The sequence below is a fragment of the Setaria italica genome, chromosome VI (genome assembly GCF_000263155.2).
Source record: "Setaria italica strain Yugu1 chromosome VI, Setaria_italica_v2.0, whole genome shotgun sequence".
NCBI classification, from domain to species: Eukaryota; Viridiplantae; Streptophyta; class Magnoliopsida; order Poales; family Poaceae; genus Setaria; species Setaria italica.
The window spans coordinates 9,049,726-9,193,904 of NC_028455.1; the positions used below are offsets into that span (position 1 = coordinate 9,049,726).

The window sequence follows — 144,179 nt, forward strand, 5'->3', positions numbered from 1 at the left end:
AATGCAGGAAAAAAGGGGCTTGGTTCGACTCTCGCCGTCGCCCTCCCTAGTGGTGGAACGGTCCTTATTGCACTCGTGATTCTTGGTGTTTTCTTATACAGAAGAAATGCCAATCGGAAGAGAACGCCAGGTACGCGTACGCTTAAAACCTCAGTTGATTTTTCTTTCTGGCTGTGTCCATTTTACTGGGTTCAGCAGAGTTCAGTTACAGCAACCGAGCAGTCCCACAATATTCAATCACTAATAAGATAGTATTAGAAATGTCCTAATATAATTTTTAGGATTATTGGAGCAGGTTCCCAATATAATCGTCTTTTTAACACTATTTCGCTATGTACTTGCAGATAAAAGTTACAAATACGCTATTCATGTCCGAATAATTAGCGATGTTTCTATCACACACGATTCATCTAAGTTTCAAATGCAGAAATTCAAACATAAATATGGTCCAAATGCATCAAATAAATAATCCAAAGTAAATATGAATAAAGGAAACATATATCATCACACACTACCATGGAGCTGCCACAAATGCTTAATAAGGCTATCATGAAGTCATGCATTCATGTGCCGCGGGATCTTTAACCTTCCATAGTTCCATTGCACCACGAGAGATTTCCGAATTCGGTCTTCATCCTTCCAAGGCTTGACAAGCACCAGATATGTGCCCTTAGATCAAAGCTAAATACATTTTCAACCCAGCATCTCCCTAACCGGTTGGAAAGGGCCATCAGCACCAGTGCTATTTTGACCGGCAGAGCATGAAAACATTTATGTGTAGTGCATATTTATGCTAGCTGTACATGCAGGCATGGTCGGATGGCCCCACAAAATTTGCGCTTGGTATTGAGGGTTATTTTTTCCATGAGCTTTACCTATTACAAAAAAAGGAGCCAACATGATTCTACTTAATAATAATGACAGTCTTTTGCATACTATTTTTGTGACAGACAACAGTAGCAAAGAGGAGGACATCGGATATGTCGAGCCGGAGCAACTTAATCTAGCGGTGTTAAGAGATGCAACCGACAATTTCTCGGAAGAAAACAAGCTTGGAGAGGGAGGTTTTGGAGAAGTGTTCAAGGTACATTTTCACCTATATGTATAGACACACAAATGAGAAGTACTATAATATACTAGGTACAGTCATATTGACAGAACTAGTATCGTGAATTGCAGTGTAGTGTCACGAAAATGTAAGAATAGGTATTTTGTTTTGTGCAGGGTACATTACAAGATGGGGAAGAGATAGCTGTGAAGAGGCTTTCACAGAACTCCTCACAGGGATTCCAAGAGCTTAAGAACGAGCTTGTTCTGGCTGCCAAGCTTGAGCACAGGAACCTAGTGCGGCTCTTGGGTGTGTCCCTCCAAAAGGAGAAGCTTCTTGTCTACGAGTACATGCCCAACAGAAGCCTAGATACCTTTCTTCTCGGTACCCATCAAACTACTGTTCCTAAGCAAATAAGGGAACTCACATGGATTATCGTCTATATTTATGTCCTTTTTTTGTATGTTGTGCAGATCCAGTGAGACGGCACCAACTAGATTGGAGTAAGAGGTTTACAATCATCTGCGGCATCGCACGGGGACTTCTCTATCTCCACGAGGAGTCTCGCCTGAAGGTCATCCACAGAGATCTAAAGCCGAGCAACGTATTGCTTGATGCGGATATGAACCCCAAAATTTCAGACTTTGGCATTGCCAGGGCTTTTGGCGGTGACCAATCTAGAGATATAACAAGACGACCCGTTGGTACACTGTAAGCACCCAGGGCTGAGCGCTGCATCAATAATAGTCAATCCATACCGTAGATCAATTACCAGTGACTCTTGGTTGCACATTGTGGATGCATGCAGTGGGTACATGTCCCCAGAGTATGCCTACTGGGGGCATGTCTCGACCAAGTCAGACATGTTCAGCTTCGGTGTCATAGTCTTGGAGATGGTGACCGGGCGAAGGAACAACAGCGCATACGACTCTGCTGTAGACTCCGTGTCTGTGCTGAGCCATGTAAGTGCGCACTATTTCTTGGGCAATAATGTCGTAAGGATTTTCCCTTCACCGGTGGAAAAACAACTTTCCATCCTCAATAAAAATCTTGATTGTTTCCATCCTCAATAAAAATCTTAGTGGGTGTTTGGATACGGGATGCTAAACTTTAACAGTGTCACATCGGATGTTCGGATGCTAATTAGGAGGACAAAATATGAGCTAATTATAAAACTAATTGCAAAACCCTGTGCTAATTCGCGAGATGAATCTATTAAGCCTAATTAATCCATCATTAGCAAATGGTTACTGTAACACCACATTGTCAAATCATGGACTAATTAGGCTTAATAGATTCATCTCGCAAATTATACTCCATTTGTGCAATTAGTTTTGTAATTAGCCTATATTTAATACTCCTAATTAGCATCTAAACATCCGATGTGATAGGTGTTAAACTTTAATAGGGTGTTCCCAAACACCCCCTTAGTTGTTTTTGACCTAGGATTAAAGCCTCTTTAGTCCCGGGTCTAAATTTTATAGTCCGTGGAGACACCTTTAGTCCCTGTTGGTATTCTTTAGTCTCGATTGGTGTTACCAACCGGGACTAAGGGGCAATCGGGATTAAAGGTGGTGTTATCAACCGGGACTAAAGGATAACTAAGGGGCAATCGGGACTAAAGGCCGGGACTAAAAATCTATGAGGTTTTCCAACCGAGACTAATGCTCCGTTCTCTGCCAGTATAACATATGTTTCACGTAATGGACATCGTCGATTGTGTGTACAGGTATGGGACAAGTGGAGGCCTGGTTTGATGACGGATGTGGTGGACCCATTGCTGACCGAGTGGGGGTACCCGGAAAGCGAGGTCCTCAACTGCATAGAGATTGGGCTTCTATGCGTCCAGGAGAACCCGGTGGACCGACCAGACGCCTCCGCGGTGGTGCTTATGCTTAGCAGCCCTACCTCCATGTCTGATGACAGGCCAGCCCCATCAAGGCCGGCCTTCGTCTTCAGCTATGGCTTCACCACAGAATCAGATCGCCCAAGATCCGGTGCCTGGAGCTCCGACGGTGTGCTGCTAATAGGCAATAATAAACAGCCGTCGACGGCCACGGTTTCAGAGAACGAAGTGTCGATCTCAGAGCTTCAACCGAGGTAGATATGTGTAGCACAGAGTGCAGAGCACGAGCTGCTAGCTGGGCGCGGTTCAGCCTATGATTAATCTCGTGTCTCTTAAAGCATTATATAGCATATGGTAAAGAAAAATTCGGAAAACAAAATAAGGTTTACGCCTGAGAGATTGTTGCTGCCTATTAAGGTGATATGATCCAACTCATTTGATCGAAAAAGACTATATTGATCATGGTGGTCTCTGTTAATTACCTCGTTACTATTTATATTACTGTTTGAACTGTTCCCTATCTTAAACATGACCCATCCATGGATTCCATAGTCGTTACTTGCAGCACACACACCAATTTGATTTCTTCAGGAATCCTTTGATTCTAAGCAGAGTGCACAACAAGTTTCCATCTTGAATCAACATTCTGAACTAGAATACACTTTCATCTAGCTAAGAACATGTTTGTTTGAACTTCTAGGCAGCTTCTCATTATGAAAAGCCAATTTCTCGTTCAGAAAAACTAAATTTATATGAAAAACTGAAAAGTTCAATTTCTGGTTCAGAAAAACTAAATTTATATGGAAAATTGAACAGTTCAGTTTTCTAAGCTTTTTATAGCTTACTGAGTCCAAAAAGCTTAGAACACCTTCTAAAAATTGTTGTTGGCTTTTCACTACTACAAGCCAGCAGCACGCTTTCAGAAAATCTCAAAAAAAAATGCATCTCAAACAAATAGGCCCTAAACCGGGGATTATAGATAGGCAAAATTTGCTATAGGACATCAAAAGTGATGTCGATTTGCTGACAGACAGAATGCACTATGCTGGTAGACACTACTGTTTTATGACAATTTGCTAGAAGACACTCGCTCGATAAACTATTATTTTTAAACGGGTGAGGAGAGGGAAACACGATGAAATGTTACTTTTGCCCCTAGCTTCACTGGCTAGGCCACTAGACTCTTTCTTCTTCCTCCTTTCTTTCTTCCTTCCTTCCACCCCTTTTCCACTCGGGCGCATGGCTGCTCGGTGCACCCATCCTTCCGCTCCTCCCCTCCCGCCGCCCCCACCCCAATGGCCCATGCTGCTCCGCACCCCGTTGAAAGCCCACGCTAGGCCACTAACAAAGTTAGCACCTACTGCTAAAGAGTTAATCTTGATGTCATTATCATCTTATCGGAGTAAATCTAGACTTGCTGAAAGTCCATATTTGATCATCGGGCGTCTAGTATTTACCTGCTTTCAAGGATGCAAACAAGAAAAACAGGATATATGCAATAAAAAAATTAGGATTAGTCCGAAAAGTTAGATAGATCGCCCCAGGGTTTGAGTTGCCGATCCCTGGCAAAGGCGCCAGAAAAGCTTGTTGACGGCAATTAGCGCGCCAGTTTGTGAACCGCAAGCGCACGGATCATAGTAGTTTTTTCCTTAGAGTATTCATCCAAGGTTTATCAATCCGTGGATCGGCAGTGAACTAACTAGGGGTTTCCATCTAATATAACGGATTAGTCCTAACTTGAAGCATCGATTGCATATAAAGGTAAACCTAATAGATATGAATGATAGAGCATAGGTTGATCACATCCACAGATACATATGAGATAGAATAACCAAGGGTAACAAGAGCCTATCATCTTCTAGCATATCATGCATCTAATCCAAAGTAATCTTTAAACTACCACCTCCGGTCAACCTCCCTAAAACCCCCACCCTACACGGAAAGTAGACCTCGTCACGATCCCCCCTATCGGCGCAGTCGTTTAAGGGTATGAACACAGGTGGACATGTCTAGCTATCATGAAGGATCGATATACTAGATCTAATCACCAGGATTATACCAAGCATGCTAAATAGTCTAATCCGAAACTAGACTAGGAACAAGCATATCCATGATAGACAGAAAGCATAGAAGGAGGTATTGAGACGCTAATAGATCGAATGACATGAAAAAAATTGCTTACATAATAGATGTATTTAGATCATCACCTCCGAGCACATAGCATTGATGATCTACTACTAGTCCTGAACTCCACCACGGCACAACCACGCAGGGAGGCCATGGCGGCTGGGGTATGGCCTAAGCCATCCCCTAGACAACTTCGAAGACTTGCGGCGGCCGTCAGCTCCCTCTGGTTAGGTTTCATCGATTTCTGGTGGATGGATGCATGTGTTGTTGGAGAACAGGGATATTTATAGTCCAGAGGTGCCGTGGGGCGAAAGGCATCTCGAACCGACCTAGAAAAGGGCTAGGCCGATCGGCCTGGGCTTCTCTAGGCTGATCGGCCTACCCCCTACAGGCCTTCAATGCTCAAGCGCTACATAGAAAGTATTAGATTTTTTCGAGGCATGCAATTTTCTCTGTAAATTTGCACCAATCAAAGTTCGAATGGGGAAGATATGACCTGTGCAAGTTCACCTCCTTTTGCGGGCCTGCAGTTCAATGTTCGTGTTTGGACCTTCCAATATCCAAAGTCCAAGATCAAATCCAACTTGTAGAAAAACCCTTCATTTTGTGTATTATTTCCTACCATTTTGCAATGTAATCTAAAATACAACACATATGCGAATATGGGATTATTTCAAGTGCCAAGTGGTGGGTTAGTATAAGATTTAGTCCATAAACACCACTTAAATAGCACTAAAAAGGCTGCAATAATGATCACCAACAGACAGGGCGGCCATCGACCCAGAGGATGCTGGGTCCTGTGAGGAACAGCAAGGGCCTGCTATTTGAGTAGCAGGGTCATGGATCCTAGCAGCAGGGGATTAGATCAGGGGGCTGGAGCACCACCATGGCTGTAGCCCACCGTGGCACAAGAGCAGGATGTGATGGGGGAGGATGAGGAGAGGAGAAGGGGAGGAAAAATCGCTCGGCTGCCGCCTTCCTCGAGCCCGCGCGGGCTTCAGGCGGAACTCCCCGGCAGCAATGTGGGGCAGGGAAGGGAGAGGACGGGCTGTGGGGCGACGGTGGTGGTTCCGCCCGAGTCGCCCCTTGGGAGCGACCAACAGTGGCCAGTTTAAAAACTTGACCTGGTTTGCATCCTGTTGGATCATATGCCCATCATATAATTCCAGAAGGGTATAAAATCTTGCAGCTGTGAAGTTCAAGTTGATAGATTGGTCTAACACCGACTGTTCAACAAGTATCTTCTCGAATTTGATACCGCCATGCCTGTATAACCAGCACCCCGGCGGCGGAGAAAGTAGGCGCGACCACCTCGGCCCTGGCTCCAGCGGTTAAGGAGGCAGGCGCGGCGCGGACAGCTTGGCCCCAACCCTAGCACAAGTGGAGGTGGCCAGCACAACTCCCTTGGTCAGTGCGAACCCGGCGGAGTGAGCTAGCGGACCCAGCGCCGCGGGTGGTCGACTGACTCCACCCCAATGGAGCGGCGGCCACGACCCCGGCGGCACGGTCCCGGCGGGGCGGCTCCCTGAGCCGGCGCGACGGCGGCGGAGCGAGCTGTCGACCCCCAGCAGCACGGATGGCTGGCCGGCTCCACCCAGCGGCAAGGCCAACTAGCCCCGACCCCAGCTTCAGACCCAGCAACAAGGCGGCCCGACCACGGCAGCACAGGCGGCCACGACCTCGGCGGCAGCCTAGCAGCGCGGTCCCGACGGCATGGTCGGTCGGCTCCAACTCCAGCAGCAGGGACGGCCGGCGCGAGCCCCCAGCAGCAGGAGCCGTGCAGGCGAGGGACCGGCAGCATTGCTATGTTGTAGAGAAGTAGATGGGAAAACACCACACACCCTAATAAGGGGGGTGACCTTTATATATATGGCCAATATGGCTTGGAGTATAAGGAATAAATCAAGTGTACAAGGAAAGGATTAATACATCCTAAGATACACATATACTTCCTAATACCCACCTGCAATCAAAGCGGGAGGATCACGGACACACAGAATGGACCTAAACTCAGTAAACAAAGGAGTTGGCAGGCCCTTCATCGTGATGTCCGCGAACTGATGAGAGGATGGCACATGGAGGATCCAGACCTCACCCAAGGCCACCTTCTCACAGACGAAGTGAATATCAATCTCTATGTGCTTTGTGCACCGATGATGCACCGGGTTGGCTGTCATGTAGACAACACTCACGTTGTCGTAGTAGACAATAGTGGCCGAAGCAAGCGGGACATGAAGCTCCTGAAGAAATTGGCGCAGCAAGCAACACTCTACCATAGCATGAGCCACATCCTGGTACTCCACCTCAGCACTAGAACGAGACACCGTGGTCTGGCGCTTGGAGGATCAAGACACTAGATTGTCGTCGAGGTAGACGCAGAAGCCGGAGATGGAGCGTCTAGAGTCCAGGCAGCCAGCCCAGTTGGCGTCGGAGTAGGCAGTCAGAGATTGAACAGGACCAGTGCTAATGTGAAGTCTGGAGGAGAGCGTACCCTTCACATAGCGCATGATGCACTTGATCAGGGCCATGTGGGGCTCGCGCGGGTCATGCATGAAGAGGCACACCTGCTGAACCGCATACGCCAGGTCAGGTCGAGTCAGAGTAAGGTACTGAAGGGCCCCAGCAAGACTCCGATACTCAGAGCCGTCTTGGAGCTTGGCACCGTCGTGTGCTAAAAGCTTGGCATGAGTGTCAACAGGAGTCACTGTAGAGTGACACTCAGCCATGCCAGCACACTGAAGAAGATCCAGGGCGTACTGTCGCTAAGACAGAAATAGGCCCTGGGATGAACACGTGACAGAGATGCTGAGAAAGTGGTGTAGGTCACCAAGATCCATCATGGCAAACTCGGAGTGAAGACGCTCCATGATGTGCCAAAGAAGAGTCGAGGACGAGGCGGTGAGGACGATGTCGTCAATGTAGAGTAGTCCCTCCTTGCATACAAAGAGGGAGGTGTCGGAGGTGGAGGCGATGAAGCTGAGCTATCGAAGGAAGGAGTTGAACCGATGGTACCACGCCCTCGGGGCCTGCTTCAATCCATACAAGGACTTCTGCAGGAGACAAACATAATGGGGGGTGACAGGGTCGATGAAGCCGGGAGGCTGCTGGCAGTAGACGGTCTCCGCTAGATGTCCATGAAGAAAGGCATTCTTCACGTCCAGCTGGTGGATCGGCCAGGCGCGAGAGGTGGCGATACTGAGGATGGTCCGTATCATCACCGGTTTGACAACCGGACTGAAGATCCCATCATAGTTGATGCCGTGACGCTGGGAGAAGCCACGAACCACCCAGCGTGCCTTGTGTTGGGCGAGAGACCCATCAGCATGGAACTTATGCCGGAAGATCCACTTGCCCGACAAGACATTGGCACTAGGTGGCGCGTCTAGCTAACCGATCGGAGTGTGCGCCCAACCAAGCGGAGCTCTCCCTGGTGCGGTCGTGGCGGGTGCCGGTGCGGTGGGAGCATTCGCGCGACCGATCGGAGCGCTCGCCGGTGCGATCGGGGCTGCACCCGTGTGGGGCGCGTTCGCGGTCGGAGCAGGCGGGGACGCGAACGCGTGCACCGCGGTCGCGGTCGAAGCAGGTCAGAGTGCGGTGGAGAGCGGCGACCCGCCCGTAGATGGAACGAGGGACACGGTCAGCCCATGGAACAGGATGGCGGTGTCGTCGTTGGTGAGTTCCTACAAAACAACTGGTGAGGGCTGCGACTGCTTAACGTCGGATGACGGGGCGACCGAGGTAGAAGCAGGAACATCGGAGGGGCTCAACAAAAGGAAGTCAAGCTACAATGGGTGAGTAGGATGAGAGGAGAAGGGAAAGATAGACTCATCGAAGATAACATGGTGAGAGATGATGACCCGACCGGTGGACAAGTCAAGGCAGCGGTACCCCTTGTGAGAAACCAAGGAAGACACATGCGGCTGAGGGAGGAGCCAGTTTGTGGCATGCCGTGGCTGAAAGGTTGAGGTAGCAAAGACAACAAAAGACACGCAAGTGAGAGTACTCGGGAGGCTAGGAGTAAAGGAGGTGGTAGGGGATGTCATTCTGAACGGCAGAACATGGACGCCGGTTCAGAAGATAGGTGGTGGTGGCGAGCGCCTCGGCCCAGTAAGGAGCGGCCATGGAGGCGTGAATGAGCAATGTGCAAGTCATGTTATTAAGGGTGCGGAGGACACGCTCGGCTTTCCCATTTTGGGGAGAAGTGTAGGGACATGAGAGGCGCAAGTGGAACCCCGAGAAGTCAAAAAAGAAGTGAGAGGTTTATTGACAAACTCGGTCCTGTTGTTAGCTTGGACGCTTCGAACAAGAAGACTAAACTGCGTGTGAGCATAGGCGCAAAAATCAGTGATGTGTGAGGTGACTTCAGACTTGTGAACTAGAGAAAACGTCCAACAAAAATGTGAGAAGTCATCCAAAATTACTAGGTAGTAGCGATAGCCAGAGATGCTAGCTACGGGAGAAGTCCAAACATCACAGTGAACTAACTCAAAAGGAGCAGAACTGCGAGAGCTAGAATGTGAGAAAGGTAACCGCACATGTTTACCTAACTGACATGAATGGCGTAGAGTATGACTATCTTTATTACAAGCAATGGGTGAAGTTTGTCTAAGTGTGGTGATGGCGGTAGGATCGGGATGACCAAGACGGAGATGGCACAAACTGGAGGAGATGGCGAGGCCGGCGTGGGGTGATGTAAAGCTGGCTGCTGGAGGCATGGTGTAAAGATCGTCGGTGCTATTGTAGTGAAGAAGCACGCGTCTGGTCAGAAGATCCTTGATAGAAAAACCAAAGGCATCAAACTCTATGGTGCATTTATTGTCCTTAGTAAACTGACGAACAGAAAGCAGATTACAAATCATAGAAGGAACAACAAGGACATTATTAAGACGAAAGTGAGAGGTGGGGGTGGTAAGAGTGGAGTGGCAGGTGGGGGTGGTAAGAGTGGAGTTGCCACGACATGTGATAGCAAGGGTGTGACCATTACCGACAGTAATGAGGGAGGGAGTCAGGAAAGCAGAATACCATCCGAGAAGGACATGTGGCCGGAGGCACCTGAGTCAACCACCCAACTGCTATTCTGCAGTGCCATCTAGTTCAGGGCAGCGACCAGACCAGCTTGGTCCCAGGTTGACGCCTGAGTGGGCGCTTGAATAGGGGCATAGGCGGCATGAGCCTGCGGAGGGGGCCGAGTAGACTAGGGGCGCCGGCGTGCCAGCTCCCTCCGCCGCTAGCCTACTAGAAACCCGTGGCGCCGTAGGGGCGGGCCTCGGGACTAAAACAGAACCACGGGGTGGTGGGCCATGGGGGCCACCGCCATGAGAGTTGCCGCCACCAGGGGGTGCCTGGAAACCACCGTTGCCCTTCTTCAGACACTTCTTCTTGCTGCCACCGTTGCTGCCGCGGCCACTACTGCTGCTGCCCGAGCAACACTCGCCCGTACAGCCAGAAGAGGAGGAGGTCCCGGTGAGGAGAGCGGTGGAGTTAGAGATTTTCTCCTCATTGTTGAGGTGAAGTTCTTTCAGGTTGAGCATGTCCCGTGCCTGGGCAAAGGACGGGTAGCCGGTGGAGGAGTTAGTGATGTCGTCAGCGGTGTTGGAGAAGCGCGGCTTGAGGCCGCGGAGGAGGTTCAGGACAAGCTAGGAGTCCTGAACGGGATGGTCGATGTCGTGGAGGGCGTCGGCGAGGGTCTTCATGCAGCTACAGTACTCGACGATGGAGGAGGCGCCCTGCATCATGGAGTGGAAGTCGTTGCTGAGGAAGATCGCCTGGGATTACTTGTTGGCGCGAAAGAGGCTCTCGATAGTGAGCCCAAGATCCCAAGCGGTCTGATCGTCATTGGTCAAGGCGAGGTTGAGAACGGAGTCGTCGACGGAGCTAAAGAACCAGGAGTGGACGTAGCAATCCTCTTGATCCCAGTTGAGGTCCTGGGGTCGGGGCGCCACCGTGCCATCGATGTGCGACTTAAGGTTGAACTTGCCATGGACTTGAAGAAGGACGCCCATCAGGAGTAGGCGTGGACTTCATCGTCAGCGTTACGGGGACATGAGACTTGACGGAGATGGTGACGTAGGGGTGGACGGCGGGTGGCGGCGTTGGGTACATGATGAAGCCACCGCTGCTGTTGCCGAGCGCGTCACCGGCAAGAGGAGCTTGGGGCGCATCGCTAGAGGAGCCACTGGTGGTAGGTGGCGGCACAGATGCACAAGGGGCAGTCCAGGAGGCGGCACAGGATTAGCAGCCTGAGCGGTGGTGTTGCCGGACTCAGAGGAGTCAGCGAAGGACATGGTGCATGACCGGGGGGGAACCGGTTGGGGAGCCGGTCGAGGATGGAAGGCGGTTGGGGAGCCGGTCGGGGAGGTGCAGCGGAGGGCGGGAGGTGGCGGCGTAGCAAGGCAGTGCCGCCTAGGGTTGCGCTGAGTAGGGGGAAGGCGCATGTGTGGCGGATCCACTTCGGATTAGCTTGATTAGACAGGGTTAAGCCGCCTAATATGCGACACCCGTGCTTAAGTCAAGCTAACACAAAATGCCGTCGGATTTCATCCGATTTAACCACTTGAACAGGATCGAGTTTAGCAGACTCACGCGAAGGTGAGTGGTTCCAGAGAATACAACGAGTCCACTGAGTTATCCGTTTTAACCTTTTTAGCTCGACAATAAAATCCAACATTAGAGTTTTACAAGATTCAAAAGAACAACAGGGAAAACACTAGCGGAAGACTTCGTCGGGGTCGGACATCTCTGGTGAGGCCAACCGGGACATCACTGGTTCCTTTCCTCGCCGTCCGAGGAAGGATCCCACTCGACCGTCCAGCCTGGCGGAAGCTGGGGCGGTCAAGCACCAACCAGAGAGGGGTCGGGAGCAGCAACTCCACCTGAAAAACAGGAGCCACAACAGGGCTGAGCTACTAAGCTCAACAAGACTTAACCGATAGGAGTAAAACTACTACTCCTTCTAGACATGCAGGGCTTTTTGGCTGAGGGGTTTGTTGCCAAAAGCACTAAGTAACCCTATTTTCAAGTTTTAGCTTCGGTTCTAGGTTCATTTACCAGTCTAGGTTGTGCCACCTATTCTAAGCATTCATAGAACCAAACAAGAGGTATAGATACATCAACCAACATGTCATCATCAGATTCCTCATTTACTCAGGGTGACATAGCGATCAAGCAATCTCAAACTGTGAGAGGCAGACGAATCGATTCGAGTTCTTTAACCATGCATGGTGAACCTAGCCTCACGACATCCGCGCACCCGGAGGTCGCTTCCTGTGTCGGCCTTCCCCATCAATCCCCTAACCCGTGTCGGGCCCATTTCCTTTGGTGCAAGGTTCCACAGACCCGGCCTCTGCCGTCCTGTGACCACGCTTGCCACCACGTGCGACAACCAGCAGGGGAAACTCCGTTCCAAGAACAATGGGGCGACCACTCACGTCTAGGTTCAATCCGGTACTAGGCTTCCTCATCCCATACTAAGTATGAGGCTAGTACTTTCAAACACTTGATCACGAACACCACCACTGTCGGGCCTTAGCAAGTTTTCATAGACAGACGGGGCTAACATCAATCCACCAAAGAGTTACCCAAAACCCTACCCCGTCCATCGTCCTTATAGTTGTAACAGAAAGATAGACATCCAACTCCTACAACTCGCGAGTGACAGGAGATCACTCGACTTTTACCGTCTCCTAGTTAAGCAAGGCGACTACACGGTCCAACAGCTAGTGCTCAGATCATGGGGATAACAAGGGCTAAGACTGGGAATGCTACGGCGGTGGCGGTGCTTCTTGCAGATCACAAGAGAGCTTTTACGCAGCACGGAGGAGCAAGCTGCTGGGTGACTTGGAGAAACTGAGAGAGAATCTGAGAGAAGAACTCCTCAAGAACTTGGTGGGTGGCGTTAGGAGCTTGAGCAGGGAGCGAGAGAAAGGCTAAGGCAACAAAGGCGGAGGGAACTCCGGCGACGGGGGCATTCCTTTTATAGCTGCTGGAACGAAGAAAGGAAGCGGCGCGGGAGAGAGAGAAGGGGAGCGGCGCGAAGGCCGGGGAGAGGCAATGGAGTGCTCTGCTGGAGCGGCGATTGAGCGAAGAGGGCGGTGGTGCAGAACTCCGGGGGTGACGCGAGCGATCATTGCGTTCTGCCGTCAGGGCGGCGTAGGAGCGGGTAGACCGGTGGTTGGGATTTGGCAGAAAGCGGGCGTCGCCGTGCGGAAGATTTGATAGAAGCGACCGGTTTAACGACGCTAGAATCGAGGGTGCACAGGTGAGAAGACAGGCAGCCGCGGGCGCGCGGGCGAGCGCGGAGCAACAGATTGTCGAGCGGCTTCTGACAGGGCGGGGAAGGGAGCTGTCGCGGCCGGGGTCGGGGTTGGCGGTGGAGGAATCGTCGTGTAGCGGAGACCGGGCGGCGCGACTGTGGTTGAAGGGACGGAAAAGATGGGCGACATCGGGCTCTGGGGCCGGGATCTGGCGGCGTGATGATGGGCGTGGGAGGCGAGGCTCTGCAGAAAGGGGTGCAGAGGGGCTTCCGCTGCCATTGGGGAAAGGGGCGCGAGAACCCACTTGGTCGCTTGCCAGAGACAAAACTGAGCGGCGGGCGTCGGAGAAGACGAGCCACGTGGCAGGACGACTCTGACGCGGCCATGCAACTCGAGTGCGCCTGTCGCGGAGGATCTGGGGAAAAGATCTCGCGGGTCCACCGGTGGATAGAACGGACGTTGGAGGAGGATTAGAAGGATCCGACGGTGGGCTGAGCTCGCCGGGGTCGGGAGAGAAACGAAGCGGAGAGGGGTCGGGTCTCCGGGATCGGAACTAGGCGGATAGCTGAGCACTTAGGCGCGGTCAAGCAAGACAGAAGACTAAGGTCAAAGGGCTCCGATTAAGAATGACTCGGGAGATTTAGGGGTCGGTCGTCATAGCCGACCCCTCTTAAAAAGAATCTCGTCCCGAGATTCGGACATCAAAAAGCGAGGTGACGTTTTTACCTCCTTGACGAGATAGAAAACCTGGAAAGCGCTTGTTCAGATATTCGTCCATTTCCCATGTTGCTTCATCTTCGGTGTGGTTTCTCTAGAGGATCTTGTACATCCTTACCACTTGGCGTCAGGTGTGCCTTTCCTTTTGGTCAAGAACTTGATCTGGGTACTCGGCATAGGTCAGGTCGGACTCTACTTGAAGCTGTTCTTGCTCTAAGATTTCTGCTGGAACTCGGACACATCTCTTCAGTTGAGACACATGGAAAACATCATGTATGGCCGATAGCTATTCTGGGAGTTGGATCCGGTAAGCAACGGGTCCACATATCTCCACAATCTCATAAGGGCGAATATAGCGGGGAGCTAACTTGCCTTTTACTCCAAACCGTTGCACTCCTTTGGTCGGGGAGACTCAAAGGTACACATGATCACCAAGGTCGAACTGCAGGGGTCTTCTCCGCCGGTCGGAGTAACTCTTCTGTCGAGATTGGGCAGCCTTGAGATTAGCTTGAATTACCTTTACTTGCTCTTCGGCTTCTGCCACTAAGTCAGGGCCATAGACCTGTCTTTCTCCTGGTTGGGACCAGTTCAAGGGTGTCCTGCATCTCCGGCCATACAGGGCTTCGAACGGTGCCATCTTCAAACTGGCCTGGTAGCTGTTATTGTAGGAGAATTCTGCTAAGGGCAGACACTTGTCCCAATTCTTGTCATAGTGGATAACACAAGCTCTTAACATGTCTTCGAGGATCTGATTGACTCTCTCGGTTTGACCATCGGTTTGAGGATGATAGGTTGAGCTTCGGATGAGCTTGGTGCCCATGGATGCTTGTAGTTGCTCCCAAAAACGTGCCACAAACTGAACTCCTCGATCAGAGATGATGGTCTTGGGTACACCATGTAGGGAAACTATGCGGTCGAGGTACAACTCTGCATACTGCTTGACTGTGTAGGTGGTACGAACAGGAAGGAAGTGGGCGGTCTTGGTCAAACGGTCCACTATAACCCAGATGGAATCATATCGTTGCGTTGTAAGGGGTAGTCCAACTATGAAATCCATGCTGATGTCTTCCCATTTCCAAGAGGGAATAGGTAGCGGTTGCAGGGTACCTGCTACCTTTAAATGACTGGCTTTGACACATTGACAGGTGTCACATTCTGAAACATACCGAGCTATCTCTGGTTTCATTCCACTCCACCAAAAGGTTTGACGGAGATCATGATACATCTTATTGCTGTCAGGATGGATTGAGAACTTGGAGAGATGAGCTTCATCTAGGATTTGCTTTCTCAGCTCGGGGTCGGCGGGTACTACTAGTTGGGTTCCATAATGTACGCCTCCCGTTTCATCCTGTCGGAATTGCTTATATCCCTCATCCTTTACTGAGATCTACTGAGGATCCGTTGTATTTCCTTATCTCTTACTTGTGCTGACCGGATTTGGTCTTCCAAAATTGAGTCAAGGATGATGTGACCAAGGGTTCCATGAGGAATAAGCTCCAGACTGAGTTTTCCCATCTCGTGACACAGAGTCTTGGTAGAGGCTGTTGACAACAAGCAGTTGCAATGGTGTTTGCGACTGAGGGCATCGGCTACCACATTGGCTTTGCCGGGATGATAGTGCACTTCCAATTCATAATTCTTTATCAACTCCAGCCATCTTCTGTGGCGCATGTTGAGGTCGGCCTGAGTGAAGATGTACTTGAGGCTCTTGTGGTCGGTGTAGATGTTGCAGTGAGTTCCCATTAGGTAGTGCCTCCATATCTTCAAGGCATGTACCACTGCTGCCAACTCAAGGTCATGGGTTGGGTAGCTTAGCTCATGAGGTCGTAACGCCCGTGAGGCATAGGCAATGACTCGGTTGTCTTGCATAAGAATACATCCGAGTCCAGTGCCAGAGGCGTCACAGTATGCGTCATACGGCCTAGAGGGGTCGGGCTGAGCCAAAACTGGGGCTGTGGTCAGCAAGTGCTTCAGGGTCTTGAAGGCCTCTTCACACTTGTTGTCCCACACAAATTTGACCTCTTTCTTCAATAACTCGATCATCGGCTTAGCTATCTTAGAGAAATCCGGTATGAAACGCCGATAGTAACCTGCCAGTCCAAGGAAACTTCTGATCTGGTGTACTGAGGCAGGAGGCTTCCATTCCATGACTTCCTGCTCCTTACTGGGATCAACGGCGATACCATCCTTGGAGATAGCGTGTCCCAAAAACTTAACACTATCTAACCAGAACTCACACTTGGAGAACTTGGCATAAAGCTGGTGATCTCTTAGCCGTTGGAGAACTACACGAAGATGGTCGGCATGCTCTTCTTTGCTCTTCGAGTACACTAGGATATCATCAATGAACACCACTACAGACTTGTCCAGCTCTGGGCATGAACACCAAGTTCATGAGGTACATGAAATAGGCGGGTGCATTGGTGAGTCCAAAGGACATGACTAGGTACTCGTACAGTCCATATCTGGTAGAGAAAGCTGTCTTGGGTATGTCGCAGGGTCGAATCTTTATTTGGTGATAACCAGAACGAAGATCGATCTTGGAGAACACCTTTGTTTCGGTTAACTGATCAAACAAGACATCGATGCGTGGCAGTAGGTACTTGTTCTTGACTGTCACAGCGTTGAGGGGTCGGTAATCCACACACATACGTAGACTGCCATCCTTCTTCTTCACAAACAGGGCAGGGCAACCCCAAGATGAGGTGCTGGGTTGAATGAACCCTTTTTCCAACAGATCATGCAACTGGGTCTTCAACTCGGCTAACTCAGCGGGTTGCATCCGATAGGGTCTCTTAGATATTGGGGCTATGCCAGGAATCAACTCTATGGAAAACTCCACTTCTCTATCAGGTGGCATACCCGGCAAGTCTTCCGGAAACACATCAGGGTATTCACAGATAACAGGGAGGTCTTCTAGACGGGCTCTCGATAGGGAGTAGGCACAAGGGAGCGAAGACTCAGGATGGGTCAAGGATATGGTAGAACTGCCATGGGAGGGTGAGCTGATGCAGAGAGATCGGGCTACTGCATCTAGAACCACATGATGTCGGGCCATCCAATCCATACCAAGGATGACATCTATGCCTTCTAGGTCAAGGATGATAAGGTTTTCCTTGAAGAGGGTGGGGCCTAGCTGGAGAGGTACAAGAATAACGATCTGATCCGATGTTATCCTTCCTCCGGGAGTGGCGATCACATAAGGTTCCTTAGTGTGACCGACACTTAGCCCACATCTTTCCCTAGCCTTACTCCCGATAAAGCTATGAGAGGCTCCCGAATCAAACAACACAACAACAGCTTGATTTAAAATAAGGAAAGTACCCGTCATTACTGGCGCACCTTCAGGGAGCTCGGTCAAGCTGGTGTAGTTGAGTCGGCCTTGTCAGACTTGTACCTTGGGCCTTCTTCCTCTGGCTGCCATGGTGTTCTGACCTTGCCGTTGATTCTTGTTCCTGGGGCAGTCCTTTGCAAAATGTCCTTCATTGCCGCAGGTAAAACAACGGTTATTGGCTGCCGGGCGAGGCAGCGTTGGCAGGGTCGGCCGGGGCACCTGCGATTGGAAGCCTGGAAAACGAGGCGCTGTTACTGGTGGGGGTCGGGCAATCCACCTTCCTGACTGCTGGGGTCGGCCAGGGGCTTGTGGAGGAACCACCCGGAACTTTTGAGTCGGCTGACTCGGAAATGCCACAGAGGCTTTCCTCTTTTGGTCGGCCTTGAGAGCTTGCATGCAATCTTCTTGGGAAATGGCCAGATTGACCAACTCATTGTAGGTATCCACCTTGATGGGGTTCAACCTTTCCCTGAGCTCCAAGCTCAGTCCTCGACGAAATCTGTCCCGCTTCTTCTCGTCTGTGTCCGCATGATAGCCAGCATAACGGCACAGGTCATTGAAGGCTTGAGCGTAATGCAGCACATCCCGAGTTCCTTGGGTGAGGGCCAGAAACTCGTTGAGCTTGCGCTCCAAAAGACCTTCTGGAATGTGATGCGCCTTGAACGTTGTCTTGAACTCGTTCCAACTGACCACGTGGCCAGCCGGCAGCATGGCATGGTAGTGATCCCACCAAAGCCGTGCGGAGCCACGCAGCTGTTGGGCTGCAAACCGAGCCTTGTTGTTGTTGGAGGTATGCCCTAGAGGCAATCATAGAGATGATGATATTCCATTTGTATCCATGATTTGTATGTTGTGTTCATTGAATATCCATTGAAGGCTACTTGAATTGATTTGCAATTATGTGAATTGTATGTGAAACTCTTTACTTGTATGGTTATTCTAAAGTTGTCCCTAGTCGGAGTTCATGTGAGGACACACATGAATATTAGACTAGCACATGTATTAGTTGATGACTATGTTTCACAAGTCATGGACATGGAGATGTTGAACTAATAATGTGGACACATGTGGAGACATGTGCTGGGACTGACCCAACACGAGAAGTAGTTCTCTCTTTAAACAACATATACGCTTTGTCCTTAGACCTGAGATTGTCGCATGTATTCTAGATGTGGATCGACCTACTTAGGGGCTATCAAACGCTACGCCGTAACAGGGTAGTTATAAAGGTAGCTTTCGGGTTTGTCAAGAAGCATGCTATGAGACATGGTCAGTCAAGATGGGATTTGCCCCTCTCTGATTGAGAGTGATATCTCTGGGCCCCTCGAGTGATCGGATCCGAAAATGCATGGCCATGCTACGTACGGTTAAGAGTTAACCTACAAAGGGATTCCGAATCACAGGATCGAGAAAGAGCGGTCGGCTTGAAGCTAGACCAAATATCGTGAGGCAAAGGGAATAGCATGTATATTATGTTGTGATGGTTCATCTGATATGATCTTCGTGTGCATATAGGAGTTGGCACATCTTGCTAGAGGCCGCTACCGACTATTGGGCCGAGTAGGAGTACTCGGGCCATGTCTATACGTATCCGAACCCATAGGGTCACACACTTAAGGGGCTGGAAGCCCAATTCGGATCTGATCCGAGTTGGATTAGGTTTAGGAGTACTAATGGGCCTCGGATCCAGAGGCCCATCAGGAACCTCTATAAATAGAGGGGTGGGGGCGCCCTAGGGTTTACACCTTTTTGGCGAAACACACCTGCCGCGCCTCCCACACCCTCACCTGTTGCAACTCGTGGATCTAGCAGTCCGGCTTGCGACGCTTCCTCCCTGCACGTGTGGATACCTTGGAGGTGTTGCGCCTGCAGCACTTGGACGAGCCATCGACGAGCCAACGACGAGCCGCGGCACCGGAGGCGATCTTGCTGCACGTGGAGGAGCTGCTGGACGTGACGTTGATCGACTACGTACGACTACGTGATCGTCTTCACTGCATCGACGCATATCTACATCTTCCGCACCAGTAGTGCGTCGAGTGGTAATCCCGTGATCCTTATACGGCAGTTCTTCCTGGTTATACGCGGTAGAAATTTTGATTTGCGCTAGTGTAGCCTACCTCGTATCCCAACAGTGGTATCAGAGCCGTAGCTGCTTAGTTTTGGATTCGGGATGTGTGCATATGGAGATATGCGAGTTTTCTGTTTGATCTATGTCCTGGTTTCGTGCCCTTGCTGCAATGGTAGTGTAACGACATACTCCTACCGGTCGGTTTCCGCCATCGGAGTTAAGTGATACACGTAAATCCAGTTGCAGTGAGCGAAGATCAATATGATTGGTCGAATCGAGATCCAGGGTCACACGCCAGGCGCATTAGATGTGCAATAGTAGATGGGATCTACTGCCGGGGTCAGGATTTTGCCGTATGCGTATGCTTTGGTAAATCAGCCGTAACTTTTCGGTATGATCTCGGATCGGGGCGATTTTTATACGAAAATTGATCTACAGAAAAAGTTACACATGAATTTCAATGGCTTTGCCATTTTCGGCAATACTAGATTTCCCAAATTCGGCTTGGAAGATGGAGTTTCGGGCCTCCAAAGTTTGGAACGTTAGGACGCCTAACTCTGTTTTGCAGGATGTATGTATGTATCTTGTGATCAGTATGGCCCCCTTGTGTATGTGATGCCTGTGTGTAACTCATTCGTGACCTGCGTGTCACGCGTACGGCAACACGGCAGGAGCCATATGTGTTGTCACTTTATTGTATTTAATGGTCTGCGTACCAATCTGTGATGATCCAAGCAACTATGTAATCTTCATTACTAGATTCTTTACTAGCTATTAGGCGTAATAGCATGCTCTAGTTCTTGGAGGACTCATCATCAGGAGGATGGCGCACATGAAACATGGAGATGGATATCACCATGGTGAACAGGTTCTATGGAGATGGAGATCACCATATGAAAACGGGCCATACTGTGTCACAAGCTATGTGAATGCTATTCTGTTTATGTTTTACTTTCTGCATGCTGTGATGTTAGAAGTAGAACGATCCCTCGCAAATTTTAAGTTAGTATGCCCTCCCAACTAAAACTTGCACCGTCCCATGTCTTGTACAATTAGTGGTGGGTCTATGAAATTAGGGTGCCACTAGTTTTCCTTGACTAGACGGGTTTGTGTCGGACACTTACACGCATAAGGGTTGGTTTGCTTAACAAGGTTATCTTAACGGTTAAGGACCTTGGGATATAAAGATTGGGCGCCGAGACATAGAGATGTCACTCAACAACAGGAGTCATATGTGATATGATTAGCAAAAGTTGCTTACCGATCTACCTCGTTTGCTAGCGGTGATGCTAAAGCTCACTAGTAGACTTGTTAGTTGTGGATCCTGAATCACTAAGTTTCAATAGAGGGATATTGTTTTTAGTGGGAGTAGATTCTGTTAAAATAGTTTAATGTAATTTGCTCTATCATGGATACGTTTGTCTTAGTGTATTTTGCATTACTTTTGTTGTAGATTAAATGGCACCTAGCAACACCACCGCATTGTTTGCTTTGCGTTCGGTCCTTGAGAAGGACAAATTGAATGGAACAAACTACTCGGATTGGATCCGTAACCTGAGAATTGTTCTTAGGGCTGAGAAAAAGGAAGATGTTCTAGACACCCCACTACCACCAGTACCTGCTGATGATGCATCTGCTGCCGTTAAGGCTGCTTACAAGAAGGCATTTGATGCTAATCTTGAGGTAAGCTGCCTTATGCTTGCTTGCATGGAACCCGAGCTGCAGATGCAGTTCGAAACAAATCATGAGGCACACAATATGATCGTGGCGCTCAAGGACATGTTCCAGACACAGGCTAGGACCAAAAGGTTCAATGTGTCCAAAGCCTTTCTGGAGTGCAAGTTAGCAGAAGGCGCAGCAGTAGGACCACATGTAATCAAGATGGTTGGTTACACTCAGCGATTGGAGAAGCTGGGCTTCCCAATGGGCAAAGAGTTGGCCACTGACTTCATTCTTTCATCTCTTCCGCCTAGCTATGGGAACTTCATCTCGAACTACCATATGCATGGGATGGAGAAGGGTCTGAATGAACTGTGTGGTATGCTCAAGACAGCAGAGGTAGACATTAAGAAAAGCGCTACTACCAGCCATGTGATGGCTGTACAGAACAAGCCTACCTTCAAGAAGACGGGCAATTCTTGGAAGAAGAAGGGTAAGGCTGGAGTGTCCAAGCCAAACCCAGCGCCCAAGGCTAAAGCTGGACCTGCTCCAGATAAAGAGTGCTTTTACTGTCATGAACTTGGTCACTGGAAGAGAAACTGCAAGCAGTACCTAGCTTCGTTGAAGAATGGCGGAACTAAGAGTACTTCTACCTCAGGTACGCTTGTTGTTAATGTTATAGACAACATATTTCTCGCTGATACAATTATTAATTCTTGGGTATTTGATACCGGATCGGTTGCTCATATTTGCAATTCGATGCAGGGAATGATAAGAAGTAGAAGCGTGGAAAGAGGAGAAGTTGATTTCCGCGTGGGCAATAATGCAAGAGTTGCTGCGTTGACCGTCGGGACGATGCAACTCCACCTCCCGTCACGATTTATTATGGAGTTGAATAATTGTTATTTTGTTCCTAGTTTAAGTCGAAACATTTTGTCTCCTTCATGTTTGATGAAGGATGGTTATTCATTTGCGAGTGAAAACAATGGTTGTGTGATCTCTAAGAATAATATGTTTATGGCTTTTGCACCCATTGTGAATGGATTATTTGTTTTAAATCTTGATGGTTCACCTGTCTGTAATGTAAGTGCTAAAAGGCCTCGGCCTAATGATTTGAGTCCTACCTACTTGTGGCATTGTCATTTGGGTCATATAAGTGAAAAGCGCATGAAGAAGCTCCATTCTGATGGACTTCTAACTTCGTTTGATTTTGAATCATACGAGACATGTGAGGCTTGCTTGCTAGGCAAGATGACCAAGACGCCTTTCACAGGATTTCCTGAGAGAGCAGTAGACTTGTTGGAACTCGTACATAGTGATGTATGCAGACCAATGAGCACGACGGCTAGAGGAGGATTTCAATACTTCATAACTTTCACTGATGATTTTAGTAGATATGGCTATGTCTACTTGATGAGGCACAAGTCTGAAACCTTTGAAAAGTTCAAGGAATTTCAGAATAAAGTTGAAAATCAGCATGGCAAGAAAATTAAGGCCTTACGATCTGATCGTGGAGGCGAGTATTTAAGCCACGAGTTTAGCAATCATCTAAAGAGTTGTGGAATTGTTCCACAACTTACGCCGCCTGGAACACCTCAGAGAAACGGTGTGTCCGAGCGACGTAATCGAACTTTGTTAGACATGGTTCGATCAATGATGAGCCAGTCGGACCTACCGTTGTCATTTTGGGGATACGCTCTAGAAACAACAGCTTTCACACTTAATAGGGTACCATCTAAATCCGTAGTTAAGACACCATATGAGATATGGACTGGAAAGGTTTCTAGTTTGTCTTTTCTAAAGATTTGGGGATGTGAAGTGTTTGTCAAGCGACTTCAATCGGACAAGATCACACCCAAGTCGGATAAGTGCATTTTCGTGGGATATCCAAAGGAAACTTTGGGATATTATTTCTACAACCGATCAGAAGGCAAAGTGTTTGTCGCTCGGAACGGGGTTTTCCTAGAGAAAGAGTTTCTCAAAGGAGAAAAGAGTGGAAAGACAGTGCATCTTGTAGAAGTTCAAGATGAGCCAATCGGGTAAGAATCAATGAGTGATGCTAACGTAGCAGAACAAGTTGAGATACCCATGGCAAGAGAAGCACCGCCACAACCATGAAGGTCAGCAAGGCTCCGCGAAATGCGAGAAATATTATTGTTGGACAATGATGAGCCTGCGACATATGCAGAAGCAATGATGGACCCAGACTCCGAAAAATGGCAGAGTGCCATGCAATCCGAAATAGAGTCCATGGGAGACAATCAAGTTTGGAACTTGGTTGACCCGCTTGATGGTGTTAAAGCCATAGAGTGCAAGTGGATCTATAAGAAGAAAAAGGACATGGATGGAAATGTTCACATCTATAAAGCACGACTTGTCGCAAAAGGTTTTCGACAAGTTCAAGGAGTTGACTACGACGAGACCTTCTTGCCCGTAGTGATGCTTAAGTCCATTCGGATTATTCTAGCTATAGCTGCATATTTCGATTATGAGATATGGCAGATGGATGTCAAGACAGCTTTCCTGAATGGAAACCTAGCTGAGGACGTGTATATGATACAGCCCGAGGGTTTTGTCGATCCGAAAAATGCTGGAAAGGTATGCAAGCTTCAGAGATCCATTTATGGATTGAAGCAAGCATCTAGGAGTTGGAACATTCGTTTTGATGAAGTGGTCAAAGGGTTTGACTTCACCAAGAACGAAGAAGAGTCTTGTGTTTACAAGAAGGTTAGTGGGAGCTCTGTAGTATTTCTAATCTTATATGTGGATGACATATTACTGATTGGAAATAACATTCCTATGCTTGAGTCCGTAAAGACTTCACTGAAAAATAGTTTTTCGATGAAGGACTTAGGGGAAGCGGCATATATTCTGGGCATTAAGATCTATAGAGATAGATCGAGAAGGCTTATAGGTTTAAGCCAAGATACTTACATTGACAAAGTGTTGAAGCGGTTCAGCATGGAAGAGGCAAAGAAAGGGTTCTTGCCTATGTCACATGGCATACATCTCAGCAAGACTCAGTGTCCTTCGACTGCTGATGAGCGGGATCGCATGAGTAGAGTGCCATATGCCTCGGCTATTGGATCTATCATGTATGCAATGATAAGTACTCGCCCAGATGTTTCATATGCACTAAGTATGACAAGCAGACACCAATCTGATCGAGGTGAGAGTCACTGGACAGCGGTGAAAAACATTCTTAAGTACTTGAGAAGGACTAAAGATATATTCCTCGTCTATGGAGGTGAGGAGGAGCTCGTTGTAACAGGTTACACCGATGCTAGTTTCCAAACCGACAGAGATGATTCAAAGTCACAATCAGGATTTGTGTTCACGCTGAATGGTGGTGCTGTTAGTTGGAAGAGTTCCAAGTAGGAGATGGTGGCCGATTCTACGACAGAAGCCGAGTACATCGCGGCTTCCGAAGCCGCGAAGGAAGGTGTTTGGATAAGGAATTTACTCATTGAGCTTGGTGTGTTCCCGAATGCGTCCAGCCCATTGAATCTCTACTGTGATAACAATGGGGCAATTGCGCAAGCAAAGGAGCCAAGGAACCACCAGAAGAACAAACACGTAATGCGGCGATTTCATCTCATTCGAGACTTCGTTAACCGGGCTGAGATCAAGATATGCAAAATACACACGGATCTGAACATTTCTGATCCGTTGACAAAACCACTCCTGCAGGCTAAGCATGATGCGCATGTAAGAGCTATGGGCATTAGGTACCTTCTAGATTGACTCTAGTGCAAGTGGGAGACTATTGGAGGTATGCCCTAGAGGCAATCATAGAGATGATGATATTCCATTTGTATCCATGATTTGTATGTTGTGTTCATTGAATATCCATTGAAGGCTACTTGAATTGATTTGCAATTATGTGAATTGTATGTGAAACTCTTTACTTGTATGGTTATTCTAAAGTTGTCCCTAGTCGGAGTTCGTGTGAGGACACACATGAATATTAGACTAGCACATGTATTAGTTGATGACTATGTTTCACAAGTCATGGACATGGAGATGTTGAACTAATAATGTGGACACATGTGGAGACATGTGCTAGGACTGACCCAACACGAGAAGTAGTTCTCTCTTTAAACAACATATACGCTTTGTCCTTAGACCTGAGATTGTCGCATGTATTCTAGATGTGGATCGACCTACTTAGGGGCTATCAAACGCTACGCCGTAACAGGGTAGTTATAAAGGTAGCTTTCGGGTTTGTCAAGAAGCATGCTATGAGACATGGTCAGTCAAGATGGGATTTGCCCCTCTCTGATTGAGAGTGATATCTCTGGGCCCCTCGAGTGATCGGATCCGAAAATGCATGGCCATGCTACGTACGGTTAAGAGTTAACCTACAAAGGGATTCCGAATCACAGGATCGAGAAAGAGCGGTCGGCTTGAAGCTAGACCAAATATCGTGAGGCAAAGGGAATAGCATGTATATTATGTTGTGATGGTTCGTCTGATATTATCTTCGTGTGCATATAGGAGTTGGCATGTCTTGCTAGTGGCTGCTACCGACTATTGGGCCGAGTAGGAGTACTCGGGCCATGTCTATACGTATCCGAACCCATAGGGTCACACACTTAAGGGGCTGGAAGCCCAATTCGGATCTGATCCGAGTTGGATTAGGTTTAGGAGTACTAATGGGCCTCGGATCCAGAGGCCCATCAGGAACCTCTATAAATAGAGGGGTGGGGGCGCCCTAGGGTTTACACCTTTTTGGCGAAACACACCTGCCGCGCCTCCCACGCCCTCACCTGTTGCAACTCGCGGATCTAGTAGTCCGGCTTGCGACGCTTCCTCCCTGCACGTGTGGATACCTTGGAGGTGTTGCGCCTGCAGCACTTGGACGAGCCATCGACGAGCCGCCGACGAGCCACGACGAGCCAACGACGAGCCGCAGCACCGGAGGCGATCTTGCTGCACGTGGAGGAGCTGCTGGACGTGACGTTGATCGACTACGTACGACTACGTGATCGTCTTCACTGCATCGACGCATATCTACATCTTCCGCACCAGTAGTGCGTCAAGTGGTAATCCCGTGATCCTTATACGGCAATTCTTCCTGGTTATACGCGGTAGAAATTTTGATTTGCGCTAGTGTAGCCTACCTCGTATCCCAACAGTTGTCGGGGCATGGAGCGGTGAGAAGCTCAAACTTGGATTCGATCGTACGAACCCAGGCGTCAGCATCGAGAGGTTCTTGTGTCCTTTGGAATAAAGGGGGTTGTGTCCCCAGAAAGTCCTCATACCGAGCGATATGCGGCTGCTGCTGAGCTCTTCCACCCTGTGGCTATTGCTGTTGCCCTTGCACCAGATGCCTTAGCAGCTCAGTTTGAGGTGCTAGGATTGCCTCCAGTGGTGATGAGGGCGGGGGTGGGGGAAGATCCTGTCGCTGATCGCTACTGCCGGGCACAGAACCAGACCTGGTGCGATGCACCATCTGCAAGAGTTAACGCTCCATCAGTTTCATAACCTTAGGTGTACTTCAACAAATGGAACGTATGAATTAAATCCTTCAATGCGACTCTTGCCAATAGTGCAACACACATCCTCATAGGAAAAACACACTTTTCCCACTCTCAGAGCAGATAACACTTATCTTGACCTGGTACTCAACTTCAGGCAGAACAGGTCATATACAGACTCCTATGATCCAACTCAAGCCAAGGGGTCGGGCTAGGCGATCCTTTCGAGAGAACAAGGGGTCGGCAACGATCCCTACATTTAAAAAGGGTCGGACGGGGAGGAAACTGCCTCAAGGGTCGGCGCACTCTGTCTCGCAAACTGGGGTCGGCCAACTAAACAGGCTACCCGAAAACAGCATATGGCGCAACTCACATAACCTAGCATCCACATCATACAAGATGAAAAAGCCAGGCACCAGAATCAACTTTATATACCACGATGTTCCAACACAGGGAGTACTCGACTCTAGGCTAACCCATTACAACTTCCAAAATTTTAGGCTGCCGAGGAATACAACAAAAGAATGGTTCCCTGAGAACCCTCAATCTACCAATGGACACTATGAGTAGGAGAAGGGGCGCCATCTTCCTCAATATCCATGCTGGACGCTCCTTCGTCTTCCTCAGGGTCCTCTTGAGCTTCGAGCTGCATGTTGAGGGCATGCATATCATCGAGCTCAGCTTGATGCTCCTCCAGATGGGCATTGGCAACTGCCAATTCCATTTCCACCTCCATCTTTTCCTCCGAGAGCTCTATCATGCCGTCCACGAGGTCGGCGACTTCTCCTTCAAGCTCGGAGATCCGATCTTGCATGTCGTGGATCTGGATACCCCGTTGAATCAGCTGGTAGGTTTGGCCTACCATATCTCTTCTTGCTGCCTGGAGGTACCCGTGAGTATCTGCTGCCGTCCGGGCGAAGAGGGTCATGGCTCTCCCCTGAAGCTCTATCAACCGGTAGAGAGCTGCCATGCACCGGATATTGGTGGAGATGGTGACCATGGCGCATGTGGTGGCTAGCACTTCGATGTTCCCGACGCGGTCAAGCCATGCCGGGTCCAGCCGGTTCCTGACGGGGAAGAGGCCGATCGGGTCGAGCGTGATCTCCACGGGATGCAGCTGACAGAACTGGGTGAGTAACTGGAGGGCGGCAGACTCCCATGTATCCTCAGGAGCGAGGCCATAGGCTATTATGCCAAAAGAGGGCCAGTCGGGCCGTGCAGGAGGAGGAGGTACCAATGCCTGCACTTGGCACGTCTGGATGCCCTGCTCCAGATATAACCGCCCGGCATACAAGGGTGGGGACTGGTACCCAAACCACTTCAACGTATCCCACAAAATCGCAGGGGATCCCTTGAAATGTAGACACGTCGACTGGAAAGTACCGTCCGCTCCAAAAAGAACATGTCCAGGAACAGCCATCTGGAAGCAAGAACCAAAACCACGTGAGATAAACTCCAAGGGTCAGGGGTCGGATAGAGAAACATTCGGTTTTAACCGAGAGCAACTAAAAGAAACTAGAAATCCTTAGATCCAAAAGAACTCTTCCGAACAAGGTTGCTGTTGAGAGGGAAACATTACAGATTTTTAGGTATGACGCATGCACGGCCTACCTTACCCTTAACCAAAAACAACTGCCCGAACTCGGGTCTTACGCGGTTAGTGCCGATAACAAGGCAACAATTACGTCTCTCCCTATAATAACTAGTCGGTTCTACAACGTCTCCTAAACGAACGCGGTTAGCGTACCTGCAGAAAAACACCACACACGAACCTTTCGTGCCAGCACCCACGAAAGCGTTCCCAAACATTACCGCTCACTATAGGAACGGCACCCATGCGTTTAAGGCTGCATGGACTGTTGGGATACGAGGTAGGCTACACTAGCGCAAATCAAAATTTTCTACCGCGTATAACCAGGAAGAACTGCCGTATAAGGATCACGGGATTACCACTCGACGCACTACTGGTGCGGAAGATGTAGATATGCGTCGGTGCAGTGAAGACGATCACGTAGTCGTACGTAGTCGATCACGTGCAGCAGCTCCTCAGCAGCTCGTCCACGTGCACAGCAAGATCGCCTCCGGTACCGCGGCTCGTCGTCGGCTCGTCGTGGCTCGTCGGCGGCTCGTCCAAGTGCTGCAGGTGCAACACCTCCAAGGTATCCACACGTGCAGGGAGGAAGCATCGCAAGCCGGATTGCTAGATCCACGAGTTGCAACAGGCGAGGGCGTGGGAGGCGCGGCAAGAGTGTTCAGCCAAAAGGTGTGAACCCTAGGGTGCCCCCACCCCTCTATTTATAGAGGTTCCTGATGGGCCTCTGGATCCGAGGCCCATTAGCACTCCTAAACCTAATCCAACTCGGATCAGATCCGAATTGGGCTTCCAGCCCCTTAAGTGTGTGACCCTATGGGTTCGGATACGTATAGACATGGCCCGAGTACTCCTACTCGGCCCAATAGTCGGTAGCGGCCTCTAGCAAGATGTGCCAACTCCTATACGCATACGAAGATCATATCAGACGAACCATCACAACATAATATACATGCTATTCCCTTTGCCTCACGATATTTGGTCTAGCTTCAAGCTGACCGCTCTTTCTCGATCCTGTGATTCGGAATCCCTTTGTAGGTTAACTCTTAACCGTACGTAGCATGGCCATGCATTTTCGGATCCGATCACTCGAGGGGCCCAGAGATATCACTCTCAATCAGAGAGGGGCAAATCCCATCTTGATTGACCATGTCTCATAGCATGCTTCTTGACAAACCCGAAAGCTACCTTTATAACTACCCTGTTACGGCGTAGCGTTTGATAGCCCCTAAGTAGGTCGATCCACATCTAGAATACATGCGACAATCTCAGGTCTAAGGACAAAGCGTATATGTTGTTTAAAGAGAGAACTACTTCTCGTGTTGGGTCAGTCCTAACACATGTCTCCACATGTGTCCACATTATTAGTTCAACATCTCCATGTCCATGACTTGTGAAACATAGTCATCAACTAATACATGTGCTAGTCTAATATTCATGTGTGTCCTCACATGAACTCCGACTAGGGACAACTTTAGAATAACCATACAAGTAAAGAGTTTCACATACAATTCACATAATTGCAAATCAATTCAAGTAGCCTTTAATGGATATTCAATGAACACAATATACAAATCATGGATACAAATGGAATATCATCATCTCTATGATTGCCTCTAGGGCATACCTCCAACAGTCTCCCACTTGCACTAGAGTCAATCTAGAAGGTACCTAATACCCATAGCTCTTACATGCGCATCATGCTTAGCCTGCGGGAGTGGTTTTGTCAACGGATCAGAAATGTTCAGATCCGTGTGTATTTTGCATATCTTGATCTCACCCCGGTTAATGAAGTCTCGAATGAGATGAAATCGCCGCATTACGTGTTTGTTCTTCTGGTGGTTCCTTGGCTCCTTTGCTTGCGCAATTGCCCCATTGTTATCACAGTAGAGATTCAATAGGCTGGACGCATTCGGGAACACACCAAGCTCAATGAGGAAATTCCTAATCCAAACACCTTCCTTCGCGGCTTCCGAAGCCGCGATGTACTCGGCTTCCGTCGTAGAATCGGCCACCGTCTCCTGCTTGGAACTCTTCCAACTAACAGCACCACCATTCAGTGTGAACACAAATCCTGATTGTGACTTTGAATCATCTCTGTCGGTTTGGAAACTAGCATCGGTGTAACCTGTTACAACGAGCTCCTCCTGACCTCCATAGACGAGGAACATATCTTTAGTCCTTCTCAAGTACTTAAGAATGTTTTTCACCGCTGTCCAGTGACTCTCACCTGGATCAGATTGGTGTCTGCTTGTCATACTTAGTGCATATGAAACATCTGGGCGAGTACTTATCATTGCATACATGATAGATCCAATAGCCGAGGCATATGGTACTCTACTCATGCGATCCCGCTCATCAGCAGTCGAAGGACACTGAGTCTTGCTGAGATGTATGCCATGTGACATAGGCAAGAACCCTTTCTTTGCCTCTTCCATGCTGAACCGCTTCAACACTTTGTCAATATAAGTATCTTGGCTCAAACCTATAAGCCTTCTCGATCTATCTCTATAGATCTTAATGCCCAGAATATATGCCGCTTCCCCTAAGTCCTTCATCGAAAAACTATTTTTCAGTGAAGTCTTTACGGACTCAAGCATAGGAATGTTATTTCCAATCAGTAATATGTCATCCACATATAAGATTAGAAATACTACAGAGCTCCCACTAACCTTCTTGTAAACACAAGACTCTTCTTCGTTCTTGGTGAAGTCAAACCCTTTGACCACTTCATCAAAACGAATGTTCCAACTCCTAGATGCTTGCTTCAATCCATAAATGGATCTCTGAAGCTTGCATACCTTTCCAGCATTTTTCGGATCGACAAAACCCTCGGGCTGTATCATATACACGTCCTCAGCTAGGTTTCCATTCAGGAAAGCTGTCTTGACATCCATCTGCCATATCTCATAATCGAAATATGCAGCTATAGCTAGAATAATCCGAATGGACTTAAGCATCACTACGGGCGAGAAGGTCTCGTCGTAGTCAACTCCTTGAACTTGTCGAAAACCTTTTGCGACAAGTCGTGCTTTATAGATGTGAACATTTCCATCCATGTCCTTTTTCTTCTTATAGATCCACTTGCACTCTATGGCTTTAACACCATCAAGCGGGTCAACCAAGTTCCAAACTTGATTGTCTCCCATGGACTCTATTTCGGATTGCATGGCACTCTGCCATTTTTCGGAGTCTGGGTCCATCATTGCTTCTGCATATGTCGCAGGCTCATCATTGTCCAACAATAATATTTCTCGCATTTCGCGGAGCCTTGCCGACCTTCGTGGTTGTGGCGGTGCTTCTCTTGCCATGGGTATCTCAACTTGTTCTGCTACGTTAGCATCACTCATTGATTCTTGCCCGATTGGCTCATCTTGAACTTCTTCAAGATGCACTGTCTTTCCACTCTTTTCTCCTTTGAGAAACTCTTTCTCTAGGAAAACCCCGTTCCGAGCGACAAACACTTTGCCTTCTGATCGGTTGTAGAAATAATATCCCAAAGTTTCCTTTGGATATCCCACGAAAATGCACTTATCCGACTTGGGTGTGATCTTGACCGACTGAAGTCGCTTGACAAACACTTCACATCCCCAAATCTTTAGAAAAGACAGACTAGGAACCTTTCCAGTCCATATCTCATATGGTGTCTTAACTACGGATTTAGATGGTACCCTATTTAGTGTGACAGCTGTTGTTTCTAGAGCGTATCCCCAAAATGACAACGGTAGGTCCGACTGGCTCATCATTGATCGAACCATGTCTAACAAAGTTCGATTACGTCGCTCGGACACACCGTTTCTCTGAGGTGTTCCAGGCGGCGTAAGTTGTGGAACAATTCCGCAACTCTTTAGATGATTGCTAAACTCGTGGCTCAAATACTCGCCTCCACGATCAGATCGTAAGGCCTTAATTTTCTTGCCACGCTGATTTTCAACTTCATTCTGAAATTCCTTGAACTTTTCAAAGGTTTCAGACTTGTGCCTCATCAAGTAGACATAGCCGTATCTACTAAAATCATCAGTGAAAGTTATGAAGTATTGGAATCCTCCTCTAGCCGTCGTGCTCATTGGTCCGCATACATCACTATGTACGAGTTCCAACAAGTCTACTGCTCTCTCAGGAAATCCTGTGAAAGGCGTCTTGGTCATCTTGCCTAGCAAGCAAGCCTCACATGTCTCGTATGATTCAAAATCAAACGAAGTTAGAAGTCCATCAGAATGGAGCTTCTTCATGCGCTTTTCACTTATATGACCCAAACGACAATGCCACAAGTAGGTAGGACTCAAATCATTAGGCCGAGGCCTTTTAGCCCTTACATTACAGACAGGTGAACCATCAAGATTTAAAACAAATAATCCATTCACAATGGGTGCAAAAGCCATAAACATATTATTCTTAGAGATCACACAACCATTGTTTTCACTCGCAAATGAATAACCATCCTTCATCAAGCATGAAGGAGACAAAATGTTTCGACTTAAACTAGGAACAAAATAACAATTATTCAACTCCATAATAAATCCTGACGGGAGGTGGAGTTGCATCGTCCCGACGGTCAAAGCAGCAACTCTTGCATTATTGCCCACGCGGAAATCAACTTCTCCTCTTTCCACGCTTCTACTTCTTATCATTCCCTGCATCGAATTGCAAATATGAGCAACCGATCCGGTATCAAATACCCAAGAATTAATAACTGTATCAGCGAGAAATATGTTGTCTATAACATTAACAACAAGCGTACCTGAGGTAGAAGTACTCTTACTTCCGCCGTTCTTCAACGAAGCTAGGTACTGCTTGCAGTTTCTCTTCCAGTGACCAAGTTCATGACAGTAAAAGCACTCTTTGTCTGGAGCAGGTCCAGGTCCAGCTTTAACCTTGGGCGGTGGGTTTGGCTTGGACGTTCCAGCCTTGCCCTTCTTCTTCCAAGAATTGCCCTTCTTCTTAAAGCTGGGCTTGTTCTGTATCGCCATCACATGGCTGGTACTAGCGCTTTTCTTTATGTCAGCCTCTGCTGTTTTAAGCATGCCACACAGTTCATTCAAACCCTTCTCCGTCCCATGCATATGGTAGTTCGAGATGAAGTTCCCATAGCTAGCCGGAAGAGATGAAATAATGAAATCAGTGGCCAACTCTTGGCCCAGTGGGAAGCCTAGCTTCTCCAACCGTTGAGTGTAACCAACCATCTTGATTACGTGTGGTCCTACTGCTGCGCCTTCTGCTAGCTTGCTCTCAACAAAGGCCTTAGACACATTGAACCTTTCAGTCCTGGCCTGTGTTTGGAACATGTCTCTAAGCGCCACGATCATATCGTGCGCCTCATGGTTTGTTTCGAACTGCATCTGCAGCTCGGGTTCCATGCAAGCAAGCATAAGGCAGCTTACTTCAAGGTTAGCATCACATGCTTTCTTGTAAGCATTCTTAGCAGCAGCGGGTGCATCCTTAGCAGGTTCTTCTGGTAGTGGGTTATCTAGAACATCTTCCTTTTTCTCAGCCCTGAGAACAATTCTCAGGTTGCGGATCCAATCCGAGTAGTTTGTTCCATTCAACTTGTCCTTCTCAAGGACCGAACGCAAAGCAAACGATGTGGTGGTGTTGCTAGGTGCCATTTAATCTACAACAAAAGTAATGCAAAAATACACTAAGACAAACGTATCCATGATAGAGCAAATTACATTAAACTATTTTAACAGAATCTACTCCCACTAAAAACAATATCCCTCTATTGAAACTTAGTGATTCAGGATCCACAACTAACAAGTCTACTAGTGAGCTTTAGCATCACCGCTAGCAAACGAGGTAGATCGGTAAGCAACTTTTGCTAATCATATCACATATGACTCCTGTTGTTGGGTGACATCTCCATGTCTCGGCGCCCAACCTTTATGCCCCAAGGTCCTTAACCGTTAAGATGACCTTGTTAAGCAAACCAACCCTTATGCGTGTAAGTGTCCGACACAGACCCGTCTAGTCAAGGAAAACTAGTGGCACCCTAATTTCATAGACCCACCACTAATTGTACAAGACATGGGACGGTGCAAGTTTTAGTTGGGAGGGCATACTAACTTAAACTTTGTGAGGGATCGTTCTACTTCTAACATCACAGCATGCAGAAAGTAAAACATAAACAGAATAGCATTCACACAGTTGTGACACAGTATGGCCCGTTTTTCATATGGTGATCTCCATCTCCATTGAACCTGTTCACCATGGTGATCTCCATCTCCATGTTCTATGTGCGCCATCCTCCTGGTGATGAGTCCTCCAAGAACTAGACCATGCTATTACGCCTAATAGCTAGTAAAGAATCTAGTAATGAAGATTACATAGTTGCTTGGATCATCACAGATTGGTACGCAGACCATTAATTACAATAAAGTGACAACACATATGGCTCCTGCCGTGTTGCCGTACGCGCGACACGCAGGTCACGAATTAGTTACACACATGCATCACATACACAAGGGGCCATACTGATCACAAGATATATACATACATCCTGCAAAAGAGAGTTAGGCGTCCTAACGTTCCAAACTTCGGAGGCCCGAAACTCCATCTTCCAAGCCGAATTTGGGAAATCTAATCTCGCCGAAAACGGCAAAGCCGTTGAAATTCACGTGTAACTTTTTCTGTAGATCAATTTTCGTATAGAAATCGTCCCGATCCGAGATCGTACCGAAAAGTTACGGCTGATTTACCGAAGCATGCGCATACGGCAAAATCCCGACCCCGGTAGTAGATCCCATCTACCATTTGCACATCTAATGCGCCTAGCGTATGACCCTGGATCTCGATTTGACCAATCATATTGATCTTCCCTCACTGCAACTGGATTTACGTGTATCACTTAACTCCGATGGCGGAAACCGACCGGTAGGAGTATGTCGTTACAGGACATAGATCAGGACATAGATCAAACAGAGAACTCGCATATCTCCATATGCACACATCCCGAATCCAAAACTAAGCAGCTAAGGCTCTGATACCACTGTTGGGATACGAGGTAGGCTACACTAGCGCAAATCAAAATTTTCTACCGCGTATAACCAGGAAGAACTGCCGTATAAGGATCACGGGATTACCACTCGACGCACTACTGGTGCGGAAGATGTAGATATGCGTCGGTGCAGTGAAGACGATCACGTAGTCGTACGTAGTCGATCACATGCAGCAGCTCCTCAGCAGCTCGTCCACGTGCACAGCAAGATCGCCTCCGGTACCGCGGCTCGTCGTCTGCTCGTCGTGGCTCGTCGGCGGCTCGTCCAAGTGCTGCAGGCGCAACACCTCCAAGGTATCCACACGTGCAGGGAGGAAGCGTCGCAAGCCGGATTGCTAGATCCGCGAGTTGCAACAGGCGAGGGCGTGGGAGGCGCGGCAAGAGTGTTCAGCCAAAAGGTGTGAACCCTAGGGCGCCCCCACCCCTCTATTTATAGAGGTTCCTGATGGGCCTCTGGATCCGAGGCCCATTAGCACTCCTAAACCTAATCCAATTCGGATCAGATCCGAATTGGGCTTCCAGCCCCTTAAGTGTGTGACCCTATGGGTTCGGATACGTATAGACATGGCCCGAGTACTCCTACTCGGCCCAATAGTCGGTAGCGGCCTCTAGCAAGACGTGCCAACTCCTATACGCATACGAAGATCATATCAGACGAACCATCACAACATAATATACATGCTATTCCCTTTGCCTCACGATATTTGGTCTAGCTTCAAGCTGACCGCTCTTTCTCGATCCTGTGATTCGGAATCCCTTTGTAGGTTAACTCTTAACCGTACGTAGCATGGCCATGCATTTTCGGATCCGATCACTCGAGGGGCCCAGAGATATCACTCTCAATCAGAGAGGGGCAAATCCCATCTTGATTGACCATGTCTCATAGCATGCTTCTTGACAAACCCGAAAGCTACCTTTATAACTACCCTGTTACGGCGTAGCGTTTGATAGCCCCTAAGTAGGTCGATCCACATCTAGAATACATGCGACAATCTCAGGTCTAAGGACAAAGCGTATATGTTGTTTAAAGAGAGAACTACTTCTCGTGTTGGGTCAGTCCTAACACATGTCTCCACATGTGTCCACATTATTAGTTCAACATCTCCATGTCCATGACTTGTGAAACATAGTCATCAACTAATACATGTGCTAGTCTAATATTCATGTGTGTCCTCACATGAACTCCGACTAGGGACAACTTTAGAATAACCATACAAGTAAAGAGTTTCACATACAATTCACATAATTGCAAATCAATTCAAGTAGCCTTTAATGGATATTCAATGAACACAATATACAAATCATGGATACAAATGGAATATCATCATCTCTATGATTGCCTCTAGGGCATACCTCCAACATCGCTCCACACCGCTCTCTCAATCCGCCTAGCCTCTTGCTCCCCGTGCTACACAAGAGCTTGCTTGTGGTTCACGAGAAGCACTGACAAACGTGGCGAACCAACCGTGCTGATAGGTTCATTGGAATCGAACCGTACCAACTTTCGTATGGATCACATACGGAACCTGCGCACGTGTGATAGATGTGGGCGAAAACAACCGCGAAGATAGGGTCCTTTGAATGGAACTCCCTATCAACCCTCGCATGCTCGCGATGCGGAACTCGGCACACGTATGACAGACGTGGTGAAGTGCTGGAAGGGTTAGCAAAATAACCAAGTACTTATTAGTCACCTAAAACAACCCCCAAAATCCCCTAGGGCCTCTCGCACTAAAGCCATCCTTAGCGGTCGTACGAGATTTTTTTCAAAAAGTTTCTTGCAACTTTTATCTTTTCCAAAGAAGTGTTTAGGGCTTGTTGTGTTCTCTGAAATGCTAAGCACGGCTCTGATACCAGCTGTGGCGGATCCACTTCGGATTAGCTTGATTAGATAGGGTATGCGACACCCGTGCTTAAGTCAAGCTAACACGAAATGCCGTCGGATTTCATCCAATTTAACCACTTGAACAGGATCGAGTTTAGCAGACTCACGCGAAGGTGAGTGGTTCCAGAGAACACAACGAGTCCACTGAGTTATCCGTTTTAACCTTTTTAGCTCGACCATAAAATCCAACATCAGAGTTTTACAAGATTCAAAAGAACAACAGGGAAAACACTAGCGGAAGACTTCGTCGGGGTCGGACATCCCTGGTGAGGCCAACCGGGACATCACTGGTTCCTTTCCTCGCCGTCCGAGGAAGGATCCCACTCGACCATCCAGCCTGGCGGAAGCTGGGGCGGTCAAGCACCAACCAGAGAGGGGTCGGGAGCAGCAACTCCACCTGAAAAACAGGAGCCACAACAGGGCTAAGCTACTAAGCTCAACAAGACTTAACCGATAGGAGTAAAACTACTCCTCCTTCTAGACATGCAGGGCTTTTTAGCTGAGGGGTTTGTTGCCAAAAGCACTAAGTAACCCTATTTTCAAGTTTTAGCTTCGGTTCTAGGTTCATTTACCAGTCTAGGTTGTGCCACCTATTCTAAGCATTCATAGAACCAAACAAGAGGTATAGATACATCAACCAACATGTCATCATCAGATTCCTCATCTACTCAGGGTGACATAGCGATCAAGCAATCTCAAACTGTGAGAGGCAGACGAATCGATTCGAGTTCTTTAACCATGCATGGTGAACCTAGCCTCACGACATCCGCGCACCCGGAGGTCGCAGGGGAAACTCCGTTCCAAGAACAATGGGGCGACCACTCACGTCTAGGTTCAATCCGGTACTAGGCTTCCTCATCCCATACTAAGTATGAGGCTAGTACTTTCAAACACTTGATCACGAACACCACCACTGTCGGGCCTTAGCAAGTTTTCATAGACAGACGGGGCTAACATCCATCCACCAAAGAGTTACCCAAAACCCTACCCCGTCCATCGTCCTTATAGTTGTAACAGAAAGATAGACATCCAACTCCTACAACTCGCGAGTGACAGGAGATCACTCGACTTTTACCGTCTCCTAGTTAAGCAAGGCGACTACACGGTCCAACAGCTAGTGCTCAGATCATGGGGATAACTAAGTCATGCATCTAGGGTTTCACACAACTCCTATATGTAAATGCACAAGCATGTTACAGAAGGCATGCGCAAGTCTGGTAAAACACATAGGACTTTCATTCAACCGGGGCTTGCCTTGAAGCAAGGAGGACGGGAACTGCTCGACTTCGGGGGCGACTTCGGCTTCAGCGGGCAGGAACTCAGCTACAGCTTCCTCTTCTGGCGCCGGGTGAAACTCGTAGAAGCCGTCGGCGAGGTGCAGCTCTACACGAATGCAATGCTGGAGTTAGCATAGACAGTTATTTCAACAGCAACACTGGTTCGCCTGAGCCTAGAAACTCGCGACAAAGAGCAGGAGGTTATGGTGGTTCAAGAGAGCTGATGATGATCAAGAGGTTAGGGTAGGAAAGGAACTCATGATCTGATCCTTGAACTAGAGGATGTGGTATACTAGGGGTCCTTAGACGCAAGCGCTGAAGGGTTCCCAAGTTTTACACATACACCCTCGGGTTGAAGAAAAAGATCACAGCCAAGCCCTCGGGCGAGGCGGATAAGGGTCGGCGGAACAGACAGGGTCGGGCGGATAGGAGGGGTCGGGCGAGGCGGACTGGGGTCGGCAACTCACGTTCTTCCTGAAAGGAAAGCTTGGGGTTGGGAAGAAGCAGACTTGGGCGGAGGGACTAAAGCTTCGAACAAGGGCTAAGACTGGGAATGCTACGGTGACGGCGGTGCTTCTTGCAGATCACAAGAGAGCTTTTACGCAGCACAGAGGAGCAAGCTGCTGGGTGACTTGGAGAAACTGAGAGAGAATCTGAGAGAGGAACTCCTCAAGAACTTGGTGGGTGGCGCTAGGAGCTTGAGCAGGGAGCGAGAGAAAGGCTAAGGCAACAAAGGCGGAGGGAACTCCGGCGACGGGGGTATTCCTTTTATAGCTGCTGGAACAAAGAAAGGAAGCGGCGCGGGAGAGAGAGAAGGGGAGCGGCGCGAAGGCCGGGGAGAGGCAATGGAGTGCTCTGCCGGGGCGGCGATTGAGCGAAGAGGGCGGTGGTGCAGAACTCCGGGGGTGACGCCAGCGATCATTGCGTTCTGCCGTCAGGGCGGCGTAGGAGCGGGTAGACCGGTGGTTGGGATTTGGCGGAAAGCGGGCGTCGCCGTGCGGATGATTTGATAGAAGCGACCGGTTTAACGGCGCTAGAATCGAGGGCGCACAGGTGAGAAGACAGGCAGCCGCGGGCGCGTGGGCGAGCGCGGAGCAACAGATTGTCGGGCGGCTTCTGACAGGGCGGGGAAGGGAGCTGTCGCGGCCGCGGTCGGGGTTGGCGGTGGAGGAATCGTCGTGTAGCGGAGACCGGGCGGCGCGACTGTGGTTGAAGGGACGGAAAAGACGAGCGACATCGGGCTCTGGGGCCGGGATCTGGCGGCGTGATGATGGGCGCGGGAGGCGAGGCTCTGCAGAAAGGGGTGCAGAGGGGTTTCCGCTGCCATTGGGGAAAGGGGCGTGAGAACCCACTTGGTCGCTTGCCAGAGACAAAACTGAGCGGCGGGCGTCGGAGAAGACGAGTCACGCGGCAGGACAACTCTGACGCGGCCATGCAACTCGAGTGCGCCTGTCGCGGAGGATCTGGGCAAAAGATCTCGCGGGTCCACCGGTGGATAGAACGGACGTTGGAGGAGGATTAGAAGGATCCGACGGTGGGCTGAGCTCGCCGGGGTCGGGAGAGAAACGAAGCGGAGAGGGGTCGGGTCTCCGGGGTCGGAACTAGGCGGATAGCTGAGCACTTAGGCGCGGTCAAGCAAGACAGAAGACTAAGGTCAAAGGGCTCCGATTAAGATTGACTCGGGAGATTTAGGGGTCGGTCGTCACAGCATGGAGAGGAGGCCCATGATCTTAATCTCATTATTCCATGTAGAGAAGTAGATGGGAAAACACCGCACACCCTAATGAGGGGGGTGACCTCTATGTATATGGCTAATATGGCTTGGAGTACAAAGAATACATCAAGTGTACAAGGAAAGGATAAATACATCCTAAAATACACATATACTTCTTAATACATGCCCACAGCCTAGAGCACCGGCCGAACGCGAGGATGAGGAAGTGACACCGCGAGGCAAGCAAAGCAGCTAAGGGCGATTTTTTCCGTGGGCAACGACTTGGTTCCAACGGCCACGTGGCGCGAGGCAATAGGCGCGAGCGGCAGGAGGTTTCGTCGGTCACGTGGCGCGACGACAGAGGCAGTAACCGTGTTGACGCACCTAAGGATAGGAAAACTTACGGGATGTTTGGATCTTTAGTCCGAACTAAAATTCATTCATGTCACATCGAATATTCGGAGGCTAATGTGGAGAACTAAACATGAACTAATTATAAAACTAATTATAAAACTAATTATAAAACTAATTATAAAACTAATTACACAGATGGAGGCTAATTCGCGAGACGAATCTATTAAGCCTAATTAATCCATCATTAGCACATGTTTACAGTAGCATCACATTGTCAAATCATGGACTAATTAGGCTTAATAGATTCATCTCGCAAATTAGCCTCCAACTATGAAATTGTTTCTGTAATTAGTCTAGGTTTAATACTTATAATTAGTATCTAAACATTCGATGTGATAGGAATTCGAGCTCCTAAAGAACCAAACGGGGCTTTAGGGCGATATAACTATAGATATGAGCGTAGCATGTGTCCCTATTAAGATATTTAGGACAAATGGGACTCCAACACCGAAGATTCTCATATCCCACCATATTTTTTGAGGGTGCGTGATAAATTCCTGAGCAATTGTACTCCGTTTCCAAATATACTTTAATTGACCACTTTACTTGTTTCAGGCACTTCACGTATCCAAAAAATCAGTTTCCTATTTTGCCCTTATACAAATATTATAGGAATGTTCTAGAAACACTTAAGAATAGCTTCATGAGGGTATTTTGGTCATTTCATTGTTTAAAAAGTGAATTGCTTTAGTAACCGTATTTGGTCAAGATTGCCAAGTATTTAGAAACAGAGGTTAATGGAAACATAAGGATATGGCACACCTTGCTAGTCGCATCGAGGGTTGGTGGCTCCTAATTGGTAGCCGACGGTACCACACTAACAGAGGGTAGTGCTAGGTGCTGCCATGCATGTTATGCAGGTGCAAAATGCTTGTTTCTCCAAGCGTACAACCATTCAACTCTATCAAAAGTAGATCCCATATGGAATAAAATATACCTCAAAAAACTTTCATCTCTCCTCTATTCTCTCACTACACTGGGATCCCACCACCCACTTATTCTAAAGAAAGATATTTTATTTAAAGCACCAGGTGCAAAATCTAGCGCGATAACTACTGGGTGCTTTGAAGCACCCTATGGTGCATCGTATAGCACCCTGGAAATCTTCTTCTCTCTTCGTAACACCCTCCAAAATCAAACGCTGGAGCTGCTTCGAGGTTAGCACGCTAATAATCAAGAGCTCTGAGTTTGCAATAGGGCCTTTACCGATCATGAGTCTTGGTCCCTGTAAGAGATCGCCAAGAGCCACGACCGAGGTGATGCACTGATCGACCTCTTTCTATGAAGGTACTCCGCCCTAGCGCGCAGAGACGATTAAGCTATACTAGTTGTCAACGTCTGGTTTTTGTAATTCTGCATGCAACCGAGACGACTTTCCTCACTTTGGTGGTTTCGCGTGTCATTAGCTTCACTAGTTGTCAACGTCTGCAGTGTCATTCATCATCAGTAGTACTGCCTCCAACCTATAGAGCTCCTGGAGATACATATACATAATTAAATTGGCATGCTCGAAATACAACAAGGACAAAAAGACGTAGCCGGCCGGCGTACAAGTCCTTGCCGGGCAAGACACCAAGCAAGGAAACTTACGCCGCACGCAGCCAGGAAACAACGAAACCAATTCGGTCAACCAACGTGCATCTGCGCGTACCCTTCAAAAAGCAACGACGCATCGCAGGCCAGCAGGAGAAAGCACCTGCCGTCATCAACCGGCTCCCTCTTACGCCGCGATCGAGAGACCTGGAGAGGCTCAAGTCATCGACTCGGTTGCCATCCTCTTGGGATCTTGCCGTCGTCTACGACCCGGTAACAATGTTTGATTTCTCATCATTGGTCTCGGTTCACCACTGCTAGCCGTTCATGGAGAACTAATCGATCAGCAGTGACCATCAGGCCATGTCGACCGGCGGCAACGACGACGGCAATGTGAAGAAGAGCAAGAAGAAGGAGACGAAGCTGGGGATGACGTGCAAGAAGGACGTCAGCTTCGGCGACTGGTACTCGGAGGTCATCGTCCACGGCGAGATGATCGAGTACTACACCGTCTCCGGCTGCTACATCCTGATGCCGTCGGCGGTGGGGGTATGGGAGCTCCTGAAGGGCTTCTTCGACGGCGAGATGAGGAGGCTGAAGGCTCAGCCCTACTACTTCCCCCTGTTCGTCACCGAGAGCGCCCTGCAGAAGGAGAAGGACCACATCGACGGCTTCGCTCCGGAGGTGGCCTGGGTCACCAAGTCCGGCGACTCCGACCTCGAAGCTCCCATCGCCATCCGCCCGACGAGCGAGACCATCATGTACCCGTACTTCTCCAAGTGGATCCGGAGCTACCGGGACCTGCCGTTCCGGTGCTACCAGTGGTGCAACGTCGTCAGGTGGGAGTTCAGCGACCCGACCCCGTTCATCAGGAGCCGCGAGTTCCTCTGGCAGGAAGGCCACTCGGCGTTCGCGACGAGGGAGGAGGCGGACGAGGAGGTTCTCCAGGTGCTGGAGCTCTACCGGAGGATCTACGAGGAGTTCCTGGCGGTTCCGGTGATCAAAGGACGGAAGAGCGAAATGGAGAAATTCGCCGGCGGTCTCTACACCACCAGCGTCGAGGCATTCGTCCCGAACACCGGCCGTGGGATCCAGGCAGCGACATCCCACTGCCTCGGCCAAAACTTTGCCGACATGTTTGGCATCAAGTTTGAGGACGACAGAGGCTCGAGGTCGAATGTCTGGCAGAACTCCTGGGGGTACTCGACGCGCTCGATCGGGGTGATGGTGATGACACACGGCGACGACAAGGGCTTAGTGATGCCACCAAGGGTGGCGCCACTCCAGGTGATCGTCATCCCTGTGCTTTATTACAAGGACGCTGACATGATGGCTGCTCTCAAGGAAGCGTGTGAATCCACCGTGCACACCCTCAGCCAATCCTGGATCCGAGCGGAGTTCGACGACCGTGAGAATCACAATCCAGGTTGGAAGTACTCTCACTGGGAGATGAAAGGTGTTCCTTTGAGGATCGAGATCGGCCCAAGAGATCTGGCGAACAAACTGGTCCGTATGGTCCGGCGAGACAATGGCGTGAAGGTTGATGTTCCTGTGGCTAATCTGGTTGAGGAGGTTAGAGTGCTGCTAGATGGGATTCAAGAAAACCTGTTCAGGGCAGCCAAGGAAAGGAGAGATGCCTGCATCCGAGTCATCCACACATGGGATGAGTTCATCGCAGCTCTGAATGACAAAAGACTGATCTTGGCGCCATGGTGCGATGAAGAGGAAGTCGAGAAAGATGTGAAAGCCCGGACGAAGGGGGAAGGGGAGCTTGGAGCTGCCAAAACATTGTGCACTCCATTTGACCAGCCAGAACTGCCGGATGGAACCCTGTGCTTTGCTTCTGGAAAGCCTGCAAAGACCTGGTCGTTTTGGGGACGCAGTTACTGATGTCTAGTGGCGTATGTAGTATTAAGTTTCAATTTGACAGTGTCTCGGTTTGTAGTGTGTTGTCTTGCTGCGTTTAGAATTTACATCCATGGTTTGAATTTCTCCATGGTCTAAATAAAGGGTCGCCCAATAAGAAAGTGATCTTGTCAGTTTCTGCTATACAGATCTTTAATTAAACAGTACAGAGTAACACTCGATCAAAGTTCAATGTTCAGATAACAGAAGATGGTTCATGCCATCGTCACATAAATAATGCTGAAATAATTGGTTGCTTGAAGAGGATTTTCTGGCTATATTATTGCATTCGACAGAGCACTTTAAACAATTATAAATGAAGTCGCCACAAATAAAATGTGCATTTAACTATGAATGCTGCAGAATCATTCTCTGTGTCCAATGAAAAGCCTCGACGACAACCTTTGCATTGCTTCCGATTCGTTGTATCAGTATCTTATTGTACTTTCCTTTTGGAGGGACTAGCATATTGCCATTGTAACACACTAGTTAAGCAGATTAGGAACAATGGGGGACTACCTGAAGAACATTCATCTTTTGGCAGGTACAATTTGCAAGTCCCCAGGGTCCAACCAAAAACCATCATCCGTGGCATCCGTTTACCTGCAATAATTCAATCAACTTCCATTAATTAAATATCAAGACAAAATGTCTAATTCGTTAGCAGTTTAATCCTAAACAAACAATCACAATGTTCAATCCTAGCATCAGGTGATGCATTTTGCAGATTTTGGGTCCAGATGGCTGTATCTAGTTTAATGACTGGTGATGCGAGTATACATACATCTAAATGCCACGCTACAGTACCTTCCAATTCTTCTCCAAGGAGAGGTCTGGGCACTGAACAAATGTGTGCAGCGATTGTCAAACTGAACTGAATCAATAATGCCGTGCTACCATAGAATGAAAATCGATGATACTGCTAAATTCAATTGATGGAACACCAACAGGCTACGATTTGGCGTTAGTACCTTGCGCTTGAAGATTTGTCGCTGCAATTCCAATCAGGCTTCCAAAAGACACTATTGTAAAGATAAGTATAGCAAACAATCACATAAGTTGCAGGCAGAAGGAATTGCATCTTTTGTGATTTAGCAGTCAGCGCCTAGCTGAATTAGTTAGTCCATTTCTAAAAAAAAAAAGCTGAATTAGTTAGTGCTGTGCAGATTTCAAGAATTCATACCTTGATTAAATCAACACAGACTAGTCCCTCGTGCAACTCGCCTAGCTGGTCGAGTAATTCGATGGAGGGGCTCAGTGTGATGGCAGGTTGTGCCCATTCATCGCAAAATCCAGATCCTCACTAGGGAGCAGCATCGGCATAAGCATTTTACCGAACACGTGGGGTGCGTCCGACATGGTGACAACTGACAACACGTGCTCATCCGGCCGGTGCCAGCACAAAGGGGGCAAAGAGCAGCTGAGCACGCGATGCAGAGTGAGGAGTGGGGGCGCAGCCCGACTGCGGACGTCGGTGCAGACGCGGACGGAGAGGCGGCGAGCCGGCGACGAGCTCGCTGGGGCGCGGAGGACGTGGGGAAGTGAAGTGTTATAAGATGCAAAAAAAGCATCATGAGGTGTTCCTCGTCAATCGTCTTTAAGTTGATTTTCGAACTGCAGGTCCTTTCTGTGAGGATGAATCTTATTTTTTTTCAAATAAAAAACTTATTATTAATTAATTCTACACAAGTAAACAAACCAAAAGAGAGTTATTGCTAGCGTTTGCATGTTCACACAGAAAAGAGGGGCGGCATCCATCTTCGTGGAGCAAGGGTGGATGGTTCTTTTTATGTATTCTGAGAAAAAGGCGGATTTTCTGCTGACCTCTTCAAGCTTTGCAACCTGAGACCATCGGCTACTCGATTAGGCAACAATTCATCACAAAATTTCTGAGGATTTCAAACTTCCTCAACGTATAGTTTGAAAAGGGTGAGATACTGACCTATGGATTGTTCAGGTATCCATACAATTGAGAAAAATGTAGAAACCTGGATCAGTAAAGCAGGTAGCCAACAGCTTGTTACACTTCCACAGGCACCTGAAACCTGAATCATACATACGTGCCTCAACAGTTTGACAAATGCAGTACCATGAATAACCTTCAGATCCTTCAAACGGTTCATTCACCGAGACTCTCGGTACTTTCGACAAATCGTATAAATCATTTGACACATCTTTTTTTATATCTTTTCCATCAGATCTACATTTTTTTACAATTGCCTTCGTGGGGAAACAGGGGGTGAGAAAGCAGATGTCTACATTTGGCAGAAACCAGCCATCCCAACAGATAACAAATCAACCATAAATCTGAGTAGCCTCATGATGATTATGTGCTGGTGAGGAATTTATGATCCTGAATCATGCATTGTGCCATCAATATCCTCGCCAATGTGCTCATTTTCCTGCCATCCATGCAGCCACACATGCAAGGACATGCTCGCTTTGCAGTGTTTGCCTGAGCTTGAGCTTGTAAAATAGCGCCAATCATGATTTGTATAATAAAATTGGACACTTCTCTGAACAGCAGAACCCTGATTAATTGTCCCGATGGTTGCATCACCAGTGAAACAATTTAAGCCTTGCTATGCAGAGGAGACGAGAAATGGTACTGCAAAACACATAGTTTCATTGTTAAAATTGACCAGCTGAACATTGATCTTAATCCAAGACTGTTGGTTATGCTATTGCCAAGACTTCTCAAAATGCAATTTTAATGTATGCCAATGTATGTAATGTAATGTAATACAAGAATGCACTATAATCCATTAGAACAAAAAGAAACCAAACTTTAATACATTTTACTTATGCATTTGATCATCAATGTCCTTGTCAGGTGCAGTATTAACACTGTATCAATCCATGTTGATGCAGGTCATTATGCTTCAAGCTATGAATGATATTAAATAAATCCACAGTGAGTATGGGAAAAAAAAAAAGGCATGCCATGGTGATCCCCACTCAAGATTGGATAGATTATACGCTCGAAAAGCATGACAGATATCTATGTTGTTTCTTATGGTGCAAGCGAATATATTCTTCTCATAGTAGGAAACATGACAAGTTTGGCACTAACCTATTAGAAAGATACTCAACACCAGTAAGAGGGTGATCCGAATAGAACGGCCAAACTGAATGGTTTGTTGTTGGCCTTGTATATGAAGCCCACCCGTCCTTGCAGAAATTCTGGAACTTTCCTTCCAACTTGTCAAATAACTTCGGCTTCTTTCAGTTAGCCCTATCAATCTCTGTAAAACATAACCACGAGTTGTTAGAAATTAGCTAAAATGGTAGCACCAGTTTCTTGAACAAGTAACAAGTTTAAAAATAAACTTAATCAAAAGTGATTGACATTGGATTAAACCAGTCAAAGAACATTTATAAAATGGATCGTACAGTTAAAGAAAGCAAATAGGATTGCTATGCACCAAGAAAAGCTAATGTCCATGTGTAACCTCATAAATTTTATTAAAAAAACAGTAAGCAACACTCAGTTTCGGATGCACTAATATGTCATCTGCATTGGCATACAGTAGCCAAAATAAATCAATATTCATATTCTCCTAACTTCTACACTTGTGGCCCGGAGGTCCTGGGTTCGAACCAGCCTCTTTGCAGAATTTTAAAAGAATTTTGCAAGGGTAAGGCTGTCTAGGAAGTCCCTTCCCCAGACCCCACATTGTGTGGGAGCTTTCACACTGGGTACGCCCTTTATTCATATTCTTCTAACTTCCCATGAGTATCTTGAGAAATATCAAAATATCAATTTCTTGCTTATAGCTTGTAAATATCAGTCGTAAATATCTATGTCTAGGGTTGAGTCCATTACCTTTTTCCAGAAAAAACAAGGTTTGATTTTGTTACTTATTTAAAGGAGGCATGTAACCATCAGGGATACTACACTATTTGAACGACTCAAAATCTCCAGGGATCATTAGGTTCTATCATATAAGTGAAATATAAGAGTATTGACATCTAACACCTTAAATCTACCATAGAGTGGTGCAGCAGGGGAAGTTGGTATACCTGTGTTAATAAGGATATAACCCTGAAGTCCAGATTATTTGGCATATCATATCTTAATGGACGATGTTCATCACTCTTCGGTTTCCACAAGCTATTCCAGAACCATCTCACTCTTGTTAAAGATTCTGTACTTCTCCGGATGCCTGATAAAGCAGTTGTCTGACTTGAGGCCTGAACCCCGTTCGGAGATAATTTTCTATCATCATCCATCTCATTACCAATGTCAATCTTCCAATGACCATCACCAGAACTCAAATTTGTTCTGTGGCCATGTAACTGGTCAGCTAGACTGCAAACATCACTCTTAACACTAGAAATTTGTCTGGGTGGTACTTCATGAATGTCTTTAATGATCAAAGCTGCATCCTTCTGATCGTTCATGCCAATTGGTACATTCTTTTGCCTGGATGGAATATGGTAACTACTATCTGTACTCTTCATTTCTGAATAGAACTCTGCAGGTGCTGAAAGGAAAGCAACTAGATCATCTCGCTCCTCATCATCTAACTTCACCCAGTTGAGCCCTCTCCTGCCACTGTCCACTGAAGAACCGTTTATTTCTTTCTCTACACGAGAAATCTGATCCTTGATTGCTACAACAAACTGCCGACGTCTGGCCACTGTACCCTCTTCCAGTGAATACTTATCATTGCTGGAACTTACAGCTCTCTCAAACTGTTCCAACTGCAAATACAGTCACTGGTGACCATTAGCAAGACCAATAAACTTTTGCAGCATATGAACATATGTACAAGTCAACAACAAAGGTTTAGGTAAAAACATGCCTGCCATTTTGCAGTCCCTAAAGCTGTCTGAAGCTCCCTTTGCAAATCAGCTACCTCCTCTGAGCTAGAACCATTACTTCGTTCTCGCATCCAAGTTCTATAAATAGATTCCATCCTGCAAGAATTCACCAAATTCAATAACTTTGCAATAAACTATTAGGTTCCTAAATAAATATAACTGTTAGCAAGTGTATATGTCTGTTTCATCAAGGGTTTGTATTAATTGTCACAATCCAAACGGCACTTACATGGCAAAATAAAAAAGAAATAGAATTGTCAACTCGAGCAAATTAGCAACATACTTGCCCAGTTGCCCCAACCACACAATACAAAAGACCAACATAAATCAACCCAATAAGATATAAGGGGGCACCAAAGAACCAATTCTTTTACCCAGAACATCACCAAATCACTATCTGAACTAAACTGAAAGTATGGCCAAAATAGGTAGAGCCACAAAATGTTAACCAGCGGTTCACCAAACAGAGTGCAAACAAGCATCCAAATCTCATCTTAATCTGAACCGACAACCTTTAAAGCACACTAATCACTAACAGAATGAAATAGAAAATTCAACAAAAAAATTCTAGTAGAATTACTCGACCGCACAAACAAGCACGGATCAGGAATTCAGAATCCCATCCTCAATCCTCAACACAGTACACCAAATCCACCAAATAATCAAAGACAGCATTCCAATGTTTCCAACAAAGGAGAACAACCAAAATTCATGGCAAAAACAATCGCCGAACGGTAGACATGCATAAAAATCGAGTTTTGCAGCCCCTACTCGACGAATCGAACCCAGATTAAGAAGGCACTCACAAGTCCGCCGACTCCTGCACCTCCTCGGCCGCCGGGAAGAACCCGTCCTTCTGCCACTGCTCGAGCCCTCCCGGCGCCGCCATGTCGGCCTCAACCTCCGCAGCAGATCAAATCAGGAACCAGACGCCCGGCCGGCCGCGAAGCGCCAACACCACCCGCAGCGGCTTCCGCAATCCAACCGCCGCCCCGCCTCAATCTCGCGCGGCCACGCCAGCAAGCGAGATCCCGCGGGTGGTGTCCTGCCGATCAGGGGCTGTGCACGCCAAGAAAAGGCGCCGATTGCTTGCGCGCCTCCGCTCCGCTTCGAGGAAGCGGAAGCGGGGAGAGGAAGGAGACGTAGGAGGAGGGGCGACGCGACGGGGAGTAGCTGGGGGAAGAAGGAGAGGGGAGAGGGAGGGGAAGTGAACTACTCCCCAGCTATATCGCCGCCCCTTGTTGGTGTTGTTAGGTCTGGGTTCTTCCTTCCGGTGGCTTCAGGATCCTAGCCTCTTTCTTCCCCACCAGCATCAACCATATTCTTTTTAGCACACAAGTTACTTCATTTTTTTTTAGCAGGGAAGTTTTCTACTCCTCAATTTATGGGTAATTTATTGTTGTATAAATAATTACACTAATGTAATACGTGTCATAAGATGTCTCATCTTTTTTTTACAAAGGCACTTTGAATAAAGCAATTTTCTATAAGAATGAGCACATTTCAAGTTTTTGTTTCAAAAGGAACATGTTTATTGTTCAATTAGATATGTGGTGTGTTATCCTTGACAAAAAAAAAAGATATGTGCTGGTATTAGATTGGATAAGATAAGAGCATAGAAGATTGGAAAATGCGGTTTCCAACTTTTTTCAAAGGGCAGTATTAGGCCATGTTCCGAAGATAAGGATTCTAACGCTTTTAGTGTTGCTGTAGGATTTCTTTGCAAGGGTTTGTGCATCTCATGTCAGCTTTATCTTTACAAATTCTAAATATCGATTCTTTAAGCTTACAAGCTAGAAACAAGTTACATGACTTGTGGACCGGACAAAAGTGCAAATTCATAATAAAAAATATCGGACAAAAATCAGTTATGTATTACTCTCTCCATTTTAAATTGTACGTCATTTTGGTTAGTATGAACTAACAATTTAAAAGATATAGCATGAACTAACAATTCAACCAACTGCAATTTGACGGATGGAGTAAAAAGTAAATTTTAACCTATTCGTTTCAGCTTATCAGCCACCGAACAGTTTTTCTCTCACAACATTTTAGCTTTTTCAGCCGGCTCCAGCCAAACAGGCTAAAAGTGTCGGCTGTTGGCGGCAGCGGTCAGGGGCCGGTAGACAACAAAATCGAGGCTTGCATTGATGGCGATGCTGGTGGGCCTGACCTCGTGTGGCCACAAAATTAGCTCCATGGACGCTGATGCGCCAGCCACCCAACACACATGCTGTAACAACATGCCTGCAGCAGCATGGAGTTCCTAGGAAAGGTGTTTACAAAACAAAGGTGGGAACACCCTGTTAAAGTTTAACACATGTCACATCGGATATTTGAATGCTAATTAAGAGTATTAAACATAGGCTAATTACAAAACTAATTGTACAGATGGAGTATAATTCGCGAGACGAATCTATTAAGCCTAATTAGTCCATAATTTGACAATGTGGTGCTACAGTAACCATTTGCTAATGATGGATTAATTAGGTTTAATAGATTCGTCTCGCGAATTAGCATAGGGTTCTGCAATTAGTTTTATAATTAGCTCATGTTTAGTCCTTCTAATTAGCATCCGAACATCCGATGTGACACTGTTAAAGTTTAGCACCTCGTATCCAAACACCCCCAAAGTATGAAATAGCGGGATATAGCGACACTGTACTAGCTACCGCAACCACGGTGTTGTACTAATTAGCAGGTTACAGCGAATAGCTCCGCTATAATGGTTGAGCACAGCTCTACACTAAATTCCACACCCCGCTATTTTGTACATTAGTATAAAATGCTACACCTGTCAGAACTGAGAAAAAAAAAGATGTGATTTGCTCAGTGTAATCAGATCTGCTGTCTGCTGTAAGGATGGCAATCTGGCACTGCTTGATCATTAGAAAAATCCAAGAGATAATCTTGAACCATGATCACAGAAAAACATATTTATATGACTAATTGTAAGGACCAATCATTTATAATCATGATGTGCTTTAATTTGGAGGCACCAGCCAAATTATGCACCCAATGACCTGTCCTACAGATGCGCCAGTTCACGTGTACCTGATGGAACAGATGGCACAAGATAGCTTGTTGCCTACTGGCCACTAGCCACCAAAATCCAACTAGCCAAAGCCATTTCATTTTGCTCTTGCTGCTTCTGTTCCTTTCCTTTCTTGTACAGATACACTACTCAGAGAATTAGTGTAATTGTGTAAAGATTTCTGTTGATTTGAGCTGTATTACTCGGGCTAAATGTTCCAATTATTTATGAAGTGTCAAAGGATGCAGCTGCTAGTGGACTCCTTTTTGGTGGTGCTGGCTGACAAGGACATCAGTCACCACTTGTAAGGACAGTATCTTTCTTACCTCCAATGATATTAGCAATTTGTGGGCACAATGCAAGGCATTTGTGCACCTAAAGTCCCTACACAATTTAAATGGGTGTGTGAAAAGCAAAATCATAAAAAGCATAAAACGTTATCTTACCACACCTAGAATACCAATTGTGGTCACAATGCAATGTAACCTTTATCTGTTCACCTCAGGTTTTTATGCTTCCAAATGGGATATGATAATGTGAAAAAAAAACTGGATCACCGGTAGTGGGCATCCAATCATGCCCCAGTAGATTGTGCAAAAGCAAAAGACGAAGTAACTTTGCATGTAAACATTTGCACCTATAAGAAAATTTTCAAGAAATTATTAATTGTTATCAAGAAGTCTGATAGCAAATTTTTTCAAAGCATCAAATTCGATACACCGCAGCTTCACAAGTATCATTGCATCTGGGTTCCATTTACGTATTTCAGCATGTGGACCATATGAGAGAATCTAATGCACCGGAATCACATACGGAAATTCCAGGATGAGTGATGAGTTAGTAACACGCTGTTCTGCTAAATAAGTTGCGAAGTCCACCCTGCTGGTCGGCCGACATCACTCCATCCCATGAATTAGTTCAAAAGTAGCTTTCCTCCACCAAAAGCAAAGTGTGCATTAACAATGAGGAGCAACTTACTTAAATCTCAAGCCACGAAAGGCACGCCGCACGCACAAACTGATGACTCGATTTCGCGTAATCTTCGGATCAAACATCTGATGATTGAGCATCTTCAGTTAGGAGGGGGAGCTCATTTGCCATGCCAGTCCTCCTTGGATTCCCGTCCTGGATGGATAGAGCGGATAACAGTTGGTTTCGTTTCAACAGCTACACCATCACCATGTGCAAACAGCTTTCTCCATCCACATGGCATGCAGCTGAGCCATTCCAACATACCCCGCTGTGTTCTTGCACATTCAATTAATGAAGCAATTAGCGTTAGTTTTTCTTTTTGAGAAATTTTCTTTAAATTTCAATATGTTTATGGGGTGTGGAACCCAAAATTTCAGAAAGAGACTGGAGATTTGAAGAGAAGAATATGCAGCTCATTGTTGACTGTTGTATTACGATTATGGATTGTTGCAGAATTAAAAGGTGTATACACACAAAAATATATAGCCGATTAAAAAAAAAAACTCTTCCCAGTCAGCAGGACAAACGATTTCAGAAGTGATTATGATCCGGATGATTCACTCTAAACAAATTCCCAGGAAGCTACCAAATCTGAAATGTTTTAGGAGAATATAATTAGAAATACTATCAGCTAGTGGGCACTTAAATATTGACAAATGAAGAGAAACCGTTTCCAGGGGCAGACTGACCCATTGTGAACTTCGAGTTGCTGGGCTGTTTTGGTGGATGATAAACGAAAATTTGAGCCAAGAATTGGGCCGTGTTCAGTATATCTAGTTTCCTCCATGGTGATGATCTCTCTTTTTGGTTGATTTGGCATATGATGACAGAGATTCCATGAGTCTTGGCGATGCTGTTGTGCTGGGTGTTCAATGATTGAAGAGTTGACGTGTTCAAGAGGGTGTGCACATGGGAGAACCTTGAACACAACGAACTCTGACGTACACAGCAGAGGCTGGGGCAAGAACAGGCCCAGCTTCAGCTCGTCGTCTCTTACTCGTTGTGTTGTGCTCTTCCTGGAGGCTGGGGCAAGAGGGACAACTGCATGTTTATACTGAAAGAGAGGTACAATACTATATTAGTTGACGCCTTGATTTAAACATGTCTCCTAACATTTGTGACATGGGTGCGGTCAATTGCCTCATAAAGCGATTACATGGACTCCAAAAGGGAAAAGAATCAAATCAGGGAGTTCTAGTCCAGTTCCATATGTATCCACTCTTCACGTTTCCAGAAAGAGTAATACGGCTCTGTTTAGTGACTTTAGCACAAGGACCACATTTGGGTTGAAATCAGTTCAAAAGCAGCTTCCATTCACCAAAAAGCAAGTTTGATTCCCAAAAAATTAGTTCAAAACTAGCCTTCTTTGATCTTTCACCCAAACAAAAAGCTAGCATGCAGTAGCAATCGGGTGCAACTTAAATCTCAAGCCACTGAAGCCACGTGTGCGTTTGTCGGATCAACCATCTGATGACTCAGCATGCATCTTCACTTCTTCAGTTAGTAGAGGCGGTCATGCCAGTCCTTGGATCCCTATCCTAGAGAGCCCAAACCACAGCACGTTGCAGGTAAACCCATCTGGAATAGCTTCACAATCCACATGCCGGCTGAGACATTCTAACATAGTCCCAGGCTCCCAGCAATGTGTTCTTGCAATTCAATTAATGGAGCACTTCCAACTAGGAGTTAAGCATTTCCCAAGGCTGAGGTGCATGAAGTGACAATGGACGATATTATCCTTCTCTGCAGATTTTTGTACTCCAATGCTAGCTTCAGATCCCAACTGGCGCTCTCCCTGCAGGAATTCAGATGAACTGGTAAGTAATGCTGGTGTAGCCATCAACGCAAAAAATGGGTTTGAGTGTAGCACCCGTCAGACTCATCTGGCTCGGGCAACTCTTCAAGCATCGGATTAAATATGGACAGCAGTGTTTCCAGCACCACCCTGTCATTTTCTTTGATCTGAAAGTACAATGAAAAGGTGGGGTTTGGATAAATATGAACCACATGACGTGCCTCACACATCAATCATGAAAACATAACAGTGTCCTTACATCAGCCTCCGTAGTAGTGGATTCATCAATATCACAACCTAGAGCAACACGGAGATGGGACAGCAGGGGCCGAGGCAGGCCATACGTGGGAAATCCTCTACATCTGGATAGCCATGTCCCACGAACCATATGAGTGGTTTGGCTTGTACTCACAGACTGAGCTGCCCCATCCTCATCATCAGCAGATGTATCAAGATCTGCACGTAATCATGCATCTGTAATATGATTTTGTCTATATTTTACTTGTAGGCATAGGGAAAGAAAGATGGACAAAATCTATTGCTGCCAAACGGGAAGCTTGCAATTCATGGAACGTCCCTCAGCAATTGATATGCCCACAGTGGTTGGACAGGAATCAAGATCAGCAGACTATATTAGCCATCTAAGATCTACGCCTACTAACATTTCATTGGCAAGATAGAGCAATAGTAATCTCTCTACTTACATATATTCATGCAGCTAGGAATATAACTACTGTAATAAATTACCTAAAGGTATAACATCATAAGGGTTATCTCCTCTTGGTAGGAAACCATAGAATGTAACAAGATGTGACCCTGGGTGTTTCCCGTAACTGAGAAAACATTGCTCCCCTGCATCACAAGGTCTAGACAAGGGGAACTTCAAAGATTTTGTAGCTTCATCTACCCGACCATAGTGCAGAATATGAGGGGATACCTTAAACAAATATGAAAAAGAGAATATGAGAAACAAATCTGAAAATTAATGAAAGAGTTCCAGGGGCAGAACCACAAACCGAGTGATTCAGAAGTCCAGCAATAGGAACCAAACACATTGATAATTTCCCACTACTTATAACAACCATCATACTGTTGGAATACCATAGTTCACATGCCCACAGAAAATTGTCCCATGTGCATACGTCCTTTCTGAATATCTCAGGAAAATTTATGCATAGTAAGGGAAATAAGTCGTCATACTGCTGACGCAAATGCTGCAATAAAAAACCAATTACTGCTTCGTACCACTTAGGTAGTGATTTACAGAATTAAGAGAACAGTATCACAAACTACAATCATATCACCTGCTTAGCTTGCATTATCTCATCAAAAAGAAGGGTTCCTTCTAATGAAGCAAGTGCATCAATTCCAAAACTCAAGCCTGGAAGTGCATCTCGTGAAATGATCAATGGAAGTAGACTTTAGACTTTGCTTTACAGAACACAATAAACTACCTGTACCTGTATTAAAATTTGCCGGGAGTGTCTCAAAGTATGTTTTAAACTTTGAAGATAGATTATACCGCTCTCTCATGCTCCACAACAATAACATAGTCTCAGAATTGATATTATTGAAATCTTTTAATGCAAGAAACTGCAAACAAATCCAAATTTTGGATCAGTCCGTAAATTTTATGGAAGTATTTGGGTGCTTATGAAACATGGAAATTAGATTACCAAAGAAGACATACCACTTCTGACTGACAGAGAAGTTCTTCGGATATGATAAGGGACTCTGGAATTTCAAGAGCAGTATCCCCCACACCTATGCTTTCAGAAGCTACCATTCCTCTTCCTGCTCCTTGAAAAACTAAAATTTTTGGAATCAGATAAATGTTATGGATACAGATACAAAGACGTATCCATGAACACAACATTGGATGGATGGTTAACTCCATTGAAATTAAGATGGACAAAAAGTTACTTGAATAGCTAAGGCTCCTACTACACAGTAAAGTCGTAAACAAACTCTCTTGAGCACTTTCAGTGGCACCTACTGATCTGCCACCAATTCCACTAGCTCAACTATCTCCTGTTAAAATACATTAACAGCACATCTGCTATAATAGGGTGAACATAAAAAATCAAATAGACATTTACGATTTGCAAACACAATTAAGAGCTGAAAGATAAAAGCATTAATAAACACCAAATGATGTACCATTGCGATTTTCTTTATATACATGCTCTAACAAAGAATGTTGCTCAGTACTGCTCAATTTTCAATGGGTAACACTGCACATTTGCACAAATCATTCATGTTATCAACAAGTTGTATGGAGACTTACAAGCTATCCGCAATTTAGATTTAACACCACGATGCTCCCCCCATTTCAGAAGAGAATCTTCAGCCTCATGGTTCTCTGTTTGAGAAACCATCTGGGCATCATCCGTCTTTCCAACAGATCTGAGTCTAACAACTATCTCATTCTGTAGTGTCTGCAATACTTCCTTGGCAGCATCATTGGAAGTTAGAAGCAATTTGTCCATGATTTTGAACAAAAGATTTAGTGATTCAAGTTCATTCCTTGCAGAAAATGGACCAATATCACCTCCAGCAAAATAAAGCTCTAGCTGCAGAAATTTGACATAAAAAAATCATCAGAACTTAGAGCTGAATAAACTCCCGAGCCTTTTCCATTATATCAGAAAATCAATCATGAGTGACACCAACATGGAATACCTCATCCATATGGACTACCCTAGCAGCTTGAATCATCTGATCCAGTAATTTGAGGGTGTCAGCAGCAGAACATGAAATCGGAACTTGAAATACACAGGAAAGATTCCTGCTTTCCATTACTCTCTGCATTTAGGAGAAAAGAAACAAACTTACTGAAAATATTTCCCACTTTCGGACTTTCCACATAAGATTTTCAAACACATGAAACTGTTAAATGTATAGAGGCTCTCTATATTCCTATGAGGCTCTCTATATTCCTATATGGCTCTTTATAAATGTATGGCCATCTCTACAGATAGATGTATTCCTCTTCTCAATTCTCCAAGGTTAGTAGCATGGAATCAGAGCAGGGATCAGGGATAGGATTAGGACTAATCATCTCCTAATTCACCCAAAAGATCCAATTTTTTTCCAGCCGCCTGTCGTGGCCCCCTCCATCCACTGCCATTCTCTGCCGGTCGCGGTGGAGCATTCTGCTCCTGCGGCTCTCTCCATCCACCCGTCGCAGACCCACGCCGCTGTGCCCGCCGGTGCAGCCCATCGCCGCGCGCCATCCCTCGTCTGCGCGTCTGCGTGACCGGCGCGGCCCTTCATCGCCTCATCTTCGTCATCTACCGCGTCTGCCTGTCGCGATTTGGTGCTATTATCGCCGATTCGAATTCGCCTGTCGCGAATCCTATCGTGCGGCTCATGTATTTCATCTTCCGCCACCACTCGTCCGTTGCGGAGGACTCGCCGCCTGTTGCGGCTCCTATCGTCGTCCACCCGTGGGCTCCTCTGTCAAGCCGCCCGCGGCTCCTTCGTCTAGCCGCCCGTCGTCGCGGTTCTGGTGCTGGCTGCCCTTGTCTGCTTGTTGCAGGGGCCTGATTTGGCTATTTGCCAGACCGTCTGCTAGTGGTGTGCTGCTGTCTGCAGCTCTACTGCTCGTCTACTTGGTCACGGTGGTAATTGTTCTTTCTGCAATCTCCTGTTGTTGGTTGCATCCTAGTCACTTTCAACATGTCGCGGATCAACGCTATTGTCATCAATATCACTCTAGATGGCCAAAATTACCCAAAGTGGGCCTTTTGTGTTGAGACTGCATTGAGGGGTTATGGTCTATACTTCCACTTATCTGATGATCCTCCTACTATTGTGGCTGATCCTAGCAATTCTGATGCAATCCAAACTTGGGAAATCAATGATGGTAAAGTGATGGCTGCTATGGTTAATAGTGTTAAGCAATCTATGATTATGAGTCTTAGGAAGTTTAAAACAGCCAAGGCTATTTGGTCTCATTTGAAGGAACGCTATGTTCAGGATATTAGTGCCCTTTTACATACTCTCATGCAGCAAACACATGCAATTGAGCAGAATGACATGACCATTGATGAGTATTACTCTGCTTTTGATCATCTTGTGGGCTCTCTGACTTCTATGATAGGTGACTGTATAGCAGATAACTGTCCAGCACATCAATTTATTGAGAAGTTTTTATATATCGTTTTGTCATGGGAGTCAGGGAAGAATTTGATTCCATTCGTAAGCGGCTGCTTCATGATTCATCTGTTTTGACCATGGCTCATGCTTTGTCTGATCTTCTTGCTGAGGAGACTCGTCTTCAGTCTATGTCTGCTCGTATGTCAGTGCCTCACAATGTATTGGCAGCTTCTCAGAGGTACAGTGCACCACCTAAAGGTACATCTTCAAAACCATGTCAGCATTGTGGCAAGACCAATCATAGTTCAAAGAACTGTTTCTCTCAGCATCCAGAGAAATTGGCTGATTTTCGTGCACGTCGTGCTGCTCGTGCGGCTAGAGGTCATGGTACTGGTCCTACTCCTAGAGGCTCAGTGTCTATTGCTGCTGCTTCACCTATCACTGCTCCTCAGTCTTCTTGGGTTCTTGATTCAGGGGCTTCTTTTCATGTGACCTCCAACCAGTCCCAGCTTGTTGCTAGCAAGGCAGTTGCTGATGGTGCTTCTATTCAGACAGCAAATGGTACATCTTGCTCTATCACTCATCAGGGTTCTCTTTGTAATTCTAATTTTTCTGTGCCTGATGTCTCTTTTGTACCTCAGTTGTCCATGAGTCTTCTTTCAGTTGGTCAAATAGCATATCACAATTGTTTTGTTGGATTTGATGACTCATCTTGTTTTATTCAGGATCGTCGAACCGGGGCTGTGATTGGGACTGGCCATCGCCGTAGAGGTTCCTCTTGTCTCTATGTTCTTGACACCCTACGTCTTCCTCAGTCATCTGCTCGTGTGTCATCCGCTGCTTCGACATCCACCTTGTCCTTCGCCAAGTGGCATCATCATCTTGGTCATCTTTGTGGGTCTCGGTTGTCTACATTAATAAATAAAGGATGTTTAGGTCATACATCTCTCGAGTCTAGTTTTCATTGTAAGGGTTGCAAGCTTGGGAAACAAATACAACTCCAATATTCATCTAGTATTTCTCATTCTGCAAGACCTTTTGATCTTATTCATTCAGATGTATGGGTCCTGCACCTTTTGCTACAAAGGGTGGTCACAAATATTATGTCATTTTTATTGATGATCATTCTCACTATACTTGGATTTATTTTATGAAACATCGTTCTCAATCGCATGGTTCACACAGTTTTCTACTCCTATTAGAGTTTTTCGTTCTGACTCTGGTGGTGAGTATCTGTCTGATGTTTTTCCTCTGAGGGTAATCTTGCTCAGCTCTCTTGTCCCGACGCTCATGCTGAAAATGGTGTTGCTGAACGCAAACATCGCCATATTATAGAGACAGCTCGTACACTTCTGATTTCATCTTTTGTTCCTTCTTATTTTTGGGGTGAAGCAGTCTCTACTGTTGTAAAGGTTATCGCTGCTATGATCCTTCATCTCGTCGCATACGTATCTCTCGTGATGTGACCTCTGTTGAGGACCGTCCTTTCTTTTATAACCCCTCTACTCAGCCCTCATCTTCACCCATAGAGTCCACGTCTTTTCTTTGTCTTCCTCCTATTTCATCCACTGATGATATCTCTTCACCTTCCGTGTCCATTCCTGATCCTTCTATTTCCATCACACCTCCTATACATGCGCCACCTACACCTCCACCACCTGCACATGGGCCGCCTACAGCATTGGCTACTACTACTGCAGAGATTGTATGGCTTCGATGGTTGTTGGCTGATTTTGGTATTTCTTGTGATACCCCCACACCTCTTCTCTGTGATAATACAGGAGCCATACAAATTGCCAATGATCCTGTGAAGCATGAACTTACGAAGCATATAGGAGTTGATGCCTTCTTTACTCGGTCCCATTGTCATCAGAAAACCATTGCTCTACATTATATGCCCTCTGAGCTGCAGTTAGCAGATTTCTTTACTAAAGCACAAACTCGAGAGCAGCATCAGCTTCACCTACTCAAACTTAATGCTTCTGATCCTACACTTCCAACTTGAGTTTGAAGGGGGCTGTTAAATGTATAAAGGCTCTCTATATTCTCATGAGGCTCTCTATATTCCTATGAGACTCTCTATATTCCCATATGGCTCTCTATAAATGTATGGCCATCTCTACAGATAGATGTATTCCTCTTCTCAATTCTCCAAGGTTAGTAACAGAAACATGCAAAGTTTTATGTCTACAAAGGGAGTACAGACATTGATCTAATATTTGGCATGAAACTTTCAAACTGCAATATTAGATAAAAGAAATCCATATGGAAACTTATATTAGTCATTCAAATATGTGTTCTAACCCAACATCACCTCGAAGATGTCATTCAGAAACATATATTGCACTAGGCTTTCATGACAAAGCTGATAGACACTAAAGAACCACAATCATTAACATTTCAGAAAAATAACCACATAGAGAAAAAGGTAGCTCCAATTTCTTAACTCTAAAAAGTAAAAAGAGTAAATACTTCCTTCATCTGCTCACACAAAGTAAGGAAACAGCAAAGATTAACCCTAACTACATCACTCATCAATCAAAGATCTTGAGCTGGTTGTAATGCTGCAAACTGGTAATGAAATCCAGCTATTCTACACGATTGCCTAGCAAAGCAAGTAAATTATGTTCTGATTCCCATAAAAAGATTGCTCATTTTACTATTTGTTAAAAAGGGGGTAGCCCAGTTTTCTCTTCCAATTCCTAAATTTGAATTAGCCGCGCCTTAATTAAGCTTCACATAACCAAAATGAAACTACAATCGACTAGACTACCATACAGTCATACGGCTTGATCCAACCAAAAGAGACGAGCTTCTTTCTTACGCTCGGGCCATACCTTCTTCTCTTGGTGAAGGGGATCCTCCTTCGTGATAGGGGGCAGGTGAAGCGCAACCTTCTCACCTACCGCCCCGAGCTTCCCAATCCCCGCCTCCGCCGCCGCCATGGTCGCCGTCGCCGGCGGCGCCGCTACTCTCGTGGACAGCGAAGGTTTTGGGTTTTGGGGTAACACACGTTTTGGGTTTGGTAGCAGCAACAACGAGCTGGTGGGCCTGATAAGGTTCCAAGTGGAGAAGACCATGGGCCTTCAGTGCGAATGGGCAGGCTGCTACCATTCGTTGCAATTGGGGCCCATTATGTTAAAAATAAGCGTTCTTCACTGAAATATCGAAAACTCCCAAGTTCCTCCCAGGACTGAACATTTACCGGACATCGTCTAACAAGATAGCAGGTGCTACTAAAATTTAGCACATGCCTCCCAAACACCTTAACTTCTTGAAAACTTTCATTCGTGTGTTGTAAATGTGGAATGAAATTTTAATTCCAAACTTTTATATGGGCCAAGGTAAATCTGAAATCACATAAATAAATATTAGGTATCATCGTACCTTACGGCGAGATCCAAATACTCTGCCCTCTCCCAGGTAAGATCGAAATTTTATAACCATTTGCTCATCTTGATATTACTTCGAGTTTAGAGCAAGAGTGTGAAGGAAAGATAAACAGGAATACTATTTTACCATTTTTTTCTCACCTTTTATAGTAGCTAGTTTAGCAACATGGAAGATATTGCATTACTCCCCTCTGATCTTTATGATCTCTCCCTCCAATAACAAATAAGCAACCTTTTTTTCGTTGTTTTATGTCAACTATCCTAAACTTTGATTTCATAGTACCTTTTTATTGGTCAAGTTTCAATATTTGAAAATGATATGAGTACATTTATCTCGAACACAGTTTAATAAACTTCAAAGTATATAAAAATTTGCTATGGTTTTATAAATATTTTCTGATAAAAGGTACTAATCAAGTCCATAGACAAGCGAGCACAGCCAGGAAAGAGGTCAGATCGTCATAGAGTAGATGATTTGTGTTTTGGAGGCCATGCCAATATCCAAAACGTCATTTATATATGACTTGAAAAGGTACCACTTTACTACTACATTCATTAGCAAATGTACCGAATCCTACAAAACATGCAGTAAAAATATATAATTTTGATCATTAACTAGATGAAACTACTGAAACTGGTCACGTGGACATAAGATATTGGGGTTGTCATGAAAAATACTTTCATAATATATTAGTTCTATATTTGTATTATCATTTTTATACAAATGTAAAAAGGGTCAAAATTGCACATTGGAGATTATATCAATGTCCAATACAATTACAATAAGGGGGAGCACTAATAAAATTATATGAATGTATTTTCAAATACAAATCTAGTCATATATGTAGCTTTCATATAGCCACCTTGATACACTTCAAACATACAGTGGCCAACAAACTTTTGAAAGGTCGGTGGCACAACATCTCTATGCCAAACAAACACGGATGGAGACTAGGGTCGACCACGACTTAACAGGCTATATTTATCTTGATACTTGCGTTTTCCAATTTAAAATTAAGCATCACCAACCCAACAGTAGCTTTGTGGGCTAAGATAAACAAGTCACGCGGAGAAGTTGAAGAGTCGACTCTTATCAAGTTCAAGAGACAATAGGTTCCATCAATCATGAATATAATCATGCATGCCAGTTGTCAGTATTTGTCAACCCAGTTATCCAAATGTCACTTGGGTCATTGTCTCGATGATAGGATGCTTGGTTTGTAATGTACAAGTTGCTTCGGTCACACAAATACTATTTTGTATTAACATCTATTTATTTGTAAAAATCAATAGTAAGATGGTGATATTGTGAAAAAATATCAGATTCACTAAATATCCAAATATCCCAGTAAAAACACGTTTGGAAGATAAGTACGACGAATGGACAGAATTAGGATCGTTAAATTAAATTATTCTCCTATTCCTGCTTGCTGCTTGCCATGACTTTGTAACTGGTAATGCACGTCAGGTACTTCTTTTTTACTCCCTCCGTTCCAAAATGTAGGTCATTTTGGATTTTCTAAATACATAGATTTTATCATGCACCTAAATATAAAGTTATGTCTAGATACATATCTCAAAAAATTAATGTACCGAGAAAAGCTAAAATGACCTACATTTTGAAACTGAGAGAGTACATCTTTACGCCAAACGGGACAAGTCGGCCTGTTCGCTTCAGCTTATTCAGCTGGCTTATCAGCCATCAAACAGTGTTTTCCTCTCACAATAAATCAGCCGTTTCAGCTTTTCAGCCGGCTTATAAGCTGAAGCGAACAGACCCCCTTGCTTCAACACCGGTCCAGAAGGGACGGCGATTGGACAGACAAATCGTGAGTCCACGTTAATTACTCTGTTTATTACAATAGCCATTTCCACTCACACACTACCCCCTAAAAAATAACAGTTTCACTCATATGTCCCTGGAGATTGACATGTTTCAGCAGTTTGGGACCAACCTTAGTCAACAACTACTAGTTTTGTGAGAAGACTCGAAACCAATTTTGTGGAATATATACACCTGAAGTGACTTTGATACTTAATTTACACTACTTTATCCTTGATACACAAGTAGATCAAGTACCTAAGAAGAGTTCTAATTTAAGATTTAAATAGTCATGTGTGCCGGAAGAAATACCTAAGATTCAATCAAAGAAATTACACCTGATTGCTCAAAAGTTTCTCCTCTTTCACGAGAAATCATCGCTACTAACAACAAATCTATGCCTTGACTTTCGAAAAAATAAAAGAAAAATCTATACGTAAACATGGTGTGTGAATAATGTACCTCCTAATTGATCATAAGTTACTTTTATTGCAAGAATAAACCAGATGGTTACAAACAATAAATGTATATTGTACTTCCTCCCTCCCCCCAAAAAAGTCATTCTAGTTTTGTCCTATAAGTAAATTTTTCTCAAGTTTTATCAAATTTATAGAGAAAAGTATCAACATTTATAACACTAAAGAAGTATAATTAGATTGACGGGCCTGTTTGGATACCCTGTGTTAAAATTTAACAAGTGTTAAAGTTTTAACACTCTCAAATAGACTGCTAAAGTTTAACACATTGGGGTATTTGGATGATATGTTAAACTTTAACACTTTTGGTGGGAAATGACTCCATTACCCCCTCATTTATGGCCGGCGGAGAGAGAGGGAGGAGAGAGAAGGGGTAACCTGGGAAAAAGTGGAGAGGGGACCACTTTTAACACCTTTAGCAAGTTTTAATACTCCCTCCATGTGTTTATGAAAAATGAGGTGTTAAACTTTAACACCCCACTTTTAACACAAGTATTTGGATAGGAAAGTGTTAAAAAGTGTTAAAAGTGAGGTGTTACTTTAACACCCCTTCCCAAACAGGGCCAAAAACTAAATTTTGGTTCAATCTAGTCCATCGCTAATTAATGAACAACTATATGTGGACATAACGTCTCATTCTAATTGCTCAAAAGTGTCTCTTCCTTTGCTGTAAGCTCGCTAATAATGCACGACTATAGGTAGCAATAGTAGTAATAATGTCCCACCTAATTGCTCAAAATTTTCTTATCTTTCGTCCAACAACAAATCTATATTTAGACATTAAAAAAAATCTCTACATATGTAGACAAGGTGCGTGCATAATGTCCCACCTAATTAATTAAAACTTGCTTTTATTGTAATAAAGCAGATGGTTACAGAAAAGGGTATGTTGCAGCACATTTCAAAAAAGGTTGCGTTGTTCTTTATTTCAAAAAGAAATGGCTGCGTTCTTTCTGTCCTAAAAAAAAGATGGTTCTTTCATGCATCTCAAAAGGATGTTTTTTCATGCACTTGAACTGGAAATGTTTTACTGTATATATAGATTGTGCTCACGCTATGTCTTGTTTAATTGCTAAAAAAAATCACTTTTTTGCATTGCGATAAATGTTCTTGCACATGAAGACAAAATTATTTATAGATACGGTGCACTAAATCTATAATGTCCCACCAAATTTCGCTAAAGTTACTTTTCCTTTCAAGAGAAATCAGTTGTGCGGCTAATAAATAAAGACAAATCTAAATTCTCTGTCCTGTGAAGGGTTTGAACTTTGAACTATCTTTGTTTTACAGAAAGACCCTGAAAATAGTAAATACAAAGGGCCACCAAGGATAATAGACATGCACGGTCTGGTATGTGTCACTTGAAACCAAACTTGAGCATCTAAAGGTAAAATGTAACACTCCTCATGCCGGTATCATGCTTGTGTTTAGTAAAGCAATAACGTACATATTGACCAGAAACTGAAGGCGAAGGCCTGTTCAGTTACTCTCTGCTACGTCACCCCAACCGGTAGAACAAGTGCTGGCAACTGAAATTAGCAAACCATAGGGGGCTATGCGCAATTAGGAGATTATTTTAGAGGTAGACATGTTCGCATGGTGTTATGATATTCTCTTGTCTACCGTGCAAAAGATTCTTGCGATAGAAATTTCTCTCCATTATGGTTAACAAGAGGTCAATGTATATGCAAGTGAACATGAACCCCTTCTCCCGTTCAATTGAACTATATAGAATAGCTCACATGCCATGTGAGCTGGTGATTCGGCCATTCTCCTCGGTCAAATCACTTGCATTATGGAAGTGGAACCCGTCTCCTAATAAAAATGAAATAAAGAAAGAAAAACGCATCATGTACACCACTACGAAGAGGAGTGACTTGCACCTTTAAAATTGCATGGCTTCTCCAACTCTTATTCGGCTGCGTTGTGCATATAGTGTTACGTTATCTCGTATGATTTTCTAGCCAAACGGTAGAAGATGATTCTTTTATCGTCAGCTTAGCGTAGCCTTTTTCGACAATTTGCACTCTTTTAATCATTTATTATCCATCCTACTCACATGGCACGGACGCGGAGATTGTTGGTTGTAATAGAAGTCACGCTAGGTACTTTGAAGTTAGAGGTGATATGTTATTGAACATTATTGACAAATACAATTTATTTATCATGGATAAAATAAAAATGGAAAAATTATTTGACACAAGAGGTGGTTGAGGTAGCCTAAATTTACACCAGCTAGTCTTTCATAGTGATCTGCATTATTTGTGAGTCACCTGTATTGTGTTTTGACACAGATGTCTATCCAGATTGTACTTCTTAGGGGGTGGTTGGATTTTAGTCCGGACTAAAATTCATATCACATCGAATATTCGAAGGCTAATTAGGAGGATTAAACATGAACTAATTATAAAACTAATTACATAGATAGAGGCTAATTCGCGAGACGAATCTATTAAGCCTAATTAATCCATCATTAGCACATGTTTCCTGTAGCACCATATTGTCAAATCATGGACTAATTAGGCTTAATAGATTCATCTCGCAAATTAGCCTCCATCTGTGCAATTGGTTTTGTAATTAGTCTATATTCAATACTCCTAATTAGTATCTAAACATTCGATATGATAGGAATTTTAGGAGTTCCTAAAGTACCAAACACCTCCTCAGTCAGTCAGCACTCAGCACCCATCTTATATTCATTGGAAAATTTATGCTTACACGAAATGGCCATTGTTTGACCTTCTGACAGGACAGCTCAGTGACCATCTTGTAATCCAACAATTCACCCCTCGAGGAACACACATTTTACAAACCACTCCCTCAGCTCATCACATTTGGCAGGTTTAGCCGTTTTGTCATGCGACTCATTTCCCACCAAATGCTGCATCATCTCCGTTTCTGTGAAGACAATAAGTAGCACCGGACGCCCAAAATCTCGCACACCCAAAACTTCAGCAGAAGCAAGCCAGGCCCGTCGTCCCTTGGCGTGACACTGATCCATGGGGTCCACCGAGCAGCAGCCGGAGCCGGTGGCCGCGGCCGCGGCCGTGGAGGAGGCGTCGCCGGAGATCATCTTCCGGTCCAAGCTCCCGGACATCGCCATCACCAACACCCTCCCGCTGCACCGCTACTGCTTCGAACGGCTCCCCGAGGTGGCCGACCGCCCCTGCCTCATCGACGGCGCGACGGGCACCGTCCGCACCTACGCCGAGGTCGACCGCCTGACCCGCCGCCTCGCGGCGGCGCTCCGGCGCGAGCCGCTGGGGCTCCGCCGCGGCGCCGTGGTCATGAACCTGATGCTCAACTCGGCAGAGTTCGTGCTTTCCTTCTTCGCCGCGTCGCGCGTCGGCGCCGCGGTCACCACCGCCAACCCGATGTCCACGCCGCACGAGATCGCCAACCAGATCGCGGCGTCCGGTGCCACCGTCGTGTTCACCGAGTCCATGGCCGTGGACAAGCTCCCCGCCAGCGCCAAGGACGGCGGCGCGCTCACGGTGGTCCTCATCGACGCGCGCCGCGACGGTTGCCTCCACTTCTGGGACGACGTCATGGCGAGCGTCCCCGACGAGGAGGTCGCGGCCGGCGACGAAGACTCAGCTTCCGGCGACGGGGAGTTCGACCCCGACGACGTGGTGGCGCTGCCGTACTCGTCCGGCACGACGGGGCTCCCCAAGGGCGTGATGCTGACGCACCGGAGCCTGAGCACCAGCGTGGCGCAGCAGGTCGACGGCGACAACCCCAACATCGGCTTCCACTCCGGCGACGTCATCCTGTGCTCGCTGCCCATGTTCCACATCTACTCGCTCAACACCATCATGATGTGCGGGCTCCGCGTCGGCGCTGCCATTGTTGTCATGCGCCGCTTCGCCCTCACCGCGATGATGAAGCTCGTGGAGCGGCACCGGATCACCATCGCGCCGCTCGTGCCGCCCATCGTCGTCGACGTCGCCAAGAGCGGCGAGGCCGCGGCGCACGACCTGTCGTCGGTCAGGATGGTGCTCTCGGGCGCGGCGCCCATGGGAAAGGACATCGAGGATGCGTTCATGGCCAAGCTCCCCGGCGCTGTGCTCGGACAGGTGCGTGCGTGCGCGCCCCGGCGCGCAACAATTTTTTTTATTATTATTGCATTGCAATTTTTTTCATTTGAGGAAATTATCTGCCGTGCGATCGGTAGCCGACGGACGGATGTCAATGTGATACTAGTTTAGTGTGGCGTACCTACTGACAAACTGCTGGTGAGTGGTTAGCGATGACAGCATTGGATGACCTTGACAAGATCCTGCATTGCCGTTAGTTGAATGCTGCTGAATGACTTAGATACCTTATCGATTTTCGTGTAGGTCAAACCATGTAATCTCATCGTTCATTTGGGCATTTTGACTGATCCAATGTCTTAGATTCGTCATCGTTCCTTCAGAGACAGCACCTCAGTTGCTGAACTTGAGCTTGTTGGCTAAAGTTACCTATATTTCTGATTTGAATTTTTAAAATAGAAGTAAATATTTTTTTTGCTTAGTTCTAAGATCTTTAGAACTCTTGGTGCAGAGTTGTTGGGAAGTTTGACTTTTGAGTGCTGCACCCGGACACCTAAAAATTAGCTGGTAATAAGTTGGTATGGTAGTTCCGTGGTTTGGTGATGCTGATGTTGATATTAGAAGGTTTTTCGCTCACTGATGTTGATGCTCGAAATCAACATTCCATTTCATTGGCTAAGTCGTTTCCCTGATCCAAGCATGCCTTCAAATGCCATGTGTCAGATACTTTGTCATGTGTCACCTTCACATGAACATTATTCGTCCGTATGATCTCGTAACCCCTGATAACTACATATGACATGATCTCTCGGCACTTTATAATCAATATATAACTAAATGAAGTGAAACAAACTTTCTACTTCCCAAAAAGAACATGCCAAAAATGTATCTGACAGCAGAGAAAATTTGAAATGTGCCAAAAAAGATTCTGAGGTACTAGTCTTGTATTAACATGTTAAACTTGGCTCTGATATTCTCCATTATTTAGACATTCTTTTACCCAAATAATTAAAATGTTCTCCCAATATTGGACCAGTACAACAAGTTGGCACTGTTGTTATTCTAGTATTCGAATATACACAAACCGCACCATTGGAGAATATAAATAAGCATAATCAGTTCTTAAATTGTCTTGAATTATATCTGTCTCAACTTGCTGAGAAGTTCATCCATGTTGCCTCCTGTGTGTCATGCAGGGCTATGGCATGACAGAGGCCGGACCGGTGCTGTCGATGTGCCTGGCATTCGCCAAGGAGCCCTTCAAGGTGAAGTCCGGCGCGTGCGGCACGGTGGTGCGCAACGCAGAGCTGAAGATCATCGACCCCAACACCGGTAAGTCCCTCGGCCGGAACCAGCCCGGGGAGATCTGCATCAGGGGGCAACAGATCATGAAAGGTACACAACATCCCATTCTTCCCTCGTCTCCTGCACGTTCCAACGAACTCCCAAATGTTGACTTCAGCCACTTGAATTGGACTGGCCCACAGGTCCCTAGATCTAATCTGACTTGGAACCATAAGATATTGAACAAGTGGTTCACCAACTGCATATGCACATTAGTGCTTCGCATTTCCTTGATCACTTCTGGACATTGATGAGTAAACAAGGGGAAAGCTATACCATACTCGCGCATTTCTCATCTCCTACACACTCGAATTTTTTCTGGCGAATCCAAGAATGCTGCGATAGCCTTCTTCCCCAACGCCGGTAAGGTTAGGGTCCGGGGTTAGGTTCAGGGTTGTTCGGTTACTTGGGGCCACCGGGCTTCCAAGGGTCGCCGAGGAGCTCGCCAGCCCGGTGGTGGTCGCGGTGGGTGGGAGGGACGGCTAGGCGGCGAGGGCGCTACCCGCCGTGGTGGTGGAGGATGGCAGTTGGACGGTGTAGGCGGCAGGGGCGTCGAAATCCAGCTGATCAGTGTTAGCGGCGGTGGAAGGTGGCGGCAGAGGCCGTGTTCAGCCGCCGGAGATGATGGGGAGGTGGTGGCGGCGGGGGAGTTGGCGGCGGCGGGGGAGTTGGCTGATTTGATGAAAAATGATGCGGAGGAGGAGCCTCGTCGGGATTAGTTGATGTCGGGGTGGAACAGTGGTGGGCCATGACTCCGACAGCGGGGGACGCCGTTGGAGCTGGGCGGTATGGCAGCGGCGACCGGCGCGGAGGCTGGGGTGGCATTGCAAAATTGCGACTCGCGCGTGCTAGTGGAGGAGGTGGGGATGAGGAGATAAGGTGGAGAGAGAGGAGGAGTTGATCTAGATCGCCGATTCTAAATCCAAAGGCTCCAAAATTCGAGTGTGAAGGGGGTGGGAAAATACCTGGGTATGAGGTAGACAACCCGTAAAGAATCACACCATGATAAAATTAAGGAAATCTAGGTCAACAAGATGTGAGCTATGCCACTCCTTTGTGAAAAAAAATAGTTTAGAAAGACGGTATCACGTTGTGTGTTATTATTTGTCACCTAGGACTTGCAAATTTTCTTTGGTACTGTCTCATTGAGGTTGGACCGTTGTACTTCCATTTTATGAAAAGGAAAAAATCTAAATGGCTCCCTTCGAGTATAGCGAAAGTCCACATAACCTACTAAACTAAATTTTGGTTCAATTTATCCCTTAACTATGCTATTTGATTCAACTTACCCAATAATGCAATTTGTCCTTTTTATTTCTCCATACACAAGTTGAATTTTAATTTGAAACTTTGCAAGGTGGTTGTGGACATCATAATCTATATTGAAAAAATATTTTGTGAATTTTTCACCATTGTTTTTTATATAATTTTGTATCTCAAGGATAAATTTTATTATTAAATATCATACCCTATCAAAATAATGATACACAATTCATATATTTTTCTAACATGCCTTATAATGTATGCTATCATCTTGCAAAATTTGAACTTAAGACTCCACTTGTGCATGGAGAAATGAAAATGATAAATTATGTTAAGGAGTAAATTGAACCAAATGGCGTAGTTTAGGTGGTAAATTGAACCAAGAAATACTTTAGGGGGTTATATCCAGACTTTAGCTGTCTGTGTGTGTGATGGGATATGAATGTGTTAGAGATAACCTAGTTCAAGCTGTGTGTGTCTGCCTTCTGTGCAAAATTTAGTTATCTGACAACAAAACAAAGACAACCTCTTGTGTTCCAACCCATTGTTAATGAGGGTTATATTCAGATTTTAGTTGTACTTGAGGGGAGTAATTTGGACTTTTTTCTATTAAAACAAGTTAGGGCAACTAATCATAATGGATATGGGAAGGCATACTTAACACACCTGCAAAGTTGAGATGAACCATTCCATTCCCATGTGTAGCTTTCTGTCCAGATTGGAATGAGGACCAAGCATGGCTTAGGCAACAGAAATAAATAATCTTGGGGTGAGACCTGTGAGCTTCAGTCTGGGTGTGGAACTCTCCCTTGGTATGATAACTGAAATAAATTGTCATGAATGGAGTGTTCTGAATCTGAAGTTCTGAACCCACAACCATGGGGTCTGCACGTATGTTTGTTTTCGGTAGCTGCTTGCGCGTCAATCCCTCAATGGTGACAGGAGTTGTCAATTTCAGTTAATGTTTTCGATCTGGAGATGAATAGATGGATCGACCCAAGTTCGAGGATCTCAGGGAAAAAAAAATGTACTTCGCAATGTGGAAATGCAAGGACAAGGACAGTGAAAAGAAATAAAATGTCTGATGATGTTTTCTGATTTGCCCACCCAATCAAGCAATAAATTTGTGGGGTTTGCCTAACTGCTCCTCCTAAATAAAATATTGCAACTTGAACAACTCGTATGATTAGAAGACTTAATAGCGCATTATCGCTGATCTTTGCTTGTGCGACTGGTCAGGTTACCTGAACAACCCGGAGGCCACGAAGAACACCATCGACGCCGATGGTTGGCTGCACACCGGCGATGTTGGGTTTGTGGATGACGACGACGAGATCTTCATCGTCGACAGGCTCAAGGAGATCATCAAGTACAGGGGATTCCAGGTGGCCCCCGCGGAGTTGGAGGCCCTGCTGATCACTCACCCGAGCATTGCTGACGCCGCCGTTGTCGGGTAATCACTCGAGCTGATCATTTGGTTTGGTGAACTGATAACTGAAACATGGCCTGGGACAGCCATTACATTACATGAACTAGCACCTGATATATATTTCAGTCGTTGAGATGGTATTTGTGGCATCCATGATCATTGCAGGAAACAAGTCGAGCCAGAAATTGGAGAAATCCCGGTTGCCTTTGTGGCCAAGGCCCAAGGGAGTGAGCTCAGCGATGATGACGTGAAGCAATTCGTGGCAAAGGAGGTGGCATTTCTTTCTTGTGCTAGAAAAAGTTACTCTGCTTTTTGAGTTATATGTTGTCAATGTCATATGCTATGCTACTATGAATGGATGGAAGTAATTAAATTCAAGAAACATTATACTAGATAAAGCTATAAATACATAACTCAAAAAAGGTAAAGCTAGAAATATGTTCGTTCGAGAAAGGTAAAGCTAAAAATACATATGCTGTCGTTATTTTTTCTAACCTAATTGGATTCTTCTCCGATTTTAGGTGATCTACTACAAGAAGGTTCGCGAGGTTATCTTCATTGACAAGATACCCAAAGCGCCATCAGGCAAGATCCTCCGCAAGGAGCTAAGGAAACAGCTTCAGGAGCAGCAACAGGCCGTGTGATCAAGACAGCCTATACATCGCTCAGTATTTAAGATTTGTTCAGATGTTGACATGTGGAGGAAGAACTTAATCCAAGGGTACAGAAGTGTTTTTATCCTTTTCGTGTAATGTATCTAGCTGGCTGGTGAGGCGGAGAGGCTTAATTGATTGGAAATTAGACTTTCAAAGGTACATCATGTTTGGGGGACATGCTTTTTACAGTTTCTCATGGTTTTTTTTCCTGCTATTTTTCATGGTGCCTGTGCTGCCGGTAACGTGTTTATGTGAAATCAAATGCATGTTGAGTTCGCGGCACGGGTTTAAAGGCGATTGTGGGTTTGAGTCCTACTGGGTGTGTATTCATTTTTTTTATATTTATTAGTTTGCGCTTTGACCTTTCTCCGTTCTCGAAAGTCACACAACATAATCAGAACTCCAGATTTTTTTAAAAAAAATTCAGATTTTGTCGTGGTATATTTGCAAAAATCTTCTGGGACCAGTGGAAGTGCGCACTCGTGCGGCACGTACGTGATAGAAAAAAAGATTACTTGTACAAGTGTTAATCAGTATGCATGTAAAAAAATAAAAAGATATTAAAGTAAACCTAATTGTAAAAACATCAATATTTCTTGTCATCCTTCGTGCAGAAATCTACTAGACATTAATATGAAACTATCATTTAGAGTTAAAAATGTGACACAAAATGCACATTCTATTAATTCAAGAGTAGTGCCACTTAATGCAAGGACTAATTGAGCTGGACAAAAGTTAGTGAAAGAACTTGCATGAGCAGGACAAAAGTTAGTGAAAGAACCTGCGGCCATAGCACCATGCACCACACAGCAGCTCTTAGAATGGAACAAAGTGATGCTGAAAAATTAACACTGCAGAGCTCTAATAAGATTTATAATTTGAAATTGATGTTAACTAAAAATAAATAACCTTAAAGAGACAAATTATTTAATCAACAAGATGTTGAGAGAAGTGAATGGCATGCATGTAGCTGGAGCTTCACTGTTTCATATCTACAGAGCTCCATGAAAGATAAAGTAAGCTGACGGATTCTAGTGTCCTAGTATCAACTATCATGAATGAGCATTTCTCTACGGATAGAGGCTACCACAACTAAGAGCACACAAAAAAACCTATATTTTTAATAGTTAAATCACAGTTCATACCTAAAAAGAAGTTATGCATTAAACTATATTCAATTGCTCACAAGAAAGAATTACCATGAATAAATTTTGTTTCTACACCAGGAAGAGGATGGTAATCCCCTTACTTGAATGCTGCTTCCTTTGGACGCACATGCCTTTGGCATCCACATCCTCGTCCTGCCATACCCGTCCCAGGGCCACATTAACCCGCTCTTCCAGTTCACCAAGGTCCTCGCCAGCCACAACGGCGTCCGGTGCACCCTCGCGCTGAGTTGATGTATAGCTAGAAGTCCACCTGCTCCATTGATGTTTAGCTAGAAGTTGTAAAAGCCTGTGCATCCAATAGTTTTTTTTTAAAAAAATTACATCCTTTAGTGTTTCTTACCTGTCCTAGGAAAATTACTTCTACTCCATGTTCTTTATAGGCTTTGTTAAAAAAAATTCAAGGACCTGTTCTCAGCCTCTATGTCCTCCATAGAAATTTTAAACAGCATTGTACTCTGGAAGGAATCCCTATTGATTTTATCAAAAGTATAGTCTTCCATCTACACTTTTTTTTTCAGTAACAATATTTATGATACTAATCCTTACAGTACCAACTCTTGCCTCAAGCACACAAAGCACATGCCTTTAAAAGAATATAATAAATAAAAACATTAGATTATAAAGAGTTGGCTCTCCTTTAAAATGGAGCGTTTAAAATGGAGAGGAAACAAAAAAATATTTGTATTTATTTCTTATTTATTTTATTTGTTCCCGAAAATATAGAGCCAATTAGTCAAAGCTCCTTTAAAAACTCAAAACTACCAATTTATTTGGTCCCATTCATTTTATTTCTTTCCAAAAATTAAAATGTTCTGAATCATAAGGAAAGTGCTCTAAAATAATAAGAACATTGTACCGAATTTTCACCAATTCTGGAAATCCACCTATGATTAGGAGCAATGTACGGTAAGCATATCCTTCTCATTTTATTTCTTTCCATAAAATAACATGTACCAAATCTTAAGGAAACTATATTGCATCTTCCCCAATTACATAGTAAGTTCTTTTGTTGAAACACCAAATCATGAAGAGTGATTCCATAAATACATTCTTTTTATTAAACCATCAAACCTCTACCTGCATCACATAGTTTTCGAAAATTGTTTGATATTTCAAGAATTCCCAGGAGTGAAGTATTTGTATGGAAACATCCACATTATCACATTTTGTTTAACAGTAGAAAAGCATTCATAGAACAAGAATACAAAATGTTCACGAATGTATGTATATACTTCCGTTTAATCTCTATTTCTCAAATGAAGTATTAGAACCGGAATAGGATAGTACAAATCTAAAGGACAAATAATTTGTTCTAGAATCCACACTAATATGGTGCATCCAATTAATAAACCACATTGCCACAATCAACCAATTCATGATATAATGCTTGTAGTTACTATCGTAATATCATTACCCGGTGGACTATAAAAAACAACACAAGTGGTCGCAAACATCTATTGTTTTCTTTTGTGTGGCAGGCTTGGTATCGTAGAGTAGTTCACCTATCCCATACACTGATATACATCATTTCCATAATAGTGGAGTAGCAAAATATTAGTATGAAATTGAATATGCTTATGCTCAGCTGAATGAAATATTAAATCGAATATAATCATTTCATTTCTATGTTGTTCTAACTGAACTATTGAAAGTAGTTGTTAGTTATAAAACTCTTCCAGTTCAAATGTTTGTTCCTTTAGCTGTAGAATTTGCTTGACACAAAACGTGTCGTCTTAACTATTACGAAACTGAGAAGCACCTCGTGAGTCTCCTACATACTACGAATTAGCTGAAACTATAATGACATCATTCTAATTACTGCAAGAAAGGTCAGGTCGATTTTGCTTAATTACCTTGTGGTTCTGGTTCGGTTGATGGCAGACAAATATTAATACAAGGAAATTAAGCGTTGCTACCTTGAAAGATTATTGCTTTCTGCATTAGGCTACTACACAGACATATTTGTAAAGGTATATCACTAAAATTTAGGATCAACCAACTGTCATATCTATTCTGACATATTTATGTATCACTAAAATTTTGGATCAACCAACTGGCATGTCAATCTGCCTATAATTCAGAAGTGTCACCAGTTCAATCATCTTGACACCAAAACATGATATACCGATGCCCCAACATGATATACCGATGCCCCAGCATGATCCATTGAACAGCCAAATTGCAGGAACAATAACCGATGGCCGATGCAAGAATTAATAACAACCATAAAAGGAGCCCTTGCTAACCATGCGCTAGTGGAGATGCACGTGCCACAGGCCCGTGTTTTAAAAAATACTAATAATCAAGATTCAAGACTTATATATTTATAGAAAAAATTTATAGTCTCTTGTCACCTCTAAATTTTCGCCATGTTAAATTGAATGTCTATGGGTGCTATGAAGGTTCTGCACCCCCTTTATTCTTCTCTAGCTCCGCCCAGGGCAAGCTTTCTTATCTGGTACAACACATACTTGGTTAGAGGATCAACCTTCACATCCTCTCCATGTTTAAATAGGGGAAGTTTATTATAGTATATTGTAAGATAAATATTTGTGTTACAAGTTCAATATAGGAAGCAATTAACACAGGTCACTTGTGAAGAAAGTTTGAAAACATAATGTAACTATATAAACTAAATGGCTCCAATTGGTGAACAAAAGTCAACTGTGTTGATATTCATACTTAAAAGCACAGGCGCTTTTTTTTTCTTGGTGCAATAGTTTACAAAGGTCCCTTATATCAATAGCCCAAGAAATCATAATAAACTTTTTTAAAAAGAACTATATACTTCTTACATTTCTGAAAGTAATGGCACATCCAAGCCTCACATGACCTGTAGATGGACAACCTATGTCTGAAACAATGATAGTTTCTATTCAGAATCTTCTCAACGAGTCAATTAGCGCAATAGATCTTGAATGAACACATATATCTAAAAGAAAATGTGCTTGGAAGTAATTCTTGCTCTATTCAAATGTCTAGGGAGTATTTCGAATATTATTCCAATTTGATTCTTTGCCTCATCGACAACTCAACTTGATTCTCATTACAATAGTTCATATGTCCAGATTGAACATGATGTACTTTGAAAAAGATGCATAGGCTGAATAATGTCCCCATCCCAATAAACATACCAAAACAAAACAGCTAAATTTAGAAACACACATCCATACAGAGGTAAAGCTTCTGCCTTCTTCCTCAAACATGATTCAGAAATCTTTACAAACCAGCCAGCCCCTAATAAAACATCTGCATAATAAAAAAAGAATGAGCCATCATATTCGAGGATGCGCATTCCTGCTAATCAAAAAAGAAATTGCTAATTCATATGGATAGCAAACTATAAAAGGAATGAAATTAGTTTCTAACCTTGCCAAGCGGCCATCAGCCATTGTTAGATAGGTGGTTCCTTTAATATAAATATCTGATGCTGAGGAAAATGAAATAAATCTTTGGTAAGTTAACAAGAAATAAATATGCTAAGAATTACCTATCCCTCCTTATTAGTGCAATTGATATGCATCAAGCAAGAAATAAGGAAACCATTGCACTAATGTGACCCAACGAACATGTATTTGTAACTTAGGAACCATCATAGTACTGGAAGAAATTAAAAATTGAATAGTGTGACAAAAATTGTACAGATGAATGAATAACCTATAGGTGATACACTAAAAGCTTAGGCCCCAATGAACCATGTCATGGTGCTGGTCTTTACGTGATTGTAACTGAATGGCCGCAGGCTAGCTTTTGCATTCGAATTAAGAAAACCAACCTTTCTTAGATTGTATTTTTCAGAAAACATTTTGCTAGTTAAATGAAAACAAAGATAATCAGGTCCTCGATATTTTTTGTACAGTAACCAACCTAGAACCACATATCCTACATAGTGATACTGCCTATTTTTCAGAATATACAATAAAAAATTGTTTGACAATATGTTTTTATTCGGAACAAAATAACAACCACCTCCTCTCAATATGCTACTCTATCATGCAAATACATCTCATCCGGTAACAACCAGCATGCCTGCATCCTCTACTTTAGTTAATAAAATTAGATAGAGATAATCAACAAAAACTTTTATCTAATAATGTCTACAAACATTGGTCTAGCATTAATGCTCTAAGAAAGGTCTACTAAGGTATATATTAGTTGATTAGAATTCCAACTGAATTGTCACGATTTAGGAACAAAAAATATGTCACCATTCTCAATGAGAGCTTCAGAGAATATCTACAAGAATAAATAATTCATAGGAAAAAATACATATTTGTATCAACTGAACAAATAATTGGTGGGTAAGTTATACCTGCACATGATGCTGTTGCTGCCTGGCTGCCAACACAGATACCTCCATTGAGTAATATAATTTCTTAAGAATTCCTGCAAGGAGTGATGCCTGATTGGATATATTCTTTCAGTCCCAAGTATTTCAACAAACAAGCTGTTGGCAAGAGGTTTGCTCCACATTGGCAATAAAGCCTAGCTAATGACCTTTCTCTATTCTAATTCTAATTAGAATTTGCTTTACATTGTCACTCCAAAAATTAAAACAACCATCCCTGTGTTATTGTATCATAAGATTATAAAAATGGTCTACCACTGGTGTGAGGATGCACTGCAGTACATACAATTAGAATGTTCTAGCACAAAACAATTCAGCAAAGCACTGTTCTAGCCACTGAGTAATTGCACTATCATCTGACATAAAACTGCAGGCAAACAAACCCACTAATTTCTTGTCTCCCAATGTTTCTTGAAAAAATAACTTTATTTAGGAGCAGAGAAATACAAGAAAAATAATGCAGAATTTAGAAAATAGGAGAACAGAAGATATTTAAGAAGTCGAGTCCAGCCTGAGCCTGGAGGATATCTTGAACATGAAGCTTCTTTATGAAATTAGAATCCATGGCCTACTAATTCTACTCAATAACTAACTGCTCACAACCTGTAACATAATGCTCAATCTATTCTATTTAATAATTTAGTGGCAGAGTTTACCTCTTGCTCCCCTTTCCTCCAGGCAGTAACGATCAAACCTCTGTTCCTTTGTCCTGCTATCCTGTCAGTAATGAAGAAGATGAAAACCATGGTAAAGAAACGCCTCGACAATGGAAACACTGAATCTGTATATTGGCGTGCACCTGGCTCATCCTACCATCATCATGAGGTTCATACTGGACCTGCTTGTTGAATCTGCAGTAGTTTTGTTTGCAACACAAACTATTTTATAAAAAAGATGCATAACTGCAAACCATGCTGAATCCTTGATGATTTAGTCATGCTCCTCGAGGAAGTCACTATTCATAGAGTAAATCTTTGTATCTGGGGAAGTACTAAAAGCTGCATAATATTACCATGGCCCTACATGAAGCAAAAAAATTTGTCAGTGACATCTAAGCGCCGGTCTTAATCAAAGACCACAAACATGACCTCCTACCACGATCAGTGTCTGGCAGGTTTACTAGGTAATGTGATCAAACTGTTAGCATGTTTTCCACATGATGCATGAGAATTTACAAACATACGATCCAAATAGAAGTAGTAGTAGGAGAGCAATTGCTCAAACCTAACCTCATAGAGACATAATTAACCTCCTCACTCATCCACCTGTGCCGACAAAAAGATGATAGTGATGATTTTTAACAAGTTCTTAATCAAGTATGACACACGTGCAAAAATAATGACCGTGCAACAAGAGTTCGGACCATGATGAATGGAGGCCAGGCCAGGTTACCTACGCAACGTGGTTCCAGGTAAGGATGATCGCTCTGAAATATCAAGATCATGTTAACATGAAATTCACAGGGCTTAAAGAATTACCTCTTTCTTAAAAGGCTCTTCCTTCTCTGTCAGGATCATCTGAATGTGGCAAGCTGAAGACATGTAAACTGCAGCAAAGCAAAAGTAAATATACTATTCAACAAAACCACATATACGAAACATATTCCTTCAATACATACAATTGATGAGTGGAACATACAGGTTGTCGACATCCAAATATTTCACCTGCAAAATAACAGAATTTAGTTAAACCAAAGTCCCAAACAGTAGGGAATACCATGCACATTTTAAAGAAAAGGAGAAAAAAAGCTGGCACAAGTATTATACATCAGTGTTAATCTCAACATTCTTTAGCAAATTCCATATCAATCTGGCTAATATCACAGGCCAGCAACCTAATAGAAGCAGAACCTGACGTACTCATGTACTCCAAGCCCTACATTGAGACATATATATCAACCAAATAAATGCAAGCCTTTGCATAGGAAGCATGATGTCATCTTTAATTATACCGCATCCAATATACCAATATATACAGAGAAAACTTTGTTAACTAACCTCCTCACGCTCAATAAAACCAGTTTGCCTCAAGTCATACAACCTAAATGCAACTGAAACAATCCAGAAAGATAGATCTCAACATAAAAGTAGATAAATACATGAATATAGAGAAAACAGTTCCTGCGAGTAGCTTACATACATTTGATCTTATCTTCCATAGGTGCCAACGGATGGAAGATACTAAGAGCATGAATGAACTCATCAAACTCTATTACACCATTTTTCTTCTCATCAAACAAATCAAAAACCTGTATCACAGGGACAATCTTAGTTTCATGTCATTATTAAGGAGGCCCCATGCAATGTAAAATGTTTTGAGGATAATCAGGAGAAAATAGAGTATGATATGGTAAATATATCAAGAACTTAAAAAACATTTTGAAAAGAGCAAAGTAAAGTAAGGACTCACCCTATCAAGAAAAAGATTCTAGCCACTTGGAGTTTTGAACAAAGCAAGCTGGAGCTCTTCCTGAGGAGCGATTCAACAGAGGAACAGTTACAAAAAATATTTTATGACCACTCCAGGTTTTTTGTTGTTGTTGTTCGGAAATCATTCTAATTGTATGCGAAGACAAAGGGCATTCCAATTTTGTTCACTACTCTATGTATTCTCTTATTCAACTATTGTTCATCCCAACGTGTCATTGCACATGCATAAGAGATGCTTCTGAGAGGCCTGAATACTATTTAGCTGACTTTGACTTACATCAGTCAAAAAATAAACATAAAGAATCACTATAGTACCAGCTTAACTAGAAATATTGGTGATTCAATGTTTCACCAATTAAAACACAACCTTGGGATGGTAGAGGAAGGAACATGCCAACCAAGCCTACCATGGTGTTGGTATTATCCTTAGGCCAAATGAAACACGCAACATGGGGAAATTCAGGCAATCGATCCTATGGGCTGTCAAACAAAATTTTATAATGCTCTCATGTGTGCCTGTCACATGACAGTGTCCAATCAACTCAAAAACAAGAACATGACAATGCCTAACTAATCGAGCCCTGTGGAAATCATCCAATCCATTGCGTGCGGTGCCTTGGCGGCGAGTTCGCCGATTTGGCTGGTGGTGATGACCTTGTAGACGCCTAACTAAAGGCCTAGCAATATTCTAATCTCATTTGGGACACAACATAACTTTCAATTGAGATAATAAGAAAAATTTTCAAAACAACATATGAGTAATTCTTCTCCTAAAGCTGGATCATTAAACAGCTATATAAGTTCCCAAGTCTTGAAATGTGCGCGGCAAATGAATTGTGAACTTACAGACACAACTTTTGGAGCACAGTGACAACAGCACAAAATATATATGGCAGTGACAAGTAGCACAAACTACCTGCACCATCCACCACAGTGTCCCTTAACAGCCCTCACGGCACCCTGGAGTGCCTGTCTCCCAACCTCAGTGCACCTAACAATAACAGCACCAGATGTTCTAAAACTGAACACACCTCAAACAATAAAATTGCAGACACTGCTGAATCCTAAACACACCCGAATACATCTTCACGCACCATCCTCTAGCACCACACATTGATTGGCTGCATCGCTGGGTTTGTGTGAGCATGCTCTAGCACCAAAACAACAAGCACAAATTGACCATAAAAATGTCATGACTTCTAATTCTTCTAATCTGATTTATCATGGTGTGGACAACATTACTGTGTGTTTGACAATAATTCACATGAATATGCTTGCATTTTTTAGACAAAGTGAACTGCTTAGGAAAAAATTTATAAAAGAAACATGGAAAACCTATCAGTTACAATTGTAAGACCAAGAGCACCACATCCTATAAAACCAAAAGGCTGCATTCTATGTTCTACTCTGATCAAATCTGGTCTCCACAAAATCCTAATTGTAGTCATCGTCGAAAACAAAATGATCTAATATGGAAACTGTCCATATGAACAAACATGTAGTTCAACAAAAAAACACACATCTATTTTTTTTCACACAGGTTACCCATCCATAAGCATCAAAAATAGATGTGCAGAAGAACAATTAGTTTGTTGGGGAGAATCCTTACTCAACTGATAGTTCGTGCTAGCTACCTTCATCAGCGCAACACATGGCTCACTGTGAGATTGACCAGGTTAAACCTGTATGCTGCAGGGTTCACCGATGGGTTGGGCCCCGCCTCCACTGATGCGAGATCCAACAGGGATTGAGCCTCTCATCGCTGTTAGACGCTACATATCATCTACAAGCACTCGTCGTTGGCATGCACACAAAATGGACAGGGTGAATTAGAATGGACACGCGCCTATAGATTAGGTTGCAAGGGAAATATAGAGAGAAATTGGATGAAATTACTTGCTCACCTGATGAATTTGACAGATTCGCTCCTGCGAGCCGCGCTCTGTCCACCAGGGTGTCATAACCTGACGTTGTTGAGGTCTGATGATGAACAAGGAAGGCGGGAGAATAGGAAAACGTTTTTGTTTCAGTATTAGCGTGTTTGTAATGCTGACTAGTGGGCCCAACGGGCAGTGTCTGTAAGCGTGTGTGCGGCGGGCTTATATTATGCCGAGTCGTGTATGCTGTGGATCATCCGAAACATAACAGTGAAAACTGCTCAGGGGTTTTAGGGTTCCTCACCCTTCCCCGCTGAATCCATTCCCTTGTCTCTGCTCACATTGACGGCGACTCGCCGGCAGCCACGGGGGTGTCAAGTGGTATCAGATTCACCGTATCCTCAGCGCGCTGCTGCTGTGATTCCATGGATCCGTCGGTTGACCTAGCATAGTGGCAGGTAGAGTGAGATTGAGCTTTGTGCCATGCAGCACTGGCCATTGCTCTTGATTTCCCTATAATTCCTTCGCACGTGGGTCGATTTGCGGGGAATTCAGCTTCAGGATGCTCGATTTTGCCGGCCAGCTAGTTGGATTGGTCCAGGAGGCGGCCCTCTTGCTGCAATTTTCTTGGATCTGCTCTTCTCTCTGGAGGCGTTGGCGTCGAGATCGTTGGGGATTTCTTGGCAAGTGGTGTGTGATGGCGGTAGAACGGCACGATTGATTCCTTCCAAGGGCGCAGTCTCGATCCTCACTGACGCTTGTTCGTAGGAGTTGATAGTGCCTGCTGTTTCCCTCGGCTTTGAGCTGTGCAGTGCGTGCCTCTGTCAGGAGGTTTCCCCAATATGCAGTGCGCATCGCTTGGCTCTGGGTGCAGACACCACGGCTCCTCCTAAGCCCTCAGTGCAGACTTCATTTGTGTTGGCCAAAATGGAAGAACAAGCAGCTCGGGATGATGCAAGATGGGACCAGGTTACTGAAAGTTTGGATCTCTTGTTTGCCAAAGTAGTGGAAATTGATGTCAATCAACAAAAGTTGGACACTAGGTTTGATATGTCCACCAAAGTGTTGGAGAAATTGATGAAAGATTAACAACTGCTGGCAAAACAAATGGAAAACACAGGGAAGGCAGCAGCACAGCTGACTTTGGCTCAGATGGAAGCAAGGAGAGATCCCCCAAGTCCTACTTCTTTAGATGTGTCAGTAGAGCAACCATTTTATCAAAACACCACAAAGGCTGAAAGAGGCAGTGCTGTTCCAAGATTTGGGTTTACTTGTGATAGGTCAAGAAAGGAGGACAAGTTCCATGCCAAGGTTATTCTGCCCAAAATGACTTTTCCCCAATTCACTAGCAAGAACCCTTGCATCTGGAAAGACAAATGTTAGGATTATTTCAAGATCTTTGACATACTTAAAAGCATGTGGGCTACTTATGCTTCACTAAACATGGATGACAATGCAGCTAAGTGGTTACAAATGTACAAGAAAAAGCATGGGTTAGAGGACTGGGACACTTTCATCCAAGCTGTGGAGGCCAAATTTGGGGATAATGACTACAGGACAGCTTTGACTCAACTGCCAGAATTGCAACAGTTGGAGTCTCTGGAAGCTTACATACTCAACTTTGAAGACCTGCAATATCATGTGACAATGCATAACAGTGAGCTTGGTGAGCTATTCTTTGTCACACAGTTCATCAAGGGCCTTAAATTGGAAATTGGCAGTGTGGTACAGACACAAGTTCCTGAAACATTGGAAAGGGCTATACTGTTGGCAAGAATACAACAACAGGTCTTGGACAGGGGTAAAACAAAGTGGCAAAATGCATCTAACACTGCCAAACAACTGAATCAGTTAACAAAAGCAGACAACAGAAACACCACTCAAACTTCTACTTTGTGGAGAGAGAGGCAAACCAGGGATTATAGAAGAGCAAATGGGTTGTGCTACTTCTGTGCTGAACCTTATAATGCCACTCACAAAGATGTCTGTACAAAAAGGCCTCAACCTCAACCTCAAGCTAATGCTTTAGTGTTAAATGAGTTGGATGTGGTGTTGACTGGTGAAGTGTTGGACCAGCTAGCAATAGAGGATGCATTAGCAACAGATTTCTACCAATTATCACTGAATGCTATTGCTGGCACTGAAGTGGGGGAAGCTATGAAGATTAGAGCATTAGTCAACAACAAGGTCATGCTCATTTTGCTAGATATTGGTAGTTCCCACAGTTTTGTGAGCAATACCTTTTTATCCACGGTTGGGATTTCTGCCTTACCTACAACACCAAGGCAAGTCAGGTTGGCTAATGGTGACACACTTATTACTGATCAATGGGTCCATCAGCTCTCATGGTGGGCCAATGGCCATACATTGAAGACAGATATGAGAGTCTTACCCTTAGGGGCTTATGATGCAATACTGGGCTATGACTAGTTAAAACCTCACAGGCCCATGAGTTGTCATTGGGAGGATAGGACTATACAATTTATGGACCAGGGAAAGAAATTGTTCTCAAAGGAGTGCCACCACCATCACAGAAGCTGCAAGAAGTACCTATCCACCAAGTGGTGAAGTGGTCCCAAGGAAATGATGTATGGGCTCTTGCAGTGGTGGAAGAAGTCCAAGATGTACGGGATGCAGCAGGAAATGAAAGTATCCAGCAATTGCTCAGTGAATTTCAGGATGTCTTTCAGCCACCTACTACTCTACCACCATCCAGGTTTTATGATCATCAAATTCCATTGATTCCCAATGCTATTCCTATCAATTCCAAGCCATATAAATATTCTCCACAGCATAAAGATGAAATTGAGAAACAGGTTAAGGAGTTATTGGCAGCCTGATTACTCATAGTACCAGCCCTTTTGACCATCCAGTATTATTGGTCTTAAAAAAGGATGGAACCTGGCATTTCTCTGTGGATTACAGGAAATTGAACTCTCTGACAGTGAAAAACAGATTTCCAATGCCCTTAATTGATAAGATTCTAGATGAATTAGCAGGCACAAAGTATTTCACAAAATTGGATATGAGAGCTGGCTATCATCAAGTTAGAATGAAGGAGGATGAGTATAACACAGCCTTTAAAACACATCAAGGGCACTATCAGTTCAAGGTAATGCCTTTTGGCTTGACTAATGCACAAGCTACTTTTCTAGTGCATCATGAATGAGATATTAGCTCCTTAGAAAATTTGTTACGGTGTTCTTGGATGATATTTTGGTCTATAGCCCATCAATGGAAAAACATATTCAACACTTGACCCTAATACTTCAGAAACTAAGAGAACACAAGTTGTACATGAAAGCAAGTAAATGTTCCTTTGCACAACAACAGCTGGAATATTTAGGCCATATTATTTCTACTAAAGGAGTGGCAACAGATCCAGTAACACTAAGGACATGCTCAATTGGCCAACCAGGGGCGGGCCCACTTAGATTCAATGGTATTCAATTGAATACCCATTATTTTTGCAAAAAAAATTCATATATATAGTGTATTTTAGGTATATGTATGAAAACAACAAAAATACAGAAGCTAGCATAGACATTTCACTCGAAAAGGCCCACCGGAGGCCAAATTTGCTCTCCCTCGACTGGCCCAACTGGCCCATCCGGCCCATCCGGCCTGCATCTGCCCACGCCCCTAGTCCCCACCGGCCTACCCCCATCGTGAGCACATTCACGCACCACGGCTCCAGGAGTCCAGGGTCCAGGCGCGCGAACCCTAGCGGCGTCCGGCGGCGGCGGCGGACCGGCGGTGGCGGCGCCCGGCGGTAGGCCGCGGCTGGTGGGCTAAGAGGGCGGCGGGCGGCCTGCGGCCTGCGCGCGGCCGCGCGCACGATTGGTGCCTGGAGCCGAGCGGAGGCGCCGCGGCGGCCGAAGGGCCGACGGCGGCGGGCGCGCAGGCGCTGCTGCGGCTACTGGTAGGAAGCTGGGCGGGCTAGGAGGGCGGCGGGCGGCCTGCGGCCTGCGCGCGCAGTTGGCACCTGGAGCCGAGTGGAGGCGCCGGCGCGCCGTGACGGCTGGCGGCGGCGGGCGCGCAGGCGCAGCGCGCTACTGGTGGGCGGCTGGGCGCGCCAGTGCGCCATGCTTCGGCACCGCGGCTCGCCGGCTCCGTCCTCCGCGAGTCCAGTCGGCCGAGCCCCCAAGGCCCCTACTGTCTACTGATTTGATGATTTTTGTGAACTACTATTCCTGATTGTTTGTGAAATTGAGGTGAGCATTTTCAATTGTTTGTCAAATTAGGATAGCACATCAACTTGCAAAATGTGGATGCTCATGAATTTAGTTCAATGTGAAATTGTGTAACTTTTAGGTTTGAACCATGAAGAGGAAGGGTAGTGCCGCTACTGATTTGAGGATTTTCATGGCAAGGGCTGCTGCAAAGAAGAGACAACCTAAACCGGAGAATGTTAATCAATCTTGCAATGAAAGCCAAATGCAACTAGTGTTATTCCAAGGGTAGAGTGGTAGTGAAACAAGCACGGTACCACATGAACCAGTGAGATCCAACCAGCCTCCAGAGAACGGTACAACAGAAGATGGTGAATCCATACCTGTGGAAGAAAATGATTCTAGTGATGAAGACAAGAATGATTATGGCATTGAGCATGATTCTGGATTGAGGGCTTCGATCTCAAGCTATAATGTCAATGACCAAGATTCAGTTAGAAAGGCATACATTGCATTGGGGCCATGTCAACCAAAGATGAAGAGGGATGCTTTTCCGCAACATGATTGTGGAGGTATGCGTCGCTTCCAACATAAGTGGTTTGCTGAATTTAAGTGGATTGAGTACAGTGTGGATAAAGATGCTGCATTTTTCTTTGTTTGCTATTTGTTCAAAGATAACTGCAAATTTCCTGGTGGAGATGCTTTTGTTGTTGAAGGGTTTAGAAATTGGAATATGAAAAAGAGAATTCATAGGCATGTTGGTGCTATTGATAGTGCTCATAGTGAAGCTGAAGAGAAATATAGATTGTTCACGAGACCTAAGGCATCAATCTGTGAATCCGTTGCATCAAACACTACACAATTCAAGGCTAAGTATCTAGCTCGCTTGACATGGTCACTTAAGTGCATAAGATTTCTGTTGCGTCAAGGGTTGGCTTTTAGGGGTCATGATGAAACAAAGGATTCACTCAACAAGGGGAATTTTCGGGAACTTTTAGCATGACTAGCAGGAAACTTTGAAGAGGTTAATCTGGTGGTACTAGAGAATGCACCACAAAACTGTCAGATGATAGATCACAAGATCCAGAAACAACTCATTGATGCTTGTGCTCATGAAACAACTAAATTTATCATTGACGAACTTGGTGATGAGTGTTTTGCAATTCTTGCTGATGAGTCAAGTGATGCATACCTACTGGAACAATTGGCTCTTTGTTTGCGTTTTGTCAATAAAAAAGGAGAACCGGTTGAGCGGTTTCTAGGTCTTGTCCAAGTTGAAGATACTACATCATTGACTCTTAAAGAAGCAATTCAATCCTTTCTTATCAAATATCAATTGCCCCTATCCAAGGTACGTGGTTAAGGGTATGATGGAGCTAGTAATATGAAGGGTCATGTTAATGGTTTGAAGAAACTAATTATGAATGAGTCCCCTTCTACTTATTATGTTCATTTCTTCGCCCATCAACTTCAACTAACACTTGTAGCAGTCTCTAAGGAGAATATTGATTGTGATTGGTTCTTTGGGCAACTTGCTTATTTGTTGAATGTTCTAGGGATGTCTTGTAAAAAGATCTGCATGCTTCGTATGGCTCAAGCTGAATACATGATTGAAGCATTGAAATTGGGTGAAATTGAAACCGGGCAAGGATTGAATCAAGAGATGGGCTTAGCAAGGCCAGGTGATACATGATGGGGATCTCACTACAGAACTGTAATGCATGTTATGTTCTTGTATCCTTCAATCAAGAAAGTTCTCTTTAGGATTGGGAATGAAAGTAAAGGGGCTGAGGCTAATGGAGCTCAAACTATGTGTGAAGACAGACCCCAAATCTCTCGAGTTAATCTTAATCCAAGTCCCTGATCCCCTATCTCAGCTTCCCCCCGAGTTAAGTGCTCAACCTCCAATCCGGTCCCGACCCCTGAGATCCGACCCCTCTCTGCTGGTTCCCAGTTCCGACCCTGCCGACCCCAACCCATACCGCCGGATCTTCCGAAGTCTCTCCACAGTGTTCCCTTTCCATCTTAGCAGTGGACCAACCGAGACCGACCGGTGGACCCACAAAATCTTTCCCCTAGATCTCCCGAGACAGACGCACTCGAGTGGCATGCTCGCTTCAGAGTTCCTCCGCCACGTGGCTCAACTTCTCCGACCCCCGCCGCTCCGCCCCGTCGCCGGCCGCGACCGGATGGATTCTCGCGCCGTCTTCCCAAATCGCAGCGGAAGCCCTCTGCAACCCTTTCTGCAGCGCCTCGCGGCTCGCGACCATCATCACCTCGCCGGACCCCCAGCTGCGGAGCCCGATGCCTCCCGGCTTTTCCGCCGCCCCTCCACCATCGCGCCGCCCCGGTCTGCACTACGCGACGATTCCTCCTCCGCCAACCCAGACCCCGGCCGCGACAGCTCCTTTCCGCCTTGCCAGATCTGCGCCCCGATAGACTATTGTTTCACGCTCGCCCGCGCGGCAGCAACCCGCCTATCTTCTCACCTGTGCGACCTCGCTTCCAACGCCGTTTCCCCGGTCACATCCATCAGATCCGCCGCACGACGACGCCCGCCTCCGCCAAGTCTCAACGACCGGCAAAACCGCGCCTGCGCCGCCCTGTCGCTGGTGCCCAATGGCCGACGGTGTCATCCCCGAAGTCCTGCTCCGCTGCCCTGCTGCTCAATCTCCACCCCGGCAGCGCACTCCATCATTTCTTCCCGGTCTTCGTGCTGCTCCAGCTCTCTCTCCTCCGCCCAGCTATAAAAGGGAATGCTAGAGCCCTGCCGGAGTCCCCTTCGCCATCACTGCCCTCCCGCCTTGCTCCCTATTTCGTGCTCGAGCGCTACCGCCTAAGTCCCTAAGGAGCTCTCCTCTCCGCTCCACGCCCGCCCTTCCAATCCACCCAGCCACTTGCTCCTCCGCGCTGCGCAAAAGCTTGCTTGTTTCCACAAGAAGCACCGCCGTCGCCGTCGGAGCACCGCCGAGCATCGCCGTTGCCCAAGTCCTTGTGCTTCCATCCTTCCGCCCAAGTCTGCTTCTTCCTGACCCCAAGCTTCACCTGTGAACCGAAGGTAAGCTGCCGACCTTTTTCCGCCTCGTCCGACCCCTTCTGTTCGTCCGACCCTTTTCCGCCTCGTCCAACCCCTTCTGTTCGTCCGACCCCTTGTCCGCCTCGTCCGACTCTGTCTGTCCGCCCGACCCCTTTCTCCGTCTCGCCCGACCCCGTCTGTTTCGCGACCCTTTCTCCGCCTCGCCCGATGGCTCGGCTGTATCCTTTTCCTTGACCTGAGGGTAGATGTGTAAAGATTTAGGGACTTCTCTGCGTTAAGTCTGAGGACCCCCAGCACATCTATTCCTCTAGTCTAAGGGTCAGATCATAAGCTTCTTTCCATCCGACCCTTTTACCTTGTTCTTCTCCAACTCAAGTGAACTTCCTCACTTTTTCCGTAGCCTTGCTACAAAGTTTCTGGGCTAGAACTTGCAAGTGTTGCTGTTGAAATAATCGTCTAAATGCTAACCCCCTGCATTGCATTTCGTGTAGAGTTGCATCTCGCCGACGGTGTCTACGAGTTGTACCTGGCGCCAGAAGACGAAGCTGCAACAGAGCTCCCGCCTCCAGAAGCCGAAGCCGCCCCCACAGAAGACCCCTTCCCTTCCTGCTCACTTGAAGGCAAACCCCGGAGCATGAACCCCAGTTTTTCCAAACTTGCGCATGCCTTCTTCATCTTGTTTGTGCATTTACGTATAGGAGTTGATTGCAACCGTAGGTGCATGACTTAGTTCCCTGATCTGAACACTAGCTGTTGGACCGAGTAGTTGCTATGCTTAAATAGGAAGCGGTAAAAGCCGAGTGATTTCCTGTCACTCGTGAGTTTGTAGGAGTTGGCTGTTCCTCTTCTGTTACAACTATAAGGACGACAGACGGGGCAGGGTTTTGGTTAACTCTTTGGTGGTCGGCTGATCGTCCCGTCTGTCTATGGAACTTGTTAAGGCCCGATAGTGGTGGTGTTCGTGATCAAATGTTTGAAAGTACTAACCTCATACTTATTATGGGATGAGGAAGCCGAGTACCGGATTGAACCTAGATGTGAGCGGTCGCCCCATTATCCTTGGAACGGAGTTTCCCCTGCGGCCGCACGTTGTGGCAAGTGTGGTCACAGAACGGCAGAGGCCGGGTCTGTGGAACATTGCACCAAAGGAAATGGGCCCGACACGGGTTAGGGAATTGATGGGGAAGGCCGACATAGGAAGCGACCCTCGGTGGTGCGCGGATGTCGTGAGGTTAGGTTCACCATGCATGGTTAAAGAACTCGAATCGATTCGTCTGCCTCTCACAGTTTGAGACTACTTGATCGCTATGCTACCCTGAGTAATAAAGGAATCTGATGATGACATGGTCTTGATGATGTTATATATTACCCTTTGGTTGGTTCTATGTTTGCTTAGAGTAAGTTGCTAACTTAGACCGGATAATGAACTTAGAATCTGAGCTAAAACTTTGAAAATAAGGATCTACATAGTGCTTTTTGGGCAAACAAACCCCTCAGCCAAAGAGCCCGGCATGTCTAGAAGTGGTGGAGTAGCTTACTCCTGTCGGTTAAGTCTTGTTGAGCTTAGTAGCTCAGCCTTGTTGTGGCTTTTCTTTTTTAGGTGAAGTTGCTGCTCCCGAGCCTTCTTCTGTTGGCACTTGGCCGCCCCAACTCCCTCCGGGTTGGACGGTCGAGTGGGATCCCTCCTCGGACGGCGAGGAGAGGGATCACTGACGTCTCGACTGGCCTCACCAGTGACGTCCGACCCCGGCGCTAGCTCCGCTGTTTTATCTTTCGCTGCTTTTGAACTTGTAAAACTCTGATGTTTGTTTTATTGTCGAACTAAATGGTCAATTTGTATAAATTAGTGGACTTGTTGTATTCTTTGAAACCGCTCAGCTTCGTGTGAGTTTGCTAACTCGGTCCTGTTCAAGTGGTTATATCGGATGAAATCCGATGGCACTTCGTGTTAACTTGACTAAGGCATGAGTGTCGCGTGTTAGGCGACTTAACCATGTTTAGTCAAGCTAATCCGAAGTGGATCCGCCACACTATGCTCACAGTATTTAAGTCCTTTGAGTTTGTTTTCCTGCTACACTTGATGAATGAAATATTTGGATACACAAATGACTTGTGGAATGCTTTGCAAAAGAGGGAGCAAGATATTGTAAATGCAATGGATCTTGTGGAGTTCACAAAGGTAGAACTGGATGTTTTGAGACAAGATTCTAGATGGCAAGAATTTCTTACCAAGGTCACTTCTTTTTGTGAGAAGCACAATGTTAAAGTTGTTGACATGAATGGGAAGTATATTTCTATGCAAAGATCAAGGCAGTTCTACAGAGGTGCCATTAATTATCACCGGTTTCATGCTGATATGTTTTTGGGTGTCATTGATAGACAAGTTCAAGAGCTCAATAATAGGTTTGATGAGGTAAACATAGAGCTACTTAGATGCATGGCATCATTCAGTCCAACCAATTCCTTTTCTGCTTTTAATGTTGAAAACTTGGTTAAGCTTGCTAGGTTCTATCCACATGACTTTGAATTTCAAGAAATACACCAGCTTCATTTTCAGTTGCACCACTATATCAATGATGTCAGAAATGATGAAAATTTCAAAAATTTGAAAAGTCTAGCAGAGTTGTCTATGATGCTAGTTAAATAAGAAAAGGTTTCTCGGTATGAAATTGTTTATAAACTTCTCAAATTGGTGCTTGTTCTCCCTGTTGCAACTGCTGGTGTTGAGAGAATCTTTTCTATAATGAATTTGATAAAGAACAAGAGAAGAAGTAAGATGTGGCAGAAATATTTGAATGGTTGCTTGGTCACATTGATTGAAAGGGAATTCTTCATGCAAGCTAAGGATAAGGACATCATCGCTCATTTTCAAAGCATGGTAGAACGGAAAGTTGTCCTATAGCTTGTAAGTAGTAATCTTTGTTACCATTTTGCTGTTTTAGCCTCTATTTATTTCACATGTTGCCACTTTGATATGTTGATCATTAGTAGCTGGACAATTTCAATTTGTGATCAATTTTATTAATCAATGATGCTACCACTTAATTCTATGTTATAAAACTATAATTTATTCTGTCAAATTTTTTTTCTTGCCATCTCCAATTTTGAATATCCATAGTCCAGATCCTGCACCCGCCTCTGTGGCCAACACCTACTTTACATACTGAACTGAGAGGATTTCTGGGTCTCGCTAAATACTATAGAAAAATTGTTAAATACTATGGTTGGATTGCAAAGCCCTTGACTCAATTATTGAGGAAAAATCAATTTGGCTGGAATACTCAAGCTCAGCAGGCTTTTGACACTCTCAAACAAGCCATGTCTAGCACACCTGTCCTTGCTTTACCAGATTTCAACCAACCTTTTATTGTTGAGACAGATGCTTGTGATGGGGGTATTGAAGCTGTCTTAATGCAAAAGGATCAACCTGTAGCATTTCTCAGTAAAGCATTGTCCAGTTAGCATAAACATTTGTCCATTTATGAAAAAGAGTTTTTTGGCACTCATTATGGCAGTAGACAAATGGAGACAGTACCTGCAGAACTAGGAGTTCATTATCAAGACTGATCACAAAAGTCTAGCATATTTGACTGAACATAATTTGCATTTTGACATGCAAAAGAAAGCCATGGCTAGGTTGATGGGGATGCAGTTCAAACTGGAATATAGAAAAAAGAAAGAAAATGTACCAGTGATGTTTTATCAAGGATGCCTCATTTATTTGTCCTTCAGGCTGTTTCATCTGCCCAGCCAGAATGGATTCAGGAATTGCTCAACTCATATACCACAGATCAAAAAGCTCAACAATATTTGGCACAGCTTGCTATCACTAATCCTGATGCTCAAGGATTCAGTCTGGATAAAGGTCTTATCAGATACAAAGGGAAGTTGTGGGTAGCTCAAAATTCTGCTCTGAGAACAAAACTTATTCAGGCATTACATTCAAGTGCTATTGGGGGACATTTAGGCATCCAGGCTACTTTTCAGAGAATCAACAAACTCTTTATTGGAAAGGTCTCAAACAAGATGTGGAAGATTTTGTGAGACAGTGCTCCATTTGTCAACAAGCCAAGCACTCTAATGCCTTACCTCCTGATCTGCTTCAGCCACTACCAATTCCAGAAGGAGCATGGCAGGACATCTCCATGGATTTCATAGACGGTTTACCCAAATCAGAAGGCTTCAATGTCATCTTGGTGATTGTTGATAGGTTTACGAAATATGCCCACTTTATTCCAATTAAGCATCCTTTCACAGCCAAGACCATTGCTAGAGCAGTTTTTGATAATGTGGTTAAATTACATGGAATGCCTAAATCCATTGTGTCTGACATAGATAAAATATTCACAAGTGCATTCTGGAAGGAGATGTTTCAATTGCTGGGTACTCAATTACTGATGAGCTCTGTATACCACTCCCAAACTGATGGACAGACTGAAAGAGTCAATCAATGTTTGGAGATGTACCTTAGGTGTGCAGTACATGAGGATCCAAAATAATGGAAGTCATGACTACATCAAGCTGAGTTTTGGTATAATACATCCCATCACACCTCTCTGGGCTGCTCTCCTTTCAAAGTCCTTTATGGACATGATCCTAATATTGGAGCTTTTCCTGCTATCTCTACAAACACAACTTTGTCAGTGACAGAGATGATTCAGGAACTGCAAGCACAGGCTACTGTTCTCAAGGAACACTTGCACAGGGCTCAGAACAAAATGAAAGCCACTGCTGATCGAAAAACACGTCCCAAGAGTATCAAATTGGCGAACATGTGCTGCTCAAACTGCAACCATATGCCCAGACGTCATTGGTGAACAGACCATACCCCAAGCTTGCTTTCAAGTATTTCGATCCATACCAGGTCCTAAATAAAATTGGGAAAGCTGCCTACAAATTGGATTTGCCGGAGGATTCACAAATCCATCCGGTCTTCCATATATCACAACTCAAACCTTTTTTACCTAACTATACACCAATTTTTTCTGATTTGCCTAAGGTTACAGCTCTCGATGACAAGGAGGTGATGCCTGAACAAGTGTTGCAGAGGCGCTTGGTCAAGAGAGGCGGCAAGGCCATCCATCAGGCTCTGATCAAATGGACCAATCTGCCGGGGGAAGCTACAACATGGGAGGATTGGTATGTCTTGCAGATTCGCTTCCCTGGCTGCCTTGCTGGAGGACCAGCAAGTTCTGAAGGAGGCGGAAATGTCAGCGGCGTGGAAAGGGCTCCCGCAGTGTACACGTGCACTGCCTGTCCGGCGTGGAAAGGATCCGTACCAGGTCCGACGTGGATTGGTAGGGACTGGGTTTCTCGTCAGCGGCGTGGAAAGGCCTCCCGCAGGCCTGTGCACTGCCTGGGGCACGCGCCATGGTTGAACTCCGCCCCGTCTTGAGCTCCTCCGCGTGGACCTCCGTCAGCCACCTCGATTCGCTCGGACCCATCTCAATCCACTGCCGCAAGCCTCGATTCGCCTCGATGCGAAGCAGGTCGAATTTTCCGGCACACTCATCGTCGGGCGGCCGAGCAACCCGTGCGCACAAACGCACGAGGGCGGGTCGCAGTGTGCGGCGCTGAGGCCGTAGCTGAGCTTCTTGAGCCGCGCTGTGATCTTGTCGAAGTGGACCGACTCCTGCTGCCCGTCGCGCTTCACCAAGTATATCGCGTCGCCGCCGCCAATCCTGCCCGCGTTGGGCTTTCGGGATGGAGGGGGATCTTAGGATTGGCTGGGGAGGGCAGGGGTGACTGGTGAGGGCGGCGCGGATGGATGGGGAAGGGGATGGGATGGGCGCGGCAGGAAGGAAAGAAACGGGAAAGAGAAGCATGATTCGCGGGCGGGAATGGGAAGGGTGTGGCGAAAAAAGAGGCCAATTTTCAACGACGAACGGCATAGTGCACGTTCGACGGGAATTTTTACATAGGCCAATTTTCAACGACAAACGGCATAGCGCACGTTCAACGGGAATTTTTACATCGAACGTTCCGTTGCAATATCGAAATAAAATATCTGTAACATCAAAAAATTTACAGTTACAACATTAAAAAAATATGCAAAAAAATGACTACGTCGTTCGACTCCAGGATAGAAAAGTCTCACCGCAAAATGAACATTATGCTTCATACAACATTCATTATGAAACATACAGAACTAATAGTTGCAACATTAATGTTTAACTATTGAAACATACGTTGAGGCAAAGATTCCGAACGTCCGTACTGTAGCATTACCGCACGATGAAATGTCTCACCCCTCGTTGTAATCTTATGCATGGAACACATTCCACCTGAACTGAGCCCTCTGTGAGAGAGGTTGGATGGGTTTAGTCTGGATGGAAATTGACATCAATTCTCACTCTGTTTAGTATTTTTTATAGACTCGTTCTTTTTAGTATTGATATAGATTACCCAAAAAAATAAGCATGGGCGAAAAAACGAGTCCCGCTGGGCGAAGTTTTTTTTTTCATGTGTACTTATTTTCCACCTTGCCTTTTCATCTTTTTTTCTCTTATTTTATTTAACATTGCAAAGAAAATCGGACGGCATATGGGTTTTGATCAAAGCACCAGATCTTATTTAACAATGCAAAACCTTGGGCGTTACAGTGTTGAGACTGCATGGAAGAACACCAACATTGCAGCGGGTCCATACCATATCCCAATAAATCAGTAAAACAGTCCGATCAATCGGGAACACAATGAAGCATTTAGGAGTTACAGGTTATCATTGTCGAAGACGACAACCCATCATACCACCACAGTTAGGAACGCGCTACCCTCTGGATTAGACCATTAGAAAAAGTTTCAGTTTCAATAATGAACAAATTGCAATATAATACTATCCCAAGATCGAAGGTTTGAATCTCTTGACAATACACTTTGAAAATATCCCTGCAGGAAGCCATGAGCTTGTAGAGCCAGACACAGGTTAACTGATGTCCTGAAACTGAAGTTACCACAAGGCTGTCCCGACTACTACAACTGCTCGCAATTATTCTCCGTGGGCTCAATTTAGATCGCAGAGTCTGCGAAGTACTTTGTGTAGTTGTCGAGAACAGCTATCTCGAGGCGTGCATGGACCACACATGAGGTATATCACGTTACCAAGGGGCCTAATATAGATATCATCCTCTCTGCGGAGCTGTTGTACCAAGGAACTTGCATAGAGTGACGCATACCTGTACGAGGAATAGTATGAAACTTGTCGCATAATGGTAACATCATTTTAGATCAGTGTACTATTTTTGAAATAAGCCACAGAATGCTTCGTGTGCAAAGCAAACAAGCATCAAGAGCACTCAATGATAACAGCGCAATATGCTAAGTCATGTGATCATAATGTTCATCAGTATTGTGGTGTTTTAGCGCAACCATGTATGTGAATCTGGGGTTGGCCTCTCAAGAAGATCAGGCTTGACATCCTTATCGTTTCAGCTAGTTAGCATCAGGCGTTTTGTTAGTGTGTTACCATTGTTAGTTGGATTGTTAGGGAGTCAGCCAGCTATATATCATAGCCGTCATTATCATCCAGGCCAATCAATAAAGATCAATCTACTGCTCACCTCTCTCTACTTATCTACCTTACCTCATCACCATTCCCGATGACCCAGCCACCCACAACCAGCAGTAAGACAGCCAAGAAGAGGCCAGCAACCTCCCGCAGGTATCCCATCATGTCATGTCACTTCCAGGAGAATGTGACAAAATCACCATATAGAGGTAAGATATGTAGATACGATGTCTTTGCTGGTAAAAGTTGCATCGTAGAGTAGTTCTCCAAATTTTCAGGTATGCAGCACTAATTGCCTAAAATTCAACAATGGTGACAACGGGCAGAGTCACATACTAGTATACATAGTATGTTTAGCATCCTAGATGCTTTGTTAGAAGCACTTTAATTTTACTAGGTTTGACTACACTTTCTACTTTGGGACCACAACATTTTCATTATAATCAGATTCTTTATAAATCAGAAAAATCTTCTCCACAGAAAACTAAACTCCATATTGCTTAAAAAAACTAAACTCCATATGACCACAACAAAAACTCGACACAGCACAACAATGCAATAGCAATCATTGGATGCTAGTTGAGAAGTTGTTTTATGCAAATAAAAATACTGAAGTTCATCAGTGAAGCATAAATGACATACCCAGCATCAGATCCTTCAGCCTTGAGCTCAATTGCGCATAGAGTTCCTAAGGAGACTACTCTTTTCACATTTGGTAGTGATGATAATTGCTTCACAAGTGCACCATCCCATAGCTGCATATTGAGAGTAAACATTTGCATAATTACATGCATGAATTGGTGATAATGCTAAACAGAAGAGACATTTGTAAGGAACTTTGGCGTAATACATCAACCTGCTTTAATCTATCTTAATGTGAATTATTCAAAAAAAGACTTATACCTATTCAATCAGCATAATTTCATTACCTCCTTTAGCTTCATATGATCCAAATCAAGGTTCGAATTGGTGGATGGATCCCGGTACCATTGGATGGCTTTTAGTGCTGCCATACAGCCCATGGCATGAGCAGTATAGGAATGACCATGTAAAAGCGCTGTAAGCTGGACCAGATTAAAAAAATATCAGCTCTAAGCTGTAAATCTGTAATGCCACATTCATTGTAGTACTTTTGACATAACATCAACGATCGTGCTTCAAGATTGTAAGGCTAAGTATGCAAAAACTTTCAAGAGGACAACCTTAGAGTCACTTTTGAAGGATTCAAAAACTTCCTCCGTTGCTAAGGTTGCAGCTAATGGCACAATTCCCCCAGTCATCAATTTAGCGTAACAGGCAATATCTGGTAGACACCCAAGCAGCTCTGAAGCAGACTGAAAGAGAAGTTATCAAGATTAAGAAACATACAAATAAACAGTCCTGTTTTATCCTATGAAAAATCTTGTCATATATTACCTCCACACCTAGACGCCAGAATCCGGTAAATACCTCGTCAAATATGACAGGTATTTTTCGACTTCTACATTCACGGACAAGTACTCGCTGAAAAAGCGGATCTATCATGAGCATTCCCCCAGCACCTTGTATTACTACACAAAGACGAATTCATGAGATTGAAGCAGTAAATATGTACCAAAGTTCGTTAGTCTGAAAAGAATGTGAACGTATATGGGGGGATAAGAAGCTCAAAGGGTGAAAGTTTATATACCTGGTTCTATAATTAGTGCTGCAAGATGGTCTGAATTACTGGATTGAGAAAATTCTGATAATTGCTGTTTTATGTAGGACAAATATAAATCTGCAGCAGATGATGTGTCCCTGGTCTTGCAAAAAACTTCAGCTAGTGAAGGAAAACCTACATTTTTAATGAAAGAATAAAATTAAATATAAACCCATAAGGAATTTCATCTGACATGTCAACACACATCACTGACATGTATCACCAGAAGTCCGTGGATAATGCTGCATTGATTGGGGCAAAGAAACATTGCATGTTTCACTTTTAATACACACGGTTGGAGGATCTAGAAAAAGTCCCCGACCAGAGTACCTACAAAAAAAACCCCTCAGGTAACTGATATCTATGCAAGACGGATACGTCACAGTGGCCGCGTATCTCGTATCGGATATGTATCCATATCGGATACGTGAGGGATACTTATCCAGGCCATCAGGAATAAAATAAAAAAAAGTGAAATCGGATACTTGCATCGATACGTATTGCGCCTCCCGCCTGCCATGCGATACGGCCCAGCCCACAATTCCGTGACGTACCTTACCTCCTGGCAGTTCCCAGGGCCAACGAACACACGACAACACATACGACATGAATACATTGTAGGCCATCACCGGACATAGATTGCACTAGCACTTACAGTACACCTCAATAAAGCGACCTATAGGAGCTGCCGAAAGTTTATGCTAGTTCAACGAAAACTGATTTAGTGTTCCTGGTCTTCTTGCTTTATGTTTCCCAAGCAGGAACCAGAGTTAATTCATTGTCCTACTAAGTTGCTACTGCATTTGACAAGTGCCTCGTATAATTTACTTTTCCTAAAAAAATACTAAAACGTATCCACGTATCAGGTTTTTTTTGGAGAAATGACGTATCCGTGTATCCGTATCGGCTCAATACTGATACGCATATCCGTATTCGTGAAGCATAGACTGATATGATATCCAACAGCAAGACAGGAGGATGAAAGTACATAGGGCGTGCTCAAGGCTTAGCAAGTTCTCAAGACATGTCTAGAAAAAAAATTAGGCTATCAAAGAGGAGGCTAGTATTCATGTGTGTTTGAAGGCACTCTCCCTAACACCCAGGTGCTCCTTCAGGCTATACCTAATGAAAGCACCCTGTGGTGCTTGGCTGGGGCTTCTAAACTCAGAGAGTTGCTTGCTAGGTCACTTGCACCAGCAGCTTAGGCTTGGTGCTTTTTGGTCTTGTTTTCCTGTTTTGTGTGGCGCTCCAGTGGAAATCTTCCGGGGTGGGGTGTGTGTAGTGTTTTGTGTGTGTTGGGATGTGTTCGGTACTTAGTCTGGGGGCTCTCCCCCTCTCTTTGTACTTCCTATTCTCTCTTAATGAAATGACACGCAGCTCTCCTGCGTAGTTTGAGAAAAAAAAAGAGGAGGCTAGTACAGAAAAGGCAACAGTTGGCAAAGAGAACCATTGAAGGAGAGTATGAACTCCTAAACATTCAGCATCGTAAAGAGATAGAAAAGGGTACAATTTGAAAAGAAAACTGTAGAAGAGTAAAAAACTCCAAAAATGTTCAGTACAGTAAACAGTGTTTGTGGGTGTGGAGGCCCCTGCCACTCTTATTTCTGGCATAGTAAACTACGATTCTCAAATTAAGGCATACCATGGCTGCTGAATAAACGATGTATAAGCTGATGGAGCTTGAGCTTCCATAGCGCCCAGTGTATCACCATGATATGAACCGTTTAGAGCAAGGACCTACAAAGACATTAAATTATTAAGTAGACAGATCAGGATGATAAAATGCAGGATTACAATTATTACTCAACATTCATTTGTTAATTCATCACCTACGTATATCAAAATATATCTGAAATATGATAAAAGAGGTAAACAAAGAGGCATCACTGTGATGAAGTGGCTTGGCAGTGATGAAGAATAAACGAGGCAAAAGTATATTTTCCTTATCCAATGGTGATATTTTCTTTTCTTGAACATGCAGGAGAATTGGATCTCGTCGTATTAGAGTGAGAAAAAGTTGTTTGTTTACAACTCATGTAATGGTGATGTAAATTGCTTCAAAATGTTATCTTTTATATAAATGAGATTTTCTGCATACAACTGGAGTCCTTTTGTAGTATTATCTGCTGATTTAATATCTGTGATATAAAAGAGTTTTGCTACACTTACGACAATCCACATACGCCTCTGTATGACCCGGGTTAATAGCCAATCGATACGCTCATGGTCATCCATTCCTTTTATTCAGGTGGGTCTGGACTCTGGACAACTACATCTGGTGTCTCGTTGTGCTCACGTCGTAGACATAGCTTTACCAATATATATTTCTGCCACCGTAGGCCACAAAATCCAAAATGACTCAACATGGCTGAAGACACGAAGTGGCCCTAGTGCCCCCCTAAACTTCAGGCATGATCAACATGATCCATGCACTGCTAGTGCTAACTGCCTAACATCTTGACTGAAACTCCTGAAGACTAGCACAAAGCTTGGCAAACTTAACTAACAGACTACTAACCAACTATAAACTAACAGAGAAACAGACAACTTGACTGACTGAATGGACACACAGGCTTTACACTAACATGGCATAGGTGACAGCAGCACAGTGAGACAAACAACAAGATCAGAGTGACAGTTGCTGCAAGGGCTAAAGATGGAGTAAACGGCAGAGAACAGTGAGCCCAGTGGATAGGTACTGCTTGGTAGTGTTGATGGCCCATGTGCTCCTAGTAGGGGGGCTTTGTCACAGTGGTATTGATGAACTTAGAAAGAGTCCTGAATGGCTGTGGCAAAGGAAAGGAGGATGCTGACCAACACATCCAATTGGCCTTTCCAAATCTTCCATCATCACAGAATGGACTTAGCCAACCCAGATGACCAGATGAACAAAATAGGTACAAGGCAGCATTGGGGAAGATGTTGATGTTGGCAAGAGAGGATCAGGGTCAATTCCAGTTTGTGCAAAGGGTTCATAAACTTGCAAGGATGATACCATAGAATCACAGTTGATACAGGCCGCCAGAGAAGCAGCAAGGGAGCAGCAACTGTCAGTGTGAAGGATTGTGCAGGGGGGTGCAGCCCAACATGTGTGGCTAAGGAAAGACATTGTCAACATAGCTGTGTGCAGTGCACAAGCTCCCCTCCTGTTCTCTCAATCAAAAGTTGCTGTCAACAGCAAATTAGATTCACTGTTAAAAAAGAGATATGAATGTAGCAAAAAGAGAGAAACAAGAGGCTTTTTATGTGATCACAGAATACGGGAGTGTACTCTAAGCATGTGTTTGGTTTGGGGACCAAGTGGAATGGATTGGCTCCGTCCCTGTTTTGTGGGCTGGATTCGACCCATTTCGTGTTTGGTTGAGAGGGATAGGTCAGTCCCAAGTTTTTGTTTGGTTGCAAAGGTTGAGAAGGGATGGGTTGGATGCCATTGTGACACCGTTAGCAACAGTATAGAGCCCACCTGTCATTCTCTTTTATTTGTTTTTTTTTCACCTTATCTTCTTCCCCACCACTCGCGCCGTCCTCCCCACCGCTCTCCTCCCTGCGCCGCCGCCCTCCCCGCTGCACCGGCCGCCATCGCCCGCATGCGCCGCCCTCCGTGCCCCGTGCCGGCTGCCCGCCGTCCTCCTTGCCCCGCGGGCGTAGCTCGAGCTCGCCATGGCCAGTGGCGGAGCCCAAGCTCGCGTCGGCAGGCAGTGGGTAGCGGAGCCCCCTAGGGTGGAGCTCGTCCTCCCTTCGTGCGTGCGCTTGCCCGCGCCTGACGAAGGAAACGTCGAACGGAAAGGGACGAACTGGGTTCGTTCGGTCCGCTCGATTTGGAGGAATCAAACCAACCCGCATCTAGGAGGTATATTCCCTTCTGGGTCCATCCCAACCCACATGAATTTCAAACCGAACAAGGGTCCATCTGGGTCCGACCCATCACAACCCTCTTCAACCCTCAAACCAAACACATACTAACTACCCATGCAAAGGCATTATCTGACTTACAGCTGGCAATATAATTTATACTTTTGGACTATATGCAATGCCCATGGACCTTAATCATAAGGCTATCCATGTTCATAATGTTATTGACTGGATTTCAGCAGAATTTGATCTAATTAAAGTACTAAAGAATCCACAACAAAGGGGAAGTGTCTATTTCTCATTTATGTTATTGACTGGATTTATGGTAAAATGATTTCCCGAAAATGTGCTGCTAAATACTAAGTAGCTGGTTATTGTTGTTATTATTTTCATCTAATCCATCATTCAAGTGAACATATTGAATACTGCAGTTTTTGTGATAAATATAAAACAACATCATGTAAATAATAAAATCTGAAGAACATAGTCCAAGCTGGTGAACCAGAAATTCAAGCCTTAACTCCATATACATTGTTACTCCATGAAAATTATAATAAAGTCCCTTGCATTGGACTCTTTAATAGTTTGGTTGACAAAATTAGGCAACAAAGACAAGGATGTTCAGCGTAAGAGTAACAGACCTTCAACTGAATGTTTCTTTCATTTCTTATGCTCTTTTCACTGTCCGCAAGAATTCCGTGATCAAGTGAAAATTTACGGAATGCCATCTTTAGAGCAATTTCAACTGCAGTGGATCCATTGTCAGAATAATAGACCCGAGAAGCCCAACCTGACATAAAAGTGTGATGTGAGCAATGAATGAGATGCAATGTGGATAGAGTTGCACAGATAAATGAGAAAACATAACTATGACACGCATTAAGGCACATAACATAAAATAATGCCTTATTGCACAAAGTCAAAAGATTGTCGTGACATATATATGCATGTTTTTATTTGATGTACACGTCCTTATAACTGCCTCCTTTATTGCAGTAAACGCGAAGAGATCCGCATCAATTTTCAAAGTCATCGTAAGCCCACCAAGGATGTGCTTTTGCCATTGATAAGGTGGCAGAACATCTTCTGGGGTGGAAGGCATCTCTGATGAATAGGGCTGGGCGCTTGGTAATGGTCTGAGTGGTGATGAAGCCACTCCCATTTACCTTATGATCGCCATTGATAAGGTGCAAGCAAAGCATTCACGAACTGCTTGGGACAGTGACTGATGAGTGTAGTTTCTTTCATGGCAGGAGCTTCTAACCCCAGGAATTCCTCGTCAGGTTGCTGAACCTGGCAGCTTAGGCTCTGGTGGTCCTCAGTCATGTTTCTAGTTTGACTGCAATGTAGTTCATGTTCGGTGCGTGGGTGGGTGGGAGTTTTCTACTTGGGTTGGGTCTTAACTCTTAACTGGACTTGCACTCCTTTTTTCTATCTTTATTGAAATGACATGCAGCTCTCCTGCGTCGTTCGAGGAAAAAAAGTAATACATCGTATTCATTATATAGTAGAATGCAGATCAAAATGAGCAAACAGCTACAATAAAAAGAAGAGAAGGTAAAAGGACCAACCTTTACCAACTCCTCCAAGCAAAAGTTCCGCAGCACGAAGAGCAGGCTCATGAACATTCTCTGGAAACATCACATGACCATACCTTGCAGCAGCATAACCCATATCTCTTGCAAGTTCAATCTAATGAGTAAAGAGAAGTTTAGGGCTTTAGGCTACAAAATTTCCCGTCAAAGTTTAAGTGCACAAGTTTAGGCTACAGAAATTGCCTGTCAAAAGTTCAAACACACAACTTCAGCAATAAAAAACTGTAAAAAAAAGCTTTCTTAGCAAAAAAGAAAAGAAGATAAACAAGAAAATCATTGATTCAGGGAGCTGAGGACTACCTGCAAGTCAGAATCAGGCCCCTGAGTCCACCAACTTGCGCATGCATCAAATTGAGGGACAAGCATCATCGTGTTGTCTTTAATCTACATAAAAAATGTAGAAACAATGACTTTAATGTTTCAGCCACCCTTGCAGCACAATAAGATTTTCATTACAATTTTATTTTCTGAAAAATTAGAATAGAAAACTGACATACCTTGTATGCTGAGAAATTCTCACCACAACGTGAATCAATTACTGTAACAGAATCTTGAGGAACAAGATTGTGCTGAGTAAAGGGCCACCACAGTAAATCTTTTGATTTTTTTTGCATGCCGTTTAACCTCTCAACTCTTTTTGAATGAAATGATTGCAGGGAATCCTTAAGCAAATTAAAAACGGAGGATGATTCAGAAAACCAATCTGTTAGGTCATCTGAAGGATCTTCAGGAATCTGTGGCAAGGCAAGCACATGTACCCTAAACAACAAAATCGATATAAAGTTGAAAGCTGTCTTATCTAAGCAAAAGTAGAGCGGTGAACCACTCAGTCAACAAAATAATAGAATTAAATGAGTGATCAAGAATAGGAACCTGTTTCTTAAGTAAGAAAGCAAGAATGTGTCATTTGTTAAGTCACGATCTTCCAAAATAACTGTGCTCACATCATACCCTCTTAGCAACAAAGTTTCATATGCAGACAAAGTGGATGAAATACCACCCAGACGACCATCTCCAACTAGAATAGCAGGTAACCTAAAAGGCCTGCCATAAGTTGCAAGTAATTAATAATAGCCGCCCAAAAGATCAACTCAACACAGAGACATTTAATAGGAAGTTCAAGCTAACAATCAGAAGGTGAATTAAGAACCAATGTAACAAAATCAAGGCATTTTAAATTTTATCTGGCATGTTTGGAAGCATCAGCCCAACTGCTAAGTTCAGAACAAATGAGAATATGAAAATGTGGGGAAACAACGAGAAAAGCATGCAGATCATTACAAGCACAATTACTACAATTCAGTACCGATGGCAAAATATGTCAGGAGTAACCAGAAACTTGAGTATGTAATTGATTACAGAGCTATTATGACATGGAATTGCTCCAGTGCATGAACAGCAGGAAAAGAAACAGAATCTGTTGAAGCAAGAGAAGGCCAGACAAAGACAATTCTGATGGTCCTTCAGATGATCTCCCAAAGTGACAAAATGGGTACAAAAGAAGAGATGAATGAGACAGAGGGATTCCTGACAGATCCTCTCCTAACAACAAAGGTGGGGTGTTTCTCGAGATTTATAATACTCGAGTGATTCTCTTGTGCCTTTCCTCATTTCAGATTTAGACTCACCAGGGCCATATGAGTATATGACTAACCATAAGAGAGATGATGGATCAAAATGCATATTAGCCTATAAGCACAACTGTTTGAATTTGGTAACTTTCAGGCTTATTTTCATAAGATTGTAAAATTTTAACACTCCCCAACAATATTCCACAGACAACCTAGTAAACTTCTAGAATAGCCATTCACCATGATTCTGTCTATCTGTGGCCATTAACCTTGACTACTATTTCCAGTCTGCATGATATCATCTTACTGAATAGCACTGGACTGCAATTTCGATAAAAGTGCATACTAAATTGTACTCCCATTGAACTACTTTTCACATCGAAAATATGCAACACAGACATCAGATAAATTATCTTGATCCTGAGTTATAATGTACAACCACACCAGGCAACAAACAAAACCCAAATGTCATTTTACATTCCGTCCAAGATGCTCCCTGCATTTCTTTTTATAAGGTGTATTAGGATTTGAAAAAGTCAACAAAGAATGTTGACCAACAATTCGTCGAATTCTATGCATCCATTGTGCACAAAAGTTGTATCAATGAATTCATATTTCCTAGAGCTTGTAAATTGTAATACCACATTGATTTTATAGCAGTCAGTGAGGTCTTGCAAGAAAAATTAATGGTCAAAGTATGCTTCAAATGACTTTTCTACATCCTAATGCTCTCCTATACAAGGAAACTGGCTAACTGAGGGAGTTGATGATACCCGAATTCAATAACGTAAATCAAAGAAACAAGCATGTCCGATAGCTGAACAAGCTGCAAGCAGCCAAAGCACGCACCGGTAGAGGTCGCACTGCAGCGTGCCCGACGCGCTGGGGCTGGCCACGCCGCCAGCCGTCTCCAGCACCTTCCACACCTCCCCACCCTCCCCGACGCCTTCCTCCATCAGCCACTGGTCCACGCACCCCCTGACCTCATCGTCCCCCGCCGCCATCCCCTCCCTCTCCGCCGCCAGGTGCGGCGACACCGGCTCCCGCCAAGCGTACACCGTCCTGCACGCGAGCACCTTCGTCTCCTCCTCCGCCCCATCCCCTCCGTATGTCACCACCTTCTCCTGGCTCTGGTGGAGGGGTTCCGCCTCCGGGCCCACGGCAGGGGACGGGAAGAGGGTGCGGCATGAGGCGACGAGGCGGGTGGCGCGGGGGGAGGAGGACGCGCGGAGCAGCGCGGGGGCCCTGGCGAAGACGAATCGCGCGTCGGAGTCCGCGGGGTAGCCGGTCTGAAGCGGCTTGAGGTAGCTGACGGCCGAGACGGAGGGAGAGCGGGAGTTGAGGAGGGCGGCGACGAGGCCCGCGGAGACGAGGGTCTTGCCGACGCCTGTGTTGGCGCCGAAGACGGCGAAGGTCGGTGTGGATAGGGGCACGGTGGCGGCGGCGGAGGAGTAGCGGCGCCGGTGGCGGGAGCGGAGGAGGAGGCGGGGAAGCATGGCGGCGGGGATGAGGTGGGTTTTGGACGGGGTTTGGGAAGAGGTTGGTGGCGGTGTGAGCTTTGGAATATCCGCTAGCGATCGGTGTTAAAAAAAAAGTCCAATTTACCCGAGGAAAGGTCCAATTTAGGCCACCGATTTACTTTTGGTGAATGCAAAACCAATCAGATTTAAAACTGCTAACAAAGTTTATTTAACCCAAAAGGAATCCTAAGCATCTACCAGAAAACTATAGTAAAAAAACAGGTGTGTTTTCCCTCCTTGTTGTAACGCCTCGATACCATTATTTTATGAAAAAATTGGTCGCCGGACACAGTTCAAAGCTGGCTTGCCGCAAACCATTGGAAATTGGTGTCACTGCTAAAATACATTGTACAAGGGTGGTAATTTGCTGCTGAACACCGGACCTATTATATTGTGAATTCTATTTTAACAGAAAATTGTAGGAATTTACCTTTCACCCTTGCCTCACTTCAATCCAGTCGTGGGGAGGATGGGGCTCGGTAGCGAGTTGCATGCGTGGGCAAGGGAGGAGCAGGAGGGTGGCTCAGCACGGTGGAGTTGAAGACGAAACGGGCAACCATGCTCCATCCGCCAACTTGGTTGATTGGAGTCATCAGGCAGGTAAATGAAAGGCAGAGATAGATTAGTGAACTCTAGCAGCTTGATTTATCTAGGAGGATGTCGATTCGGGTTGGCAGAGCAGTGTGATTTTGGTGAGGGGGATGTTCACAAGCAAACAAGAGCTTGATTTAGTAGGTAGGTCACTGATTTGGTTTTTTTGGGCGTGTGGGATATATGGAGTTTCTTGGTAGGTTTGTTGTTATGTTTCCATCTACATCTGCACAATGTTGCGACCATTGTGCTCGTTCTATGCTATAATGGTAATCATTTCTTTAATGTTTAATATGAGAGGTACGTTTCAATTGGTGATATTTGATGATGCAATGGTTGAAATAGATAATTTTGGAATGTTGCTATGTTTAGATTAGCTTTCTTTGATATCGCATCAGGTTTTTTGATGTTGTGATGGGTGTTTTGAGATATTTCAATAGCAAGTTTTTTTTATTTTTAGGTTAATTGGATATATGCCATTACAATTGTCACGGTTTGGAGATATGCATTACAAATCATGAAATTGGAAACTTGCCATTACAATTCGATTGCTCACCGAAACTTGCCATTATATACGCCCCGTGCTACGTTTGGGCCCACTTGCAGGTGTTGTAGACGTACCCGACATTTTAGAGGACAGTATTGCTCCTACGCTGGATGATACAGGCTGAGTCACACAACCCGATTAGATCGTATCCTTTCATTCCCCACCAACCCTCTCCTCCTAACAAACCCTAATCCTAACCTAGTGACTAGAGGTGGCTGGCCCATCGATCCACAGGAGCGATGAGGGAGGCGGCCTAAAGTAGATGGAATTCGAGCCTAACTGTCGTGGTGCGGCGGCGATGATGGGCAGTGGTGCGGCGATGGAGGACTGCGAGGCAAGGTACAGGATCTAAATCCTTCTCAATTTGGTTGTGGTTTGGGCCTACCAGTCGCAATGCAGTAGATTTTTTTCGGTAGGATTGATAGGTTTGTGCCCATATGTTTCACTTCTTGTGTTTGCTGGTAGGGTTGAGTTCTTCTCGCTAGAGATTAAGGTGGAAGGATTCTGCACAACTGACTCTTTGGGTAGGAAATCATACTCAAAAGGGATAGTGATTAAGTGGAATGTGGAGATAGGCACATTTACATTTGAGTTGCTGATGAATACTTTGAGGAATGAAGTGAAATGGGCACCTAATCAGGATGCCACAGTGTGGTTCTTTGACAAGAGAATTAGTGAGGATGTCAGGCTAACTAATGAAATTCAAATGCTTGACTTGTATGAAATGTACAAGTCTGAGAAAAAATTTATGTTTATTGTCTGTGACAACGCCTAAATAAGGTTCGGAAGAGAGATTTATGTTCCTCAGAGACCTATTGTCCTCTTACCCATGAAAAAGAAACTTGTTAATTTGGCAATTCCAGCTTAATAATATTTTGGCGCGGTGTGCTATTTCCTGGTGCCTTCTATTCCTACGATCGATGATAACTTATTGCATAGTACACGATTGATGTTTGGCATGTGGCAAAAACAGAAATACGCGTACTGACTGCATTTATATTGAATTCAATTTTTGACAGCGTTTTTGTACTGCAGAATATTAATTTCACAGCGGTTCTTTGACCATGTACATTAGTACTGACCATGATAGCCTCCCATGGATTGTGAGCCCGTTTCCTTCCTTCCCTCGCATATGCACCCGTGCCCCGTGGCACAACCTACTAAGAGTCCACAACCATTACAGAATGTCCTCAGTGCTCTGGTCTATTTTCCTCTCTGTATTAAATTGTTACTTCACCAAGGCTCCAACACACACACACAACTAATTTGTGAATTATGATTTTTATAAGTTATAACCAAGGATGCATCCACTGGTGTAGAAGCATCAATCCCAATCGGGCCATCACTACCTGCCTGGTAAGTGTGCCCATGCATGTGTGCTTTCAACCACGGCCTGCAACCCTAACTCACTCCAACTACGAAAGAAAGTGAGAAAGAAGACACCATCAGAGATGTAGAATTGAAATCCATCTCCAATATGGTATTAGAGACGGGTCTACAATGTGCTTATCCTTGCCGGCAGTAAATGGAACATATTGCTTGCATGTGATGTGCTCATAGCATGCTGAAAGCATTGATGCGTTTCACTTGAGCGGCGTCTTTGAAATAGAAACCATCCTAGACGTGGCTCTCTCCTCACCACTGCTGCTACTGTTTGACCCTCACCACTCCGCCTCCATTAATCATGACACGCCACTTCCTGCAAAAATGGCTTAAAGTACTCGTCGGCTTGAAATTTCGTAGGTCTATCTTAATTGACGAGCTCCGTACGAAGCAGTAGGCCTTGATGTCACTGATATGCTATCATATTTTGATAATGGAAACACTGTGTTGCGCTGACATTTGGGCTACGTATACAAGGCCTCTGAAGGTGACATTTTAAAGTTGATTTTAGCATGTTCGAACTAATAATCATTCCTCCGGTGTTAGGAATACATGATGGTTAATTTCTTATCTGTTCTAATCAAAATACAAATAGAAATAATTTTATATATATGTAACCTATATAGAGAGAGACACGAGGACGAATCAACTAAAATACAACAAGTAGACTAGTTATCCAAATTGTACTATATCTGTAATAATTACGAGAAATACGAGCACATTTACTGTAGCACGAGCTGTGTGGTTATTTGGCTATTACAAATTAGTAGGCGACTACCCGGAGAGGGCTCTCCCCCATAAGATTTGGTCGAGAGTCCTCAGGTCTGCACATATCAACATGCCGTTTGCGCAGAAAAACAAAAGAAAAGAAACTGTGCATGCCTTGAGTCCATCTTCCTCAGCCCGCTCCTGCCCCCACGGACCTATATAAGTGCAGCATGCCTTACCTATATAGCAGCTCTGCCCACAATCGACAATTATGTTCTGCATAAGAGTACAATTTTGGCCGGTTTTTCTGTTCAAGCTAACACGTGGTAGCCGGTGACGACCCGGATTGCAAGACGCAATGATCAGAGCGGCTACCAGAAATTGGGTTGCTCCTCTCAACGGCATCAGTTGTGCACTACGATCATCCACTGCTACCCAAGAAGAAGCATGCTGGTGGTACAGAAGCTGATAGTGATGTCATCTTTACGATAAGCTATTTCCTAGTACCTTCCATTCCTATTGGACCCTTTTCACAACTTGTCAACAGCAGTACAGTTCACGTTGTTTCTCCTCTCGTAGTGCGTTGGTTTTGGTGGTGGGCATAACAAGGGCAGAATGGAGTAGTAAGATGGTTAGGGTATCATATATAGTGGTACAGCACGGGGTGTTGTCCAAGCATTATGTGATTCACTAGACATTGTTGCTTGGTAGGTTACAATTTCACAGGTGTGTGCGTTACTATTGCATTACATCGTGCTGCCGCCTACTGCACATGTCAGGTATAATTCAACTTTAAATTTTGAAACTCCAAAAGTGCTCCAACGACTGTTCGGCTTGAAACTTTAATTTGCAGCTTTATCTGAAATGATACATGTAAAATTCAATCCTAAATTTCAAACAGAAAAGATTCAATCTAAAAGATGTTTTTTTCAAGTACAATTTAAAAGATGTTGGACCCTCAATTTTTTTTCTAAAGTATTCTTGTTTCTTCGCAAAAACATCAGAGATATATCAAATTTGCAACTTCTAAAGTTTATATCTGATGAATCATTTAAAATGTACAAAATTAAAATTTTAGTAGGCTTTTACATCTAAATGATGGTACAAAGGTTCTATGATAAGAAGATCAGTTGTGAATTGAGCTATCTTAGTTTGTGTCAACGTCTATGTCTATACTGCGTATCATAAAGAAAAAGGTAAAAAAACATATTTCAATTACAGAACATATAAAAGATGACCTAATCCTAACCCTAGTTTATGAGTCGGTGCTATCCAGTTGAAGCAGCATATATGCAGTGCCGGGACAACCTTCTCGTCGCCCATCTTGTTGCAGGACATGCACACCGCAACAATCCCCTGGAGTCCAGCCCTATAGGGGCTAGAAGGTTGGGTCAGTGTCGGCAACGTAGTCCTTCTCTTTTTCTGTGATGCTACCGCTCTACAATTCCATCATAAAACATGCAACTAAGAGCTCGTTTGGTGCCGCTCCATCCGGCTCCAGCTCCTCACTACTAGAGAATTAACTTTAGATACCACCCTCTTTAGTCTCGATTTAATTTCGGCTCGGGAGAAAAGGGGGTGTGCCACGGTAGGCTGGAATGGGACGCACCTTTACTCTTGGTTCCTTTTTTGCAACCGGGACTACAGGACACCCTTTAGTCTCGGTTAAAACGGCTAGTTTCCGGGCACCGACGACGCCACCCTTTACCCCAGGTTGGAGCCACCAACCGGGACAGAAGCTTCAACCTTTTATCCCGGTTGGAGTTACCAACCGGGATAAACGTTTTACTCCCGGTTGGTAATTCCAACCAGGAGTAACCACCAACCGGGACAAAAGCTCTAATCTTTTGTCCCGGTTGGATTTACCAACCAGGATAAAATCTTATCTACAAGCACCCTTTCTTCCACCTCCACTCCTCCAGCCCGAGCCACTCCACTCCACAAAGACAGAGAAACTCATCCTCTCCATGGCGCCGAAGCAAGCCTAGGGGAGGTGCTGCTGAAATTTTTTTTCCTCATTTCAGTGGGGATTTCACCAATCCAAAAAGTTATGAAGGTTAGCTACTTCATGCTCATTCATTTATTGTTGTTAAGCTTTGTTTTATACTTTAGAGAGGGAGAAAAATTAGTTTGTTTGTTGTTAAGCATGTAGAGGATTTGTATTTATACATGTTTTGGAGCTACAATGTGATAGATAGTTTGAATGTGAGGGAGAATGGATAGTAAATGTGAGGTAGAATTGATATTATTTTAATTTTATTTATTAGGAAAAAATTAGAGTAAATGTGTTTTTAATACTTATAAATTAGCCATATAAATTGTAGGTGTAATTTGATACTTTAGAGGTATGCAATTAGTCATTTTTAGAATAAGTACATTATGTGGGAAATATTGAATTTTTTTAATAGTTTAGTTATTTGTAAATTAAATATGAGCTAAATAATTTGTGTATTTCTATGTAAACTTTCAAATATTCATTTGAGTTTGTCGTACTGTATGATGTTGTTTGATTCTAAAATTTTAATTTGTGTATTTCTATCTAAAATTGTAGCAATGTGATGGATAGTTTTACTGTAATCCATTTTATTGATGGCTTGCGTATTACGATGCAGATGGACCGGCAATGGATGTATAACGCGGACAAGCGGAGCAAGGTGTTTATTGTTGGCATGAATAATTTTCTTGAAGTGGCTAAAGCGAACAAGCCAGAGAACGAGTTCATATCTTGTCCATGCGCCCAATGCAGTAACCAGAAGTGCTATTTAGAGGCTTCCTGGGGCACTATTCACAGCCACTTGTTTAGATACAATTTCACACCTAACTATTTGGTTTGGACCCATCACAGTGAAAGAGGGGTTGTAATGGAAGACGGTGAGGAGGAGGAGGATGATGACAACATTCCGGACTACGTTATAGGCCAATCTTTTGCGGATACTACAATGGGTGAGGCTGATGAAGATGAGTTTGTAGAAGATGGCCATATTGATGACCTTGGTCAGGTGCTTAGAGATGCACATAGAGATCTCAAAACTCAGAAGGAAGCATCAAAGTTGCAGCGCATGACAGATGATCACAGGAAATTGCTATACCCAGATTGCTAGGGAGGCCATAAAAAGCTAGGTACCACACTAGAATTTATGCAATGGAAGGACAAAAATGGTGTGTCCGATAAGGCATTTCAGGGGATGTTGGAAATTGTCAAGAAGATTCTTCCCAAGAATAATGAATTGTCATCCACAACATATGAAGCTAAATAGATTGTTTGCCCTCTGGAATTGGAGGTTCAGAAGATACGCACATGCCCTAATGATTGCATCATCTATGGCGGTGCTGAATATGAGGATCTGGATGTGTATCCCATGTGCGAAGCGCTGCGGTATAAGATTAGGCAAGATGATCCTGGTGATGTCGAGGGGCAACCTCCCAAGAAGAGAGTTCCCGCGAAAGTGATGTGGTATTTCCCTATAATACCACGCTTGAAGCGCTTGTTCAGGAACAAGGCGAATGTTAAGTTGATGCGATGGCACAAAGAAGAACGTAAGGAAGATAAGATGCTGAGACACCCCGCTGATGGGGCTCAGTGGAGATCAATTGATAGAGCATTCCCGAAGTTTGAAGGTGATCCAAGGAACATAAGGTTTGATTTAAGTATTGATGGATTCAATCCATTCGGTGAGTTGAGTAGTGGTCATAGTACTTGGCCTGTGACCTTATGTATGTTTAACCTTCCTCCTTGGATGTGCATGAAATGGAAGTTCATTATGATGCTGGCGCTTATCCAAGGCCCAAAGCAAACCGACAACGACATTGATGTGTACCTAAGACCGTTGGTTGATGAACTTTTACAACTCTGGAAGGAAGAATGTGTACGTGTGTGGGATGAGGATAAACAAGAGATGTTTAACCTGTGAGCACTATTTTTCGTAACCATCAATGATTGACCTGCACTAAGTAACCTTTTGGGATAGACAAACAAGGGGTATCGAGCCTGCACCCACTGCTTAGATGACACAAATAGCATGTATTTGAAGCATTGTAAGAAGGTAGTCTATATGAGTTATCGTCGATTTCTCCATGCTCACCACCAGCTGCGAGAAAGTGCGATGCATTTCAAAGGGGCGTCAGAAACTCGTAAAAAACCTTTACATCGTAATGGAAAACGTGTCTTTGAGATGATAAAGGATGTAAGGGTAGTATTTGGAAAAGATCTTGGGAGCCAACCTGTTCCGAATGACGATGACGGACGTGCACCCATGTGGAAGAATAAGTCAATATTTTGGGAGCTACCTTATTGGAAAACCCTAGATGTCTGCAACGCAATAGATGTGATGCACCTGACGAAAAACATTTGTGTGAACGTGCTAGGCTTCATGGGTGTTTATGGGCCCTCAAAAGATACACTAGAAGCATGACGGGACCTTAAAGAAACGGGGCAATGGGATGACCTACATCCGGAAAAGAGAGATAACGGACAACAATATTTAAGTCCTGCTAGTTACACTCTCAGCAAGGAAGAGAAGTATAGCATGTTTGAATGCTTGAATAGTCTGAAGGTCCCGTATGGGTACTCCTTGAATATAAAGAGAATAATAAATACGAGGGGAGGCTGCGGGGTATGGGTACCCTTGAAAGGAAAGTATGTTTGAGCAATGATGCTGATTTGTTCAACAAGGCACACTACACTGTTCTACAGCAATCAACCTTTGTGGCTCCATATATCGATCAGCACAAGCAGATGTTAGTTTTCGAAAACCCGGCGAGATTCGATGCCTGGCTTACAAGAACCCATGTGGAAACTTTTCCCTCTTGGTTGCGCAAACAACTTATGGGTAACTCTGAGATTCACCCACAGCTTGCTTGGTTAGCCAGGGGACCTTCTAGCACAATCGTGAAATTCCAAGGCTACGAGATAAATGGTTATACATTTTACACAAGACCCCAAGACCAGAAAAGAACGAACCAGAATAGTGATATCCGCATAGATGCCATAGGCATAAATAGTAGCATGGACTCTTATTATAGTTTCATAGAGGAGATATGAGAAATCGAATACGGACCGCTGTGCATCCCTCTGTTTTGTTGCTAATGGGTGAAGCTAAATGGCGTAACTAAAGATCAGTATGGAATGATAATAGTGGACCTTAGCAAGACTGGATACAGTGATGAACCATTCGTACTCGCCAATGATGTGCATCAAGTTTTCTATGTGAAGGACATGTCTAGCACACCCAAGAGAAATCTAGAACATCCATGGGAGCCAAAGTGCCACATAGTCCTTCCAAGTAAAAGAAAAATTGTGGGAGTCGAGGACAAAATAGACCAATCAGATGATTATGATCAGTTTACAGGTATGCCTCCATTTGCTGTTGAAGTTGACCCTAGCATCCTGCTATCTAAAGAAGAGGCTCCGTACTTGCGCCGTGATCATGATCAAGGAACATTCGTGAAGAAGAAGTTTTTTAATGTTACATTGTAATGCGTTAAATTTGCTTCACATTTATGATTAATTTCATGTACTACTTGATATAATTTCATGTGTGCTTAAATTAGTTGTTTTCGCATGTATAAATTATTTAATTGATAATTTCTTGATGACAGTGATGCAGTAAAATAATTATGTAAGAAGGTAATATAAGTAGTGTAGAATTAATGAGTCATTATTGTAAATATAATTGCTAATTAAATATAATTTTTCATGTTCGAAATATGTAAAGTTTTAATTTTTGCTGCATGAAATCCAGCGAAAACATAAAAAAATTATTTCCAAAAAAGAAGAGGGAGATGATAAATAGGAGAGGGACATTATATCCCGGTTGGTAAGGCCCTTTATCTCGGTTCGTAATTAGAACTGGGACAAAAGGGTAAATTTTAGTTCCCGCCTGGACGTGACCTTTTATCCCAGTTCTACTTACGGACTGAGATAAAGGGTTGCCCTTTTTATCCTGGGTGCATCAAAACCGGGATTAAAGGGAAGAGCTTTTATCTCAGTCTCTTACAAACTGAGATAAATGGCCTGTTTCTCTCGGTTCTTCTTACAAACCGAGATAAATGGTAGGGGGGATAAAAGTAACTAGCGTTTCAACTCCCCCTGTACCCGGTAACTTAGCAAAATTTTTACTCCTCTAGCCTCCGCATCGTCTCTGTCGCCGGCTCCGCGGGCGTCACACTGCCGCCTCCGTCCCCGTCGCCACCGGTGGTCTTCATCCCTGTCGCCGTCTCCTCTCTGTCTACGCCGTCATCCTCCACTCCATCTGCGCCGCCGTTCGTCGTCGTCCGCGAGCCTTCTCCTCCATCCGGCGTCCCGGCCGTCCTGCCTCTTCCGTCCAGCGCCCCATCCTCGCTCCTCCGTCCACGCACCCCGTCCACCCACCTCCGTCCACCCCCCATCCTCCCTCGTCCTCCGTCCGGCGCCCCGTCGTCCTCTCTCCTCGATCCGTCATCCGGCGCCCCGTCCTCCCCCTCCTCCATCCGCGCGTCATCCTCCATCCGCACCTCGAGCCCCGATTCGCCTCGCGCGCATTGCCTCTGCGGCCACCCTCACGCCTCGTTGACCCGCGCCGCGCTCGCGCAATTAAAACCTCAGCACCTACCGCTCTAGTAGCATTAATACGTTTGGCATGATGATGCAAGGCAGTGTGATGCAGGCAGTGATGTTGCAAGCCTTTTTTTTTACTTTTTGCTAGTTATATAATTGATAGAAAATTATGGATTAGTAAAATTGCATAGGAAGTTAGAATAAATTTGATAGTGATGCAGGCAGTGATGCAAGCTTTTTTATTTACTTTTTTCTAGTTATAAATTTAATAGAAAATTTTGGATTGTTAAAATTGTATACGAAGTTAGAATAAATTTGGCAGTGATGCAAGCCTTTTATATTTATTTGTTTCTAGTTATAAAATTAATAAAAAATTTTGGATTGGTAAAATTATAGTTTGAATTTGGTAGTTATAAAATTTTCTAGTTATAAAATTTGGTAGAAATTCTTAGAAATTGTACTAATTAGTACAAATTTTAGAAAAATTCCAATAAATTAGTAGAAATCTCTATAAATAAATTACGCTTTAATTTTGATAGAATTCAGTAGAAATTAGTATAAATTGGTATGGTTTCACGTTGTTCTTCTATGAGTGCATGTATGTACATTAACTTCTAATACATTAAAGACATTTCATGTAATTAAGTTTCAGTCAAGCTTTTTTGAGTATTTTTTCATGTAAGTTTTCATGTAATTAAGAAGTTTTCATGTAAGTTTAATTTCGTGTACAGTTCTACGATTTTATTTATATACCTTAACGTACATGTAATTATAATTTCATGTGTGTTTGGAGTAGTTGAGATGGCGGATGATGAGAATGCAAGGTTCATGCGGGAGGACATTATTGCTGTTAGAGATCATAACGTAACGTACACCAAAGAAGAGAGTCACCAGGCGGACACGTACCTCAACATATCCGCTGATGGCAATAAAGAGCCCGAGCAAAACCTTGCCACGGCGGAAGATATCGTCGAGGTATATGTCATTAATAACGTTGTACCCCAAGAAGAATGTCTTCTTCTATGTTATTATGTACTAATTAACGAATCTTGAACTGTTAGCCGTCTGGATCGGCGAACCCTAAGAAGACACGAGGTCGAAGCATGATGACGGATGGATCGCAAAAGCTAGAGATCACAGAAGTGTTAGAAGATGGCAGGCTGGTTTCTCCCGTCGATGTGGCAAACAAGTACGTGACTCAGCTCGGGGCTATTGTAAGGGACAATGTGCCCATCAGCTTCAAGAAATGAAGAGGAAAAAGCAATCATACGGATGCGCTACCGCAAACAAAAAAGGATACGTTGTGGGAACAGGTCAAGCAACATTTCATATTTCCCGCTGGATATATTGAAAAGGATGTGAAAGCCTGGGCGCTGAAGAAGATGGCCACATAATTTCAAACATTCAAGAAATTTTTAGTTTCAAAGTACATTAAGGAGGACAAAACTCCAGATTTCAACGAATTTCCAAAGTTGAGCGGTCACTGGGAGGCATTTGTCGAGTACAAGAGGAGCCACGATGGTCAGCAAAAAGTCAACACCAATGTTGAAAATGCTAGTCATAAGAGAGAGCACCATAAGCTAGGGCGAGGTGGTTACAAAACAGCAGTGCCCAAATTTCAGAAGATGGAACAAGACCTGCTTGAACGGGGTATCGTACCAGCAACTCATGAATGGAGTCAACGAGCTAAAAATTGGTTTTTTGCTCATGGAGGCAAACTGAACCCAGAGGATGGGATGTTGATCTTAACTGAGGAAATACGTCTCAAGGGCGAACAGCTCACCAAGAACATTGAAGATGTGAAGGCTGGAAGGTTGGTGGTGGATCGAGAAATGGATGAGCTCACATTGGCCCTTGGGAATCCTGAGCACCTAGGACGTGTTTGCGGGTTCGAGATCGTTCCGTGGAAGTACGGTTTCAGAGAAGACAGAGACTCCTACAGAAGCCGCAATCGAAGAAAGGATCAGGCTGAGCAGAGCTAGCGGCGCAACCTAGAAACTCAAGTGCAATCTATGGAACAAAGAATGCATGACAAAGTCAATTATCTAGTGGCCCCTTCACAATCAGAAACACAACCCGATCCACAGGACCAGTTCGCTGTTGATTTCATCAGGCAACGCACCTCCTGTGAGCTGCATGTACCGGTTGGCAACTTGACTGTTAAGGTATACTCTTATACATAATTAATATTTATGCAATAATCTTCTCAAGCCATCGATCCACCACGCATCAGGATTAATAACATCTTTATTTCTGCTATATGTACAGGTAGCGTACGTGAGTGCCTTATCAAGCTGGGCAACGCAGGCGAGCCATGGCATGGAGATTCCACCTGGCTATGCTAGTGTCTTGGTAGAGCAGCTCGTTGATCGGCAATATGAAGGCTATGAGCTCCAGCTCCCGGAAGGCGTTGGGGAGAGGACATTAGGAGATGTGGTTCAAGGAGGCATCATTCTATGGCGCAAACGCTACATCATCATCCCGGGCATGGAGGCAGCACCCCTCCTGGAAGAACCCGAGCCACAACCATCTCCTCAAATGGCAAGACCAACTTCTCCACCACAGTCAATTCCAGGACCATCATTGCCAGGACCATCAGCACCAGGACTTTTAGCTCCAGGACCGTCGTCGATGCATGCTTGAGCAAAGTCTCCATCTCCATATCTAGCTGGCAACGACGATGACAACAACACTCCTCCCCGCTCACCGACGACGCCAGGAATAAGAGCAGTCCTGAGCAAGGTACCTGCAGCCCCGACAAAGGAACCTGCTGGAGACCCGATTATGAAGTTGCGACCAACGGCTCCCAGGCCAGCACATAAAACGAGGAAAACAAATAAGGATCCTGAATTGACTCCTGAGGAACGCTGGAATGCAATGACTCAAGAGGAACGCTAGTCCGAAATCCAAGCAGAATGCAAGGATTTGTTCAGGAAAAGGGCCGAACAAAAAAAAAGCAAGGGAGACGGAGCCACAACCAACAATTGATCCAACTAAATTACAATTTTTTCAGAAGATGTCACATTCAAACAAGGAGGTGATGAATATAGGGAAAAAAAGAAAAGGAAAGTCATCTTCAACTGCTGTTGATCGCCGCCTTCGTCATCTGCCAGAAGGAGACGCTAGAAGGATAGCAGCAATGCCGAAGTCTCAACAAGATCAAGTATTCCAATTCATGGAAGAATTTGGAGTGGGACTTGATCAATGTATAGAGCTAGGTGGTCACGAGCCAGCAGCTTCACTGCCATTTCAACCGAGATGGACGTTTGAGCTAGGAAAGCCTCTGGTAAGGCCGGAGTTGGTAGGGAGGCTATCACCGAAGATGTACGAATTCCATGAATGGTACATGAAGACATCCACCGACCAGACTTCCTTGTTCGCCCTTAAGGTAAAACTGATAGATTTTTACGGCGAAGGCGAGAAATGCCTCTGGCTGGAATTCAAAGATATATACGAAGTGTACCATCAAGATGCTCTAGATGTCTCTCTCATCAGCATCTGGGCTCTGTAAGTATCCGTTTATCTTCGTCATTATTTTTTATGCATGCGTCGCCCTACTAACTTTGTCTTCCTTTTTATGTAGGCGGCTAATTCAGAAGTGCCGACAAGAAGGATACTTGCATGTTAGCTTCATGGATCCATCCGTAGTTAACCAAACCCAACTACGAGATTTTACAGAGAAAATGTTGGTGGAATATTTCAATATGCTGGACCTTCAAGGTGGCAAGAGCTACATACTACTTCCATACAACTTCAAGTAAGTGTTTGTACGTACGTATACCATCTATCTTAGTATCGTTTTCCTTATCTGACTAATGAATATTTACGTACACAATTACCATTGAATCCTAATAGTAATTGAGCCTGATAGAAGCCGAGTTACTGTCCTCGATTCCTTGAGGAAACCACTATCGGAGTATTAAGAGATTCAAGACATTCTACACTTGTAATTAATAATTCTGGACCTTTACCTTAATACAAAAGTGTGTTTCCTAAATTTTCGCCTAACACTATATCATTGATTATTTAAATCCGTAGGGCACGGAAACAATTCATCAAAAAATGACGCCAAGGTGCATTCCAAGAAAAACTTACATGGGACACAGACTTCCCGGTACGTATGAAGTTTGCATATTTTGTACATTCTATATGACGAATATTTTATAACTTGTTTTTTTCCCACAGAAGTGCTTAAGATAGGAACAAGGGAATAAACTATGTGGGTACTATGTCTGTGAGAACATGCAAAGTAATCTGTCACACAAGGTCAGGTTGACGCCGTAGGAAAAACAAGAAGTACGTAATATAAAATAATACTATTAATAGTTAATTATTTTCTATCTCCTTATATTTAATTGTCCGTGTAACATTATTCACTTCCAAATTACGGATGCATAATATTCGAGACAAGATCTTGGAGAAGAAAAGAATAGACACAATATGCAAAAGTCTCGTAGCATTCCTGCTGGACGAGGTGATAAATCCACAAGGAGAATTTCATTACGGTGGATGAAATTAAGAAGCACCGAGCAACACCTCGACGGGAAGACCTCGACGAAGATCCTAGAGCTATATAGCTAGCTAGCTAGGAATTAATTGTACTGTATATATATACTAATCAAGAATTGTACATATACTAGCTAATTGTATAACAATTGTATAACAATTGTCTATATAAGTATGTAATAGTTAAATTGATTCATTTAAATACTATATATAGTTTGATTGATTTCATTAATTATAAAAAAACTCTCAACTAACTAAAGAGGTACGTGATCCATGAAATTATAGGCGCCTGCATGGCGCTGTATACACACACTTTAGTCTCGGTTTTTTTTACAAACCGGGACTAAAGGGGTCTGTCTAGCGCCTAGCGTGGCAGCCCCGTTAGTCTCAGTTGGTTTTACAAACCGGGACTAGAAGATGGTCTTATATCCCATTTCAGGGACCCATGATAAAAGACTGGCCTCCTTTTATCTTTTATCTCGATGGGTTAATCCCGGATGCATTTTCTGGAAATATGCACCCTACGAACCGGTACTAATACCCAGTTCTCTAGTAGTGCCTGCACTATGCGTGGTAGAGGTGTCAGAGGAGCTGGAGCCGGTGGAGCCAAAATTTGTGGCTCCACCGGCTCCTTGCCGGTCTGTGAGGGGGGAAGGAGAAGAGAGAAAACTGGCTTCCGTGAATAGTTTAGCTACAATACATAAACAGTAACGTGTTAGATGGAGCTGAAGCCGATGGGGGCTCCACCAAACTGGCCCTCAGTAGCTTAGTAGTAACAATGTTAGACTCGCATAGGCAGGTACGGTTACCCACGATAGTTGAGCAAAACCTGTCACTTACTTCTCAATGGACAACGGGGGAAGTAGTAGCTAAGAGCAGCCGGGGCAAGGCAGATATTAGAGGAAAAAATAAACCATGCATAATACATACTATGTCAATAATGGACCGAGAATATACATACTACACGGTGAGGTGGTTTTTACTATCCTAACATGGATATCATTTGTCGCGCTCCATGGGTTTCATTCAGATGAAAAGTTCTGCTTGGAAATTGGGAATAATACAAAATTTCAAATTTTGACAACTTCTATACGGTTTCTAGCTTGCAGTGGTTGCTGCGGACGAATACACGGCAATTGTGCGCTACTCTCATCGTTAATGCTAATGAGTCGCCAGACTTCCGGCCTGTTTGGATGTAGGTGCTAAAGTTTAGCACCTGTCACATCGGATGTTTGATACTAATTAGAAGTATTAAACATAGTCTAATTATAAAACTAATTGCAGAGATGGAGTCTAATTCGCGAGATGAATCTATTAAGCCTAATTAGTCTATGATTTGACAATGTGGTGCTCCAGTAACCATTTGCTAATGATGAATTAATTAGGCTTAATAGATCCGTCTCGTGAATTAGACTCCATTTGTGCAATTAGTTTTGTAATTAGCTCATATTTAGTCATTCTAATTAGCATCCGAACATTCGATGGGACCCTGCTAAAGGTTAGCACCTCGTATCCAAACGTCCCCTTCATGTGGGCCTTCTTTGTTCCTAGGGAATATTTGGGTACAGAATCCAACACAAACAGCTGCTGGGAAATATTCAATGATACCTAATCGGAGAAAAGAAAAACCGGATTTTGTATTGCCTCGGAATTGCTAGCGATCTAGTACTGGTACCTGACCATAGCCCCAAAGCAGAATATGTTATGATAGACTGTTGGAACTTGGAACTAATGGTAAAATCTCATATGTTTAGGTACAAGCTAGTTTCTACTATGTTTAGCACAAAACTTACATTGCACCAGACCATGCGCACACATACATGACCCTTTTGAATCATCGAAGTAAGACCAATCCCAGTGTGATTTTATTATTATTAAAAAGGTTGCCATGTGACCAATTTTTATGAGGTGGAAAACAAAAAAAGGAGGAGGGAGAAGAGATGGTTTTGATATGGATGAAACTACTCGGGTATTGTTTCAGAACAAGTATTCTCCTGCTTGTGTTGCCTATGAAAAAACTGAAAGAAACTATTAAAAACAATACACTCAAAGCACTATGCCAATAATAAGTTAAATGTTCTCTTTCTTGGATGTTTTAGCTAACTTTTTCTAAAAGGGTTTCTTGGATGTTTTTCAATAGTTTTTCTAAAAATGTTTCTCTAGAAAATTTAAAGAAATGTTTGTCCACAAAACTTTTGTAGAAAATGTTTGTGGAATTTGTTTAGGAAAAAAATTTGTGTAAACTTCTCAAGAAATACTTTTAGAAACCTCTTCAAGAATAGTTTTAGAAAACTTTTTCAGTACTTATTTTTATGAACATTTGTCATGAAATTTCTTTCGCAAACATTTCTATAAATGTTTTTTTGGAAAACTTCCATGGAAATTGTTGGTAGGAATCTTTTGCATAAATATCTTTTAAAAAAATTATACAAAACTTTTGTACAAACAGTTTTGAAATATTTCTGTGTAGGTGTTTCATAAAAGCTTTGTAAATTAATGGTTCTTCTAGACAAATACTATTCTTGAGTGAATTTTGTTCTTCTTAGCAAAGTTAGCTAGTTTAACTCATGAGCTCTATAACGAGCGGTAGGCCATGATGTCACTGACGCTATCACGTTCTGATAATGGAAACATTCTCCTACTCTAACATTTGGCCTATGTAAACTAGGCCTCTAGAAGTGACTTTTGAAAGTTTATTTAGGTCTTGTTTAGTTGCCCAAAGTTTGGAGGTGCAAAATTACTGTTACAGCACTGTAGCACACTGTAACATTTCGTTTGTATTTATGAATTATTATCCAAATATTGACTAATTAGGCTCAAAAGATTCGTCTCGCATTATATTATATCAAGTTGACTAGATACCAAATTGTATTATATCTCTAATAATGACAACTTTGGTTTTTATTACAAACATATTTACTGTAGCACTAGCCGCATAGATATTTGACTATTACGCCGTCCATTATAGTTCGTTTTGCTTTTTTAATCTGTAGATTTATTTATGTATCTCGACATGATGTATATCTATATGCATATAAAAAACCTATTAACCCAAAAAAACTAAAATGACTGATAATTTAGAATGGAGGGAGTACTTTAAATCTCTATCTCAATGTAACATGCTATTTCGTAAATAAAAGTCTCTTTATTACTTTTAAGTAGGATGGTACTGCAGAGCTGCAGAAACAGCAACAGTTTACTGTTATCAAGAAACCAGCATAGTATCCACTGCAGTGTACATCCACGGATCAGCTATATCAGAATCGTCAGAATATACAGTTTCCCCAGTCATGACTTGGTTCTCATACTAATTCAGACTGGCTGCACCAAACAGACTGAACTAAGTAAAAAGATACAAATTTGGCGCTCCAATTGACTTTCACAAGTAACATAGTTTGTAAGTTCTAATAACAGACTACCAAAAATTCTCGCGGCGGTGTAATGGTTATAGCGCTAGACTCTGGGGCCGATAAAACTTGGTAACAACTTCTTTAACACAAAATAAGAGTATGTCTTTTCCTCTGGTCAAGTTATATAACTCTTGTACAAACTTACAAGTGTTTATCTCGGTTCTTACAGATTACCTAACTTTACTAACGTCAAGGTGATGGCCTGTTGAGGGTGTATGTACAAGGCGTTACAAATTACTCGTACCTAATAGTTTTGTCGATGTCTTTATTGGTCGATGGCCGGATGCTGGCACGAGCCTTCATGTGCTGTTTGAAGGAGCCGCCATATAATGGGTGGGTAATGGGTGGGCCGGTGACTCGGGTCATGGTGCGCATTATGGTGATATGGATATGGATAGTGGTAAATTGTGATATCTAGGAAACAAGCCCTATATATACAATATATATATATATATATATATATATATATATATATATAAAGCCACAAAGTAGGTGCATTTATGGTCTTACTCTGCTTGTAAGTGTAATTATGATTTTTTTCCTTGTTTTTTCAACTTTGCGATTTTACCCTCAACTATTCACACGTCACTGTGATTTTACCTCTAGTCAACTGTCAAAACAGGATCAAATATGCAAAGAATAAGTCCAAAATCACATTTATTTGTGAATAATTGAGGGCAAAAATCACAGAGTTAAAAAAAGTAAAAACACAATTGCACTTCAAACTAGGAGCAGGATAAAAAAGACCTACTTTGTGTATCCTTGGCATTTGTTTGACCTACTTCTATAATTATTGTCTAGTGTGCAGTACATTTTTAGACATCAGCTCACATGTCCGAGCTGGACCAAGTTTTGACCGGTTTTGCTGTTCCAGTACGTGGTAGTCGGTGCCGACCAATACTGCAAGACGCAATGATTCCAGCTGCCATCAGAAGTGGGGTTATTCGTCCAGCCAGCCACAGCGGTTGCATATGAATATTATTCTTGTTATCCATTGCGACCCAAATAGAATCGTGCTGGTGGTACAAAACCCGACTGGGCGATGTCAAGTTTTGAACAAGGTGTTCCCTAATGCCTCCTATTCCTATAGAGAAAAAAAATTGTTCTCAAACTTTTTCACAACTACATGTCTACAGCAGTACAGACTTTGTTTCTCCTACATAGTGTGTTGGTCTTGGTGGTGGTGAGAAAAAGGGCATAGAGGAGTAGTAAGATGATTAGGGTATCAGCTATATATGGGCAAGGGCAACAGGGGAGCTGTACAAGCATTGTGTGATCTACTAGTCAGTGTTGCTTGGCAGGTTACAGTGGGACAAGTGTGTGAATTTCTATTGCATTAAATCTTGCTGCTGCCTAATGTCTGGTAGGATTCATACAGTCATCATATAGAGTGTTCATTTTGTGGCTCAAGTTAGAAAGGTTTATATGGAAGGAAGTGTAGAACCCCTCTGTATTGGAGTGAGACAGAAGAGAGTCAGTTGTTTGGGCTAGAAATTATCTAGGAAGCTGAAAGACAGGTTCAAGTCATTAAAGAGAACCTAAGGATAGCTCAATCCAGACGGAAGAGTTATGCTGATACTAGAAGGAGAGAATTGACCTTTGAGGAAGGTGATTACGTATATCTTATAGTAGCACCTATCAAGGGCATGTGTAGATTCAAGGTTAAAGGGAAGTTATCATCTCACTTTATTGGACCTTTCAAAGTTCTAGAGAGAATAGGAGAAGTAGCTTATCGATTGGAGTTACCCAATCAACTCTCAGATGTGCATGATATGTTCCATATCTCTCAGTTGATGAAGTGTCTTAGAGTTCCAGAGGAACAATTACCTATGGAGGAACTGAATGTACAAGATGATCTCACCTACACTAAATATCCTATCAAAATCTTGGATACTCTAGCACGGGTTACTAGAAACAGAGTGATCAAGATGTGCAAGGCATAGTGGAGTCACCGTGCAGAGGATCAGGCAACATGGGAAAGAGAGGATGAACTGAAGGTAGAATTTTCCCAACTCTTTGCTAATCCATGTTAGACCTTTGGTTTATATACTTAATTATATTTTAGCCCTTAGTTTCTTTAAGTTTAGCCTCTGGAAGTTTAGTTTTCTCGTAGTTAAGCTCCTGAACCTTGTTTAGCTCATATCTTTAGTGTTTTAAATCCGTTTTAAGCGATTCTTGCTCCTATGAGTTCATGTTGATGCATATATTAGTTTTATGGTCTTGTTTTTCTCTGTTGCTACTGCTTGATGTAATATTTTCTTATTTTAGTCCTTTGTTTGCTTGTATGTACTTGCTTGATGCGCATAGAAGGATTGCAATTCGAGGAATTCGAAGAGCAAGGCTTTGAAAACTTTGAGCAGCAAGAGCAAGTTCAGTAAGGCAAGTTGTGCCCTTGACTTTCATGTTCAATACACATATGCTATGCACTTTAAGTATATATAAACATGATGGGTCCTATTTAAGGTGTGCCTAGTTTTATCCCTACACCTTGATCAACCTGGGTTTACTTTACTATTGGGTTGTTCTTGCTTAGTTGCTCTAACTGGGTAAGGTGGTATTAATGGACCAATGCTAACTTATTTTATTTATGCTATACCTTCCATTAATACAAGATCACTATGCTTAATTGGAACATGGAGAACCACCCAGGAAAATAATACAACCATTAAAACTACATGGTTCTGGTCTTGGCTAATTAATTAGAAATTATAGTTCGTGGTAGCTTTACCCGAAAGGGGCAAGAGGGGGAGACAGTAGTTGGTGTATAGCCCGGCCCTCAGACTGATATGCTCTATGGTAGCTTCGCAGTTTGAAAGAGTTTTATGCATTGCGTTGATCATGAAATCTTAGCAAGCTATCCTTACTATGAAATCTTTGTAAAGGCCTCGTAGCGTTCATATACAGTCACACCTTGAAAGTGTGGTATTGTGCCTGGCCCGTACAACATGGTTAGATCTAAAGTTTTTTTAAACTTTTATGCGACCTGTGGGTAAAGATGTACAACCTCAGAGTGTAAAACTGTTCAACCTCTACAGAGTTGTGCCTGGTCCAACGAGGATTAGAGGAGAGTGCAAATTTCTCGACATGTCTTGAAAAAGTAATTCTGCTTTGTTCTTGTTCTTGAAAAAGACGCCCGGAGCTTGCACATAGTTCATGCACAATAATTGTCTTGTATAAGTTCTCAATTAATAATTACCTTAATTTCATGAGACAAAAAGTTTCATGAATTACACAAGATCCATGGCTTCTCACAGTTGATCGTGCAAATGTAATACAAAATCTAACATAAATAATAAAACTTACTTGAACCAAGATTGTACTCAAACAAGAAGATTGTACCAAGATTTGGAAAGTTCCTCGCACAACATATCTAACATAAAAAAATTCAAAGAAGTACAAAGATCTATAGCTTCAATGAGGAACAAGAGGTGGAGGAGGATGCAAACTATTAAACACCAACTGACAGTGCGAACTTCAAATCAACAAAATATTGGAGAGCTTCTCATGGAACCCAATGCAAGAAAATAGCCAGCTGCTAGCGTGCTGGAAAAATGTAAACACGCATTAGATGGGCCATAACAAAGACTCGTCAGTGGTGAGTGGTCATCACTGACGGGTCAACACAACCCGTCGCTATTATCATCATTCATCAATGACGCGTCCTGTTGGGAACCATACCAATGACCATTCGTTTCATTTCTTATGAGTTACTAATAGTTTGTCCCAACGTGATGTCACAAAAGTGACTGGTTGTAGTAGGACCCTCCACTATTATTGTTGAAGAAGGGTTCTCTCATTTTGTAACAAAGGGTTCACAAAATGGACAATATTCACAATACATACAGCAGACAAAAAAGCTAAGAAGATTTGCATTCCTCAAAATGAAGAAACTAAACCTGACCCAGAACTCCATAGCTGATCCGACTTCCCCCATCCACCGACTTGCCACCTTTCTTGTACTCCCCATAGATGTACGATGAGAAGGCCCAGAGACAAAGCACCATCGCGACGCCTTTCTCGGCGCCAAAATCGTCCCCAAACACCACCACGCCGCCGGCAACGTTCACCGCCAGCAGTGCCGTCATGCAGATGCCGCCGTGCAGTGACGTGGTCAGGAACACCGTGCCCGCCGTGCCGAAGAAGCACATCTGCCAGCTGAGGACGGCCGCGCCAACCACCGCGTAGTAGGCCGCAGGTGACAGGTCCCACGTCGCCTCCACGCCACTCCATGGGCCCTTGCCGCCTCCGGACACGGCCATGCCGGCTCCCGACACGGTGGTGGCCACCGCCTCCATGATCACCTGCGCCTCTACAACCATCCTGAACCCCGTCACCCCGCCGTGCCGGTACAGGAGCTCGGCCGCCGGCAGGTAGAGCGCGAAGAGCAGTGCGGCGCCGAGGGTCGCCGCTACACCGAGTAAATAGTAGTCTGGGCTGGTGGCCGTGGCGTCTCCGGTGTTGGCACGACGACCGCCGCCGCCGACTTCTTCGTGCCGGAGCGCGAGCAGGAGCGAGGATAGGGTGAGGAGAACGACGGCGTTGATGTTGGCGAAGGACAGCGGCACACGGACGAGACCGGCGGCGAGGACCAGCGTGAACGCCAGCTGCATGGAGAGGAGCAGAGACGTTGTGGACACGGGTAGGTAGGACGTGCCACACGAGTAGAGCAAGTTGTTGAGCCCCATCACGAGGCCAAGTAGGACACAGTACAGGACCAACCGCGGCGTGAAGCCACCGAACATCTTCCCCATCGCCGGTGGCCGGGCCAGAAGGACGAGGAGGAGAAATGGAAATCCGGCGGACTGGACCAGCGTCGCGAGCCACCGGTCGGCGCCGCCGTGCGCGAAGTAGAACCGGGAGAGGAGGCTCGACGACAGCGATCCGGCAAACAGCGCCGCGTAGCTGGTGGCCAGCAGCAGCGAGCGGCGCACGGCGCAGCGGCTGAGCACCGGCGGCACATCGTCATTGAGTGGTGGTGACAGCGGCAGCGGCGGCGCGCAGGGGAGGCGATCATGGTCATGGGCCAGCAGGTGAGTACGGAGCTGTGTGGTCTTGGCGTCCATGATGAGCAGGGGATTTGTTGGTAGCTAGGTTCTAGCGCCGTCTGCTGCAGAGTATTTGAGGGATATTTCCAGAGGGTGTTGGTACAGATTGGTGAGCCTTTGTTTAGAGCCCAGTTGGTGACACATGAAGTGGACTCCATGGAATACAACGTCGATAGTGGAGTGCAATTATTTGCGCCCCAAAGGATGCTTTCACTGTCAGTGATGTTTACATATATACACACCTGGGACCCACATTACGTTTACGAACACATCCTTTTGCTTTTGTCATGTTTGAGTATCCCATCATATCAGCAGTTCTCACTCCACACAAATTTTATAAAACATGAATAGCTTTCTCTCGAAGGACAAGTTCGTAATTCAATTTCTACGGAGCTCCAATATTTATTTTCAGGTTCAATTTAGCCCCTTGACCTATGCTGGCCCCATCCACGTTGGCATGCCACGACATCTATGATTCATGCCATTACAATTTTCAAGAATTGAAAATTTACCATCGGTTATGTCACTGACAGGTGGGAGCCACCTCAGTCCCTGACAATAGCATTTTTCAAATTTTTGAAAATTGTAATGGCATGTATGGAATTATCCCAAATTATATAGCTAGCCTACACATGTGAAAAGCCCATACCACCCTCCAATACCCCTTGATGCTGGTGCAATCTTCTACATTCCTACAGCAAGGCAAATCAACACAAATTCACTAGATCAATTAGGAAAAGGAACCAACTTGAACAATAATTTCGCCAAAATATCTCCACCAAACTCTAATTCAAACTTATGATGCTCGGACCTTATTCAAAGCAAGCACCAGTATTTGAATGCTCGGACCTAGATTATGCTGGAAACAGAAGGTGGTGAACAAAATTGACACCCGTGAAATCGAGACAAAGTTGAGTGATGGAATTGCCTATTCTGCGCAAAAAAAAAAAACAAGACAAAAGAAAAACCCTGGAGCAGTATGAACTTCTGATCTTACTATTCACGAAAAACGTTTGTATTATTTCCCTTGGGCCACGACCGTTGATGACTGCTGGGAAAAAAATTTCTTTTTCATCACACATGTGAGGCACAAGGAGAACGAATCCCTTTGTGTCAGGTACCTCTCGGTGCTAGAAACATCTTTGCAGCTTTAGTTTGAGGACATCCGGCACCAACAGTATTGTCGTTATACAAGGGGCCGGGCCGGGTGTCCTTTAATTTCTTTTTCAGAAATAAAACGAAATGGTGTAAAATGATGCACCCACAAAAACTAGTGGGCTTCATGAAGAATCCAAACAAAGATCACGTCTGTACTGAAATTGATCTACCACACGTCAGAGGATGATCCCATACTAGATCGATCGATACAGATCAACACATGGGATGTTTAGTTTGAGGAATCACATCATCGTGGATGATGTGGTCCATCGTAATTCAATCTTATGATCCACTTCCATCACTCATGCTTCTACTAATTATGAACTTTTGAGAATTGAGATGGTTAAGCATCAACTCTTCTGTTCCACTTTCACATGACAACAAAAATGAGAAATGAGATGAAGATGTACCATTAAATTCTTTAAGCCGAACAACTGCACTAAACTTCATCACTGACTCGAAACTGGAAGACGAAAGCGGAAAGGGACCTTAATTAGGAATGCTTCCATGAGAACATCAATGATCCGCCAGAAATAAAAACAAAAAGACGTCCAGGTATAGTATACATGTACCACAATTAAAAAAGGCAGGACGACGACGAGAAGTCGTTGGCACCTGCCCATTGGCAGTTTGGGTGGGATCAGACAGATGGGATCATGGGTATCGGAGCTATACCCATCAATCCATCGTCAGATCGGACACGGGCCCTGTGGCCGCAGCTTTCCGAGACCTGATGTTGCCGGGCCTCGGACCGTCGGGCAAAGCAAGCCTGCCACTTGATGGCTTCCGCATCTCGCAGCTCCGGTGTCGTGGTGGAGCCCGGCTGCATGCGTAGACTGAAAGGAACACTAGTGACTGTGGTGAGAGTGAATGTAAAAGCAGCTTGGGCTCACCGGGCATGGAATCGTCTAACGTGTTACACACAGCTAGCAGGCCTGGCCAGCGCGGCGTGCACATCACTCTAACGTCCCTTTCTGATGTTGATTTGCCCCACTACTGGAGTGTTGGTGATCTGATCAGCATATGCGTGCGCACAAATTAAATTTGGTGTCTGTGATGCTGGAGAAGAGAAGATTCCAGGCAGCTGATCCGTTATACCGGAGGGGAGATTAGTTCAGGACAGTGCAGATTAATAGGTTGATGTCTTGGTTACCAATTTATAAGATGTCTAAGTGTTGTCTGAACCTGCAAGTGCCATTTATTTTGTGTTAGTAGCTTTTCGGAAATGTCGACATGACAAGGAAAGAGAAGTGTAGTGTTGTTGGCAGTAGTGGTCCACCTAAGCCGACTGATGACGTGTGGACATACGTAGCGAAGTGCTTAGTTTATCTGGTGATGACTGATGAGTAGACTATGCTGATAGACTTGATAGACTGTGCAAGCAAGGCAAGCTGATTGGAAATCTGAGAGACTGAGAGGCATACCGTGTCTTTGTATTTCTTCTGAAATGTGAAATGTACCGTTTGTATAGTTCTACTTCAAGCTCATGTTATTGTGTTGTAGCATATTGTAGTACACTACCGTTGCTAAAGAGTTGTTACCTCATTCATGGTTGATCTCAATCTAAAAGAGTAGCAGTTTTTGTGGCACACACATCTGGCTGCCATGGCAGTGGGTAATTATTTGATTTCCCCGTGGAACAGTCTGAAACAGCACACGTTAGATTAAGATGGAGCAGCTACCTATTTGTGGTTATAGAAACCATCACCATTTTTTTTTTGTCTTCCTGCTATATAGTGTGGAGCGCGATCAAGTGGATGATTTTCTATACAGGTTTTGGTAATCCTTTTCAGTTAGTTCTGGTTAACAACATCTACTATAGGCAAGAGGGTTTGAAATTGACTGATCTATGTTTTCCCTTAACAGAGAATTGATTTTTGTTTTCCGAGAATTTTGCTACGCAGTACGCATGCATTTCATTATATTTGGAAACATCAAATTATTTCAGTGCATTGTGATATCTTTACGGTTGGACAGATGACTGATCTTTGTTAACACGATTAAATTTTTTCATGCTGATACCATGTTTCCATGTTTGAAGTTATTTCCATCTCCTATATGCTTATTAAATTTTCCTTGCACTGAAGCAATTCTCGTTCACTCCGCATGACCATAGAAGCGCTGTTAGGATTGTCTTCAAATAATACTCTAGTCATTCGGTATGATAGTTATTTCTCTGAAGTTCTGCCTATTGGATTTGCGTAATTAATAATTGTGTGCTTTCGATATGATAGAGTTGCAATAATACGTTTTGCCCGATGCTTCAAAATAGATACTTAATGGTCCATTCAACACAAGCATCTTGTCCATGATGGATTCGCACCACATAATCAATTTGTAATCAGGCTTTTTGCTTCTGTACCTACCAGTGTGCGAGACAACAAGATATGGTCAAAATTATTCGTTTCTGCAGTGGAATCTGAAGAGGCTATTCTGGTACTATGATAGAATGAAAACACAGCCAGTTGGGGTGATGATGGTCTCCTTTTTTATTTTGACAAAAGACGCCATAGGGCATCTTTGTACCTGATTGGTACATACAAGGAACACAAAACCCAGTATAGAAAGACCATATCAAAGAAGAAAAATTCCAACCAAGTCTGACAAAATCTCTACTCCACTGTAACCATCACAAACCATGCACTGCCATTCTGTGTTGTTCACTGTCGTCAACGCTGTCTGAAGAGAGGAAAAACATGGAGCCAAGCAAAATGTATTTGAACACCAATTGTTGATTGTACATGGCTTTCAAAGACCGTAACAGTTGCTTTCACCAAATAAAAGATCCTGCTTGAGCACCATCAGAGAGAAATGGCCCAAGCTGCGATCAGAATGTTCACCAAGAATAATGTACCTTCTCAGTTTAGATGCTGTCTTTTAATTTTGTCATCTTTTTTCCCATGTTCTTGCGCTTACTGTGAGAGTTCTGTTATTTGCAGTATTAGAGGTACATTATATGTCGGGTATCTCTTGATATTACTGTTCCTTTATAAATTATAATGGTAGGCGGCATATTTCAGATTTTTTTTCTTATTACTTTCACCCATTCTGAATTTGTTATGTAGTTTTCAAGACTATTTTGTACGTGTGACTATCCTATGTATGCGTCTATTTATTGATTCCACAATTTTCGGAATGAGCCCTTAATGATAGATAGATATATGATGTGGTCGAAAATCTCACCCACTTTAAATCATTGTGGTAGTGTATCCACAATCAAAAGAAATGGAAGCAGCGTCTAACTAAATCAAGCGCAGAGTGATTCAAAGAAGATCCCAAATTATGATTAATATATGATTTATCAGGAGATTGAAAACAAAGGTGTCTCTTGAAATTACTTCTTAATGTACTCAGTGCTGGCAAATAGTGACACTAACAAGGCAACGATTGCATGAGAAGTAGTACTCTCTTTTGCAAACCTCCACGTTCCAGCACACTGATGACTGGTAGTCTGGTACTCTGTTTCGCAGAACTTCTTGTTCCAGCACACTGATCATGGCTGTCAATGAAGTTGTCTGGTCGGACTGTGTGGCAAAGAAGCAACGACGCTTCGCCCTGGTGGTCTCCTGCATCCATATACACACGCTGGAAATGGAGCAATCATCCACTAGTCGCTCTTGATGTGTTTCTGGGGCCAGTCATGTCCATTGATCAAAAGGAGCGAGAACACAGGTCACAATAGGGTATCTAGAACACTGGTTATCGGCACTACCTCTCTGAACAAAAACACAGGAAGAAAGAGATATAGCTGATGTGTGTGTCAGACATCTAATGGTTTCCAGGAAGGCAGGAACTACGGAGGGGTTGTTACATTAGTCACCAATAGTTCATGAACATGTGGAGTTTCACCGGTTATCATACGTATTGCAATTCTTTTTCCCCATACAAACACGTGAAATTGCAAATTCTAGCATGTATTCGTGTATTTGTACTAGTTTAGCAGCACTACTTTGGAAAACACTACAGTTTTAGAACTTTTAGTCATATTTTAAACATCAAAGGATCTTCGTCACTTCTAATGTTGCAACTGCATCGTATTTCTTCTAAAATCATCACATTACAGGCACTAAGAGGTTTACTCATCAAAGAATAAAGTTAGAACCTTATTCCCACAATACAAGAACATAAATTTGTTTTGCACACGAGAGGTCTTTTCAGTTTGTTTGATTATACAATGCAGATGATTCATGTACTGACCAACGACTATGACTGGTGGGCAAACATAATAATATCATAGTCTTCCTTTGGTTCTCCATAAAAGTATCTTAGTACATAATCTTCAATTCACAGTTCTTGCCTTAGATCATTTTGATAATCATGGAGAACAATTGATAGGTTCCAAATACCAGTCTTTCTAATTGTCAAATAATTATTCTATTTGAGTCGTTTTTTATTTTGCGATTCGATCAAGATATATGGATTGTATGATTCATGCATGCTCTTGCTATTTAAGAAGAGAGTCCGATGAGGAAACCTTTGTCCTCCATACTGGTACTTTTTATATTTGGATTAGTTGTTAGCTTGAAACTAGGACAAAGTCTTATGAATTTAATTACTAAAATTATGGGCAAGTACTGCTTAAAAATCTCAAAATTTTCATGTTAAATTCTAGTTGATACATGATATGCCTTTGTGTGGAGGAATTTCATAGTTATCGTTAAGACAGGCCTGAGGTAAGGGTTAAAAAAAACATGTACGGGAAGTAAGGCCCTATTTGGCACAGCTCCACTCCTAAACTCCAGCAACTCCATCAAAAAATTCAGCCAAACACCCCAACTCCAAAACTCCATGGAGTTGCCAACTCCATGGAGCTGTAGTGCAAATGGAGGAGGAGTTTTGGAGCACCTCTTTTGCTGCTCCAGAAACCTCTCTTTCGAACCTTCTCGTGGAGTTGGTGGGTAATTACCCACCAATGCCACTGGTTACACAAAAAAACGTTTCATTCTATTCTCCCTTCTATTCTCCCGAGCCCCACTCGCCGCCAGAGCCCTGCCCGTCGCCGTCGCCGCCCGTCGCCGTCGCCGCTCGTCGCCGCCACCCGTCGCCCGTCGCCGCCCGCCGCCGTCGCCGCCCGTCGCCGCCACCCGTCGCCCGTCGCCGCCCGCCGCCGTCGCCGCCCGTCGCCGCCACCCGTCGCCCGTCGCCGCCCGCCGCCGCCCATCGCCGCCCGTGGAGGGTCTCCCGTGTGCGGCACAGTGCAGTGGAAAAAGGGGAAGAAGAAGAAGGGATAGAGAGGATGACAAGTGGGGCCTTAATTGGGGGGCAACAATGGCAATCCACACTGAAATCGATCTTTTTTGGAGCTGAGAGCACCCATCTAGCCAAACACCTCATTTTTGTTCTGGAGTTTTGGAGCGGAGCTGGCTCCATGTGGAGTTCTGGAGTGGAGCAGCTCCACCCGGAGTTGGAGCCATGCCAAACAGGACCTAAGTATGTGCAGGAGGATACATATATACTACAAGAAAATGTCTACAACAGGATAACAGAGAGGGAGAGGTTAGCCAAATAATGTAGTAAAATGTAGGGATCCTACATTTGTTTGCTTGGAATGTGCTGTCGTGCTTTTGCTGGACGGGCGGGCCAGATGATCATACCCGTACATGTGTTCTGTAAATGAAAATTTTCAAGATCGAGGTTGGAGAGAAGATTGGAAAGCCTCAAATGGCCACTGGCATGAGCATGTTCCGCTTGCTCTCTACAAAGATAGTTGCTTGTTTTCGGATGCCCCCAAATCCCAATGACGACTGGCTTTCAGATACTGCTTTATTTTTTTTCCCCACCACCATTCCTTTGACTCCGGATGTTTGGTTGGGGAACAAAATATTAAACTTTCTATCTGTCCAGTATACTCAAGGGAAACTATTTTTTGAAAAACATGGTAGTTGCAGGATAATTCATTCGAATGTATTTATAACCTACAAACCCATATCATGGACCATTATATTAAATTTTTCAGTACTCCAGTGTTCATTTTCTTCACGAGTTATTGCTACTCCACAATGAATAATCGGCATCTTATTTCAATGTGATCTGAGCACATAAGGTACAATTAATTTGATTAATTCTAGTATTAGTCTGTTGTGTTACTTTCGTACTTAACTTATGATAATTGCATTTACTGTATTTTTTGCATACTCTCATCATGAAGACAATAAATTTTTCTCTATTGGAATACCAGCATACGAATACAAGTCCTCATTCAGAACAATGACGCTTAGGTGCTGCCAGACTGATGAATGATGATTTGAGATACAAACTGGGACCAGCGTGCAGATCATAGCACCGGAGGGAGCCAGAAAGTTAATAAAACTAAATGGTTGCTCCAGTAGCTCATTTAGCACCAAAATCATTTAGAACCAAAATTATACAAGTATTGTGTGCCTGTGCCACGGATGTTCTTGCACATGCCAAACATACTATCGAACACTGGCGTCATGAATAATGCCAGACATCAGCTGAGTAGACGTAGAAGCAGGTATATGTATTGAAAAGGCGATGTAGGATCCAAAATAATGCTCATGAAATTTTTTTGACGCAAGGTCATGAAGTGTTCTAAACTTTGTGCATGGCCCGGATGAAACAGGTTTACAGCTGGTCAAAGGATTCCTTTTCTAAAACATGTATAATAGATACGGTACTACATGGCTTCCAAATTTCAGGAAACAGTAAAGCCATTATTTTGTATATGTACAAATTAGTTAAGGCCAAGAAATGCACCAAAGTGTCATTGAACTGTATCCAAACTAATAAAAAGGTGAATTATGAAATATGGATATGCACATGCAGAGATTTCTATTTGGTCAGAGAAAATGGGGTGTGTACCATTGATTATGGAATTATTTTTGGTGTTAACACTGGTAGAGAATTGGCCTTTAGTCCCGGTTGGTAGGGTGCATATCTCTCTCGGATATCCATCCGGGATAAACCAACCGGGACAAAATGGGGGGTCTTTAGTCCCGGGTCTTTTAACCGGGAGTAAAGGTCCCCCTTTAGTCCCGGTTGGATTTCCCAACCGGGACTAAAGGGTACCCTTTAGTCCCGGCTGGATTCCAACTGGGACTAAATGGCGCCAGTACTGCCGTGGCGCCTGAATTTTTCATGCATGCATCACGTATACGTAGTACCGTGGCCCTTTTAATTTGTTAACCTTTAGTAGTTGAGATTTTTTTAGAACGAAATCAACTAGTATTTAAACGAATGAGATTTGTAATTATACAATTACTATATATATATACACAATCCTTATACACAATTCATATACACAATTCAACTAGCTTAGTACAAATCGATCATAATTAGCGCGTATTATATATACAAATAAATCAAAGTATCTGTCTACAATCTTCCCGTCGTGGTGTTGCTGATCGGAGTGTCTAATTGTCGTCCATCGTAATAAAATTCTCCTTTTGGATCTACCACCTCGTCCATTATGAATCCAATGAGACCTTCACATATTGCCGCTACTCTTTCTTCCTTCAAGAGTCCTTGTTGAATATTTAACATCTATAATTTAGAAATTTGTGAATGTTACACGAACAAATACATATAAGGAGCTAGAAAATAATTAACTAGTAATAGTTTTATTTTACGTACTTTAAAGTTGTGCGGCGTCATTGTGGCGGAACCACCTCAGATTAACTTGATGAAGCAGGGTTAAGCCGCCTAACATGCGACACTCCTGCCTAAACCGAGTTAATACGAAGTGCCGTCGGATTTCATCCGATTTAACCACTTAAACAGGATCGAGTTTAGCAAACCCACACGAAGGTGAGTGGTTACAGAGAATACAACAAGTCCACTGAGTTGAACAAGTTTTTACCCATTTAGTTCGGCCATGAAATCCAACATCAGAGTTTTACAAGTTTTTCAAGAAATAACAGAGAAAACACTAGCGGAAGACTTCGTCGGGGTCGGACATCCCTGGTGAGGCCAACCGGGACATCACTGGCTCCTCTCCTCGCCGTCCGAGGAAGGATCCCACTCGACCATCCAGCCTGGCGGGAGCTGGGGCGGCCAAGCACCAACCAGAGAGGGGTCGGAAGCAGCAACTTCACCTGAAAAACAGGAGCCACAACAAGGCTGAGCTATTAAGCTCAACAAGACTGAACCGATAGGAGTAAGGACTACTCCTCCTTCTAGACATGCAAGCTGTTTGGTTGAGGGGTTTGTTTGCTAAAAGCACTAAGTAACCCTATTTTCAAGTTTTAGCTCCGGTTCTAGGTTCATTTACCAGTCTAGGTTGTGCCACTTATTCTAAGCATTCATAGAACCAAGCAAGAGGTGTAGATATATCACCAAACATTGCCATCATCAGATTCCTCATTTACTCAGGGTGACATAGCGATCAAGCAATCTCAAACTGTGAGAGGCAGACGAATCGATTCGAGTTCTTTAACCATGCATGGTTAACCTAGCCTCACGACATCCGCGCACCCGGAGGTCGCTTCCTGTGTCGTCCTTCCCCATCAATCCCCTAACCCGTGTCGGGCCCATTTCCTTTGGTGCAAGGTTCCATAGACCCGGCCTCTGCCGTTCTGTGACCACGCTTGCCACCACGTGCGACAACCAGCAGGGGAAACTCCGTTCCAAGAACAATGGGGCGACCGCTCACGTCTAGGTTCAATCCGGTACTAGGCTTCCTCATCCCATACTAAGTATGAGGCTAGTACTTTCAAACACTTGATCACGAACACCACCACTGTCGGGCCTTAGCAAGATTTCATAGACAGACGGGGCAACCATCCGACCACCAAAAAGTTACCAAAACCCTGCCCCGTCCATCGTCCTTATAGTTATAACAGGAGAGTAAACATACAACTCCTACAACTCGCGAGTGACAGGAAATCACTCGACTTTTACCGTCTGCTAGTTAAGCAATGCAGCTACTCGGTCCAACAGCTAGTGTTCAAATCACTGGGATAACTAAGTCATGCATCTAGGGTTTCACACAACTCCTATACGTAAATGCACAAGGGTGTTACAGAAGGCATGCGCAAGTTTGGCAAAACACGTAGGATTTGTATGCAACCGGGGCTTGCCTTCAAGCAAGGAGGACGGGAACTGCTCGACTTCGGGGGCGACTTCGGCTTCGGAGGACAGGAGCTCGGCTACAGCTTCTTCTTCTGGCGCCGGGTGAAGCTCGTAGAAGCCGTCGGCGAGGTGCAGCTCTACACGAATGCAACGCAAGGGTTAGCATAGACGGTTATTTCAACAGCAACACTGGCTCGCCTGAGCCCAGAAACTCGCGACAAAGAGCAGGAGGTTATGGTGGTTCGAGAGAGCTGATGATGATCAAGAGGTAAGGGTAGGAAAGGAACTAGTGGTCTGATCCTTGAACTAGAGGATGTGATAAACTGGGGGTCCTTAGACGCAAGCGCTGAAGGGTTCCCAAGTTTTACATATACACCCTCGAGTTGAAGAAAAAGATCACAGCCAAGCTCTCGGGCGAGGCGGATAAGGGTCGGCGGAACAGATAGGGTCGGGCGAGACGGAACCGGGGTCGGCAACTCACCTTCTTCCTGAAAGGAAAGCTTGGGGTCGGAAAGAAGCGAACTTTGGGCGGAGGGACTAAGGTTTGAACAGAAGCTAAGACCGGCAATGCTCCGGCGGCGGCGCTGCTTCTTGCGGATCACAAGAGAGCTTTTACGCAGCACGGAGGAGCAAGCTGCTGGGTGACTTGGAGAAAACTGAGAGAGAACTGAGAGAAGAACTCCTCAAGAATTGGGTGGGTGGCGCTAGGAGCTTGAGCAGGGAGCTAGAGAAGACTGAAGGCAACAAGGGTGGAGGAAACTCCGGCGACGGGGGCATTCCTTTTATAGCTGCTGGAGCAGAGGAAAGGAAACGGCGCGGGGAGAGAGAAGGGGAGCGGCGCAAAGGCCGGGGAGAGGCAATGGAGTGCTCTGCCGGGGCGGCGATTGAGCGAAGAGGGCGGTGGTGCAGAACTCCGGGGGTGACGCCAGCGATCATTGCGTTCTGCCGTCAGGGCGGCGTAGGAGCGGGTAGACTGGTGGTTGAGATTTGGCGGGAAGCAGGCGTCGTCGTGCGGAAGATTTGATAGAAGCGACCGGCTTAACGGCGCTAGAATCGAGGGTGCACCGGTGAGAAGACAGGCGGACGCGGGGGAGAGCGCGGAACAACAGATTGTCGGGCGGCTTCTGACAGAGCGGGGGAAAGGAACTGTCGCGGCCGCGGTCGGGGTTGGCGGTGGAGGAATCGTCGTGTAGCGGCGACCGGGCGGCGCGACTGTGGCTGAAGGGACGGAAAAGACGGGCGACATCGGGCTCTGGGGCCGGGATCTAGCGGCGTGATAATGGGTGCGGGAGGCGAGGCTCTGCAGAAAGGGGTGCAGAGGGCTTCCGCTGTCATTGGGGAAAGGGGGCGCGGGAACCCACTCGGTCGCTGGCCAGAGACAAAACTGAGCGGCAGGCGTCGGAGAAGACGAGCCACGCGGCAGGAAGACTCTGAAGCATCCATGCAACTCGAGTGCGGCTGTCGCGGGGGATCTGGAAAAGATCTCTCAGGTCCACCTGTGGATAGATCTGACGGGTGAGGAAGATTAACAGAATCCGACGGTGGGCTGATCTCGCCGGGGTCGGGAGAGGAGCGAACCGGGAAGGGTCGGATCTCAGGGGTCGGGACCAGGCGGACAGCTGAGCACTTAGGTGCGGTCAAGCAAGACAGATGGCTAGGATCAAGGGCTCTGATCAAGACTAACTCGGGAAGGTTTAGGGGTCGGTCGTTACAGTCATCTTCCGTCCCTTGGGTCCCATAAAACTGTGCATGTGCTCACAGATGTAGTAGCCACATAGATTATTCCCGGGTTCCTGTCTTAAGCACTTCAGTGCGGAAAAAAATAAGTTATGAAATATTCGTGTTATACAATGTAATAAATGTGCAGACTTCATACGTGCCGGGAAGTCTGTGTTCCATGTAAGTTTTTCTTTGAATGGACCTTTGTGTGTCCTTATGAATTGTTTCCATGCGCTGCGGATTAGAATAATGAATAATATAGTGTAACAGGGATAAAATTTAGGAAATAAACTTTTGCATAGAGATAAAGGTCCAGAATTATTACAAGCCTAGCATGTCTTGCAATTCTTGGTAGTCCACCGGATCTTTCCTGAACGAATCGAAGACAGTGACGTGGCTTCTTTCAGGCTCAATTATAATAAGGATCCAGTGGAAGCTGCGTGCGTAAAATGTTCATGCATATTAGAGCTAACTAACATGTAGAGATAAGGAAAAAGACATCGAAAGTAGACGGTATACACACACTTACTTGAAGTTGTATGAAAGTAGTATGAAATCCTTGAATGTTTGTTTGTCTAGGAAATTGTATATTTCCGCAAAGGTTTTTTCCGACGCTAATTGTATCTGTTGTTGGTTAACTACAGATGGATCCATGAAGCCTATATGTAGGTACGCCTCTCGGCAGCATGGCTTAATTAGCATCTTACATGAAATGGAAGATGAAGTTAGTACGGTGACGCACGCCAAAATTTACATGTAGAGATAAACGGACACTTACAGAATCCAAGCGCTGATCAGAGAGACGTCCAGGGCATCATGATGGTACACTTTGTATATATCCTTGAAGTCTAGCCACAGCACTTTCTCCCCTTCACCGTGAAAATCTATCGGTTTTACCTTCATGCCGATCATCTCCCTCGAGTCGGCGGATGCCATCATGTACCATTGATGGAATGCGTACATCTTTGTTGATAGCTTCCGTACCAATGAAGGCTTTACTAGAGGTTTGCCTAGCTCATAAGGCCACTTCGGCTCAGGGGGCGGTGCAGTTGGCGTCTCAACTTGTCCTATGCATTCATCAAGTCCCAGACCTGTTTCTTCCATGAACTTCAATACATTTGCTTGTTGATCCAAGGGCATTGCTTTTACCCGTTGAGCATCTTTTTTTGATAAATGGCTGAGGTCGGGGACTGGACCGCTGGAAGATGACTTTCCTTTCCTTTTATCCTTTTCATCAGCCTTTACTAGAGCCCGTTCATAGTTTGACAAGAGTGGTATCCTTTTCTTGGCTCCTTCTTCCATCCTGATAAAAAAGTTTAAATCTCGCCGACTTATTGGCGGTGGCTCCATCTCCCTTGCTTTTTTTTCTTCGGCTTGTTTCTTGAACCACTCACTGGCCTCTCGTTGGATTTCTGCCCACTGTTCCGCATGAGATATTGCCTCAAAGCGTTCCTTACGAGTCACTTCAGGCTCCTTTGTTTTCTTCTTTCTCTGTCTTTGCTTGGGAGGCGGTGCTCGTGACTTCTTTAGTGGTGGTGCAGGTCCCTTCAAGGGGGCCGCTCTTGGTGCCGGCGACGGTGATCGGGGAGGGGTGTTGTTATTGTCGTCGTCGCTCCCAGCACCAGGATGTGGTGGAGATGGAGACCTTGATATAGATGGAAGGGACGGTCCTGGAGCAGGAGATGATGGTCTCGAGGTATGAGGAGAAGGTCGCTGCTGGGGATCTACGGGGAATGGTCTTGAGGTCTGAGGAGATGGCTCCGTGCCGGGAATAATGATGTAGCGTTTTTGCCATAGA

General features: G+C 44.5%; 7 protein-coding genes and 1 long non-coding RNA gene across 11 annotated transcripts in view; 3 read left to right on the plus strand and 5 right to left on the minus strand.

The window, feature by feature from the left end:
• LOC101774369 (putative cysteine-rich receptor-like protein kinase 35) overlaps nt 1–3,390 on the plus strand; it is a 5,251-nt gene extending 1,861 nt beyond the window's left edge. The window contains exons 2-7 of one of the 2 annotated variants that reach the window (XM_022827380.1): nt 8–130; nt 951–1,084; nt 1,225–1,432; nt 1,522–1,759; nt 1,857–2,010; nt 2,778–3,390. In XM_022827380.1, coding sequence (XP_022683115.1) covers nt 8–130; nt 951–1,084; nt 1,225–1,432; nt 1,522–1,759; nt 1,857–2,010; nt 2,778–3,152 — 1,232 coding nt within the window. In that variant the 3' untranslated portion in view covers nt 3,153–3,390. The remainder of the gene's footprint in view (nt 1–7; nt 131–950; nt 1,085–1,224; nt 1,433–1,521; nt 1,760–1,856; nt 2,011–2,777) is intronic. The other variant, XM_022827381.1, reaches the window with a different exon arrangement.
• A 38,723-nt stretch (nt 3,391–42,113) lies between these two features.
• LOC101772753 (proline--tRNA ligase, cytoplasmic) lies at nt 42,114–43,963 on the plus strand. Of its 2 annotated transcripts, none has more exons than XM_004974469.2 (2): nt 42,114–42,215; nt 42,303–43,963. In XM_004974469.2, exon 2 carries the CDS (start codon nt 42,306–42,308, stop codon nt 43,830–43,832), a length of 1,527 nt encoding a protein of 508 aa, XP_004974526.1. In that variant the 5' UTR covers nt 42,114–42,215; nt 42,303–42,305; the 3' UTR covers nt 43,833–43,963. The 2 variants fall into 2 exon arrangements, with proteins under 2 accessions (XP_004974526.1, XP_022683354.1); XM_022827619.1 differs by having other exon boundaries at nt 42,119–42,215; nt 42,293–43,963.
• Nucleotides 43,964–45,853: 1,890 nt separating this feature from the next.
• Nucleotides 45,854–49,957, minus strand: LOC101774773. The gene is made up of 5 exons (XM_004973011.3): nt 49,481–49,957; nt 48,656–48,770; nt 47,871–48,554; nt 46,921–47,092; nt 45,854–46,455 (listed from the first exon to the last, which is right to left on the minus strand). Exons 1-5 carry the CDS (start codon nt 49,561–49,563, stop codon nt 46,430–46,432), a joined length of 1,080 nt encoding a protein of 359 aa, XP_004973068.1. The 5' UTR covers nt 49,564–49,957; the 3' UTR covers nt 45,854–46,429.
• A 3,756-nt stretch (nt 49,958–53,713) lies between these two features.
• Nucleotides 53,714–61,589, minus strand: LOC101775581. 2 transcript variants are annotated; one of them, XM_022827816.1, is made up of 12 exons: nt 61,414–61,552; nt 58,538–59,485; nt 57,158–57,280; nt 56,763–57,048; nt 56,166–56,284; nt 55,936–56,068; nt 55,780–55,856; nt 55,492–55,689; nt 55,223–55,412; nt 54,735–54,931; nt 54,551–54,642; nt 53,714–54,475 (listed from the first exon to the last, which is right to left on the minus strand). In XM_022827816.1, exons 2-12 carry the CDS (start codon nt 58,610–58,612, stop codon nt 54,367–54,369), a joined length of 1,599 nt encoding a protein of 532 aa, XP_022683551.1. In that variant the 5' UTR covers nt 58,613–59,485; nt 61,414–61,552; the 3' UTR covers nt 53,714–54,366. The 2 variants fall into 2 exon arrangements, with proteins under 2 accessions (XP_022683551.1, XP_004973070.2); XM_004973013.3 differs by lacking the exon at nt 58,538–59,485 and having other exon boundaries at nt 61,414–61,589.
• A 5,588-nt stretch (nt 61,590–67,177) lies between these two features.
• LOC101776259 (probable 4-coumarate--CoA ligase 1) lies at nt 67,178–73,213 on the plus strand. Its single transcript, XM_004973014.4, has 5 exons — nt 67,178–68,342; nt 69,497–69,695; nt 72,147–72,360; nt 72,502–72,607; nt 72,858–73,213. The coding sequence occupies exons 1-5, from the start codon at nt 67,266–67,268 to the stop codon at nt 72,978–72,980; spliced, it is 1,719 nt and encodes a 572-aa protein (XP_004973071.1). The 5' UTR covers nt 67,178–67,265; the 3' UTR covers nt 72,981–73,213.
• Nucleotides 73,214–77,104: 3,891 nt separating this feature from the next.
• On the minus strand, nt 77,105–79,190 carry LOC111257672. The gene is made up of 3 exons (XR_002678283.1): nt 78,474–79,190; nt 77,531–77,591; nt 77,105–77,410 (listed from the first exon to the last, which is right to left on the minus strand). It is a non-coding gene; the product is annotated as an uncharacterized LOC111257672 (long non-coding RNA).
• A 17,445-nt stretch (nt 79,191–96,635) lies between these two features.
• Nucleotides 96,636–107,777, minus strand: LOC101776659 (bifunctional dethiobiotin synthetase/7,8-diamino-pelargonic acid aminotransferase, mitochondrial). The gene is made up of 14 exons (XM_004973015.3): nt 107,079–107,777; nt 105,532–105,702; nt 105,156–105,417; nt 104,959–105,042; nt 104,635–104,755; nt 103,705–103,853; nt 100,854–100,948; nt 99,426–99,541; nt 99,200–99,346; nt 98,947–99,080; nt 98,733–98,864; nt 98,460–98,594; nt 98,173–98,285; nt 96,636–97,198 (listed from the first exon to the last, which is right to left on the minus strand). The coding sequence occupies exons 1-14, from the start codon at nt 107,723–107,725 to the stop codon at nt 97,027–97,029; spliced, it is 2,478 nt and encodes an 825-aa protein (XP_004973072.1). The 5' UTR covers nt 107,726–107,777; the 3' UTR covers nt 96,636–97,026.
• Nucleotides 107,778–129,098: 21,321 nt separating this feature from the next.
• Nucleotides 129,099–130,630, minus strand: LOC101777073 (probable purine permease 4). Its single transcript, XM_004973016.2, has one exon. It carries the CDS (start codon nt 130,490–130,492, stop codon nt 129,320–129,322), a length of 1,173 nt encoding a protein of 390 aa, XP_004973073.1. The 5' UTR covers nt 130,493–130,630; the 3' UTR covers nt 129,099–129,319.
• Between the last annotated feature and the right edge of the window lie 13,549 nt (nt 130,631–144,179).

What these genes read in the sequence shown, in the direction of transcription:
- LOC101772753 (XM_004974469.2), top strand. Translation starts at nt 42,306, where the DNA reads ATGTCGACCGGCGGCAACGACGACGGCAATGTGAAGAAGAGCAAGAAG.
- LOC101774773 (XM_004973011.3), bottom strand. Translation starts at nt 49,563, where the DNA reads ATGGCGGCGCCGGGAGGGCTCGAGCAGTGGCAGAAGGACGGGTTCTTC. An exon ending in GTGCAGGAGTCGGCGGACTT is followed by an intron (nt 48,771 to 49,480) that starts GTGAGTGCCTTC and finishes GAATTCTTGCAG; the next exon opens with GATGGAATCTATTTATAGAA. An exon ending in TAGGGACTGCAAAATGGCAG is followed by an intron (nt 48,555 to 48,655) that starts GCATGTTTTTAC and finishes CTGTATTTGCAG; the next exon opens with TTGGAACAGTTTGAGAGAGC.
- LOC101775581 (XM_004973013.3), bottom strand. Translation starts at nt 61,521, where the DNA reads ATGGCGGCGGCGGAGGCGGGGATTGGGAAGCTCGGGGCGGTAGGTGAG. An exon ending in CCCGGCAAATTTTAATACAG is followed by an intron (nt 55,857 to 55,935) that starts GTACAGGTAGTT and finishes ATGCACTTCCAG; the next exon opens with GCTTGAGTTTTGGAATTGAT. An exon ending in GAGCCAGATGAGTCTGACGG is followed by an intron (nt 54,476 to 54,550) that starts GTGCTACACTCA and finishes GAATTCCTGCAG; the next exon opens with GGAGAGCGCCAGTTGGGATC.
- LOC101776259 (XM_004973014.4), top strand. Translation starts at nt 67,266, where the DNA reads ATGGGGTCCACCGAGCAGCAGCCGGAGCCGGTGGCCGCGGCCGCGGCC. An exon ending in CCGGCGCTGTGCTCGGACAG is followed by an intron (nt 68,343 to 69,496) that starts GTGCGTGCGTGC and finishes TGTGTCATGCAG; the next exon opens with GGCTATGGCATGACAGAGGC. An exon ending in GGGGCAACAGATCATGAAAG is followed by an intron (nt 69,696 to 72,146) that starts GTACACAACATC and finishes GCGACTGGTCAG; the next exon opens with GTTACCTGAACAACCCGGAG.
- LOC101776659 (XM_004973015.3), bottom strand. Translation starts at nt 107,725, where the DNA reads ATGCTTCCCCGCCTCCTCCTCCGCTCCCGCCACCGGCGCCGCTACTCC. An exon ending in GCTTGGAGGAGTTGGTAAAG is followed by an intron (nt 103,854 to 104,634) that starts GTTGGTCCTTTT and finishes CTTTTATGTCAG; the next exon opens with GTTGGGCTTCTCGGGTCTAT. An exon ending in CCTTCAAAAGTGACTCTAAG is followed by an intron (nt 98,595 to 98,732) that starts GTTGTCCTCTTG and finishes AATCTGGTCCAG; the next exon opens with CTTACAGCGCTTTTACATGG.
- LOC101777073 (XM_004973016.2), bottom strand. Translation starts at nt 130,492, where the DNA reads ATGGACGCCAAGACCACACAGCTCCGTACTCACCTGCTGGCCCATGAC.